Source organism: Mixophyes fleayi, chromosome 1 (genome assembly GCF_038048845.1).
Source record: "Mixophyes fleayi isolate aMixFle1 chromosome 1, aMixFle1.hap1, whole genome shotgun sequence".
Lineage (NCBI taxonomy): Eukaryota > Metazoa > Chordata > Amphibia > Anura > Limnodynastidae > Mixophyes > Mixophyes fleayi.
Window position 1 is genome coordinate 337322465 of NC_134402.1, and position 135109 is coordinate 337457573.

General features: G+C 41.2%; 2 protein-coding genes across 4 annotated transcripts; one reads left to right on the forward strand and one right to left on the reverse strand.

Moving 5' to 3' along the window:
• Positions 1-20279: 20279 nt before the first annotated feature.
• LRRC75B (leucine rich repeat containing 75B) lies at positions 20280-74596 on the reverse strand. Of its 3 annotated transcripts, none has more exons than XM_075215505.1 (5): positions 74434-74596; positions 34335-34624; positions 33954-34082; positions 30029-30141; positions 20280-22232 (listed from the first exon to the last, which is right to left on the reverse strand). In XM_075215505.1, exons 1-5 carry the CDS (start codon positions 74447-74449, stop codon positions 21758-21760), a joined length of 1023 nt encoding a protein of 340 aa, XP_075071606.1. In that variant the 5' UTR covers positions 74450-74596; the 3' UTR covers positions 20280-21757. The 3 variants fall into 3 exon arrangements, with proteins under 3 accessions (XP_075071606.1, XP_075071617.1, XP_075071612.1); XM_075215516.1 differs by lacking the exon at positions 74434-74596 and adding an exon at positions 34856-35404; XM_075215511.1 differs by lacking the exon at positions 74434-74596 and adding an exon at positions 34840-35403.
• Positions 53447-114532, forward strand: GGT1 (gamma-glutamyltransferase 1). Its single transcript, XM_075215496.1, has 13 exons — positions 53447-53507; positions 74464-74625; positions 79970-80100; positions 91856-91945; positions 95089-95281; positions 109628-109785; positions 109914-110063; positions 110302-110435; positions 110775-110962; positions 111315-111442; positions 111532-111644; positions 113246-113359; positions 113452-114532. The coding sequence occupies exons 2-13, from the start codon at positions 74468-74470 to the stop codon at positions 113596-113598; spliced, it is 1704 nt and encodes a 567-aa protein (XP_075071597.1). The 5' UTR covers positions 53447-53507; positions 74464-74467; the 3' UTR covers positions 113599-114532.
• The last annotated feature ends 20577 nt before the right edge of the window (positions 114533-135109 follow it).

Sequence of the window (135109 nt, forward strand, 5' to 3'; positions counted from 1 at the left end):
TAACATGTAAAAAAAGAGAACATTTTCTCTAGTTAGCCTTTAATACATAGCGGTTGTGAGCACTTCCCATACACTGTTATGGGGAGTGCTCAGAAAAACGATAGGAAATGCAAAGCAGCAGATATCTGAGATATCTGCTGCGATGCTTCAATGGTACATAGTGATTTCACGGTAAACCCCCGAAAACTGTTGTTTTCGGGGGTTTACCACAGGAAAAATGCTTGGTAAATAGACCCCTTAGTGCGGGCACCCCACACCAACCGGACACCCTAGTCACACAGTGAGTGACTTTGTTATAAGCTGCAGTGCAGAGAAAACGGATCAGTTTCAGGATCTATGTGGGAGAGCAAACGCCTGACGTCCTACTCCATGTCTGGTCAAGCCACGCCCCTTTATCAATTGTTATTAATTGTTTTTTATATCTGAATGTCCTGTACCTTTGTATATTAAATCTATAAATTTAGTAAGTTGCGTCCTTGATACTCTAACCAATCCATTAGCCTGTGAAGAATAATATAGGTCGACCAAGTTAACCCTTTGAATGCCGGTGTGTGATTTGTTGATACATTTGATTAACAAGCTGTGTGTGCTTGTATTTACATCTGTGTAACAGTCTGGAGGTGCGAAGAGTTAACCCTTTGTGTGCTGGTGTGGGTCTTGCTAGCCTGTGGGTAGCCAGAAGCCTTGTGTGCCAGTCTGGGACAGTATATTGAGGCCCTATTGCCCGTGTTCAATAGGTGGTGGCAAAACCTGAAGTGTGTGGGGATGTGAGAGCGCTGTGTGGGGCGATTCAGTAGGTCTATAACCTGTGTGATAGGTTGAGAGAGATTTGAGTGTTGAGATCGTGTGTAACCTCATACAGCAAACACCCAAAGTCACAGCAGCTGGGAGCATGTTCGTCATATTAATTGTAATGGGTCATTTGGTCCAGTTTATAGTCAGACAAGAAAATTGAAAAAAAGTTTTCAAAAAACTCAAGGGCAGCCTACAAACTAGCATTGGTATGACCCAAAAGCAATAGGGTATCTGTAAATATCTCCACTTTTCATAGCACTGGTCACATCACAATCCTCTAACCACATCGGCCTATTTCAGAAGAATGTCTCATGGCTCGATGACTAGGCTGGGCTGGACAGAGTCAATATCCTTCCCGGTAGTACAACCTAAAGTGCTCTGAGATTAAACATTCGGCCATACTGATTGTAGCCACAGGATGAAAATAAAGCAATTGAACCCATTTAAAGTTAGGACTAAGCCCAAATTTACCAATGACCACCCATTGGTACCACCTTTATATAGTGTCTAAAGCTTTGGTGGCCTCCAATGCCAAGGCCACCCTGTTACCTGTATTCTCATGGCCTACTTGCAAGTCTGAGAGAGACTGACTGAGCTTGGATCTTTCTTTTCTGTAAACGACCTAACTCCTGTCAGTATTTTTCTAACTTAATGGGTGCATCAAGTAAGTCTGCATCTTCCTTCACCAGCACTGGGAACGTAAACCCTTCTAGGTACTGCATCAGGTATTCTTACTTATGTTGTGTAGGGGAGCTATTTAACCTAGAAAAAGAGAATTCCATTACTCTCATTAATCCCATGGTGCTAGTGACCTGCTCTTCAGCACTTTAATGTTGCAATAGGAGGTTTGATTTCCTGTGCCCATTTGAGCCAAGAGAGAGCCAGTGTATTTGTCATAATCAAAAAAGGAGTCAAATACAGGCAAGAGGTGAGGTAGTTGCCAATGCAACAGGTTACAACATATGAATTTAAGACAGTATATAATTATATACGGCAAATATTAATGTACTTGACCAGAGGCGGACCTAGAATTTTTTATTAGCTGGACGATTTGTGACCCATCCCCTTTTTTCTTCTAATAGAAGCAGGGGGCTTCCAGCGGCAGCTCACTAAACAAAACTTCCGGCGGCAGAGAGGTAAGCAGATAATGCTGCTTTGCGGCACTGATTGTGTTTTAGCACAATCAGCCAGTGTGTTTTAACACAAAGCTAGACAGGATTACTTGCCTGCCTGTCAGCCGCCGGGAACATGAGTATAGTGAGCTACCGCTGGATGCCCACTGCTGCTAGTGGGGGCGATTGCCACTGTACTTGACTATGTAATGATTGCTATGCCTTACATTCAGTTGTATGTATTGTGACAAAGGCATCTAAGAGAGTTATTAGATATTCAGCTGACAGTCTGCAGAGTATTAAAGTCATTTTATCGCTTACCAAATATACATTGTCCAATGCAATTATTGTGGTTCCAAAGCACAAACATATTTAATTGCAAAATATAGCAGGATTTACAGCAAGCCATTATTACGCATAAAAGGTATTACAATAAAACAAGAAGTAAAAAAACACTGAATACATTACATCTCCTCTAATGCTTTATCCGGGCCCAGGATAAGGCAATCATGTCTGCTATAATCAGGCTAAGAGAGCTAGCTGGGGAAAGCAGTTTGATTATATCCAGGTTCAGTATAAAATAAACTACTGATGAAGTCAATATGTACACAAGCATCACGTCTAGGGGTATTCATTGGCTTAGGGTTAATGATGTTTCAGTTGCTTGCTGGTCATAAGTTAATTCAAAGGATTCCTCTGATAAGGTGTGACCACCTCACCCCCCAACTGCTGAACACATGTGGTGCTTAAGGAACTGACTTAAACCAGATTCTACCAAACTATCAGTTTTCCAAACACAATGTCATTTTGATCATGAATCTTTTTACTTCCATAGCTATTGATCTCAGGAAGCGATCGCAAAGCTGAAAGTAGCGGATTCGAGATGGTAATGTGCAGATCAAAATGACACTAAACATGATAGATTTCCTATATCCTGAGCCTTAGATACTTTTAATGAATTATCTTTTATGTATAAACAATCTCTAATACATTTTACTAATAAATAAATGTGGATTGGAACCTAAATAAATGTGTATTATTTACAAGTGTAAGTGCGAATGTAAATGTATTTGTTATTAACCCATGCGATTGCATCATAGCACGTGGCGTATTAATCGCAATCGCATGATAAAACAATATTAAATAATTTGGTTTACTTCATCCAATTATTTGACTTCCACAAGAGTGAGGCTGCAGAGATTACAAACTTATTTAGCAGTGTACCTAGTTCAAATATAAATAGGTGGAGGACATAGGTATGAGAAAATAATAGTACAGAGTGTTATTTAACTTACATATTTTAAAATGCTTTGGAAGTGTCGTTTTCTACAGCTTACAGCAAAACTGACAGGGTGTGTCTTCAGAGAGCTTTGTAAATGGAAGGTGGGAGTGTCACCTGTCCATGAAGTCAGCGCTGTGAGAGGAATCAAAAGTATTTAAACCTTTTTTTTTATCACATTTTTATCATTTTTCTTGCCCCTCTTTAGCTGAATCAAAGACAATTTGTAGTTGCAGCAATAATTTGTAGTTGCAGCAATAATTGTTTTAAGAGAGTGACTTGATTTTATTGGGAAGAGACTTTTGGGGGTAAATGTATCAAGCTGAGAGTTTTCCAGCGGGTTTGAAAAGTGGAGATTTTGCCTATAGCAACCAATCAGATTCTAGCTGTCATTTTGTAGAATGTACTAAACAAAATGATAGCTAGAATCTGATTGGTTTTTCAAACCCGCAGGAAAACTCTCAGCTTGATATATTTCACCCTTGGAATCAAAATGACTCCTGTCATCTACAGCTACCATCCATTCACCAAGAAACACATTTATCTCCAAAATAACAATGTGATATTTTCCCTTATACCTGTAGAAATATCTGCAAAACATAAACCAATGAATGGCAAACGCTTGTGCAATGAACAAACACCAATATGTGTCAAGTTTGATGAAGATATAATAAAAATAAAAAGAACAGCAGCCACATCTGGTTGCTTTGGTCTCTACACATGGAAGGCTGGTGACCATACAGGACTTATTTTCTACTCTTTTTGTTCTGGAGATGGCAGTTTACTTACTAAAGCTTTCTAAAACTGGTTGCTGCGCATTCAAGTTGCTCACATTTCAATTTTGCTAGGTAAAGCAAGTTTGGCCATCCCCACCAACCCAGTTTCTCACAAAAAATTGCAGTTGGTCAGTGACAACCATCACTCTATGCACAGACACTGGCCAGTTGCACTAATGGAGCCATAGAGCATCCAGTCTGACTGCTAAATAATCACATCCACCCAATTTCGCAAACCAAGTGAGACAGATCAGGCTGAATCACCAGGCAGGATTAGCTATAACCAACTTAAAATTGCATCCAAACAATTCCACCCTATGTGTATCTTGTAAGGTGCTTACAATTATAAGACTTGGAGGCTGCTGACCCCTATATGCAAGCAGCAAAAGGAAACACTGAAATTAAGTTAAACAAAAAATCTGTTATGGCGATACTGCAACTCATTATTAATTGGAAGACCAGATTGTGTAATGTGTGTCTATCAAACATGTGCTGGGTAATTCTGATCTCATGTTTGTTTTTTAGTGTTTACTCTTTGTTGCTGCTTTATCAGGTTTATTCCTGGTATTACGCAAATGATGGGCGAGGATTGCCGCTTATTTACTTTATTGTACAATGACTGCAATATTTATATAGATTGATATAGAGGTGTTGTTAGACAGGCTTGGAATAATTTATGACAATATAGCAGTATTACGTTTCCACTTCCCTGAAATGTATTGTGCAAAACCCAGCATGCAGAGAGATAACATTATGACTCAATGTCATATAGTACTGTAAACCTTTCCACATGGTCAACAATTAGCATATTTACAACTTTCTTTTTGGTTAATTTCCCATCTCTTCCATTTCCTTTTTTGTAGACAACAGTTTTATATTTTTATTACCTGACTGATAGATCCCTTTATATAAAATCTTGCAGCATTGCAGAATATTTGCACTGAGCTGGTAAATTGGTTCAATGCCATAAAGTTTCACCATATCAGTTGGGGGTAAATAATGTCCAGTCAGTAGGGATTGAGGTATAGGATAGTGATGTGTGGAGGTAACATTGGTATATAGATGGTGAGAAGTTAATTGTAAAAAGTGCATTAGCCATGCATCATACAGGCAGATGGCAATCCAGAAATGATCAAGGTCCAAGCAAAATTCAAGGAAGGCAGCTATCCAGAGACTGGTCAAGGTCCATGCAAAGATCAGGGAAGAAGCAAGAAGTTTACCTGACTCATAGGTTCAACGATATCAGCACCTATCACGGGCATTGTAGAACCTGGCTGTCTGAACAATAGAGCACAGTCAGCCAATCAAAATGCCTTTAGGGAGCCAAGCCACCAGATTCCAAGGAGTAGGAACTTTGTGGTGGAACCTGTCTGTGCTTACTACTCATGGCAGGAAGGATCCCTTAAATGGGGTTTCCCTGAAAATTGCTTTTGAGATAACATTTTTAACCTCTCAGCATGAACATCTATCCAAAGAACGAAACAATGGAGGTGATCCCAAACCCATTTAGAGTCTACAGTCGGTTTGAGTACCATTTTCCAGCTGTGGAAAACCTGACAGTGCTTACCCCGGCTGTAGGAAACCGAAGAGCTGCCCGCCGACTGACTGAAATGAATGACAGGTTACAAGGATGACTTTTCTCAATTCCGGTCCCTAAAGAAGCCGACAGCGGTGGCTGACGTCACATTGAAGAGACTCAATGTGATCCGACTTGTTAAGGTAAAAATTTAAGGAGGCAATGCGTGTACAAGGTACATGGTATAGTAATTAACCTTGTACACCCGTTGCAACCTCACACATTAATGGTCTCAAGATGCTTTACTGTTGGCATGACACAGGACTGATGGTTGTGCTCACCTTTCCTTCTCTGGACAAGCGTTTTTCCAGATGCCCCAAACAATCTGAAAGGGGATTCATCAGAGAAACTGACTTTACACCAGTCCTCAGCAGTCCAATCCCTGTACCTTTTGCAGAATATCAGTCTTTCCCTGATGATTTTCCTGGAGAGCTGTGGTTTCTTCTTGACAGCAGGCCATCCTCCAAAAGCCTTCGCCTCACTATGCATGCAGATGCATTCACACCTGCCTGCTGCCATTCCTGAGCAAGCTCTGCACTGGTGGTGCCCCGATCCCGCAGCTGAATCAACTATAGGAGACAGTACTGGCGCTTGCTGGACGTTCTTGGGGACCCTTCACAACTATTGGACCTCTCTCCTTGAAGTTCTTTATGATCCGATAAATGGTTGATTTAGGTGCAATCTTACTAGAAGCAATATCCTTGCCTGTGAAGCCTTTTTTGTGTAAAGCAATGATGACTGCATGTGTTTCCTTGCAGATAACCATGGTTAACAGAGGAAGAGCAATGATTTCAAGCATCATTCTCCTTTTAAAGCTTCCAGTCTATTATTCTAACTCAATCAGCATGACAGAGTGATCTAAAGCAGGCCTGTCCAACCTGCGGCCCTCCAGGTGTTGTAAAACTACAAGTCCCAGCATGCTCTTCCAGCTATCAATAGGTTGTCTAGTGGCAAAGCGTGCTGGGGCTTGTAGTTTTACAACACCTGGAGGGCCGCAGGTTGGACAAGCCTGATCTAAAGCCTTGTCCTTGTCAACACTCTCACCTGTGTTAACGAGAAAATCACTGACCTGATGTCAGATGGTCCTTTTGTGGCAGGGCTGAAATGTAGTGGAAATGTTTTTGGGATAAGTTCATTGTCATGGCAAAGAGGAACTTTGAAATTAATTGCAATTCATCTGATCACTCTTCATGACACTCTGGAGTGTATGCAAATTGGCATCATAAAATCTGAGGCAGCAGACTTTGTGAAAAATAATATTTGTGTCATTCTCAAAACTTTTGGCCATGACTGTAGAACCTTTCCACCCCTGGGTGCAGGAAGAGGTGTGAGAAAGCTGGGGTGGGGGGGGGGGGGGTGCAGGAAGAGGTGTGTGAGATCCAGGGGGGAAGGGGGTGCAGGAACAGGGGTGAGAGAGCCAGGGGAGAAGGGGGTGCAGGAAGAGGGGTGAGAAAGCCAGGTGGAAGGGGTACAGGAAGAGGGGTGAGAGAGCCAGGGGAAGGGGGTGCAGGAAGAGCGCTGAGAGAGACAGGGGGGTAGGGGTGCAGGAAGAGGGGTGAAAGAGCCAGGGAGGAAGGGGGTGCAGGAAGAGGGGTGAGAAAGCCAGTGGGGAAGGGGTACAGGAAGAGGGGTGAGAGAGCCAGGGGAAGGGGGTGCAGGAAAAGCGCTGAGAGAGACAGGGGGTAGGGGTGCAGGAAGAGGGGTGAAAGAGCCAGGGGGGAAGGGGGTGCAGGAAGAGGGGTGAGAGAGCCAGGGGGAAGGGGGTGCAGAAAGAGGTGTAAGAGAGCCAGGGGGAAGGGGGTGCAGGAAGACGTGTGAGATTGCCAGGGGAGAAGGTGGTGCAGGAAGAAATGTGTGAGAGTGCCAGGGGAGAAGGTGGGGCAGGGGGATGTGTAAAAGGGACAGGGTAGAAGATGGTGCAGGGGGTTAAGCGAGAGGGACAAAGAAGAAGATGGTGCAGGGACATAGGTAAAAGAAAGTGTAAAGGGAGAAACATCTTAAGAATGGAAGTGTCAGGGATGCAGCCATTCTTAAAACACAACTAGTAATGAATAATAGGAATGCACAGAGGGGACAAGTGTTAAAAAAAATAAAAAAATAAAGCCTTCATACTCCATTCACTTATATTTTTCATATCCCCACTTCTAAATTTACACTTCGACCACTGCCCTCTCTCCCTCCTCCCGACTGTCTGTGTGAGCTGACAGCTGCGGATCCCTGCTTGCCCAACATGCCCAGTACACAGGAAGCCATAGTCAGGTAAGTTCATATATTTTCTCGTGTGCAATGTGTTTTTGACCATCCTTTCTTGAACTGGGGGCACTACTGTGTATGGCATAATGATTTGGGGGCACTACTATGGCATAATGTCATTTGGGGCACTACTGTATGGCATAATATGATTTGTGGGCACTACTGTGGCATAATATGATTTGGGGGCACTATTGTGGCATAATATGATTTGGGGGCATTACTGTGTGATATATGATTTGGGGGCGCTACTATGCCATAATATGATTTGTGGGTACTACTGCATGGCCAAATATGAATTGAGGGTAATACTGTGTGGCATAATATAACCTGGGGCACAGCGATGTGGCATAATATGAACTGGGGGCACTACGATGTGGCATAATATGAACTGGGGGCACTACGGTGTGGCATAATATGAACTTTTGCCAAAGGCAAGTCTCTCATTGTTGAATATGATGGGAGCCCAAAGAAGTTGCTGTACTGGGGCCCAAAATTCTTCTTGTCGGCAGCCCTGCCTGTGAGTCAAGGGGGTAAACGTCTCCAGGTAAATAATCTAAATATTTCATATCTAATCAAACTGATGGAACACATCCAATTATATCTCACCCACCTCCTCTATTCCCCTTAATTTATATAAAATAGAAAAATCGCATATCCAGTTACTGTAGTAAAAAAATATTTTCCTCTGACATTTTGCTGTAGATGGAAATACTTTTAATGCGGCCGTGTGGGTTCAAATGATCATTCAATAGTTATGTTTTTTCTGATATATTTGTTAGAGTTTTATTTTGTGTGAAATGATTCATGAACATTCTGCCATTACTATTTAATTGAGGGAAAAGGGTACCAGTTAATTATATGTGTGTAAGTACTCTGTTGTTGCTATTTTTGTGGGAGATTTGAAAAAAGCCAAACATTGGTTTCCTACAGTGGCATCTGCATAATCGGTGGTATTGCTGTAGTATGTTGTGGTGTGGTGGCGGCAATGTTGTAGTGTTTGGGGCTTAGAATTGCTAATAATTATGAGAGGGTATTGCTGTAATTTGGGGGTGATGCTGGTTGTTGTAATGTGGGGTGATGCTGGTTGCTGTAATGTGGGGGGTGATGCTGGTTGCTGTAATGTGGGGGTGATGCTGGTTGCTGTAATGTGGGGGGTGATGCTGGTTGCTGTAACGTTGGTGGGTATTGATGTAGTACGTGTTTGTGTGTGTGTGGGGGGGTATTTATTGCTTTAATTTGGGTACTAATAATGTATTGTCATGATATTTATTGATGTAGTGGGGGTGCTAACAATGTAATGTTGGGGGTCATTAGGAGAAATAAATACCCCCTGTGTGCTTTAAATGCCAGGGCTGACTTTTAGTCCCAGTCTGGCCCTTCTCACTACACTGCAAACTTCACACTCTTTTTACTCTACCCACATGGTAACGGAGCTCAATGTCCTCCTGCTTTTTAAGGTCCACAAAGAAAGCACAGTCCATGGAGGCTTCAATGTTCATAAAGGCAAGATCCTGGATCAGTCTGACAGGGGTATTGGTTCCTAGTAAGCACTGTCCTGAAGAGTGAATCCCTCTGCCTTGTGTCTGTGTCTTTATAATCCCCATTAATTTTATAACATACCAGGGGCTGCCCATGGACATCCACCAGTAACTTTGCTCCTTTGCAGGCACCAGCGGTGTGTGTCTCCAGCACAAACAAACGCCATGTTTACACCATAGTAGTAATGTGTGCAACCTCACTGGGCAACATTTAAGAATGTACAATAGACCTAAAATATTTACATACATGGTTAACATACATACAATCCAGGGAATATTAAATAGAGTTTTTTCAAGACGGGGTGCCCAGCTGGCTAAATCCCTATTTTCAAGGTCCTGACATTCCTATCTAGTCACAGAGACAAATGAACCCTTTTCCACCCTAATTGTAAGTGTTGAGCAGCCTGTTTAACTCCAGGAACATAAGAAGGCTGCAGAGGAGAAAATGAGACGGCTCCACGTGAAATCCATAAACTCTGCCTCAAATTTTGGTCTACAATTTGGTTGGTGCGCTTATTGTGACAGATTTCTGTTGGAGATATGCAGAAGAGAATAATAAATTGATTCTTAAAATTTAAGGAAATGCTTTCCAAAATCTTGAGATAAACTTGGATACTCTGTACTAAATGATGTCCGCTGAAATATCATATCGTCTGACTAAGTGCTAGACATAAAGCTACTTTAGCAAAAAGTAATCCAGTAATAGCCGCAAAATTATTTATTAAGTAATCAATCAATGACTACCCAAATTGTATTAAACCTTTAGAAGGCGGTAATTAAACAATAAAATCCATTTGCAAATGTGTCCATGGTCTATTAGTTACTAGTAAAAGCACAACTGAAAATATTCCCAGAAACTCCCTGAAATATCTTATCACTACAATCTTTAAAAAACTGTTGAAGAATTACATAACCTTAAATGCATAAATATTCATAATGCCTATTATGTGTATTAAAGGATCATTTCCATTCATTCACCTCCTAATTTCTTATGAGATTATATTTACCCCTCAAATGAATCTTAGAAAAGATAGTAGCCTTCGTAGGGGCTTATTTATCAAACATTCCCTGTGTTAAATCCCCCAAAACAACAGTTTTTGGGGATTTACCACAAAATTGCTATGTATTATTGTAGCATTGCAGCAGATATCTCAGATATCTGCTGCTTTGCAGTTCCTATAGTTTTTCTGAGTACTCCCCATAACAGTTTAGGGGGAGAAAAAGTCATAAAATTCCCTGCAAAGTTCAGATACATTTTCAAATCAGCAGTAGCAAGACGGACTGGCAAGTGCAAACATTGCTCTCGACAATTCTTACTTCAACTAACAATCTACCCCAAATTACAATCAATACTCGGGCTATGCATAGCCATCAGCCATGGATCTCACAAAACTATAGAATAGGAAACAGTCGGTAAGATAAAAAATTAAATTTCTTCTGCATACAGAACACTCACAATTTATGTCACATTAGGAGTCTTATAACAAATAACACCCCCGGACAAAGGACTACAATCTAATAAAGCAAAAACTGATACTAACATCTAAAGCAATGGTAAGAATTTTCAGTTTGGTCAACAAGTAGCAAATAAAATACCCCCTGGAAGATTTATTGGTTATTTCCACCAATTCCTGCAACTCCCTGTTGAGTGTTTAATGAGTTGTTTCCCTTCTTCCATTTGGAGACGATCCATTCTTGATGGGATTGTAGTATTGCACCATTCTTCCGTAGGTAAGTTTGCTGTCATATATCCCAAGATTAACATGGCCTGCCTGACACTAGTTTTTTTTTTTTTTTCTATTATTGAGAGAACCTTGTGGTCTGGAATGCAGGGTGTCTGGTGTACAGATTTAAGAAGACTGTTAAGTTCAGACTGCATTGCTGCCTCGGCCTTTAGTGTTGTGCGGACAAGAGTAGACAGAAAAGTTGAGGCTAGGTATGATCTTAGTTCCAGTTTGAACCCCTGATGGTCTTGAGAGCCCACTGCAGGGCTGTAATTTTTTACAGGTTTCAGAAAGAAATTTGACAGCCTCCACCTACTGGATAGCTCCCACCTACTGGATAGCCCCCACCTACTGGACAGTCCCCATCTACTGGACAGCTCCCACCTACTGGATAGCCCCCACCTACTGGATAGCCCCCACCTACTGGACAGCTCCCACCTACTGGATAGCCCCCACCTACTGGACAGCTCCCACCTACTGGACAGCCCCCACCTACTGGACAGCCCCCACCTACTGGACAGTCCCCATCTACTGGATAGTCCCCATCTACTGGACAGCTCCCACCTACTGGACAGCTCCCACCTACTGGACAGCCCCCACCTACTGGAGAACCCCCACCTACTGGACAGTCCCCATCTACTGGACAGCCCCCACCTACTGGACAGTCCCCATCTACTGGACAGCCCCCACCTACTGGATAGCCCCCACCTACTGGACAGCCCCTACCTACTGGAGAACCCCCACCTACTGGACAGTCCCCATCTACTGGACAGCCCCCACCTACTGGACAGCTCCCACCTACTGGACAGCCCCTACCTACTGGATAGCCCCCACCTACTGGACAGCTCCCACTTACTGGACAGCTCCCACCTACTGGACAGCCCCCACCTACTGGAGAACCCCCACCTACTGGACAGTCCCCATCTACTGGACAGCCCCCACCTACTGGACAGTCCCCATCTACTGGACAGCCCCCACCTACTGGACAGCCCCCACCTACTGGACAGTCCCCATCTACTGGACAGCCCCCACCTACTGGACAGCCCCCACCTACTGGAGAACCCCCACCTACTGGACAGTCCCCATCTACTGGATAGCCCCCACCTACTGGACAGCCCCCACCTACTGGATAGTCCCCATCTACTGGAATCTTGCCATTATTGTTTGTTAGTTGTTAGATCTCTAGTTCTTGATTGTTAGTGTTGAACAAAATTCTTTGACTTTTGCCTCCTTTCTGATATGGTCCTCTAACTGAGTTCTATAGTGTTATTTTTTACCTTAGTATCACAGCAAAACCCCCCGGCTCATGCTCATATCTGGGTGTGAAACGGTTAACCAAAATAAAACCTCCTATTTTATCTAAAAATGACTAAAATCCCCTTAAAGTATCTCACACTCACTATTAAATACAAGCTCCATCACTAAGATTTAGTTCAAGAGCTAAAACTCTTAGGAAATGCCAATGTTTCAAACAAAATAGAACTTTATATAGAACTTATAAAAATTAATATTTAGCCATATATCATTTAAAATATTCATAGGTCAGTTAATGTGTTTTTTTAAAAAATAATAAGCAAAATAAAAACCAATTAGATAGTTTGTGAAAAGAAATTAAATAAATGTGTTTGAAAGAATAGATGTGTGGTTTCTCCTTTTCATAAATCACTTATTTAATAAAAAAACAACAACTCACAGCTTAATGTTAGTGTGTGTAGTTCTTGTTACAAATATTACTTGTAATTTGTATGTTGACATTTAGATTATTCTTCTTCTCACAGATATATTTGTATTATTTTCATCAGATATCGCAACTTTCCATTGTTACTTGGGGCCTGATTCATGAAGGATCTTAACTTGAGAAACTTCTTATTTCAGTCTCCTGGACAAAACCATGTTACAATGCAAGGGGTGCAAATTAGTATTTTGTTTTGCACATAAGTTAAATACTGACTGTTTTTTCATGTAGCACACAAATATCAACTTTAAATTTCAGTGTACAAATAAGCTATCAAGTATTTGTGTGCTACATGAAAAAACAGTCAGTATTTAACGTATGTGTAAAACATAAAGCTAATTTGCACCCCTTGCATTGTAACATGGTTTTGTCCAGGAAACTGAAATAAGAAGTTTCTCAAGTTAAGATCCTTAATGAATCAGGCCCTTGGTTATTAGGTTACTTATATTGCATTTACTATCTCAAATATCTCTTATTGATTTCTATAGGAAAACTACAGTTTTAGACTTTGTGACTTGTTTTTTTCTCAGCTACTTTATCTCTCTCTCCATATAATGGTCTCTTCTTATGGAAGGATCCTTACAGATTGTCCTCTAAGATTCCAAACACAGTGGGCCTGATTCATCAAGGCACGTATCTGCCGATCTTGTGCGCATCATACTCAAAATCACTCTGCTCATGCGCAGAACAGACAGTTTGGTTCGCGAAACTGAGAGATACAGTGGTGTATGCAAGAAAAGTACACGTGAAAGCGAGCAAGTGGCACTTACAACAGGCTACGACTTTGGGAGGAAAATGGGGCGTGTGATGGGCGGACACCCCTAAGAAATACATAAAGTCGGTGTTTACCTGTGAATACATCAGATTCATACTCTGCCACAAGCAGAAATTCACACGTATAGCTTGCACCAGCTCGGGGTCTAGTGTAAGTCCACGCCGATGTTGGCAGCGCTGGGTAGACACACCTGGACAGTCTCGTCATCTAATGCCAGAGCGGACCATACAACTGCATACACTTCTCTCATTATTAACCACTATAAAAGACTTGTTTGTTTATTTAGTAAAAAAGAATTGTTCCAAACATTGTTGTGTGTATTTTTTTTATTTTTTTTTAAGTAATAATAATAATAATAATACATGAATGTATTATATCCCTGGTGCCCTACAGGTCCTAGGATGGCCAGGCTGCCATTAAGTAGCACATGTACTACAGCACAAGCATAGTCCGTGGCTGCAAGGCAATGCTGGGATCTATAGTGCCCCTAAGAAACATGTAGATACAACAAAGACACGAGTGTTAGCATAATTTTTAATGCCATAAATTAAACACGCATTATTGGCCACCTACATGAAGGGTCTGTCATCTGTAATACATTGTGTGATTCAAATAAAACCAAATCCTTGTTAGATGATGCAAAATCAGCTCCACTGCAAAGTAAGCTATTTGTAATTACATTATTTATATTATTTAAAATGTATGTTACTATACATTATCCTACATTGAAATAAATAAATAGTTGAGTTGATGTGTCGTTGTGTTGTGTTTATTTTATAATAAATAGTCTTGAGTTTACTTTACAAGAGAGTTCTTAGATAAGTACAACATTCTGTATATTTACTGTAAAACTAAAACCTGAAATAAAGTAAATAATGTTGTATTTACCTAAGAATTCTACTGCAAAGTAACCTCTAAGCTACTTATTGAAAAATAAACTCAACTCAATGCAACTCAACTCTGCAAAATGGTTCGATTTCGTGATCGGACGCAGGAATACGTCACATCACTGTTATGTCATGTAAACGGCTTCCAAACTAATATATCTTGCTATGTATCTTGAAATCAGTTACTTGATGAATTTGATAGCACACATTTCGGACATACATACGTATGTCCGACATGCGTACACATACATGTATATGTGTACGCATGTATGTGTGTCATTAGTACACACTCAGAATGTGTATCTCAGGTTGTTTGGTTAGTTGGAGTACAATATAACCATCTTGTAGGAATTTCTATTGTCTGGTAGGAAAGCAACATGTGTTATCCCTTCAAATATTGGGCCTGATTCATTAAAGAAAGTAAAGCTAAACAAATGAGTAACTTTGGCCCTGGGCAAAACCATGTTGCATTAGAGGGGGAGGTAAATTTAAAATGTGAGGACAGATTTATAATTGGGGTAGGGCATGTCCTAGATCAACTTTTAATGTCAGTGTGAAAATAAAGCTATCAAGTTCTTGCGTCCTACATGAAAAAACAGCCAGTATTTTCCTTATGTGCAAAACAATAAACTCATTTACAACCCTTGCATTGTAACATGGTTTTGCTCAAGTTCAAAGTTACTCATTTGCTTGCTTTACATTGCTTAATGAATCAGGTCCATCGTGTCCAAGTGTATTTGCTAACTGATTTAATAAAAAGATATTCGATTACAATGATACACCTTCTGCTATGTGGCGATCTATTATTCCAGAGGGATGTTAATAAATTGCCTTCTGTTTAAAAGTGCATCACTCGAACATTGTGTGTTACTCCGTTTACCCTAAAGCTGGGTACACACTACTGAAAATGTCTCTATTTTTTATGTGCCGTTATATGCCTTTATTTATCATGTTCACTAAATGCGTCAAAAATTGTCATTAATTACATGTTGATATAATTTGAGAAAATGTTTGGAATTGAGGAATCCATTATTGTAGGCCAATAATTTAAATTGATTTAGCTTAATTTGTGAAGTATACGAGTAGATGACTAACAGGGCGCCATCCCCTAACAGACATAGCCTATTTTTTGATTTTGTATTACATTTTAAAATAATGCTTGTATGTAAATTTATTTATTTTGTTGTTTTTGTTACAATACGTCTGATCAATGATCAATCATACATATGTATATTACCATATATGAATTTGCCACTTCTGAAATGATAACTTGTAGAGACTGTCTGAGCTGAGGCTTGTGCAAGTAGCAGTAGTGGATGGACCAACATCGCTCCTCACTACCAGGCCACATGGGCTTTGCAGGCAGTAGTAGTTCCTCCACTGGATGTGGTGTTGTTGCCTCAAATGTATTATTTGGATGAATAAATCGACCCTGTAATTAAATTAATGTTTTGTGTGCTATCATTTGTGGTATAACAATACAAAAAGGTAAGAAAGAATATCCAGCCACAATTTGTCATGTTCTCCACTCCTCCAGGGCACTCAAGTGTTAAACTATTCTCACCTTCACACAGACAATGAGAATGGGTAAACTCTGCTTCCCAATATTCATCTACATTAGTAGTAATTTTCCTCTTCCAGACATCATTCACTAACAGAATGCCTTGAAGGAACATCATCTAATTTTCATATAAAAGTCACATTCCAAAAACATAAAATGACATATTTGAAATGGACGATGGAGATAAAATAGAAAGGTTAAATAATGGAAAGAATATATTTTACCAATAGTTCTATACTGTCTCTTGGCCCAGGGGCACTTGGAATAATTAATAATACTTCCAACCAGCAATTGTAATAAAGTATATGGAAAAATGTTCCTGAATATCTTTACCCCCTCCTGACATTGAGCTGAATTAACAATAAATTTGACATTCCACATTATAACAGTTCTGAGGCTGCTCTTAGTTAGGTCATTAAGCTTCAGAGCAGGGCTCACTTACCTCTCTGCATTACCCAGTATTGTTTTATTACTGTGTTCAGCAGTATATATATATATATATATATATATATATATATATATACCGTATATACTCGAGTATAAGTCTACCCGAATATAAGCCGAGGCACCTAATTTTACTACATAAAACTGGGAAAACTTATTGACTCGAGTATAAGCCTAGGGTGGAAAAGAGCGCTAATTTAAAAACCTAAATAAAAATGATAGGTTCAATCTATGAAATCATTTTTAGCTAGATGACAAGGAACATTAATAAATGATTATAAAATCATTGGGTACAACCTAACCTAAATAAAGGGGTATATAAGGGGTAGGGATATAAATGTATGAACATGGTGGCTGTATTGTTTGTTCATTATGTAATTGCACTGTAAATTAATTAAAAAAACGAGAGAGAGAGAGAGAGAGAGATTTTTCACTTACCCGGCATGCGTTCCAACAACAGGAAGTTCGGCAAATTTGCGTTCCAAATGCCGAACTTCCTGTTGTTGGAACGCATATGCAGAAGTTGACAGCCGAGGTCCCGGACACCAGGTAAGTTCACCCGTGTATAAGCCGAGTGCCCTTTTTCAGCATACAAAAGTATGCTGAAAAACTCGGCTTATACACGAGTATATACGGTATATATATATATGTATGTATGTATAGTTTGTATGTTCTACCCATGTTTGCGTGGGTTTCCTCCGGGTGCTCCGGTTTCCTCCCACGCTCCAAAAACATACTAGTAGGTTAATTGGCACCTAACAAATTGACCCTAATCTGTGTGTGTGTGTGTGTGTGTTAGAGAATGTAGACTGTAAGCTCCAATGGGGCAGGAACTGATGTGAATGAGTTCTCTGTACAGGGCTGCGGAATTAGTGGCCCTATATAAATAAATGGTGATGATGATGATGATGATGATGATATACAGAGAGAGAGAGAGAAAGAGAGATAAGGAAAAAGAATACGGCGCACAATAGTGTAGTAGGTGAAAGGTGCGATCCGGTGTAGTAAGTGAAAATGTATATGTGTATCAGGTAGAAAAGTGAATAAAGCACATCTTATGTTAAGGTCCCTGGTTCACATGAATGTATCACGGCAGGCTTCAATACATATGAGGAGAGAGATAGGATACCAGAGATAATGTGTTATCTTTCATAACTATCAATGTACCACCACTTCCACCAACCGTGTATATGCATACCGGAACATAAAGAAAAACAGACTTATCTGTAATGATCTCCAGCAATATTTCATCCGTGTTCCAGAGGTACTAAACCAGTTAGGCAGTCAAATTCCTTGCAGCTAAGTGAATTACACAAAAGACCATATAGATGATATGATAATCAATGGATGATGGGAATTCCAGGGATTCATTGCACCGTAGTATGTTTCATATACATGAGCTCATAAGGCCTACGAGCGTAGAATAGCAGTCGCATATTTGCAGTACACAGAACATTATAAAGAATGGATACAATGATGTCTCTGATTCCATTATGAGAGCAGCCCTGAGGTTTATTGTAAGCTAATGTAATTAGTAAAACAGAGAGAAATTTACTAGTCTAGCAAAGAGGAATGAAGGAAAGAATGAAGGAATAAGACTGTAGAGTCTCATCTTTAAATTAAAAATATGCTAGTAGGACATCTGGCTGCTGGCAAAATGGACCCTAGTGTGTGTGTGTAGTGTGTGTGTATGTTTGTGTGGTAAGGAATTTAAACTGTAAGCTCCAATGGGGCAAGGACTGATATAAATGATTCAAATAGTCTTTGTAAAGCACTGCATAATATGGTGGGACTATGTAACTAAACAATAATAATAATAATAATAATAATAATAATAATAATACTCCTGATGTAAATATCGACATTGAAGAGGATGGGTGGTTAATATTCTTCTATGAGTAAAAACATTTTGGCTTTAAATTCATGTTCAAGCCTTAATTAACTAAACAAAATAGTGATTTAACCAGTTTTTTTTAATTAATATGATTATATCTAGAATATAAATAACTGAATAGTATCTACCAGTTTATAGATTTTATGTTATTAAATTTGTTGTTGATTTTCCGTATAAATGACATATATTTTTATACAGTATATGTATAATTTACAACATTCATAAAACTTGACTGAAAAAAACCCTGAAAACCACCTCATAATCTTGTTAGTTTCAATCACAATTGAAATCAAGTGACTTATACTCATTAAGAAGTCAAACCAGCAAAGTGTGAAATAAGCTGTACTGTTGGGATGCACCTATGGTGGATCCATTGGGAATAAAGTATTATAGTAACTACATAACTCTATTCTATTCTGGGCTTTGTTCAACATGCTATGTCTTTCTAATGATTATATGTGACTAATTTAGCACACCACGTACAATTTTAATTTTTACCAATACTTTGATTTTCACTGACAATAGCTGTGGATCATTGTGCTGCTGAAAGGCAATCAAATGCTTTCATAAAACAGTATCACATGCTAGTCGGAGAAATTATTTGTCTAAAGGGTAATAATTCTAGATAATGAATTTACTTAGAATGATACTGAAAGGTTTGAGGATAGGTGTTTCTGAAAAGACCTGTTTGGAATATTTACTTGAGTGATGGGAACCTGTCACTCTTTATTTCCAATAGACACTGCTAAGTTAGAATCAGTTCATCTCCCAGTTACATTCTCCTTAGTCGGTGTTAAGTGGTTGAGGTAAGAGCCTGCTAATTAAAAAACATAACTTCTTGGCCCCATTAGAATTTCTCAGAATTATTCTGATTGATAAGTTACAGTCAGTGGGTTGTAGCCCTGGGTTGGTTATTATCAGTGTTTATTGAGCTAGTTATTGTATAATGGACCAGAGTGATGTATCTAGTTACACTTGATAAATTATTGTGTGTATTGATCCAGTCAATATATGCTTATCAGTTAGTTGGTCACAGGGTATGTCATGGTACTAAGTTCTGGAGGCCCTATCTCCAGAAGGATATCAATACATTAGAGACTGTACAAAGAAGGGCAACTAAAATGGTGCATGGCCTACAGCACAAAACTTACCCGGAAAGACTAAAAGATCTTAATATGTACAGTTTGCAGCAGAGAAGGGAAAAGGGAACATGATAGAAACTTTCAAATATATCAAAGGTTTTAACATTCTTCAAAGGAAGAGAAATATTAGAACACGAGGACATGCACTGACACTGGAGGGAAGTAGGTTCAGAGAAAATTTGAGGAAAAAGTACTTTACAGAAAGGGTAGTGGATAAGTGCAATAGCCTCCCATCAGAGGTGGTTAAGGCTAATACAGCAGAGCAATTTAAATGCTTGGGATAGACATAAGGATATCCTTACAAAGAATAAAAGGATCAAACAGGGTATGAGGTTACTATAGATTAAAAGACAGGCAGACTAACTGGGCCCAATGGTTCTTATCTGCCGTCAAACTCTATGTTTCTAAGTAGGACCTATGCTTGCAACCAGTGATGTACTAGGTATCAGTGGGCGGAACTACAGGGTGTGCCGGGGGTGTGTCCACTTCTGCTCCCGGAGTTGTGCTATCAATGACTGGTCGACCCGCTTACCTCTTTGAGGCCCCCGCTCTGCTCTAAATGGAACAGCGCATGTGCAGTGAGGGCAAGCACCAAACTCTGCATGATCTTTTCAGAGCAGAGTGGGGGGCCCTACACAGGAACCAGTTAATCAAGGATATTGGAATGGCTGCCTCCAGTGTGTAGTGACATTTACTCTTTAACTATATGTATTTTTTTTTTTTTTTAACAAACCTGCATTGGAAAAACAGATTTTCACTAAACAATGTAATTCACCACTGTCCTTCATATATGAACTTTTTATTTTTTGGTTTGTATGTCAATTAATATAAATTATGCACAAATTTCATTACAATTCCATTCACTTTCCCATTACATTCTTCACATCGCCAGTTCTAAATTTCCACTTCGACCACTGACTTTGAATATATTGTTCTAATGTGAATATCATATACTGTTCTACCCATTACATTGAAACAGTACAGTATTAGTAATACAGTAGTCCATTTAAATCCAAAACCACTTTATCTTCTATCTTTTTTCTCTGCTAAAGTGGATCAGCATTCAGATAATTATTGACGACTTACAGATAAAGATTTAAAACGTACAAGGCTCATAATATGACAACTGAAATTAGCAAAGAATTTGAACTTACTGAACCGACCTATTTGGTTGGGCCAGCATGATATGGCAGACTCTGTCCTCACCTTTGTGCCTATCAGCACTGAGGCATGAAGAGAACTGGACTTTATGCAATGAAGATAACACACCTGTTGCTATGGACACATTCCCCCGGAAGCTAATCCTGATCATACACTTATCACCTCTTACAGCTCCAAAAGACACAGGTGTGAAAACTGACAGTCACACATTCCCAAGCCAAACTCTCATAACACTTTTCATATGCAACGTGTATGTTACATTAGTAAAACCTATTAAAGGCTTGTAATGCTGGGGCAAGCAAGGGTCACATAGTTGCATTATAATATGTTACAATATGCTGACATTTCTATAATTGCTTAACAGGCTCTTATGAAATGTTAACAGCTTCTAAACCTGACACAAAGGAGAACTTGGATTTACCAAGCAAGCTTATGAGTTAGCAAACAAAGCGACACTTTCTCCGATTATAAAGTCAGATTTAGCATTGCTGATACTGGTCAAAGAATATTTTTGTACTGTCACTGAAGTTTAAAGAGCTTACAACACTTCCTTTGTGTTCTTCTCAGTTTACACTTCTGTAGGCAGTTTAACATTCTGCAAGTACACATTTTGCTTCCACTGCTGCAATAAGGGGGTGGAGAGAGATGTATTACTCAAAGATAAATATGCTGTGCAGCTTGTCCATGTTGAAGGATATTTCTGATGTTTCCTCCCTCAGAATCATGCCACTTCATGGTAGCAGATGCCCCCTCCTCCTGGGCACACACTCCCCCTTTTTCCGGTTTTCCTGACACTGCAGTTTTGTCTCTGCCCGGCTGTGATCACTGTCTCCTTTTGTTTAGAGATAAATCCACAGAGCACACAGTGATGAGGTCGGTGCTGAGCTGTGATGTGCTGCCTTGCCTCCGGGCCCCTCACCCGGTGGGTGAAAATGATTGGGACTATGGGGTACCTGCCTCCGGTGCCCCCCCTCCTGGGCTGAAAACAAACTACCTGTGGCACAGTGAGTGTGACATCCGCCCTATGCTTATGTTATATGGGATCAACTCTGGTGGGAGGAGGGGTCGTCAGTCCCTGTCTCCATGGTTACTTCAGTAAGGGGTCTCACCTGTCCCAAGGCAGAGGAAAAGACATGGGAAGCCCACCCTCAGACAAGTCACTGTCCTGGGCCTCAGGGATGGTGGGAAGCAAATTCTGCTGGCACAGGCGGCGCCTCAGACCTAACAGCATTGGTTGAGGCATGGAACAGATGTCCACATTATTGCCCAAGTCTACCCAGGCCAATGAGGGGAAGTTGGTATTATCCTTCATGGCTTCACTGAGCTCCTTCAGGGTGACAAAAGAAAGTCGGTTTCCATTAAGTGCGAGGTGCGTGAGATTGGGGAGACCTGCAAGAGCAGGCAGGACCAACCCCAGAGTATTGTCTGTGAGTTCCGTGAAGCTTAGGTCCACACTAGTTAGGCTATCTCCATGGCTCTGCAAGTAGAGGACCACACGATGTACATCTCTGGGAGATAAAGGGATACCAGACAGATCCAGAGCTTCAATGCTTGACTTTTGTTGCAAGCTGTTCTTCAGGCTGACCAAAAGAGAAGAAAATCAGTGGAGGAAGAGTATGAGTAAGCAACAATTAAAAGCATAAAACCACCCAAATCAAACATTTAGTTCATAACATAAAATAAAAACTTCTTCTTTCTACTAGGTCAGCATTACCCTGATCCACACACCATAAAGGCTCTAACAATCTGGCAATGCGATGCTCTTGCCATCTAAGGCGGCATATTCAAATTAACAGCAGGGTCAGCGAACTTGCATAAGTGGTAAGGTTCATAGGGTAAGGGTACTGACTACACAACTGCCTGTTTGAACAAGGCAAGCAGTAGTATAATGGTTCACCAATCTCGACTGATGGTGCCTTCAGGGGACCTGCAGGATCAGGATAATGCTAAACCAGAAGTGAGTAGAATATTTGTATTTTATTTTATTTTAAAGACTCTGATTTGTAATTTTTAAAGAGCAAGTAAAGCAGAGTGGAGTATAATATATATCAAATTCTGTGTTTTAATGAACTGAATAATATACAGCAAATAACTGGTATTCTTATAAATAACTAAATATGTCCATAATCAGGGGATGGATGGCAGACTTTAGCCCGGGGGGCAAGCACACAACACTGGCCCAAAAGTAGCAGCCCAGTGACATCAGATTTTTAAAGCAAATGGATTGTTTTTGCTTCACCATATATACTAATAGAGTTATTATTTGTTTTAGGATTAACCTAAAACAAATAATATGAGGGGTGGTACTGGGAAGAGCACTAGGTGTCAATCTGACACCCTTGCCCAGAGCTGAATTAAGGCTCTGGGGGGGCCTGGGCACTTTAGACAGGGGCCCCAATGATGTGACATGGTTATCATTTTAGACAAATTGTATACAATACACAGGCAATACTATGTGCACTACTGTTAGGTGCAGACAGTTCTGCCTTAAAGAGCAGTACAGTGTGAAGTGGGACATACCGCCCAACTGTCCAAATACTCACCAAATTCGGGACTGTCCCTTCAGATTCAGGACAGTTGGCAGACTGTCCTGCTCTCACCCACCTGTTCTTGTCACTCTAACCACTTGTGGCTGCTGGTGTCTTTAGATCAGTTGCTGCTTGTCTGGATCCTGGAATGTTGGATGCCCTATTTGAAAAGAAAATGGGTACATGAGATTTAGAAAACTCCAACTAGCCCCAGTGTTAAATCAGTAGCACACAAGCTTTAGAATTAGGCTTCCCTCAACAACCCAACATTAAAATACTAATATTCACATTTGCTAAATAGATCTATTTCCCTCCAACCAGCCCCAACATTAAATTAATAGTATTCCCATTTAATAAATAATCCCTTTTCCCTCCCTCCAAACAGCTCCAGCAATAAATTAAATAGCATTTATGCTTAATATAACCATTTATCACCGGCATTAAAAAATTTTATATTTACAATCACAATTAATAATTAGCCATTCAGCCCCAAAATCAGTCCCAAATTCAATTAATAACCCCAAACCCCCTCACCTTAAATGAATAGGATCCAATATTAAATTAAATAGCCCTACCAATAAATTGAATTGCCCCACAATCACCCCACAAATAATATAATTAGCCCCCACCTGCATTCCACCATTAAATAGCCTACCTCCCACACTATATTAAGACCCCCCTCTTTCCTCACATATATTAACATACTGCCCCCCCACTCACACACTATATTTATATGATGCCCCCCCTCGCACTCACACACTATATTTATATACTGCCCCGCCCCACAATCACACACTACATTTATATACTGCTCCCCCACACTCACACACTATATTTATATACTGCTCTCCCACACACACACACTATATTTATATACTGCCCCCCCACACACACACTATAGTTTATATACTGCCCACACACACAATATATACTGTCCACACACACACACATACACACAATATATACTGCCCACACACACAATATACACTGCCCACACACACAATATACACTGCCCACACACACAATATACACTGCCCACGCACATACACACACAAAATATACTGCCCACACACACACACACACAAAATATATACTGCCCACACCAGGGCCGGACTGGGACTAAAAATCAGCCCTGGCATTTAAAGCACACGGGCCCACCTCTGTTGATGAGCAGGAAAAAAAACACGTGCCACAGTGCATTTGGTGCGCCGCCAAGGGCGTGGCTACATTATGTTGAGGGCGTGGTCAAAATGGTGCATTGATACATACATTATAATAAAACATTACATTTATCAGGCCCTCCCCATCCACATTACGTCACCCCCCCAGACACATTTTGACACCCCTAGCCCACTGTACTTATCTATGCTTCTAATGCTGCTGACATTCCTGTTGAGTGAGCAGGGAAGCTCTTAGTCTCACGAGATTAATAAAGCTCATGCAACTTAGAGCTCCTCGGCTTGCTCTGCAGGCTGTGTCCTGCCCTGGACTGGGAGCACAGATTCCTCCTGCTGACCAGAACTGGATTAAGGCTCGGGGGGCCCGGGTACTTAAGTCAGGGGGGCTCCTATGATGTAATTTGGCTATTAGACACATTTTTGACAAATACACAGGCAATACTGTGTGCACTACTGTTAGGTGCACGCAGTTCTGTCTTAACAAGCAGTACAGTGTTAAGCAGGACATATCTCCCAACTGTTCTTGTAGTCAGACCAAATCCTGACTAAGCGGGACAGTCACCCACCAAATTCAGAACAGTTGGCAGACTGTCCTGGTCTCTCCTACCTGTCTTGTCATTGTCACCACCTGTGGCTGCTGGTGTCTTTAGATCAGTTGCTGCTTGTCTGGATCCTGGAATGTTGGATGCCCTATTTAAAAAAAAAAATTGAGTACATGAAATTTAGCCCCGGTGTTAAATCAATATAGCATCCACGTTTTAAAATTAGGCCTCACTCCTGCCCCAACATTAAAATACTAGTATTCACATTTGATAAATACATCAATTTCTCTCCAACTAGCCCTGACATTAAAAGTATTCCAATTCCAGTTTCCCAAAACAGCCCCACATTCAATTAATAGCTCCCAAACCACCCCAGCATTAAATTAAAAATCCAATCACTCCATCTTAAATTGTTAGGCCCCATTATTAAATAGCCCCACCATCACCTCACAAAAAAAATAGCACCCAATAATTAGCCCCTACCTGCAATTCACCATTAGATTAATAGCCTACCTCCCACATTATATTAAGACCCTCCCCCCTCACACATTATAGTCATACACCGGCCCCCATACACATACAGTAGTCATACCCTGTCACACACATACACACTCTATAGTCATACCCTGTCACACACAAAACATACTATAGTTCCACTGTAACACACACATTCTAGTCATACACTGGCCCAAACACACACATACTATAGATCCCCTGTCGCACACATACTATAGATCCCCTGTTGCACACATACTATAGATCCCCTGTCGCACACAAAACCTACCATAGATCCCCTGTCACACAAACAAAACCTGTCATAGATCCCCTGTCACACTCACAAAACCTGTCATAGATCCCCTGTCACACTCACAAAACCTGTCATAGATCCCCTGTCACACTCACAAAACCTGTCATAGATCCCCTGTCACACTCACAAAACCTGTCATAGATCCCCTGTCACACTCACAAAACCTGTCATAGATCCCCTGTCACACTCACAAAACCTGTCATAGATCCCCTGTCACACTCACAAAACCTGTCATAGATCCCCTGTCACACTCACAAAACCTGTCATAGATCCCCTGTCACACTCACAAAACCTGTCATAGATCCCCTGTCACACTCACAAAATCTGTCATAGATCCCCTGTCACACTCACAAAATCTGTCATAGATCCCCTGTACACAAACTACCCCCCCTTACCTTGTGCGCTCCGCGGCGCGCTCTGTAGTGTCTTCTATCACATGGGACGGCACTTATCACATGGTGCATGTCCCATGTGACAGTCTTCGGCAGATCCATTCATTTCATCGGAGGGGAGGAGGGGACGCGCGGCAATCAGTAAGTGTAGTGCTGGCCCCATTGCTCAGCGCACAGACTGTCATGCCGAATTCCGGCATGACAGTCTGTGCGCTGAGCAATGGGGCCGGCCAGCTAGCAAACGGCCCATCTGGCCATCGGCCCTTCTGGCATTTGCCAGAAGTGCCAGATGGCCAGTCCGGCCCTGGCCCACACACACAAAATATATACTGCCCACACACACACACAAAATATATACTGCACACACACAAACACACACAATATATATATATATACTGCCCACACACACAATATATACTGCCCACACACATACACTATATTTATATACTGTACCAGTGCCGTAACTAGACATTTCAGTGCCCTGGGCGAGACAGGGCACCGGCGCCCCCCATCAAAGTGGGAGTGACATTTGCCAAGTGGGTGTGGCCAATCTAATGTGGGGGTGTGGCTAGCACTTTACTGTAAAGAATTCTGCTACACATATTTGCAAATGCATGATATATATATCTATCAGAGCCGGATTTACACCTCATGGGACCCTAGGCAAGATATTGGTTTGCCCCCCCTTCACACACACAGTGGCCCCTCACACACACATAATACACACACACAGTGGCCCCTCACATACACATAATACACACACACACAGTGGCCCCTCACACACACATAATACACACACACACACAGTGGCCCCTCACACACACATAATACCAGGGGCGGATTGGGAACTTAAAGTGGCCCTGGAAAAATTCTGAAAGTGGCCTTATGTAGGCGGGACCAATAAATGGTAGGCAGGGCAAATTGTAGGCGGAGTTAGCACTCCATTAGCTCGAGCCACATTGGTTTTTATACAAGGCAAATGCAATACGCTATGGTAAGCAGAGTCCGTCTATCACAGTTGACGGAGCTAACACACAAGTAGGCAAAGCATTGCACATGTAGGTGGAGCAGTCACAAGTAGACAGAGTCAGCACACCAGTGGATGGTGTATACACATTAGTTATGTAAGTGGAGCAGCTTAATCCAGCAGCAGGGAGTTCCCAGGGTTAGCATTAATGTAATAATAGTTGGGTCACCCACCGGATCAAAAAGTCTCAGTAACAATATAAAATTAAAAAAATAAAAAGTAAATCACACTGCTTCTGCATACCTGTATGCAAAACTGTAGCATGTCGAAACCATGCTGGTGTGTGCCTTAACCCCGAAGAAGAGGTTCCAACCTCCCAATGTCCTCTATTCCTCCCAATCCACTCTTCTTGGAGTTAGGGATTTCAAAGATAAAAACCCACATACTTTTAAATAAAACTGTGATTACTTATACACACAAGCATGAACAATTAAAACATTTTTCTTTTTCAGATTAAATTAAAATACTTCCATGGATGCATCATACATATTGCAAGGTTTATACTGTTCTGCATGATAATTTAGCCAGTATTAGTGATACAAATACAATATAAACAGCCTCCTAGTGACCGCCATACAAAATAAACAGCATCCTAGGGACTGCCATACAAAATAAACAGCATCCTAGGGATCGCCATACAATACAAAGAGCATCCTAGTGACTGCCATACAATACAAAGAGCATCCTAGTGACCATCATACAATACAGAAAGCATCCTAGTGACCGCCATACAATATAAACAGCATCCTAGTGATCGCCATACAATACAAAAGTGAATTCTAGTGACCATCATACAATGCAGAGTATCCTAGCAAACGTCATGCAATAGAGAGAGCATTCTTGTGTCAGCCATACAATGCAGAGGGCATTCTTGTGTCTGCAATACAGAGAGCATCTTAATGACACTATATAAAGTGCCCAGTGTGTCTGCCCCTGTATGAGTGGCGCCCTGTGTGTCTGCCCCTGGTATGAGTGCGCCCTGTGTGTCTGCCCCTTTATGAGTGCGCCCTGTGTGTCTGCCCCTTTATGAGTGCGCCCAATGTGTTTGCTCACCAACTATATGTTGAAGTACAGGACTAACAATTATTTTATTGAGGTAGAGAGAGCATAAAAGTTTGTATCTGCAACAGTTTGTGTAGTGACAATATTGGTTTTTTTTTTTTCTTCACTTATCAAGTGATTACTTAAGCTGACACTGGATATTCAGAGAGGAACTAGAGGTTGTATATAATCTGCATTTATAGTGTACATATGGTGCTAGTGAATATGTGATTCTGTGAGTGTTAAAATACCTGCTATTTACTGCACAACTTCTTCATGTGAGTCAGTCAGGAAGTCAGAGGAGCTGTCCTCCACTCATCCCACCCCCCTGCGCTGTCACATTGGATCTGCAGCTGCGGTGATGTCATCACAGATGGACGCGTAGCTGTCTCCCAGTCAGCAATAGGATTTGATCCTTTCATCACCACCTACCCCCCGCTCAAGTGCCAACCTCCCTCCCTGCTCACTCTACACCCCCCCCCCCCCCGCACGAGTCGCGGGGGGGGGGGTGCCGCGAGTTGGGGGAGGGGCCAAAAAAAATATTTTTTTTTACCTTTTAATGTGCCACAAAGGGGAGAGTAGCGGGCGGCTGCTGCGCCCTCTCGGGCTTGCGCCCTGGGCGACGGCACCGCCCGCACCACCCTAGTTACGGCTCTGTACTGTACTTATACACACACACTCTATAGTTATATACTGGCCCCACACACACGCTATAGTTATACACTACACACACACAAAATCAACACCCCCACTTACCTTATTCCACCCGCACATCTGCGGCACTTCATAGTTCACACATGGGATGGCATCTGTCACATGGTGCATGTCCTATGTGACAAGCCACACAGAGAGGGGTGGGAGGGGAGGAGGGGCTACGGCCAATGATGAAAGGTGGCTGGTCCCGGAGGAGGGGCCAGCCACCAAATAATAGAGACTTGGGCCAGTTTATGCACCGGCCCAAAATAGTAATTTTCTGTCCAGCCCGGGGGGCATGTGTCCCCCTGCGTCCTGGTCCAGCCCACCCCTGTCCACAATGCTCTTCGCTGCCATATTATGATGAAGGTGCTTCTCTAATTACACAGAGGCAGAAGTTGAGAGTTGCTGTGCACAAATGTACTGGGTGGATTGTTGGGATTCATACGCAGGGCATGTCATATCATAGTAACTCAGATAACTGAGCCTTTTTAACTGTGTGATATCCTATTAAGCATTGCCCTAAAGATAAAGATGCGGGAGATGTCTGTCTATCTTCCTCTTTGTCTGTCTGTGTCTGTGTGAGTGTGTGTCTATATTAGGGAATTTAGACTGTGAGCTCCAATGGGGCAGGGACTGATGTGAATGAGTTCTCTGTACAGCGCTGCGTAATTAGTGGCGCTATATAAATAAATGATGATGATGATGATGATGAGAAGCTTCAGCTATATTTAGTGGAGCTGTAGTTGTAGTGAAATGTCATGATAACACTAAACAATCTATTTTACCTCAATGCCTTATATTTTAAAATTGCAATTTTGGGGTATAATGGTACGTAAAGGTACACTGCTATAGTCAGGATTTATTTGTGGTGTATACTGACAGCTCCAAGTCATTACTCACTCCTAATGCCGTTGGTCGACCTGACTGCCAAATGACTGGATCTGTGTGCAATTTAGACAATCAGGACAGAGCATTTCCATTATGGAATAATATATATTTGTGATCAGTGCCACTAAAAATAGACCATCATGGCAGAGAAAGCTCTAATTACAGAACATAGGTTGGTATAAATACACATTTATCGGTTTCACATATATTAATGATTATACCTTCATTTAAATTTGATTTTCTCCTCCCATTTGCCCCACGTTCTACCTTACTTACCATGCCATGCTTTTCCTTCGAGGCAGACTGTGTCGATGCCACCTTGAGTGTGGTGTCAAGTGGTAAAGGAGCTGCCGGCATATGCGGTCTGTGGACTTCATTGGGTCGTGTTCCTACAGGGAATTGAAATACTTATTGTGCAAACATAGACACACTAGAAAACATATTTACATATAATGCATAGTAAATAATATGTGAGTGATCTTGTGGCATAAATAATAAGTATGATAACAGACAAGAAAGTAGGTAAAGGTAACCCACCTCTCTCACCATACGATCTTTACCCAGTCACTAAGGTTCATATATAAACTGAAAACAATGTGAACCTAAGCTGCTTTTTTATTCGCTCATGTGTCTACTTGCACACCAAGTGCACAGTCACCTTCCTTCATAACTCCCCCTATAAAATCAACCTGGTCCTCACTCTGAAGGTTTGCAGATCCACCAGAAACATTCTTGTCTACTTTTGGGACCTCTCCTCCAAGGTCCATGGGGCAAGTATGGGGATGTAATGTGATTCATATCATCACGGTCCTGCCCCTGCTGTGCAATTCTGCAATCCATGACTTGGCGCAGCTGTAGGCAGGGCCATGATCATACAATTCACAGCAAATCATGCTGTATTTTGGGGAGTCCCGAAAGAGGAGACAACCTCCCGGATCCCCGGCGGAGACGAGGCTCAATAACGGAATTTGCCTTATCATGGCCCCACCTCTGCCGTGCAATGCCGGAGGGGAGCAAATAAAATGCTGGCGTGTATGCTTAATTTAATCATGAGAGTAATGTGCCCTTGCACCCACCTGTAACTCTCCCCTAAGGTCAACTTCTTCAACCCATTATTCAATATGTCATGCAAAACACCCCAAAGTTTAACTTTGGGTGTAAAAGTAAGTTATTCATATGCATGTGCCACACTCAGCAAGAAACAGCCCTGTTCTGCCTAACTTCTCGCAGCAGACAGCGAACACGTTTGCATCCCTGCAGATGCCTCAATCTACTCCAGTAATTCCATATACGTACCCCATGTGTGCATGGAGTGTGACATTACTAAACAGTAATCACACTGCACCTTACTAAATAATCCTAAGTATGTGACTGAAGATCATGGGTGAAAGTAATGGATCCCTGCAGAATGTCTACTCTTGGGTGAGTGCCAAATTCATTAATTTATCTTTTTATTAGCAAAGCTGGTTCCTAGCAGGAGCTGTAAGACACTAGCTCTCCACGTCATTGTGGGTATGATCTGTTGTGATTATAGGGCCTTATACAGATTATAAAAACTGCTGTAGTTGCCACTATTAAACTACAGCCTAATGTGACAATAGGTAACACATGTAACCCAGCTACACATTCACTATCAGTGGTAGTTGATTCATTGATGAAGTTTTGCAGTTAGATATAAATGGCTTTTCATTTACAGATCTTTAAGTTAAACATTATTTTACGGCGTATTTGACAGCTATTAAATGCTTCTCTAACTGTTGGCAAATAATAAAAAGTGTTAACCTCGTCCTTTGGGTTGTCAGATATCTGCAGGATCTATCATCTTTTTGCTTTGTGAGGAGATTACAGTTCTCTCCTAGGATTCCATCTCCTAACCTCCCCAGAAATAGTTACAGCTGACGATCGACCATTGAATTCTGCTACTGGCTGTTCTAGTGTTTTGTTTCATCATTATTAATGACACCAAGTCCAGGACTAGCATTTGTAGTAACTGCCTGTTCATACTCATGACAATAGCACAGACATATAATTCCAAGCAGAAACAGGATAGTGCATGCACTGTGTTGGAAGATAGTACCACATGCATGTTAGTGGCATGCCAATCTAACAAACCCTGTTCTAGGCACTGCTAGGTATATGTTGGGCGTGTCTAGCTATAATGTGTTAGATACTGCTGAGTAACATGTGTAAAAATTGCTGTGTATAATGTATTTGGCACTTTTCAGTTAAATGTGTTGAGTACAGTTGTCTAATTTATGTTGGGCATGGCTATATATAACATGTTTGGCATTCCTCAGACATGACTAGAATTGGCATTGCTTGGGTAAGGCTGGTTATAACGTATGATTCAACATAAGTACTTAAATGAATTAGAAATGTATTATAAAATGTATTATACTACATATATATGTGTCTGTTTTTTATTAACAAAATATAATTAAGTTTATGATGGGTAATCTTTATAGCATGGTTGTATTTTCTCTTTTGCTTATCAGAACATTTGTACCTCCTGCATAAAGGGCTTATGTAAAAAATATTTGCATGAGATAGTCTTATTTAAAGACAGAAGAGAGCTGTTAACACCCCTCCCCTCAAAAAAAACCAATAACCAGAAAATTAAAAACAGATAATCAAATAAATAAATGAACAACTTCTGCAACCCATCTATAAGTTTTTTCTTTAGCTCTGTTTGTGTAATAGGAGTATGTTACTACATGTGCATGTAGGGGTATGGTGTGGCATGGCATATTTATTAGTTCAATGCTATGGGGCATTTTACTATGTGGCAGGTGAATCTGTATGTACTGTGCACAGCGCTTTCTATGAGGACATAGAACCCATCCACAGTCCAACATGACCTGACCACTAAACATGAATATAATGCAAATCTATTGTGTTTTCCTTAGTTTATGTTATTTATGCCATACAAAATAAAAAAATAAAAAAAAGTATAAAAACAAGGAAATTAGCACAAGCCAGGAACATTTTCGAAGAACAAAACAATCCAGGTACAAATATTCAAAACCTGGGAAATCAGGGACAGCTGGCAGCTGTGGCATAGGTATCCCTATCATGTTTATATCCATAGAGTGCTAAGTATAGATAGTTCTTCAATGCTGTGACCAACAGCACACCTTCAGGACAGTTAGGAGGTATGATCACTGATCAAATCAATCTCTGACCACAGGTTATGTACCTACAAGGTCCAATGTTATAAATATGGACCTGTGTAAGTAATATCTGAAATACAATAACATACTTACCTTGCAGGCAAGAGTAACCCCTTGCAGGCAAGAGTAATTAAATGCAAAAACATTACTAATTAAAAAATGAATCCCAGTTCATAAAGTGAAATCCCAAATGTAATCAGTGCCATAGGATAAAACAGGTTACTAGACCTCAGATTATGTGAAGATACTATCATATCATTATAGCTTCATGTTTCAAAACAATGTGGCTTAAGCAGGAGTGACAAAGGCTGTATTACAGCACTCAATGACTGCCTGATAAGGCCCGAATTTATACTCTCTCTATAGCAAGCAAATACATTTCAGTTTTTCATTGTCCTGCATGTAATCCCAGTGACATTTTATGTAATGTTTAATATATTTATTTTATGTCTGATGTTCAATCTCATGCATGCAATCTCAGAGGCATTTTATTTAATGTTTCTTACACTTATTTTAGGTCTTTGTTCAAGCCACCTTTTTCCTCATCATCTTTTTATGACTGTCCCACTTCCTTCCCTTTCACCTCTCTGCTTGGTTCACTACCTCCCCTGCTCTATGTATTTGGCTCCTCCCTCCCCCTCCTCTGCTAGTCTCCACCCTCACAAATTGTTACCCCTTCTAATCATTGATATTCCATATCAGCCTTAATAGTGTGTCTGGAAGGTTTTTCCTCTATGCACAGGAGAGGTACATGAAAACCATGGCCATATAAATTAACATTATGCATATACTGTATGTATGTAGGACAAATATTTAAACACATTTTCCCTGTATTTATAAATAACAAGCATATATTTTGCTGGGCACAGATTTCTAAAATGCTATAGTAAATAAAATATTGTAAACATTATATAATCAACTGGATGTTATCTTTCGTTCTCCAATGTTAGAGGCTAGTAAAGGGAGATCAGAGAGACAGACAATTGATGGGTCTATGTGTGCACATTTGTAGAAATGATTTTAACTCTTACCTTCCGGGGGCACTGCAGTTCCCTGGCCAGGCTGAGCAGCAGCTCATGAGAGATGGGATCCACCAGGTTGAGGAAGGTGACATGTCTATACAATATATCATTGAGGAATGTGCCCTCCAGGCCCAGGTCCTACAGAGACATAAAAGAGGGAGGTCACCACACCCTGCCTTATACTGCAATGGGAAGTGCTAATCTAACATTAGATTATTGGATTGAAGCCACTGGTTTTATACTAGGTGTTACCAGGTGCTGGTATATATAATGTGTGCACAGTAATATATCATGTTTATATAGGATGTTGGTATCAATGACTGATATATGAAATAGAACAAATACAGACTGGCTCCGTATTGGGTACAGAGTGGCCCTTGGGCTCCTCACCTTGCGGAGCAGTTTCAGCACATACAACGCCCGCTCCTGTTTATGGTCCCGCAGCAGCGCCTGTATGTCCCGTATCCACGCTGCTCTCCTGGCGTAAGGAGCCGGCTTGTTCCTCCTTAGCACGCCAGGGATACGCTCAGCGTTCAGTATCAGCGATGTTATCGCAAAATCGCCGCGGGTGCCTGCAGACTCCCCCCTCAAGGGCCCCGAATCACCTCCGTCCTCCGGCTCGTCTTCCAGACTGCTCTGTCTGCTCAGCCGGCCGCCCATCACCTCTGTCCACAGGCTGCCTAGTGGGACAACAGATACCTATTGTGCGTGGTTAAATGTACCTATTCTACTTAGCCCAACATGGTCACCCCTAGTAGTATATTATATGTATACAAATCTAGTCTCCACCCTATGAAATGTCTCCTATGTAAACCAAATGACCCCTACTCCTTAAAGTACATCCCACATCAAAGGACCACATGTGTACAGTAGTTCATATCATGCCAGCTACTACCTAGGTGTCAAGTTACCGATCTCCTCAATGCACACAGAGCTATTGCCAAGAGCTAGGAGCTGTCCACTGCTGGTTCTGAACCGGACTCTGTAGTGTATATGTGCGTGTGTAACTGTACGTGTGTATCTGTGCGTGTACTGCCGTGGTCCTGTGTGTCGGGGGTCCCAGGTGCAGGGCCCGCTCAGGATTCGGATGCAGGTTCTGCTGTGTATATTCGGATTGTGTTTCTGTCTGGAGCCGCCTGTCTTCTGTTTGTTTATATCATCTTCCAGCTTCTGACCAATCAAAAGCTGCGTTGTGTGTAGTGAGGGGGGATGGTAGGGAGCAGTGTGTCTGGGATGGTGGAGGGAGTATTGAAGGGAGGGCTGGCAATGTGTCTGAGGAGAGAGTGAACAGGGAGGGCAGTATGTCAGGGTGTGACATCTTCTCTGAGAAGGGGGAAGCTGATGTCTGGAGTGGAAATGGGAATGTTATGTATTGTAGACAATTCTAGACTCCCACAAAATGTGCCTAAAATTGAGCGTATCTGTATTGTCAATCTGACTTGTAATCTGCTTACTGAACCGTGTCTTCTTGCCATACCCAGAGTTTAATTTGTAATTAAATATTATGAGCATTTTTGTGACTGGGCTCCCAGTTATTACGTTTTAAATGTATTCCTGAAAATCATCCTGTGTGTATGTCTTCTATATGTGCTTCTGATATACCTGTATTCCCTGTGTGCAATATATCCATTATACTAAACCTTATATTATTATATAACATGTTATGCAACATATCATATATATCTCAAAATACCAGTGACATCAATGTAATGGGATTATATAAATCAATTTAACTATAGTATACTGATAACTAGGGGCCTGATTCATTAAGGATCTTAACTTGAGAAACTTCTTATTTCAGTCTCCTGGACAAAACCATGTTATAATGCATGGGGTGCAAATTAGTATTCTGTTTTGCACATAAGTTAAATACTGACTGTTTTTTCATGCAACACACAAATACTTGATAGCTTATTTGTACACTAAAATGTAAAGTTGATATTTGTGTGCTACATGAAAAAACAGTCAGTATTTAACTTATGTGCAAAACAAAATACTAATTTGCACCCCTTGCATTGTAACATGGTTTTGTCCAGGAGACTGAAATAAGAAGTTTCTCAAGTTAAGATCCTTAATGAATCAGGCCCTAGAATTTGGTGATAGAGCATTGTGGCAAAATCCTAGATGCCCGTCAAACAATGTTATTTGAAATCTAAATGCTTTTTAAATCTTGCTACACATCTGTTAAACATGTAGATATGTGCTGTGTGCTTAGTTTGAGGATACCGAGTTTATGTTTAGATCTTTTGCCATGCCAGCTAGTAAGAAGTGCCCAAAGACACCCTCATATGGCAGCCAGATACACCCTGTACCCCTTGTGGGTAAAAAAAATCACCTAGGCCAGTGTACTGATAAAGCAAATGCACATTCCTTGTAACACTACAACTCACTGGAACACACTGTAGCTCTTTCAATGATTGCCATGTTTAAAAGACTGTATTAGTGGGTGTCAGGTGTCACCAGGGGTGTGCACTGTATCATACCAACACAACACAATCATAGAGCAGCTATAGTCACTGTCCTGGAAAGCTGATCCAGTGGTTGATCCTAGATCTCTTCACTCGTCTGTTGGCAAGGCAGGGACCAAGCTCGAAGACACACAAAGTGACAAAGTCCACAGACTCTGGAAGTCATAATCACATTTTTTTTTCCACCAGTCCTTGACCAGCCCAACAGGGGTCAAAACCCCACAGTCAGTACTGTCCAAGCAGAAGACTTCTATGGGTGGGGCGATGTCTCATTTTATTGCAGGTTTGATAACCCACAGTGGTGTGACTTCAACAAGGCAGACACTGTATAGTGACTGAATTGACACCTGCTTTTTATAGTGGCAGTATCTGATCCTCCCTTGTCCCTCATTTAGGCACCTGCACCCCTGCGGTGCTTGAATCTGGGACGTCTGGATGGCAATGATGAAGAACAATAGGGTTAAATTTGTCAATACTAAAAAGCATGATCACCCTGGTACATAGGAACTCACACAGCACTGACCGACACTTGGGGCCAGGTATGACCGACCACTGACAAAGGAAGTCCCACAAAATCTTGTACCAGCGGTCGGTGGTTATAGTCTGTGTGACGTAGGTCGGCTGCGTAACCTATTGAACCTAAGTGAAGGTCGCTCCTTTAGGGGATCATGGTACGGAATGCAGCAGTGCCTAGTAAACTCACCTGGCAACATTTAGGAACAGAGCATAGTAATTCATAACATTACATGTACCATCAATACAACACATACCGGGGAAAGGACATGCTATGCAGGCTTAACCTTTATGTTCAATAGTCTGGAATGCTGCTTTTCCACAGTTGTCTCTATTTGTTCTCTTTATCTGAACTGATCTCTTTCTGCAGTCTGTATATACAGCTATGTCAGAGGTAATATTAGTTTAGGGAGTCATTCATGAGAGGACTGCAATATTAAAATAAACTTATAGGGCTCATTTATGAATGTCATAGAAATAGCACAAATGTGCAGCATGTAAGCAACCACTCACATGTTTAATCAGTTTTGAGCAAGACAGTGGTTCATCATAATTATAATTCTGCCTAGATGTGGCCACACATGAAGTATTTATTAGTCATGTGTGTGAGGATCCACTGTCCAATATAGATCATTATCATTGTTTATTTGTAAGGTTCCACAAGTTTCTCAGGGCAGCACATGCAGCATACAAATCACACAAATACAACTTAAACATAATATCAAATCATACAAGTACAAATTACAATTATGAATCATACAAGTACAATTAGAAGTAGCAGGTATAGAGGTACTAATCCGTAAGAACATATCAAAAGTAAATATCATACATATACAAGTTTAATATAACAAGTACATTTGAGGTAGACGAAGGAGAAGCAGACCTAGGGTAAAGAAGGACCTGCCCATGTGACCTTACAGTCTAGAGTAGATGCCTGAGACTGATTTAAATCCAGATGAATAAACATGCAGACATCCAGTGACTACCATATCGGTGTATGCAGTCATTGGCCTTTAGCATTAATGGAACCCCCTAAAAGCAGTACAATCAGATCTATTCAAGATGACTATACGCATGTGTGGATAAATGGGGTACAAATCCACCCGTTTGGAGATCAGGCTGAACAACTTATTCTCAACATGTGTGGTCACTGTAAAGTGGAATGCTGTTTTTGCTCCCACACCTCACCTAATTAAACCCCCCTCCCCATTACTGCTTTAAAGCATTCCGTCCCTTGCTGCTTACAGGCAGTTATAAGAACCTGTTTCTCACTGTAATACCACATTAATGTGAACATGGTATAAGTATACAAATACAGAAGTCAGAGGAATTGGCTAAGATGTGTGAAAACACTTAGAAAGATTATTGACTTGGAGTATGAGTATAATGAATATAACAGGTGATGTTTCGAAGGACATGCCCTCCTTTCTCAAGCCCTGACACCCACTAATACAGTCTTTTAAACATGGCAACAATGTGTTAGATTTAACCACTAGAATACATAAATAGTATACAATTATGAGAAAAACCACACTCTTTAAAATCTTTTTTTACAGCTCAGGACATAATTAAGAAACAGCTAATCATCACCATGTGCTAGACTTAGATGAATTTAATCTTATCTGACAAATCACCCATAACAGATTTTAATTATTATTATTTATTCCACAAGCCAAAAGTCACGTGTGGAAAGTAAGTACACCCTTACTGTATCCATATCAATAAAGATAATTGGAGCCAGGTGCTTACAAATGGATAACACTGAACACAGTGGTTAATCTTCCCAGCAGATTATTTCAAAGAACATACCATATGATGGTCCGAGAAGTTGCAATGAACCCAAAAACGGCAAATGGGGATCTACAGGCCTTTGCTAAGACATGTTAAAGTTCATAATTCTACCACCAGAAAAAGACTGCACAAGAATGGCTTTCATGGAGGGGTGGCTAGGAGAAAGCCCCTATCTATGGCAGTATGGAATCTGAATGAAATACACCTCTTCTGGAACAATGCTCTCTGGACAGACAAGACCAAAGTGGAATTGTTTGGTATTAATGCACAACATGCGGCCTGATTCATTAAGGAAAGTAAGTAAAAAAAATTAGTAACTTTGCACCTTGGCAAAACCATGTTGTATTGGAGGGGGAGGTAAATGTAAAATGTGGCGACAGATTTATAGTTGGGGTAGGACATGTTTTAGTTCAACTTTAAATTTCAGTATAAAAATAAAGCATTCAAGTATTTGCATCCTAAAAACAGCCAGTATTTAACTTATGTGCAAAATAATAAACTACTTTGCACCCCTTGTAGTGTAACATGGTTTGTCCAGGAGAAAACTTACTTAAATTTTTTGCCTTGCTTTCCTTCATGAATCAGGCCTATGATGTTTTGCCAAACCCTAAGACACCATATCACCACAAGAACCTCATACCAAACTGTCAAACACAGTGGCGGAGGGGTGGTAATTTATTAAATTCACTATAAACTCCTCTTCATACCAGCGTATTCTTGTCCAAAATTGTATCATGTAACAGGACAATGATCCTAATGACAAATTCAAATTCCATAGCGAAAAGGCTGCACATATGAAACGAGCAAAAATAAGTCACATAATTTATGGTATTGACCAAAGAAATCATGTGTCTACATTAAACAACCTATGACAAATTTTTCAGTTTTATTCGCTTCCTTTAATCGCACCATAGTGATATAATCCTCTCTTGAAGCCTTCAAGGAATCAGCTATATTTTGGTTCCTGGGGGCAAGTGAAATACAATTAACACCCGAGAAGTCACAAGGATATTATAATATAGTGACAGTGTACTGCTGAGTAGAGTAGACTATGTGCAGCAATGAAGGAAGTCCAGTCCTTGCCAGACCCAATTTGTATTTGTCTCCTTGCTGCCCTGCCCTGATCACCAAGTCTTAGATCAGGGGGGATGTCACCTGGAAAAATAGGTTGATAAAGAAAAATTGTAAGAAAAATAAAGTAAAAAAAATAAAATAAAATCTGGTCTGTCCAAACAGTACAGTCCTGGGCATCGTCCTAGGCAGGCCTATACAGCAAGGAGGTCACTATTTAAAAGTAAGCAACAGCAAAACAGGTAAAATCAGGTTACTATTTAGGAATAGGGCTGCACAATAAAATTATATCAATGAGTTTTGATGGCAGATGGAGACCAACTGTCTGTCCTAATTTGATGAGTTTCATATTAGTTTATTCTCAGGACTGATGTGTTAATCACAAGTATGTTCAAATTGCTTTACTGTTATTTTTGCAAGAATTGATTACTATTTCATTTAAATAGTGGGGGGTCTGATGATTAATTGGCCTTCTCAAGTGTCAAGTGTGTGGCCCGCTTTAGCGCTTACCTTATATTATGTCAGTTATGCCACAGTGTCTGTCCTCTAAATTGTGGAAAAAATCACAATCTAGACTTCTATAAAGTGAGATATGACATTTAGCTAGAAATCAAGTAATTTGATATGAGTTGACATTCTCTATTTGTAATATACAATATAGCTTTAATACAGAGTACAGCTTAAATAGCATGAACAGTGTCTTTGGTGAGTGCAGAGGATTCTATGTCTTCTTGTTTATACAATGTGGTCACACCATTCTTGATCCCCAGTGTAGAGTTCTTTATACTCATTTAATAGTTGTGGTAGAACACAATACATTGTAGTTCTCTATACATTCCTTTCTTGGTAATTGCACAAGTCTCATATATCAGGAGTTGAACTTAACTTGACCATCTTGAATATACTCTGCCTGTTCTCTATTCTCTGCATATAACATAACCAACTGGATTAAACATATTCCTTTACACAATTCCAGAAGTTGTTATAGACAAAAGTACAAATGTCCTCTCACTTAAAGGAATCCCTTTAACTCATGAAGGTCTTTGTATTAAGATATAATTCCACAACATTTTGTAAGTAAATTTACCTTTTGAATACCAGAACTAAACGAAGTACTCTAAATTAAGTTTAGCTATATTTTTATATAATGGAATCAATATTACTTTCATGTTACTTCTATACCCTCTGCCTATATGGCCAAGAATACTAATTTTCTTACTCATTGCTTGGCTTTACAATTTACTTTTCACTTTTAACCTTTACATTTGTAATGTAATTTTATCAATTACTGTACGCCATACATCACCCTGCCAATTGATTAAGTTCAGGGACGGATTGGGATCTTAAAGTCCTGGGAAAAATTTTGAAAGTTTCCTCATGTAGGCGGGACAAAAACTGTAGTCAAGGCAACACAAAGTAGGCTGAGTTAGCACACAGATAGCCATAGCCACAATGGTGGTAAGCAGGGCCAGTGAATGAGATAGTAATAGCAGAATAGGTATTGTGATGGTACAGTACCACCACAATACTTGTTAAATAGGCTTCCTCATGCAAAGGCAATCTTTCCACCAGCAGGGATTATTGCCGGCTTTGAAGTAAGAAAAAACTCTATTGATTTATTAAAGTCTTTTTGCCCCATAATAAATCGTCCCGTTAGTACATGCAAAATCTCCAGTAAGGAATCCCTGACCAGCAGTGTGTCAAACCCCATTAGCAGGTAGACATGCATACAAAGGGGGAGAGAGACACACAAACAATAGGGGGTCACGGGCAGAGTGAAGCACACATGGGGGACAGAGACATGGGGAGAAAATTGGTACACCCAAGAAAAATAACAGAGAGACAGACAAGCGAAGAGGAAGACAGAGGTGCACACATACACCAAGAGGGGTGGGGACATGGGTGCACACACACAAATGGGGGGCAGAGGATCACACACACAAGGGGGGGCAGAGGCGTATGTACACACAAAGGGGGGACACAGGTGCACACACACAAAGGTGTGGGACAGATCCACACACACAAATGGGGGACAGAGACACACAAAGGGGGGGACAGAGACACACGCACAAATGGGGGACAGAGGCACATGCACATAAAGGGGGGACAGAGGCACACGCACAAAGGGGGGCAGAGGCACACACACACAAAGGGGGTCCAGAGACACACACACACGCAAAGTGGGGACAGAGGCACACACAAAGAGGGGACAGAGACACACACACACACAAAGAGGGGGGGCAGAGACATGCATGGGGAGACAGAGATAAAGGTACACATACAAAATTGGAGACAGAGGACCCGATTCATCAAGGCACGCATACTGAACGCAACAGGCCTGATTCATTAAGGAAGGTAAGGCAAAAAATTTAGTACGTTTTCTCCTGGACAAAACCATGTTACAATGCATGGGGTGCAAATTAGTTTATTGTTTTGCACATAAGTTAAATACTTTTTTCATCTAGCACACAAATACTTGATAGCTTTATCTTTACACTGAAATTTAAAGTTGATCTAAAACATACCCTACCACAATTATATATCTGTCCCCACATTTTAAATTTAGCTCCCCCTCCAATGCAACATGGTTTTGCCATGGTAAAAAGCTACCCCTTTTTTTCTCTTTACTTTTCTTAATGAATCAGGCCCTATATGTATAATATTAGTGTAACATATGTTGCCGATGCTAATAAATCCGATGCTGAGGACACCTACAAAAGAAAAGCGATATGAGAAGAAAATGACACAGACTTACCTGATTGGCGACTGTCCACATATTCGATCCTAGCAGAACACTGACAGGAGGTTCTGCCGAATGCACAGGTGTCCGGCAGTAGTGTAGTAAATGTAGTAGTGAATTTTTATTTAAAGCGGCAATGTCGGGACCCCTCTCTTAACAGTTAACCTGCGTGGTCCCGACATTGCCACTTTAAATATAAATTCATTGAGGGCGCACTCACGTCAGACACTACTGCCGGACACCTGTGCCAGTACTAGTAGACAGAGTTCCAGGATTCCTCTTCACCATTTGGTCTCAGAGAATTATCAATAATCTTACTTGGAGTTTCTTTTTGAGAAATTCCCTTTTCAATCAATCCTCATACACGGAGGGAGGAAACAGGACACAGATCCTGGTGCATTACAGTTTATTTAAGAAGTGCTAGACATAAATGAATGCACATAAATCATAAATGTACAAAACTCAAAACTGATTTCAGCAGGATGGTCCCGAATTTAAGGCTCTATCCCGCTGTGCCACCCAGGGGCATGTTTGACCAGCGACTGAATATGTTGGAGGAAGAGAGATAGCTTTACAGTGCTAGGCAGCCCTCTGAGGACGTGGCTACGCTCCAATTGTAACGTGGTCATGCCCCTTGTCCCACTGCCGGGGACTTGCATGTTGGGAGTTATGATCTTGGGAAATACAAGGGTTCATAGCAGATATAAACAAGTGATGTGTATCTAAATTGCATCTTTAGATGGCAACCACAAGATAAGTGTATTCTTTTTCACAATAACTTATATCCTAATAAGCACCACAGTAGGATGCCACTGTGGTGTTTTGACCAAGTGATCTTTGAGACTAACAGACAAACAGCATATTTTTAGTACTCATAACCAAGCAAAAGATTAATTAAAAGCAAATTGTAAACAGGTCAAACAGTATTCATTACTTCTTCCTGGTCACATTAAAATTCAAATTGACTAAAGAAAAGTGCTATATTTCATATAAACGTGAAAGGTAAGTTAATATCATTCCAATCTCTGGAATTTGTAACCAATAGGAATGTATTGCATTATGTTGCCTTGGCAATGTACAGTGCGCTATAGAACAAGATGTCCTACTGGAGAAGAAATAAAACTTGAGTGCATCTGATTTTAACTTCCTTTTAATGGTGTTTGAAGTATATAGGTCAGGACCTGCACACAATGTGGTACCCTCGACACTTGGATGCAGGCTTAAATGTTTGATCAAAATATGAACCAATACCTCATGTTTTTATTTTGCTCGATACAAACAGGTATGCAGTGTTAAGGACAACAACTGTTTTTTTTATTGTGTATGCACATAGGGCATTTGTATTGCCATGCAGCTGGCACCATGTATAATATGGGATTTACCGAGCACAGGCTAATTTATTCTCTGGTTTTATTTCAAAATATTGCCCCAGTGCTACCTTGCCAGCTGTCTATCAGGCCTATTTAAAGCTTTTTTTGGGAGTGGTTAATAAGCCAGCCTTTGCTAGATGTAAGCACCCATACCTGGCAGATGAGTGCATCTGATTTTAACTGCATATTAATGTGTTTGAAGCATATGGGTCAGTGTAGAACCTGCATGTAATGCAGATCCTACACTGACGCCTGGATGCAAACTTAAATCATAAGATGACCTACGGATATACATATTCAATAAATCTGGCACCATACCAATAAGTGCATGTTATGTAAGATTGTTATTTCAATCAATACCACCCGTTCATCTTATTGGGCCACGTCATTGTTGATGTGTTCCCAGCTGGTTGCCACCATGAAAACAGAACGCCCATGTCCTATTGGTGGTTACCTACATGATGTCCTTGTAACATCACGCTGTCATGGTAGTAGGGGGGACAACCTGCAGTGTCATGGCAATGCAGTACAACAACACCTTCCACACATTAAAAACTCTCCTGTATATATTCCACTGAATTAACTAATTTAAAAAGATGATACCCTCCCTTCCAACCAACCCCAAACCGTATGATTTCATCCTTTCCCATTACAAAGGGTGGAGATTGTAGCACAGCAGGGAACACCACCAACAATCTCCTAATGCTTCTTTATCAGCTATTCAATTCGAAAAAAAAAACATTTTCCAAACCCAACTACTTGCTGTCAGATTAATATCCCCAAACTGTATAGTCACATTATTAACCATGTTACTGATACAGAAAAGCGTATTATCATAGGAAGCATGTGGTAATACAAAAAATCTTGGACCTGATTCACCAAGGCATGCATTATAGGCCTGATTCATTAAGGAAAGTTAAGTAAAAGTAAGTAAGGCAAAACCATGTTGCATTGGAGGGGAGGTAAATTTAAAATGTGATGGCAGATTTATAGTTGGTGTAGGGCATGTCCTAGATCAACTTTAAATTTCAGTGCACAAATAAGCTATCAAGTATTTGTGTGCTACATGAAAAAAAACGTACCCAACACTGGGTTGGGTACAGTTTAATGATGATTATAAATCCGACCACCAGGAGGACTACAAATAAAACCCGAGTTTAGCAAAACCCGATTTCACTATAAACAGACTCACCTTAAAACCGACGCTGCAGATCTCCGATGGCACCAGCAGGCTGACTGCAAGTTATTCCGAAAGGACAGGTCTCCGGCACTCCACTCTGACGTCATCGCGACCTGTATCAAAGTTAATTGATACTCCTTTGATCTTATCTACTCTAACTATTGCTTAATCTCCAGTTTCTCCAAGTTAGCCTTCCCACTCTCTGACCACAAAATCCTTTCCTTCAGCTCTACCCCTGTACCCAAATCCACATGCACACAGCGACACCTAAGTACTCTTGACCCAATCTGCTTCTCGTTTTCTACTGCCACCACTTATAGTTACTGATTACCCAAACCCCAACCATGGCACACCATACAGACCTGCTACCTGCAAAAGTGCTCTTTGTTCTTACCCACCCCTCACTGTTCGAGTACTTAATTTGTTGGCATCGCTGCTATTTTATATCAAGTCGCAGCTGTCTATTCACATTACCTGTCACTTCTATTTGCTCTGGTGCAAGAAAGATTACTTCTATCAAATTTATAAAGCAGTAAACAACAGATGTGGGAGTGTTTGTATTTAATTACATTTTCTTACGTATTTATTAATAACGCTGGCAAACCACTTTTATCTCTTGTGTAAAGTATCTTGTGTTTGCATAAGATAATACAACATTTACACTTACTATTAGTATTAATACCTTCAAGCCGCATCTCTACGCTATTGTTGGGCATAAGTTTACGCTTTTTGACGCCAGACATACAAATACTGCTATTTGAGTTGGACATATCTTAAGATACAAGCGTTTCAACTTACACATACGTCTGTAATTTCTGTGGCATAATATTTATGTGTACATTCAGGACTCAAAATGTGCCAAACTGTAAATGAGTCCTATAATGCACACCTCCAAGTCTGCTCATTAAAATCCCATTTTAATTACTTAAATATAGTAGAGTAAAGCACTACTAACTGTGGCCCCAAAACCAGGTGACGGCATGAATGGTCCCCAGGGGAAAAGCTAACTATCTGGAGGCGAGTGCCTTATATTGTAAGGTGAGCACTGGTGATGTGGGCAGTAGCATCACCAGGTAGGTGTCCCCATATGATGGTGCGGACACCCATGTTAGCAGTAGGAGGCATGGCCAGCGGCGCGCAAGTGCCAGTGCGGGTATAGGGGATCAGGTGGGAGCCAGAGTCTATAAAGAGTCTGGCTTCTCACCCTGAAGTGTGGCAGCCATTTTTAGCTGGCAGAAGGTGAGGTGCGCGGCAGATGCCGCGAGTTACCAAGTAATGACCCCTTTGGGGGAATAGGCAGCAACAACTTATGAAGAACCACCTGGGAGGGGTAGATATGAAGTGGGTTAAGTGCCCCAATGAGCAGGAGCCCCAGGGAAGAGTGTTGGATGCAGCAGAGGGGATCTCCTCCAACTTAAGAAGTTACCAAGGGGGGTGAGTACATGGCAACTGCCACGTAAGAGCATTTGTATGCAGAAAGGGGGGAGAGAACCCCACTAATTAGAGCCCCTGGACATAGTAAAAGAGTTTCTGCACCCTGGGAGAGGGTTCATGGCTGACTACCATGGGAGACTGAGGTTTACTGTGCCCATAAATGGAGGGAGAATTTCATGTACAGCAGCACAGTTGGACCCTGCAGTCAGAGGAGTGCTGTTTGACATTGAGAGGCTGCAAGTCTGTAGTGGAAGAATTCCTGATATCTTGAATGTGTAATGCCTGAAAATAATCTAGAGGTGTTCCCTAAAGAGATTTTTTTTATCATCTTCAGTAGTGGGATGAAGGAAGGTCCCTTGATAGTGGGGAATCAATTCATTCAGCCGCAATAGCAAAGTCCTCTTGAAAAGTAAACCCGATGTCGTGATGTGGGGGGTTCGCTGTATGAAGGCAGTGTGTCTAAAGTTGTAGAGGAAGGTCACGGATGTAAGGGATGGAGTGCACAGGAAGAGTGCAAGAACCTCTGGTCCATACCTACTGTATGTCTGATGAGCTCTAACTGATGCTGTGTAACAACTGCACCCATAACACCGTTTGTGTGTGAACTGCCAGAACTGTTTTATTGCTGCCAAGTGTGAGCTGGAGTAGTTGGAGTTATCAGATGAAATTTATCTGCAATCGTTATGCATATGTACTGGAGAAGAAGGTGGAGTGTAATAAAAGTTTTCCTTGTGTTGAATCGAGATGGCCTGGTGCTGAAATATTTATCTACGTTTGCACTGTACCGCCACTAGTTTAAAACTGAGAAAAACTGCACCAAACCCTTTAGCATTATCTGCTAACTGTGGGAAAGCCTATAACTGTGTGTTGAAGAGCCAGCTTTTATTAATGTTACTTTATGCTTATGTCTAAGAAGAAGAAAGGGAGCAGCGGGGTGTAAATTATATACTGCATTCATGTTAAATTGGAGGAAAGACGGACAAGAGAGCATGTTTTATCAAATTACCTGGGAAAGAGAAGAAGTGATCTGTATTTGAACTGCATGATTTTGTACATTTGTCTAATATTAAATTGCATTTGTGTGGTATGTTTTAGCAACGTTAAAGTAACTGATAGAGTTTAGTGTATGTTACCAGTGATAGTTATTGTGTTTAGAGAGATATATTTTGTATATAAAAAATCTACAAAAAACCAGTCCATGCCTCACTAATAAATGTGCCGGTGTGGCTTCTAAAGACCAGCCTGGTGTAGTGATATTTCCTTTGTGTGTGCTTGTAGTCAAGTGTAGGGGGCAGAGGATTCCTTGGTGTCTCTCTGGTGTTGCTCACTTGAGAACACTACCCCATGAAGAGCCTACAGTACTTAGACCAAATTGGAGGCACTGCACAATACTGAATACAAGGTAAAGAGTTCATTTGCAGATAGGACACACAAAGACTATTACACACCCTAGCAGAGGAAAGAGGGTGTTACATTTATACTTTTAAAGTGAGAAAAAGTGAGAAATAGGAGAAGTGATGAAACAAATATTGCAGAAATCTAACAAATGTTAACTAAAACTGTTTATGTGCCTACTATTCATGCCCTGGACAAACGACTTACGATATGGGATAGTAATATTTGAACATGCATATTGAATATTGAACATTGAATATTCAAGTTATCTAATTCACTAATTGTTAATGGTCTGTCAGACTCTGGGGCTGATGCAGAGTGGGTATGCCTGTTAGCTCAGCATAAAATACACAAGTTTGCACTGTAGTTTTTCAGTCATATATAGTTTTACACAACAATTTTTAATTTGCAGGCTAGTGTGCAGGTGAACCCGAAACAAATTGTGAATTTATGTCTTGCGGTGTCTACACTCAAGAAACATTTAATTCAACTCTTCTATCAGTGTGCTATGTTTGCAGAGTGAAAGAGGCTGATGGAGGGGTCTTATTCATGGTCACGATGGGTTAGTGAGTCCAATTCTATTCTCACTCTTTCATCATCAATTTTCACTCCCTCCATATAAGTTTTTATTACTTTCATCCTCTCTTTTCCTAAGTGATGTTGTAGTCCAAAATTCAAGTAAAGGATAAAATAGACAGATCCATTCCTTTTTTCAGTAGTATTTGTGCTTTATTTACATACAAAAATAACATTTACAAGAGAGCAGAGCATTGGTAATGTGAAGTCAAATCAAGCGTAGAGAACACCCAGGGTAAAGGACAGAACATTCATATCTGATCCCACTGTATCATCAGCACCATCATTTATGTATATAGCGCCACCAATTCCGCAGCATCATCTTCTTTAGGGCTTGCCCAAGTGTGTGTATGTATATATATATATATATATATATATATATATATATATATATATATATTGTTTTTTTAGGGTCCAAAATAAATGGAGCACTGACCTTAGCAGTATCAGAACAATAGCACACTGACACTTTGAGGTTAGAGACAAAAATGGTTGACAATCACTGACTTACAGGGCCGCCCTAGGCTAAGACGCTTGTAGTGCCCCCTCGCCCTCCACATCAGGCTAATACATGGTAGCCATATACAAACTCATTCTTAATTTAAAATGTGGCTTCCTTCACCCTATCACCACCACCACAGATAGGCTGCAAAATTAGTAAAGTTTTGGAAGCTTTTTCAATAAAGAACCCTCTCGTTCAGCTCTCTCACATTCACGCATTTCGCTTTGGCTTTTTGCCAGGGCACAACAATCTTTGTAACTCATAGTTTTCATTAAAATCAGGACTATATAGCGCTTTTGAGAGGGCTGCTGTCGTGCCTGCGCCTGTCGCCATCCTTGTCGCTCCTACTCAATTATCATGAAGTCCCTGCCCGAGGATGACTCACTTTCTTCAGCCTTTACCAATATGTCAATATTAATACGTTACTGATTTCCTTTTACTTTGGAGAACATCTGGTGGTAAACCTATCAAGCTGAGAGTTTTCCGGTGGGTTTGAAAAACCAATCAGATTCTAGCTATCATATATTTAGTACATTCTACAAAATGACAGCTAGAATCTAATTGGTTGCTATAGGCAACATCTCCACTTTTCAAACCTGAACACTTTCAGCCTGATACATTTACCCCCTAGTGTCATATATTTTAACATTCATTTCAGTTTATGCCCCTCACTGTCCCAATGTTGCACCCCCAACACCCTTGGGCCCTGGACTGCAGCCTAGTCAGCCTAATTGATAACCAGGCCCTGCTAGCTTACTGAATGCAAGGAATTACGTCTTTGGAAAAGTTCTGCAATGACGTTTCAGAAAGGTGAAAACATAAATAAAATCCTGGAGATAACATATCATTAACTAAGAAAGCGTAGGACTTTAACCCAAAACAGGAATCACGGAATGTGTAGAGATGTACTGCCAAGTCATAATATAATGTGTAACCGGAGGGCATGGAACACTGTCAATTCACAGGCTAATGAGGATTAAAGTCCACATACTGATCAATTAAAACTAGCTGTAATAATAAACTTACTTGAGTTTCAAAGTTTCAAAAGATATTATACAATCTACTATAATAAAAACAGACAGACATCGCTATAAATGACAGAACATTGGGAGTGTATCCCTTGGAAATTCTTAGTTCTGATAGGTGGTCCTTGGCATTTTTAATTTACCAGACATATTTGTATAGATAAATGTTTATCTACAACCATTGGGTATGAATGGCAGCATGAATCCACTTGCAGCCCTCCATTACTTCAGCTGCAATCTATGGATTTGGGAGTGGTAGTAGAAAAGTATATGGTTAGACATGGCAGAAGATGTAAGCAACCATTGCTGTGATATTTGGCTGGGAAGCTGATATGAAAATTGTCAGATAGCGCCTTGGATACATTATGCATGCTGATCACATTTATTCATAAAGTGTAATACTTCGCTTTAACGGATATCATTATCAAAATATTATCATTGTTTGTAATTACTGAAATTGGCAACATTTGGCATATGGAAAACAACTGCAAACGATTTCGACTAATTATTACATTTTAAATGAATTGCATTAAAAATAAACATGAAGAAACTCATTACACAAATGATATTTTAAAAAGGCTAACCTTTATAATTCAAAATTAATAATGCCTTTATTCACCCTTAATTTAAGTGTGAAATAGCCAAATAAAGAGCAATGTCCTGAGTATGAAACCCATTTAATTTTCAGTGTGTTGTGTTATAACATTCATTAAGATGTTATTGGGTAGGAAATTTTGTCAGAGGTAACAATGCTCAATCTTAAGTATGATTTAAGCTCAGTGATTGCACTGTGGGAAATTTTATATATGTGAATATAGCATCATTGTATTATTCGGGTCTTTGGAAGATTTGGGGCAACCACTGATCTACAATATTGCATTACCCAATCTCTAGTTTATCAGAGGCATAAAAAAAACCAACTCTCAAAATCTCATTAAAAAGTGTCTTTGGTACATAACCACTTTTCAAGAGTAAAGCAATAAATAAAGTCTGATATTTAAATAGATTACTCAAATATCCCAAATATTTACCTTCTTATCTGTGCCTGAGGGTTACCTTATTTTAATTTTAAATTGACTTTAGAGACAAGGGAGTGTGTTCATCCACCTGTCCATGAGCAGCCAGCAGCCAGGAAGACTCTGCCTACTGTCAGCACTGGCACCTCTAAGTCTGGGCTGGAGGATCTTATCTCTAAATTTTCCTCCTAGACTTACTTACAGGGCTTTGCCCCTGACCCTCACTAGGCAAGGATGGTCCTTCTGGATATGTTAAAGAGGCTATGTCTGGTTCACCCTTCCCCCAGCTCTGAAAGAAAAATAGCTAGTAGCCCATGTAAAGTGGTTAACATCACTACTCCAGGAGGTGAGCGCAAATATGAGTGCAATCGAGCCCTATTTCCAGGTCCGATGAGCATGGCGGGTCCCGGAATTGAATAGCTCACTCAGCATTTGGCGTTTATATATGTAGTGCAAGGCAACTCACGCTAAATTGAATCACCCCCATAATGCAGGGCCGTAACTAGGGCTGTGCGACAGGGGTGATCGCCCAGGGCGCAATGCTGAAGGGGTGCGCAATTTAGGAATATTTTAGGTTCATTTGGTTAAAATTTAGTGCTAGGGGGCATTTGCCTTTCTCGCCCTAGGCGCTAGAATTCTAAGTTAAAGCACTGCCATAATGTTTATATTACTAAATCCTCTGTACGTCTAAAAATTATGTTTTATGAAATGCATGCCCAACTGTTAATGAAGCAACAAAGTAAGGATAGAAAAAGAATATAAGGGAGCAATAAATTAAAGAATAAGAACATGATTGAATGTTACCAATTGGCTTCATGTCAGATTTTTTTGAACAACTTGGTCAAATTAGCCCAAAAGTGCCCCATGTGAGGTCCACTGATTGTTTTGCCAACCAGATATGTGTACGCACACAATTATGTACAAGTAGTTTATAGTTTATATTATAAACTGCAAATATTGTTATTTTAATAATTTGTAAATTTACCAGCAAGGTAGAAACCACTAAGTTAGGCATTTACATCAAGGTCAAGTTTACAACTGAATCTGCCTGTAGCCAGCTAAATATATTACAGCTAATACAGTACGGGATCACAGAGATATAGATTTTAATCAATTTACTGAATACGAATTGAGTACAAAATATTCCCCACTGAACTCCCTAAAGAGAGCTGAGTATCATTGGGGATTAAAAGTGTATACTGAAGAATATATACTATCTATAATGTTGGCAGCATCAAACTATCCAATTTAATAGAAGAGAGACACAAACTAGAAAAACTATATAGTGCTATAACATACCTTCATCACTTAACTCACAAAAAGTTAAATACCATTATTCCATTTTTAAGTGTAATACATTGTACTGTGTCTACATTAACTCTTTATAAACGGTAAAGGCTTCAGTAGTTACCACTAACGACAATAAAAACTATTTGTTAAAGCTCTATTACTAATGTATATTGTTGTAACGCACTTTGGTGCTTCCACTCAAATTAAATTCGTTAAAGAGTATTAGTAGACAGTGATAACTCACAGTGTAATGAACATTGGCAATTAGTATTTCTTATATGATAGCTCCCCAAAAATTATTTTATAGCATTTATTTGAATGAGCCCTAATAGTGACATATTGTCATATGATGTATTATTATGGATGTCCTGTTTTCTGCACCGTGTGGCGCAGCAGAGCCCTACAAATTAATAATCATAAGTACCTAGAATTTCCAGGTCAGCTACCTAAATCTAGACTCAAAGAGACACATATAAATTACAAACGCTGCTTGGCTCAGTTGCAAATACTTCACATACAGGCTGCAGTCCTGCATTGTTGTAAATTACGCAGCGTTCAGCTGAACTAAATGCAGTTGAGCAATATATAATTACCACTTCATCAGATAATTTCTTTTTATAGTAAAGCTTTTCTTTCCTAATTTCCCCTCAAGAATATGTATTATAAATAATCTGGGAACTGTGCCGATTTATGACACAACGGGTATTTTACCAAGCAATGGGGAACATTTCAGTTGTATCCCACAATACCAATTCTTGCTATTATTTTAACAAGAATTATTATCGAAAACACCTTTGTTGAAGCATATGCTGTGTCACACGGGTCATGCTTATCCAAAATAAGACTTTCCATCCTTTGTAGAACTACAGGTAACATAATAGCCACGGGTTTTCCAATCTGATCTGTGGAGTGAATTAAAGTGGATTTATGCCTACTAGACTGTCAGACGAAGCTCTATCAGGTCTGTGTGTAGGGCAATGAGCTGTAAATGGACTTTATCCAGAACTCAGCTATGACTTCGCTGTGTGCGGTACCTGGCCCCTGTGGAATGCGCAGAGGTTACTGTACTTTCCCAGCCCTGTCTCCTCCTCTCTGTATATGACACCAGCCCCTGCAGCTTTAAGATTCTGCAGTGGGAACAATCTGTCACACTCACCTTAACTCGGGAACAGAATAGAGGCAGAACTAAATGGTAAGAGTGTCAGTGATACACATTCATATATTGGGAGGTGGAGGGGGGTTGAGGGAAGTATGAGTGGTAATTAAAACTGTTTAGTAATGCTGATTACCTCTTTATACTATAGGGAAGTATCTCATCTCTATACTCATTTTAAAGTAGCAACAAATGCACTTGTTGCGCTTGGCACACACCTGGTCTGACATATGACTGTGTTGCTATGTGTTGGCACTTAGCCCGCTCAGAGACGCATATTATGTAATTTATCTGTATAAAGTGTGTTCCCTTTTCCTCTGTCAGCGGACTTTGGTTGTGTTTGTGCACCTGGAGCTAGCTGGGATTGTGGCGTGCTCGGCTTACCTGCAGGGTGACTGTATGCTTGTACTGCCGACTCTGCTCTGCTTCTAGAATCTCGGCGGCTTCGGCGTTTACTACGGCTGGGTCCTGTCATATACTCTGGTTACGTGGTGTTTCCGATCCAAGCCATGTGTATTCTGGTCTATCTACCAATATACTATTTCATTTATTCAGAGTTGCTGAACAGCACCAATCTTGGCATTTATTATTCTGGATACTGTGACTTAGAGGCTTTACAGGTAGATACTATCATACTAGTTTGCAGTACATGCCAATAACACATAGTAATATGACACAAGATTACAGGGTATCTATGGTGCTGTGGAATAGATGTGGCACACACAATAAGTGATATGTAAATATTAGATATAACCACATGACCTGCCCTTGAGGCAGTTACCAATACATATCAAATGACCTATTCCAGAGGCAATAATACTTCTGGCACTGGAGTAATGTTAATGTTATTTTATATTAATCAATGACATTGCAAGGTTCTGGTGTTTTTGTTGGAAGACACAAATGTCAAACACAGAACACAATAACATTTTTTAAAAATACTTTCTTTTAATTATGTTTTAAATTTCATTTTAGAAACTTGTTTAACATAAATAAACCATTGTGTGATACTAGTATAACTATAATAGATTAAAAACAGGAGGAAGTCATCTAATAGTGTGGTAAGTAAAATAACCACATATAGATTGTGAAACAGTGGCTGTGTCGTGCTTCATTTGCTAAAAAAGAAGTACAAAAACTTATGAAATGTTGAGAGGAAATTAAAATGTATCTGTAATCGTTGAAGTGTATTGAGCTACAATTAGTTCCGGTACTGTTGTGCCTATGTTCCAGCACTAATGAAACCCTCATGACACCGTTTTACAGCGTGTCTCCACCAGAACATAGCTGCTTGGGTGAATCTTCTGAGAGTGATGTCTCAGGACTCAGCAATATTTACTATTATTTAAAATCTGACAGGGTTCATGTAGAATTGAACATTTTTTTGTGAAAAATACAAATATTTGTACTGGGTATGTGCACACAAAACACACATGCTTGTATATTCTTATGCTTAGAGAACGTGAGAGGGAAGGTGCAGGTAACCGTAGGGAAAGTACAGTAAGACCTCTTCTCAACACCAGTTGAAGGTAGGTGTTGAGGTAATAAAATGTTAAGTATAAAAATTTGTATTTTTTATGTGGCACTAATGGTCACAGCAGGCCCTGACAGCCATAAACTGCTTGGGTATGCTCGTTCCTGTAGAACTACAAGATTTAGTATATCCATGGCTGCCAGGACATGGTGGCACTTAATGCAGCCATATACACAGATACACAACCCCATGATGTCCTCAGTTCTACTGGAAATTTTTTAGTTTACATACACTGCATCACACGTGTAGGTGGTTTCTGCACGCACCTGACATCCCACATCCAAAATTTGCTCTCTCACATTGGCCAATGTCAAACACCACCTTCTCTTAGGTCCGATATAGAGAAGATCTTGGTAGTGATCTTAACGCTGATCACCCTGTCCTACCCCATGTGCAGGCGCGGGCTGGGAGATGTCAGCCCGGGGGGCGCACAGGCGGCCGCATCACATGACACGGGATGCGGCCGCGTCATTGATGACTCGGCCGCTGCCTCCGTGCCCCCCGGGCCAGCCCGCCCCTGCCCATGTGCCCCCTTCCCCTGTCCCTGAGGTACCCACTACAGGGCCCTGGCCATCTTGGTTCATCATCCCCTGATGCTTCCAGCTAGATTTCTCTCCTGTAACTATAGGTCTTTTAAACTACTGACTCTCAGGGCCTGATTAATCAAGGCCCGCATACTGAGTGCAACATACGTTTGTTTTAAATTGTCCCTGCGCACTTCTGAATTCAACAAGAAACGGATCAGAATATATGTGTGCTGATGAATTCGGGTGTAGGCACACTCTGCTTTACTATACCAGACAACAAGACACTGCAGGATAGGTCCAATACCTATATGGAAGTTAAATTTGCAAAAGAAAAAAAAATATTGAATTAATGTGTCCTGTTAATATTATCAGCATTAATGATAAAACAGTAAAAAAAAAGGAGTTTTTTTCCCGCAATGAAATACATTTATTAGGATGTTCTTAATGTCTACTGAATATAAGATTCATTTTTACAGTTGCTCCAGATTACAAACACATGTTATAGCATGCATACAAGACTGTCAACACTACTGGTCAGGAGTTATATTAGCCCTGTAGCTGGAGCAAGAGATATGGCAGATAACTAAGTAACTTTGCGATGTCCAGAGCTTGAGTCGGTCGTGACTGAGCATGTTTGAGTTTGGCAAGCATGCTCAGTCACGTCTGTAAATTGACTATGAGTACATTGATGGTCAAACACCCCTTCCCCACCACTCTCCCTCAACGACTCTTGTCATCTGGAACTCAGAGTAAGACATTTCCTTAATTCTTTCCACACTTTTACTACCCCACATGTAAAAAGAAGGTAATAGCCATCTAAATAACTAAACACTTTAGATTTATCCCCTCCAATATCATCCAAAATCCCGAATGGAGATGGATCATTTTGATAGGAGAACTAAACAACATTCATTACACCTTGGTAAACGAATAGTACCTCAACCTATATCAGGCCGCTTCTACCATAATCTGTGTGGAACTCCACAGGAAGAGTAGAGTTGTTATGTCAGGCAGACGTGGATCTAGCGAGCTGTGGGCCCTGGTGCAGGGAGGTGGGGAGGAGGAAACCAGGGCTCCCATCCTCTGCTTCTGCCATGCAGTGGGCCCTATTATTTCCATGGGCCCCAGTGCACGGCAACTGCTGCACCCATGGTGATTTTAACACTAGACAGCCACCTGGACAGGTCCAGGCCCTCACAAAAATATTCTCAGCAAATAGTTTCCAAAAATGTCAAAGCCTTGTTAGCCCTTCTCACCAAGATGTAATGTTCAATGCATGGAGGATAAAGGAACCCACCACCAAAGATTACACCTTCTGCCTTCCTTTACACAATGTCTATACAGTACTAGACGTGATTTCTCTTAGTACTGATCTAGCTCAGAATATTATCAGTGCTCCTATATGTTATAGCACATGGTCAGATAATGGACCGGTTATAGTGGACATGGTGGGACCTCTGGGTTGTGTTATCCCTCTTGGTGCCTAAATGATAGAACTCTCCTCAATTTCCAGCTGCACATGCAATTAGACACCGATATACAAAACTGCTTCACCACCAGCTCTGAACGGACAATTTTCCAGATGCTGCTCTGGGATGCCCATAAAGCAATGGTCAATAGTAATCTAATCAGAGCTAGAGCTTAATAAAAAAAAGTTCAGACACAGAAAATTCCTGACATTTCCCAAAAAATTTAAATCCTAGAACTGAGAACTCTCTCAAGTGTCTTAGCCAGGTCTTTTATAGATCCCAAAAAGATCACACAAGTTTCTAAAATTCTACAATAAGTTCTATGACACACAATTCTATTACAGGTGGATGAACAACATGTTACTTAGCAAAAGTTGTAAACAGTGCCAGGTTTGATAGGCTGGGTTGCTCTATAACAGGGAAATCTACAGGAAAAAAGCAGCCAAGGGGGGTATTCAATTGAAGCTGCGAGCTGAAATCCAGCGAGTAAATTACCGTATTAACGGTATTTACGCACAGGATTACCGTATTAACGGTAATATTCTTTGAGCGCAGGATTTTCGGGGTTCCCGCCGTCAATTGAATACCCCCCCCAAGTGTTTAAACATTGGAGATTTCTAGCTCACATTGGTACCTAGTTGCTAATAAGAGGACTGGTGAGGCCAGGTTACCACTCAGACACAAGTATTGGGAAACCAAGTGAAAGTGGGCATCAAGATAATCCTTTGCCATGGTTATCATTTCAGTATCTTTAACTTGCACTGTTCAGAAATATATAAATAGCTGTATAACCTTCGATTGAGATCTCTTGCAGTAAAGTAATCTGCGCTCAGAACCATCCAGGTGTTACAGTTCCTGTAATTAAGTAGATAATAGAACAGATACTAGGGCTTGTACACATGGCTTAAAAACAACAATAGTTAGAAGTATACACAAAATCTTTGTACTTTGCCCTCACTTTAACAGAGTGCATTCATTAACAGGTCTCAAATCTACCTTGAATCATAGTGTACTATGTGTACTATGTAATTAGGGAACATTCCCAAGCATCACATTGGTTAACATTGCTGCCCCCACAGCACTGGGGACATGAGTTTAATTCTGTCCAGGGCCATATCTATGTGGAGTTTGGATGTTTTCCCCATGTTTGCATGTGTTTCCAATTCACTTGCACAGTTCAAAACATACTGGTAGATTATTTGGCTGCTAACAAAATGAACCTATTATGTGTGTGCGCTTGTGTGGTAAAGAGGTTAGATGATCGCATGTCACAGTGTATGCACAGGTCTATTTGCTTAAATATATCAGAAAAAAAATGAATCTGCGTCGCAACATAGTTTGTCCATGTGCAAATTTGTACCCTTTAGTTGGATAGATATTTATTTCTGCATACCTACAAAATACTGCCAGGTTATGCATGTAGCACACAAATGCAGGGCAGCTTTATTTTAATACTGCAAAGACCTGCACCCCATCTCTAAATCTGCCCAAACATTTTACATTTGCCCCATCCAGCAGTGCAACATGGTTTTGTCAAGGTGCAAAATTGCACCTTCTAGCTGCATTTACTCCTAACTCTAAATGCAGCCCGAAACACTTGCGTAGCAAATTTTTAAGGGAAATCACTGTGCACATGCCCAGAAAGTGGGCGAATGCATATGTGCATATGCGTCTATGCAGACGTGTGCTGTGGTCGAAGTAGAAACATAGAAGTGCTGGGATGGAAGTTTGAAATGAATGGTCGGAGGTCGTGGGCCAAAGGTTTAGGGATTTTGATAGAGTGAAATTAATTTTAATACTATATAGTATAATATAAAACATTAAATTATGTAAGGCAATCCACCCTATATCCCCCACGTCTACTGTATTCAATTATCTTTCCTCTGTGTCGCTATACCTCTCCCTCATGTGTCTTGTGTTCTTACATTTTCCCTCATATCTCCATATTATTATAATAAAACTTTCCAAAATGTCTCCCTTATATCTTCCATGTTACCTTAAATCTTTCCCTTATCTGTTTTTGTTCTCTGTTCCTATGTTCCCCTATCTTCATTGCAGGTATCTCCCTCTCTCCCTCCCTCCCTATCTGCTCTTCCCTGTACCTCTCATCCTACTTGTCTCGCTACTCTCTTACTCCTTAATCCTATTTATCCCTGCTCCTATTATTCCCTTTTACTAGTTAATTCACACTTTTGCACCACCAAAATCACACTGCGCCTTCTTCCGTCACACTGTGCCCTCATTCGCAGGGCCGGATTAAGGGAATGGAGGCCCCTGGGCTAAGGGGCCCTCCATTCCCCGCGAGGCCCCCAATGTGAGCCGTCCGCCGCCCCCCACCCCCCGCGAGTACCCCCCCAAGCACTTACCTGTCAGTGCAGTCCTCCGTCCCGGCGCGCTGTAAGCTCCTTACTAAGGAGATCGCGAGAGTTCATGAACTCTCGCGAGATATCCTCAGTAAGCAGACTACAGCGCGCCGGGACGGAGGACTGCACTGACAGTACTCAGCAGCATCGATCGGGCCGGGGGCGCCCCCGCCCCCGACCGATCAATAATGCTGCTGAGGAGTTTGAAGGGCCCCCTGGATGCCCGAGGCCCCTGGGCTATAGCCCAGTTAGACCTCGGGTTAATCCGGCCCTGCTCATTCGTCACACTATGTGCCCCTTCCATATCTCTCTCTGTGCCCCCTCCATATCTCTCTCTGTGCCCTCTGTATAGCTCTCTGTGCCCCCTCCATAGCACTCTCTGTGCCCCCTCCATAGCACTCTCTGTGCCCCCTCCATAGCACTCTCTGTGCCCCCTCCATAGCACTCTCTGTGCCCCCTCCATAGCACTAACTGTGCCCCCATTAATCATTCTGTCCATCTCCGTTCTATACTTACCTTTCTATGACCTTCTTTTTTCTGTCATCTTTTCCTCCTTTTCTTCTCTGCCATCTCTTCGGTGCTGCATCCGGTGGCTCTTCTGGCTCTTTCTGCTCCCTGCTCGTCTCACTGACTGTCGAGCATGATGTCATCACATCCCACCAGTCAGAATTGAGCAGAGAAGAACCATCGGATGCGGCACAAGCTGGGAAGGCAGGTGGAGCGGAGCGCCTCTCAGGCATGGCGCTCCCCCACCTTGCCTGTCCCGATTACCCCTGGCAAGGCTGAAGAAGTTGGGCAGACAAGTGCAGGTATGTCATACCAGCACATACCACCCCACTTCGAGCACTGGACGTGTGTGATTCTGGCACTTACACCCACCTGCATCTGGAGAGGCAGGACAGGGGAGGACAACGTTGGTTGAGTACAGTAAAGGGGTGTTTTGCGCAAATGTAACTCATACACTGCATATACACCTGTTAGAAAGCAAATCTTCTGCGCCTGTTATGGGGCAGGTACACGTACTTGCTGGTGATGATGACTTGTCGTAAACCAGGCACATATGCTGCTGATGCAGAGACGGATGCATCACGAGATGTGTACAGCTCTGCAAATGGTGGATATATGCTAGTTATCAGGGCTCTTTTGTTTTAGAGTAATTTACTCCCATTTGTGACAGCCCCTTGCCAGCAATCTCATGAATATTGGTTTAGCCTACAAAGAGCCTACATGGCTACGTGCACTGTAGCTGATATTTGCTCAAAACATGTTTGGGTTATTGGTTTGGTGCCAGAAATACATAATATTTATTTTAAAATTATTGTATAACTTTATTATTATAATTAGTTTAAGCCTTTATTGGATTAATAAAAAAATACCCATTGTTTCCAGGTAAATACATAAAAGAAAACTACTGGGACCAGTAGTAATAACCCATTCAACTCTCCAAACTTACAGACTGACAGAAGTAAAATAAAAATAATAATAATTTCACATACCTGCCACTATTTTGGACGCCTCCTTCACCCCTCTCTTGCCATGCTACATTTGCTCTCCACATTTGCTGCACCACATCTATCCCAAACCATGCTATCTGGGGAAAGGTAACATCCCTTTTGCCAAATGGGATTTGGGACTATTATTATTACTGTTGTCATTGATTTGTAACACAACACAGTGCTCCACACTACAGGACAATGGAGAAAAGAAGACATATGTAAAACAGAGAAATACAAGGTAGACAAAATAAATGCAGAAATGAAAACAAAGGGTCCGGGAGATCGTACTCATGAGATAACTTGCAATCCAATGGGAAAAAGCTGAGATAAGAGTAACAAGTGTGGTTCAGACTGCAGATTGGGAGAGTCATGAGGGTGTACCAGGCAGTATGAGTAGCATAAGTGGGTAGGGTAGGCTCTAAAAACAGATTTTAAACATTTGAAGTCTAGGGAATAGACCGATCAGTTGTGGCAGCGGGTATCAGCACGGAAGGAGGCTTGTAGGAGTTGTGAGTGATGGAGTGGGGCGAGGTGCAGGCTAGAGGTAGATCTAAGGGTGTGAGGGGCAGTATATTGAGATGATATTTGCAGAGGATTCTGTAAAATATGGGGAACCTGTGCAGGGATTTGCAGAGTGGTGCAGCAAATGTAGAAGCAGGTATAGGTGGGTGAGGAGAATGCCAGATATGAGTAGGTAGCTTCAGTCAGGGTGGTTGATGTCGACAGGATAAATGCCAACATTTCCATTTGTCGACATTTTGTAACCAACCCTGATAGACACCGGTTAATAACTTAACTTAAAGTTAGCAGCAGCAATACAGATAAGTAAAGAGGAACAATGAGTCATAGAAGTCATACTATGGGGAAGCTGTGACATTGTGGATGGTTTTATTCAGATAAGCAACTCTTGTAGAAAGATCTTGCACTATCTTTGTGAACACTTGCAGCTGATTAACCAAAACTGGTCTCCATGAAATATGTTGGCCAGTGTTAATGTGATGTCAGCCGTCAGGAAGTGGGATGATTCCCCTAGAACCGCCTACACTGGTTTCACCCCATACAGCGGGATATGCTCACCGATACTCAATTGCCCCCAGGACTTAACACATGGGCTTATACCAGCTCAGATATTGGTGCAAGGTATACACATGGAGACCAAGTAATAAACAACAGACAGTATGGCACCTGCATATGCAGTAGGACAAGAGTATAAATGGACATCCAGCTTCTCCAGAGGTGACCAGGTGGCTTTCAAAATCCAGACAGTGATTCGCTGCAGCCAGCACTAGGGTACCAGTAGCACATGGGGGAACCTATCCGAGTGAGGATCCGGTAAGTCCCCTGCCGGCCTCCTCACACTAGTCTGTTTATTCCGTTTTAAATGTTTGTGGTAGACGAAGATAAAGTTTGCTGCTGTTTACATTTCTGTTCTCAGACCAAGAAGGATTTCCTGTGTATACTGTTTTTTGTCCAGATAAAAATATGTGCAAGAAATTGGAGTTTGCAAGAAGGTCTAACACAGATGTCAATCTGGAAAGATAGAAAACAAGGACTGGCTGACTGTCTAAATTCCTCTCTGTTATGATGGAATAGGATCCTGTACAACATACTGAGTCGTGTGCCGATGTATACAAGAATGTTACTTTTAAACAACAAACACATATGATGCAACTGATTGAAGCTGAGAATGATACTGTCACGGGCACTAGGAGTTGCTTACCCGAGTTTCACCAGATGGAACTCTGCTAGAGAGGCGGGGTTATGGCACGCACCTCAAAGCAGGCAGGTGAATGATTGGAGCGACACAACAGCAGGAGAGTAGAGATAGTCTGAGGAAGTCAGCGACTTGCAGCTATGGTTAGAGGAAAGTCAGCGACTTGGAGCAGTAAACTGGAGGCTGAAGATAATGTAGACACAAAGAGTGGACGTGGATAGGTAATGGTAGGTAGAGGAGGAGTCAGTGGTCTGCGTACAGCAAGTTGTACCACTGCAGTGATGGGAAGAATAGTACTGGGGCAGGTAGGAAGCAGGGTAGTCGGTGGTCTGTGTTCAGCAAGTTGTACCACCGCTATGGTGAGGAGTCTGGTCCAGGTGTAGGTAGGTAATAGGAGAGTCAGTGGTCTGCGTATAGCAAGTTGTACCACCGCTGTGAGAAGGAATGAGGACTTGTCCAGGTGCAGGAGAGTGAAGTTGAAAGGCAAACTGTGGCTGTATGGAAACAGCACGAGTAGAGCAATGTCTTGTGAGGCAGAGATGGAAGGCACAATGAATAGTCTGTATGGAGTAGATGCCTTGCAGGGAGGAGAAGCTGGTCACAGCAGATATGCACAATAACGCTAAGTAGTAGCGTGAGGACATATCGTAGCTTGAGTGAAAGCTTGTCCTAAATGAAGCAATGCAGTAACACAGTCTATATGGGTACTTGTACCCTGTGCAGCAAACAACAATGGATACAACTGGTATGCGAGCAATAGGCAATAGTCAATAGTCAGTAGAGCATACCCAGTTGTGTAGATCCGGAATAAGCTGAGAAGTGAAGCGTTGTAGCGGTATGGGAACCGCCGCTGAGTTGAGCAGGGAGCAGCGTGGAAGCTGAAGCACGAGTAGAGCTGGAAGCAGTTTGGAAACTGCACACAGGAGTAGAGCTGGAAGCAGTTTGGAAACTGCACACAGGAGTAGAGCTGGAAGCAGTTTGGAAACTGCACACAGGAGTAGAGCTGGAAGCAGTTTGGAAACTGCACTCACCTATAGAAGTTCACTGGGAGTGAGACTTCAAGATCAGGGCCCTACCTAAGGCTGCAGGTGCCTTAAGTAGGGAGGGGTGATTGATCCATCAATCACATTAGTGGTCAGGTGTAGTTGTTAAAGGAACCTGCGCATGCCCAGTGCGACAGGATGGCGGACGGCCGCGGTTCCACACAGGTGTGAGCGGGAAAGATGGAGAACCACGTACCAGAGTGGAGGCACTCACACTCCGGTGAGTGACAGATACGATGAAGAGTTTATGAAGATGAAATCTTTGATTGACAAAGGTACATTGAAAACGAGACTACAAAGCCGGGGACAATTTTGAAGGTGTGGGAAAACACAGGCTCTGACCAATTAATGACAAAGGGAAATCTGCAGAGGTACCTAGTATCAAGGTGACTCACCCAGAAGTTTATTAGCTGAGAGGAAATGGGATGTGCCAGTTGCAAGCTAGGAAGTGCTGGTTTTCAACCTGTGCAAACCCTGAAGGTTGGGATGCTCCACAACAGTATTGGAAAATAATTTGACTGTACCCATCTGGAGCTGCAGTGTGTCCTACTAGAGAGGGGAAGTGCAGGGCTAGATCTGGGACCAGTTGGAAGCAGATGAGTGGTCTAACCACTGGTTTCCACCAGGCAGGAGTCCAGGGAAGTCCTCTGCTACGGAGAGACCCAGGACTGTTACAGTGGCCTGACAGGAGAATATTTTGTCCAGGAGATTATAATGAGAGGCTGAGGAGGAACCTTTAGCAGTGCAAGTACTGTGGATTTTCATATTATAAAAGAAAGTGGTAAGTGGCTTATTTGCCATTTTAATAGAGAGGGATGAAATAGTAATTTAGCACTCCCTGTAGAGGATGTAGTTGGAAGGTCGACAGTGACAATTTCTATAGTGAAAATGTCTAAACCAAAATGCCTACAGTCATAGGACCTGATTCATTAAGGAAAGTAAGGCAAAAAAATTAGTAAGTTTATTATTTTACACATAAGATAAATACTGGCTGTTTTTTTTCATGTAACACACAAATACTTGATAGCTTTATTTTTATACTAAAATTTAAAGTTGATCTAGAACATGCCGTACCCCAACTATTAATCTGCCATCACACTTTAAACCATGCAATGCAACATGGTTTTGCCAAGGTGCAAAGTTACCAATTTTTTTTTGCTTTACTTTTCTTAATGAATCAGGTCATAATGTCTACACAGTTACAAGATCAACGATCATAATGTCTACAGGTTAAAATGTTGACATAAAAAAAGGAACTAGATAAAAACAAAAAAACGGCATTCCACCCCTCCCCAAACAGCTTAACCAACCCTATTGCTGCCAGTCAAGGCTGATACTAGCAAAATTAGGGGGGACATAAAGCATGGGGTCCCACAATTTTACTATTACCAGCAGTAAGCTTTGCCAGCCGCCCCAGGGAAACCCACATTGTGGGGTCCCCTTGCCATAATGCCAAACTAGCCCCAGTCACAAATAAATGTGTGGATTCGCCCAGGTTTACACAGCCTGGGTGGTCGGTGAGGGGTAATAATAATGATTTGATAGTAAAAAAGCATCTTGTCCCTGGTGCACTACAGGATCCAGCATGCCCAGGCTGCCATTAAGTGTTTGGGCATGCTGGCAATTGTAGTACTGCAAGCACCTGGCTACCCATGGCTGCCAGGGCATGCTGGCACTTGCGGAACCACAAGTACCAGTATGCCCTGGCATGCAGGGCCTGCTGGGACCTGCAGTGGACCAAGGAAACATGTAAAAGACTTGTAATTGAAATAAAAACATGATTAAACTGTCCATATTCACCCCCTTTATTTCTCACCTAGATCCAAGGGGGTATATGTACTAAACTGCGGGTTTGAAAAAGTGGAGATGTTGCCTATAGTAACCAATCAGATTCTAGCTGTCATTTTCTAGAATGTACTAAATAAATGTTAACTAGAATCTGATTGGTTGCTATAGGCAACATCTTCACTTTTTCAAACCCGCCGTTTAGTAGATATCCCCCAAGGTCTTTATCTGTAATAAATCCAATAGACAAAATAAAAAACCATGATACACGGCGCAAGACTAGCTCCTAAAAGCTCAGCCGCAAAATGAGCTCTTAGTGGCAGTAGTCATATTTATAACATAGGGATTTCCCACGGCTTCAGCTCTTTTAAAAAAAACACATGTACATCAGGCATATGCATGTCTGTATTCAACAAGGAGCGGATCTGAAGAAACGTCTATTGATGAATATTGGTCTAGGTATGCACTGGTCTAAAAGACAATACACTGCAGGATACATTCAATACATATCTGGAAAATAAACTCACAAAAGAACGCACAGAAAATGCAAAAACTATTCAATGATTTTCACCTGTTAATAATATAGTCATTAATGACAAAACATTTTTAAAAAAGATTCTATTATTCATCTCCCCCCTATAAAATACATTTATTAGGATGTTATGACTTATGAATGTCTACTGTACATAAAATGCAAAAGAAAATGTGATTCACAGACTAGACCACCTTCTTCCATTGCTCCATGGTCCAGTTATGGCTCTCACATGTCCATTGTAGTTACTTTCGGTGGTTGACAGGTTTCAGCATGGGCACTCTGACTGATGTGTGACTATACAGCCCCATACACAGCAAGCTGCAATGCACTGTGTGTTCTGACACCTTTCTATCATAGCCAGCATTAACTTTATCAGCAATTTGTGCTACAGGAGCTCTTCTGTGGGATTGGACCAGACAGGCTACTAGCCTTCACTCCCCATGCACATCAATGAGCATTGGGCGCCATGACCCTGTCGCTAGTTCCCTGGTTATCCTTCCTTGGACCACTGTTGGTAGGTACTAACCACTGCATACCAGGAATATCCCGCAAGCCCTGCTGCTTTGGAGATGCTCTGACCCAGTTCTCTATCCATCACAATTTAGTCCACGTCAATGTTGCTCAGATCCTTATACTTGCCCATTTTTCCTGCTTCCAACACATCAACTTCAAGAACTGTCTGTTCATTTTCTGCCTAATATAGGTCACCCCTTGACCAGGGCCGGATTTACCACTAGGCAACCTAGGCAATTGCCTAGGGCCCAGCGGTCCTCAGAGGGCCCTCCCAGGGCAGGCGGTGAGACCAACCTTTAAAAATGGGCCGCTACTTATGGGCTAGTGCTATGTGCTTGCCCCCCGGGCTAAAGTCTGCCAGCCAGCCCCTGAATAGGGGTATATGTTATGCTAAAAAACTATAGTGCTATGGATTTTTTCAGGGAGGGGGCCCCAAACCAGTATCTTGCCTAGGGCCCCATGAGGTCTAAATCCGGCTCTGCCCTTGACAGCTGCCACTGTGACGAGATAATCTTTGTTATAGATTCACTTGTCAGTTAATGTTGTCTGGTTAATGTTGTGGCTGATCAGTGAATATATTTTATACGTCTTCTGACAGCTACTAAACCAACTGTTTGCATGCTATTATTGCACAAACTAAAAGGGGGGATAAAAGAGGAAATATTGTCATTTAGGAGTTGTATCCATGGTTCTAGGTACTATCTATACACTTTGAAAAATGTAATCTTTCTGCATGTCCCATAGTTGTTACTGTCAATAATCTAATTAATACATGCATGTTACTATCTTGCCGTTTAACTTCTTTTTGTTTAAGGTGGTTGAGGTGGATAGTGAGTGGAAGACTAAGGGAGCTGTCACTGCTCACTCTTAATAGAACAGATGGCATTGCCACCCACTCGCTCTGCCTGTCACAGCTTTGTATGCATGTTTTGCAGCACCGCCAAGGTGCATGATACAGAAAATGGGCACATTTAACCCTTGCACAGCTGCAGAGATCTCAGAAGAAAAATGAATGACCTGTCTGCCACCTGTACCTTTTCATTACAATCCTCAGATGACATGTGTAGCATTTATAAATATCGTTTACCAATCTATTTTGCTTTGTTAGTTAAAAAATTGTTTCTACATTTGACAAATATGCATGTAACATGATGGTACACTAGCTGTACTGCATTGTACTATGCATGCACATATTGGGCCTGAATCAAACATTAAAGCACCTCTGCTGTGCTCAAAAGATTCACTCCATTCTCTGAGTGATTAGCTATTTAATGCAATCCTGCATACTGGGGACTAAATCTATTAATACAATTGTATAAGGTGCATGAATTAAAAGCCCATTTTCTCTAGCCCATACCTAAGGTAAAATCACGATGGCCTCTGGCCTTTATTAGGGTATGTACATGGTATGCATTTTAAACATGCATTTTTCCCCCCTCATGCGCATGGTAAAGCATGGTAAAGGAAAGAGTCATTGCAACTGTGCTTCAAATAAGCTCAAAAAATCCCACCATCTAGAGGTATCCTTAGAGTGTCCTAATAAACAAAAAAAAGCATCAGAAGCTGACACAGTACAATTTCAGTACTAAACTGGCTGGATTTCAGCATCTTGTGTTCAATGCTTGATCAGGGTCAGAGAACCTTTTTTATCTTTACTATCATTCTCCATCTACCAGATGTAAAAAAAAAAACTTATATATTTTGTAATTTTCTCAGCGACACAGGTTATTTCACTTGTACAGTCCTTTCTTATGATGTCCTTGTTGGAGGAAGTTACCTGTCTACTGGTATGATTATTTTAGTGAGGATGGGCTGCATGTTTTGGGGCAATGCCATGTTGTGAGGAGGGAATGGAAGCTACAGACAGAGAGTTAGATAGAGGGACGATTGTGATGCCCCAAGGGCTTGACAGGGACTTTGGACCTCTCTGTTGACTGCTCCATTTATTTAGGCTTCAGTATGTGGGTGTTTTGATTCCTTTGGACTTACTTGAGTGAAACTTTTGCAACTTTAGCAATATGTAACAGCATGGCAGAAAATCTTTGTGCATCTCCCTTCGACAATGACTAAATATATTTCCAATTTATTTCATCTTTTGTAGCTACTCCACCCCTCAAAAAAGTTTTTATATGTTATATTATCTTGCCTTGAATGTCAGAACAGCTCTGGTTTAACACACAATTATTAAGAGGTTTTCCAATGCACAAATGCTATACTTCTGCGAAAGCCAGTCCTATATCCAAAAACATTATTGATCAATCTGGTTAGCATATTTTACCATTATTTATATATGACCCTTAAAAATAATCAACTAAAATATTAAATCAGTGCATATTTTAGATTTTATAGAAATCTTTGCTGCGAGTAATGGTATTTCACTCTGACATGCTATGTTCTTTGATCTACTTTATCTACACTATTCAAATTTATTTTATACTATGTTTTGTTCTCTTTGATCAAATTTATGTATATCAGTCCATGTTACTTTACACTGGCTCCCCATTCCCTCCAGAATCCAACTACAAACTCCTCATCCCCCACCTGCAAAGCCTTAAACAACACATCCTACTCACACGGTTTAGACCCTTTCGTCATAGACTCTCCCTCTTGACCTCTTGACCTGCTTCTGCATGTGCCTTACCTCTTCTCCCACAACCACCTCTCTTCTTACTGGTCAAGATAGCTGAGAAAGAGGACTGGGACCAGCAGATAGGTAATAGTGCTGCAGTATCTGATCACACTGTGCTGTATACAGAGCTGGATTTAAATAATTGTAGCCATGAAGCACACAACCTTTGACACCCAAAGATTCTTATCCACACCTCTTCTACACTGAATATGTTGTAGTCTTGATGGTCCTGATACACAACAGAATATATTGACACTGTCATTTATCACCTCAGATAAATTATGTTCCTAAGGTATACTCTCCCTCCTTGTTAATTATACCTTTATGCACCCCAGTAAAAAACACATGATTTTTCTCACTCTTTTACTGCATGAAATAAGCTACCTTTCAGCCACTGTCACCCCTAGTCTCAGACATTAGGACATCACAGAAATGGTTTTATAGATGCTTTAACTGTAATGATTTCAGCTGCCTAGTTTTGGGCAACCAGTTTGCACATCCATATGCTGACAAGAAATATACAATTGCAATACAGATGTTTGTGTCTATCTTTTAACATACCTGTGTTCTAATATATGTAAGACCAAAATGATATATAGCAGACATTTTCAAAACCATAGAAGCACAATTAAAATTGACAAATATCCAGTAGCAGTTGATTTTGCAGAAAAACACCATCAGGTCTTCAAATTGAAGAGTACATTACTTGATCATATTCCCTTGAATCCAAGTGGGAACTATAAACGCAATCAATTCATCAATTATTAAGACTTAAATTCTTTCTTGACTGCGGAATCATTTAAATTTGTATAATTTTAACATAATGTTTGTATTTTTCCAGTAAGTTTTATCTTGCACTATGCAATTTTACTTTGTATTGATACTTGTATATATTTATTAGCAGGATTATTAGATGTTTCTACTAGTGCAAAAAATAGTAATGTACTAATACATTATGTCACAGCAAGAGCCTTTGGGTTCAAAGGCTTTGAGAATGTTCTTCAGTTGACTTGTCTCACATTACAATCACAATTTAAATTAATCATAGTTAGTGTACCCCCTGACCAACATTGTTGTGTGACAGGATCATTTAGCTTATGAGTCACTTTTACCTTTGCAGTCTGGCTGGGCCAAAATGCAAAATGTAGACTTAACCTCATGTGTCAATCTCCCATTGTCCCATAGATTGTAAGCTTGCGAGCAGGGCCTTCTCACCTCTTTGTCTGTTTTACCCAGTTTGTTTATTAGTTTATTATGTTTGTCCCCAATTGTAAAGCGCTACGGAATATGTTGGCGCTATATAAATAAATGATGATGATGATGATAGTTAGTGTTCACCAAATGTTTATAATAACCAAGCTAACCTGGCATATGAATTTGTTAAGAACACAAAGACAGAATATTATTAAATTAAGTTTAATAGGACAAAGATAGTCACAATGCTTAAGGTATATATAAAACAAGATCATAAACTGACATAGAGAAATACAAATTGCAAACAAGTTTATAAAATTAAAAGGAATACAAGCAGAAACCGAAAACATATGTATGTTTCACAGAATCGCGAGGGGTCCAGATCTAAAGGAACTGACCACTTCTAACATTAATGCCATCATTTTAAACCACTTTTTTCCCCTCGACCCCCCTTCTTGGTGAGGTCACTGGGAGAATTTTGTGTATGCTAATTTGGTTTATAAACCCATTCATGGCCATCTATTCAAACTATTTTTTCAAGCATTGTTATATATTAATTATAGTTTCACTACAACATTTTACAAATATAATCAGTCTAATAAATTGCACTTATGCACAGATACATAAATATGAAATATAAATATATATATAAAAGGCGCTGCGGACATTTTGTGGCGCCCTATAAATAAAATGTAATAATAAAAATAAGGAGATATGTTATTAACTATGATCTCTATCAGATAGGTATTTATATTCAGCTATGATGTAGCTCGTTGCATTGAACATGAAGATATTCAACATTCATCTCAAACATGACATATAAACATGGCCGGATTAAGGGAATGGAGGCCCCTGGGCTAAGGGGGCCTCCATTCCCCCGTGAGGGCCCCCCCGTGATCGGAGCTGCCCGCGCCCCCCCCGGGCACTTACCTCCTTCTCCGGCGCGCTGTGCTCTCTTTACTGAGGAGATCTCGTGAGAGGGAGACTCACGAGATCTGCTCAGTAAGGAGACTACAGCGCGCCGGAGAAGGACTGCAGGGAAAGTACTCAGCAGCACTGATCGCGCCGGTGGCGCCCCCGCCCTCGACCGATCAATACTGCTGCTGAGCACTTTCAAGGGCCCCCTGGATGCCATAGGCCCCTGGGCTGTAGCCCAGTTAGCCCTATGGTTAATCCGGCCCTGGATATAAAAGGTACTGATTTTATGTTTATATTTCCTATATGAATCATAAAGCCTTAGATTTAGCCATACTAAACAAACATACTCCCGTCATCTACGATGTTGATGTTTACTGTAAGGGGTTACACTGGATTTCAGCACTCACTCTTACACAAGTTACAGATTTTGCTGAATTACCTCCAGTGCAGTTCTTTCACCTCCACACCCAATTATTATGTGCCAACACCTAATGTACCCACTGGCACACACTAGGCTCCTTGTTGGTCTGAAGGGTTGACAATTCACACACCAGCAAACAAAGAATTAATACATCAAAAATCTGCTACAGAAATGTGCACACTGGCACACACTAAGCTACTTGTTAGCCAAAAGGGTTAACAATTCACACTCCAGCATTCACAGGGTTAACATAGACAAGCGGTATTTCTCTTCATAAAAAGGTTTATGGATTTGTTAGAATATCAGTGACAAAACAAAACGTATTCAATTTTAGGTTTAATATAACAAGATACAGGGCATTTAGATGTAATAATATTAATATCATGCATGACAGAAACAAAATAAATGCAGTACTCTCATAAAACAAAAGGGATATACAACTTACATATCATAAAATCTATATGTCAGGGACTGGCAGAATTAGGGCAAATTCTCGAATAAATTGATCCCAAAAAAGACTGACAGTTTACCATGTCAGACACAGGATATATACACACATTTCACTGGGAGGACTCTCAGAGGGGTTATGTATATGCCAATGGTGGGAGGAAATTGTTCAAAAATAGTCCAAAATATTTTATCTTTCATTACTCTCCTTGGGAATATCACAGAGCATAACACATCCTCTAAATAAACTGGTCGTAACCTCCTGTACATTTGCATATGAAACATAATATTATTATGACATCATCAAGTTTCGTTCAAGAAGATATGCAATTATTGTAGGTTCTCGATAAATAAGTTATTTGTGATTCTCACAGCTTATGATTTTTTTGTCCCTGACCTTAAATTGGCAACAAAATATCCCAAATCATTAATTTATGAGTAAATTGTGCTGAGGTTTTATATTTTCATATAGATATATAGACTGGCTACTTAAAGTACCCAACACTTGTCTATGCCCACAGCTTTTGTGAGTATCAGAAGTAACACACTATACATTCTTAAGATAATCCCTTACATAAGATAATATTTTATTTTATCTCTATCCCCATAGTTATGTCATGGATTACACGTCTTTGTTCGTTTGTGAATTTATAATCCACATAGGCATTGGACATATCCTGCAGTGTCTTGTGTAGTACAGCAGAGCAGACCTATACCCAGATTCATCGGTGCACATATCATCATCATCATCATTTATTTATATAGCGCCACTAATTCCGCAGCGCTGTACAGAAAACTCATTCACACCAGTCCCTGCCCCATTGGGGCGTACTGTCTAAAATCCCTAACATACACACACAGAGACACACACACAGACGCACAATAGGGTCAATTTGTTAGCAGCCAATTAACCTACCAGTATGTTTTTGGAGTGTGGGAGGAAACCGGAGCACCCGGAGGAAACCCACGCAAACACTGGGAGAACATACAAACTCCTCACAGATTAGGCCATGGTCAGGAATTGAACTCATGACCCCAGTGCTGCAAGGCAGAAGTGCTAACCACTAAGCCATCGTGCTGCCCTGATATCTGAAGATACATTCCTTGTTGTATTTGGGAGTACGCAGAGCCGATTTACCTGTGTTTTTAAACAAGCGCACATTGCACTCTGTGTGCCTTGATAAATCAGGCTCGATGTGTGAATATAATTCCATGGGGCTTGTCTTATGTATGGTGGTCTTTACACTTTATTATATGTGTTTTATGAAAAAGGGAACCTCTAAGCCCCTGGAAAACTGACTTCAATAATGATGGTTTTTAATTTGGAAAAGCAGCTACAATTTCAAACTAGTTTTTTTTATAACAGCCCCAGATAATATAAGAACCAAAACAAGGTAAATAAATACATATTGACAAATAACAGCTTAGAACATGGAGACTTTGTTTAGTACATAGTTGACAACGGTCCCTAATTTCAAGGGGCCATCCCAGTTTTTTAATTTTTGTTAATGTTTTGTAAGACTGACCACATACAAGCTGCCACTTCTTCTGGTGTTCTGCTCTGTAGGCAATTTTATGCATCTGTTCTAAGTCTGTATGTATATCATGGTGAGTGTAAGGTGCCCTGTGTGTGAATGTTGCTGTTGCTGTGCATAGACTCACCTACTGAGCATCCACGTTAGCTGACATACAATGGAGGGACCAAGGGCCACACACTGCATTTTGCCTCCACAACACAGGTTTGACTTTGACATTGCTGCTCTGTAACGTGTTTTATTTAAATACCTTACTGTGTCCTTTCGTTATTAGTAAGTGCTTGCATGATCAGTAAGACATATTTTTCTTTGTTTTTGTTATTTTAGCTGGCAGAAAAGCAGCAATATTTATTGGTTATCATTATTTAATTTATTTTGTAAAGTGGATCATTCTTTTTATTAAATAACCAATCAGTCTAGCTGCAGCTCAACACTGCTTGTAAATCAGGTCTGAGTAAGATGGATTGCTGGGTCCTGTCTGTGGGCCTCTTGTGATATAACATTATGCGGGCAGCGCTGGCACCATCTGAGCCAATCGGGAAAGCCAGGGAAATGCTGGCAGCATGACATAGTGCCAAACACAGGCTGACTCCTCATGCTGCAGGAACACAAGACAAGCCCTGTCTAACTGTTCATCTGGTATATTCATGGTAAAATGGGCACAGATCTTATTCCTGCACCTGAAGATTAATTAACTGAGGTAAAGGTAATAATCCTTTAGGCCAATATTAGTTGTAGCTCAATAATATTAGTTATTTCCATAGACTACTATCTCTTGGCACATCAGGTCCTAGAATTAAGTTGTCATTGCATAGAAGATATGGTGTCACTTTTGTACTCACAATACTTCTTGTGCATTCCTAAAACCACAGAGCCATGCAGAAGCGCCTGTTGTCAGGATGTCTGGCCATTCTAGCAGTTGTGCTGTTCTTGGGATTGTATTTTGGACTGCGTTCTCGAACTCCGGTAATCTCACATATCTACGGAAGAGCAGCTGTAGCCACTGATGCAGGAAAATGTTCTGAGATTGGCAGGTGGGTCCATGAGATTTGCAGCATTAATTTAACAGTTTGAAAATACCCATATTTGTTTGGACAGGTGATAATTATACATGGGGTAATGCAAATTATATAATTATTAGACTGCATTTATACTGTAATTATGTAGACTATTAGAGAAGTTTTGTGATCATATAAAGGAGTCCACACACGTATTTACAGGTGTGAAGAGTTGGGGGTGTAGGTATTTAGCCTGCTGGACACCCCTTCTTGTCTAAATTATGTTTTACATTGCTGCAAACGTGTGTTGCTAACCATATATGTATGTACTTTATGTCCATTGTACCATTCTTAAATGTTGCCAGGTGAGGTTGCACACACTGCACATATTACGTAAACTTGTCTCTTGTTTGTATACTGTTAGTGGTATAGTATGCCTCCGGGCCATAGCATCTGTACGCCAGCAGCAGGAGTCCCACTGAATCGCATCCTGTGTTAGCCACACACCATCAGGAACCTGCAAATGAGCAGAGGACTGGAGGAGGTGCAGGGAGGTCATGCGGCATATCCTGAGGAGGGAACGCACTACACTCTTGCCTCTGAAGGCTAAGGGGCCGCAGGTTGCGGCCGTCCACCTCTTTCATATTGACCTAGGTCAGTGTTTCTCAAATCAAGTCCTCAGGACCCACTAACAGTGCAGGATTGCCAGGCGACCAGTGAAATAATTATACCACCTGCTACACTGTGTCAGTCAGTAATGAATACACCTGTGCTCCAGCAAGGAGATATGGAAAACATGTACTGCTGGGGGGTCCTGAGGACTGGAGTTGAGAAACACTGATCTAGGTGATTAATTTAACCCACCTTGAAGAACTGGGAAGTTCAGGGGGAAGAAAGTATCCACCACACCAGGCAATCACTCACCCTGTATGTTATATATAATATATAATTGAATTGTAAATTTCAAACAATTACTTGGGGTGTGCTCCCCTACCATGTATAGCTCATAGAAATTAAAAGAAAAAGAAAGAAAGCATGGAATGTAAATAGAGGCACTCTTGGAGTGATAGAGTAAAATTTAAAAATAAATACTTTATTGGATATATATTAAAATGATTCCTAAATGGCCAATGAGCCACCAGTAGCAAAATAGTTAAAAACTAAAATGAACAGTGACAAAAGTGCAAAATGTGTGATTAAAATTGGCAGCTGCTGCTGCCCCGCCTCGCTATGTTCCGTATATTGTAGTAGTGAATCAATAATCATAATAGTAAATTGTTATAGGATCTTAAATTGTTAATCTCTTAATAAAGATGATATAATCTCTTTTAGTGTCCTGATTGATATAATATAACTAAATCTATTTAAAATTAGACAGATAAATAAATATTATATCTGAGAATTAACTAGGTGCAAGAGAGAAAAGCCATTTAAGAATACGTTGCACCAGGTTCAGACAGCTCTATATAGGTAACAGCCTTTGTATGGAGATTGAACTGAATATAAGGCTTATCCCCTTCCTAGTGGAATGCTGTTATACTATCACTCCTGAATCAATGCTATTTTAAGAGTAGCCTACTTATAATAAGGATAGAGACGAGAACACTACTCTAAGCGGTTCACGTCCTGGATATACTAGGGGTAGTGCCGCTGAACAATGCTATATAGGACTAGAAGAGAAAATATCTATTGTAATAAAGCATAGCGAGGCGAACGCCGATGCGCGTTTCACATACTCGCTTTAACAAGGCTAACAGAAGAGAAATAATGGCAGTGCTTTTAAAGGGAAGAGACAACCCCTATGATTGCATCACAATTGTTCAGACAATCAAATATCTTGAATATCAGAGAATACCACTGAGGATTGACAACTGTTTGGACCTATCCTGTTGCTGAGAGTGAAAGTCCCACCTAGCCAAAAGTAACAGGTTGATATTACATATATTCATTACTTGGATCTACAGGTAAATCAAATATCCCTGATGAATTGGTCCAGGTAAATAAACAGACCCCCCATTGTGATAAATACTTCAGGCAATAGAAAAAAAAAATAAAAAAAAAATAAAGATAAATGTAAAAAATCTTATACACAAATTTGAATGCAAAAAAAATAAAAAAACAAAAGAATTAATAAAAAGAGAAAAATCTAACCATAATAGTGCTAACATATGGGTAATAATAATTAAAAAAGTGTCTCTATCACTCCAAGAGTGCCTCTACTTCCATGCTTTCTTTCTTTTCCTTTTGTTAAGTTCAGGGGGAACTCATAGGGCCGACCTATGCACAGACCAGTGGGCTGAAAGGGTGAACAGGGCTATCAACAGGACATAGAAGTCCAAGAAGACTTCTAGGGGTAAATGTATCAAGATGAGAGTTTTCTGGCGGGTTTGAAAAGTGGAGATGTTGCCTATAGCAACCAATCAGATTGTAGAATGTACTAAATAAATGATAGCTAGAATCTGATTGGTTTTTCAAACTCGCTGGAAAACTCTCAGCTTGATACGTTTACCCCCTAATGTCAGTATTATGATATAATATATAGCAGAGGGTATGTTATAAGTATTTCTCCTGCAGTGATGACATCTGACCTATTTTTATAGAGAATAATATATACTGTACTGTAGATTTTCTGTGTATATTTGAAGTCACCAATGTATTAAATGGTCATACAAATGTATGAGATTGCAGACTTGTCTTGTATTATTACAAATAAATGCACAATTTATAGATAATCTTACAACCTAATGACTGCAAATTTAACAGTGACTGCAATATAGATGAAGTCATCCCAGAAAGCTGGGATAGTGGTTAATCTTCAAAGAGGTCTCAGAACTGAATAATGATATTTAAATTCCACTGGAAAGCAAAAGAACAGTGAGGGCTAAGTGTGTGAGCATGAAGGTCATATAATGATAAGAAGAAGAAAGGAATGCCAGACTGATCATCTGTAATATGACCAGCTGGTGAAAAATGTGTGTGGGGGCCAGGATTTACTTTTTCCAACTTTTAAGATAGTTCTGTAACTCACGGCTCACCTAACATCTATAGTGCTAGATAAAAAAATTCAATTGTTTGTCCCGAGTCTCTAATCCATGAACCAGCGAAATTATTTATTTTCTGAGCTTTTCCCATTCATTTCATTTAGGTAGAATTCCCCAGCAGTATTTTTTAACACATCAATAGAGATCTGGAAGACTTGCTTTGAGTAGTTAATCCATATTCTTTTCAAGTGTCTGAACCCAGTGAAAATTTCTAGTGATTTCCAAGATACATTTACTAAATCAAACTTTCATAGATTCCCCTGTGCTATACTTGGTAATTTTGTGATGCGTGGAAAAAAAATATTTTAATCTTTTTTTATTCTTATTTTTTTAAGTTCAGAGAACTGGTGATTTTATAAGTCGATTTGCCTGAAATAGACTTGGTGATTAGGAAATTGACTTGTAGATCACTGAAAAATAATGATTTTCATCGCTATTTCTACAATTTGAACCTTAGTAGGTGACCATCCTTAATTTTATACCTTGTTGCAACGGGCAGCGCTGGGGTCATGAGTTTAATTCCCGAACAGGGTCTTATCTGTGTGGAGTTTAAATGTTCTCCCCATGTTTTTGTGTGGGTGTCTTCCTGATACTCCGGTTTCCACACTCCAAATGTGCCTTCACCCTCATTGGAGGCACTAGTTCTGTGCTGACCAGCCTGTGACTAGTTTTAACTAATTCCGCAGCGCTGTACAGAGAACTCATTCACATCAGTCCCTGCCCCATTGGAGCTTACAGTCTAAATTCTATAACATACACACAGACAGAGAGAGGGAGAGAGAGACTAAGGTCAATTTGATAGCAGCCAATTAACCTACTAGTATGTCTTTGGATTGTGGGAGGAAACTGGGGTACTTGGAGGAAACCCACGCAAACACGGAGAGAAAATACAAACTCCACACAGATAAGGCCATGGTCGGGAATTAAACTCATGACCCCAGTGCTGTGAGGCAGAAGTGCTAACCACTTAGCCACCGTGCTCTGGTGCAGAATGCACATTCTTTTGTAGAGGAGGAATGGCCATGCATGACAAGGAATGGGCCCTCTCCATCCCTTCTGGGGCATTGGTGGATCTAAAATGTCAGTGTATTATCCATAAGGTGCTTGAAAGCTGTATAAATCTGATATGGTAGATGATCAACACTTGCATACAAGATGGTACATTTCAAAAGGCTGCAGCTCAGAATTATTATTTTTTATAATAATTCTCTAATAAGTTATTCATTGCTTTCACCTTGGACCTGATTCATCAAGGCACTCATACTGAGCACAACATGCATTCGGAATGAACTCACGTAAATCAGCTCTGCGCACTCCTGAATTCAACAATAGACGGGTCTCTAGATATGTGTGCTGGTGATTTTGGGTGTAGGTCTGCTGTTCTGTACTACACAAGACACTGAAGAATACGTCCAAAGCCTATGTGGACGTCCAGAAAAAATAACACTGGGGGAAAAAAAAAATTTTTTCCCCATGAATTACATTGATTAGAATGTTTTTAATGTCTTCTGAACATAAAATACATTTTTACAGTTTCTCTTGATTGCAAACACATGTTATAGCATGCATATGAGGCTTTCATCACTTAAAACTTAGACTAGCCCTGTAGCTGGAGCAAAAGATACAGCAAAAAAAAACCTAACTTTGCCATAACTAGAGCTGGATTCGGACATGACTGCGTGCGCTTGAGTTTGGCACGCCCATACTGTAAATTGGCTACAGCAAGAGGCCCCTTCCCCGCCCTGTTCACTCGCTGAAATTGTGGGCTGTAGTAACTGTCCTTTGCACTCGGATTTACTGCGTTTACTGGCGTATGCTTCAGTTCTGGGCGTGAGCAGAGTGATTTTGCGTATGATATGCTCCAATTCGGCAGATACATGCCTTGATGAACCAGGCCCCTTGTGTCTGTTCTGGGTCTATCTTTTATCTGTAACAGGATTCCTCAGTCTTATGCTGTGTTATGTACATGTTCCAGTGTTATGTGTCTGAGATATGATGTCATAGTGGTGTTTGCCGATTCAGCTATACTATAACAGTACTTTCCATCATAAGCAATAATTAAGTCACATATGTAACGGAAGATGTGTTGTAATATCAATAACAAAAATGTCTTTAATAATTCATTCCATGTCTGTTTTCCTGAAGGATCACTTGCCCTAATTGTTTTGTCTTGTAGCTAGTGCTACCCTTTTATGGGAGAGGTATCACTTTATACTTGTTATTTTACTAACTCATGAAAAGTAGAGCATATATGTATACTGTAGGTATCCTCTGCGTTACATAGTCACATTTATATGCCTGCTAAATAAATGCATGTCCTATATATCTGTCATTTACAGGGATATTCTTAAAGAAGGTGGTTCAGCAGTAGATGCTGCTGTCGCTTCTCTGATCTGTGTTGGTCTTCTGAATGCTCACAGCATGGGCATTGGAGGAGGTGTGATCCTAACTATATATAACGCTACAACAGGTGAGAAATGGGATAAAAGCATTTAACTTTGGGTGGAATTCATAAAGAAATAATTCCCAGTTATACAGACCAATGTTCCATGGCTGCTCTCATCTCTGCTAATTAATGTTTGCTTGTTTCAAACAGGCAGAAACGTTGTTGATTCTCCTCCGCATATACTAGAACTGTGCTCAATTGAGTAAACCAAAACTACCACCACTGTATGTATAATTATATCAGCATTGCTGGGATTAATTATTCTAGAATGACCCCCATTAATTATACCAGCCTTGTTCTCTCAGCGATACCTACAAGAGTCTGACCTCACTAATCTATACTGTTAGTATACTCTGCTCTTTATAGTAGCAGGTAAGTAAACACTAGCACACGAATGGACAGGTTACTAACTCCTACAAAATCAGCACGCCTATCTCATGAAATACTCTATACAGTGTTACGGCTAGCGGCTATTGACATAAACTTCCAGAACAGGTGACAGAGGTCTTCGACTATAGCAGTCACCTTACCCGCAGAGCTTTTTGCGCTCACATGTTCTTGGATATCCCCAGGTCTTAACTCTTAGCGTGGTGGAAGCTTATATACAATACCGCAGCAGGTAGGTAGGAGGCGGTAGCCAAGAAAGGAGCGGATGGCCAGGAGCAGTCCGGGGTCCGAGGCAGGCAGAGTAATCAGAGACAGCGAGCAAGAATATCCAATCAGAGTACAAGCTGGGTCCAGAAACCAGCCAGGGGTCACAACATGAATCAATCAGTAAATGGAGAGAGAATCTACAGGATAAGATCAGCAACTGAGTGTCAGGTGCCGTCTCCGCGCTCTCCACAGGCGCCGGAGATGGGCACCTTCTCTCCGCAATCCTCGTCCTGTTGCCTAGCAGCAGAACTCTATCTCTACTCACCTGTCTGCAGCCAGCATACTTAAGCAGCCTCTGACACCTGTCTAGTGCCAGAGTATTGGTTCTACCCTGCTCCAGCATTTAGTTTGTATTTCTGTTCCTGAACTCCTGTGTATAGACTCCTTGGCTTGTTTGACCTCTCTTCCGAATTTCCCTTGTACTTCGCTGCCCGCACTGGTATTGACCTTTGGACCGTCCCTAACTACTCTTGCCTACTCTCCGTGGTACCTCGCTTCCTTGTTTTTGATTTGGCCTATCTGACTACCCTATTCGCTGCACTGGTGACTTCCTGGGAGAACCGCACATCGCACGCAGCCAAGCCCAAACCTCCTTGCGGGGGTCCCTGGTGAACACCGGTGGTGTGTTAGACTCCGCGACTCTCAGGTTAGTAGCGCTAATGCCAGTCGGTGATATTCTCTGTGTAAAAGTGTGACAGAATACTCTGGCCATGAGCGGACCGGACGAACCTTCGGCCCGCGACTTTTTACTTTACCTGGGTCAGAGAGTGGAACGACAAGAATCCAACCAGGCACAATTATTGCAATGCATTCAGGGAGTCATCTCCCGTCTGGACTCCTTACAAGCATCGCCACCTACTACTTCCTCGGCCGCCACATCCTCTGCTGCATCAGATCCTACCGTCCCTGCAAGGGGTGCTACCGTCAGAGGCCTCCGTCTTCCTTCTCCCGAGAAATACGATGGCGATCCGCTGAAATGCCGTGGCTTCCTCAACCAGTGCTCTATTCAATTTGAATTGGCTCCGGAGAATTTCTCGTCAGAAAGAGCTAAAGTGGCCTATTTGATTTCGCTCCTCTCAGAGCAAGCATTGGCCTGGGCTTCCCCTCTCTGGGAATGGGATGACCCTATACTGCAAAATTCTGTGGTCTTCATTGTAAGATTCCGCAAGGTATTTGATGAACCGGGAAGAATCTCTTCGGCCGCCTCCGGTCTCCTAGGATTACGCCAAGGCTCTCTTACAGCTGGACAATATGCTGTGCAATTTTGGACCCTTGCAGCCGAACTCCGATGGAACGATGAAGCTCTCATCGCTACCTTCTGGCAAGGTCTTAATGAGCGTATCAAGGATGATTTAGCTTCTCGTGATCTTCCTTCCAATCTGGATGACCTCATATCCCTGTGTATTAAGATGGACATCCGCCACAGGGAACGTGCTCTCAAACGGGACTGCACTCGCCGGCCGTTTCCTCGTCTAGCACCCAACTTTATCCCTCCTACTCCACTTGCAGAAGAACCTATGCAGATCGGCCGTTCTCGTCCGTCCTCAGAGGAACGTGAGAGACATATGAAAATCCGCCTCTGTTTGTATTGCGGTGAACCAGGACATCTTCTCTCCGTTTGTCCCAAGAGGCCGGGAAATGCCACCTCCTAGGTGATAATAGGGAGGTCAACCTAGGACCCCAGTCCCTTTCTCCCTACCTTCGGAAAGAGTCAGAGTTTTTGATGCCAGTCACCTTGGTTTTCCCTAATGGCCCATTTACTACCTGGGCCTTTGTGGACTCGGGGTCCGCAGGGAACTTCATCTCTTCCAAACTTGTGACCGAACTCTGTCTGGATACTATCCCTTTGGCTCAACATTTGATGCTCACTGCTGTGGACGGAAATAAAGTCTCCAATGGCTCAATCTCTCTCTCTACTTCCCCCCTCCGGATGGAGATAGGAGCACTTCACTCCGAGAGTATAAGTTTCCTTGTGCTACCCCAATCGGTTAACCCTATCATCCTGGGGCGACCATGGCTAAAGCTCCATTCTCCACAATTCGACTGGCAACGAGCTCAAGTTATCCGCTGGGGTTCATCCTGCAATAAAAGATGTCTGAGATCCGTTTTCCCATCAAAACCCAAGCTGACCTGTCTCTGTACTTCTTCCCTGGTGGGCCTTCCTGAAGTCTACTCTGAGTTCGCTGATGTGTTCTCTAAAACCGCTTCCAAAATCCTTCCTCCTCATCGGCCATGGGATTGCCCCATTGACCTCATCCCTGGAAAGAACATTCCTAGAGGCAGGGTATATCCGCTGTCTTTGCCTGAGACACAGGCTATGTCGGAGTATGTTACTGAGAACCTCAGGAGGGGATTCATTAGGAAATCCTATTCTCCAGCAGGGGCAGACTTCTTTATTGTAAAGAAGAAGGACGGCTCTCTCAGACCGTGTATTGATTACAGGAGACTAAATGCCATCACGATTAAAAATCGTTACCCCCTTCCTTTAATCTCTGAACTCTTTGACTGTATTCGAGGGCCACAAATCTTTACTAAGTTGGACCTCAGGGGAGCCTGCAACCTAATCAGAATTCGCAGAGGAGACGAGTGGAAAACCGCATTTAATACTAGAGACGGCCACTATGAATACCTGGTGATGCCGTTTGGGCTCAGTAACGCCCCAGCGGTGTTTCAGGACTTTGTGAACGAGATATTTAGGGATTTGCTCTACCAATCAGTGGTTATTTATTTGGATGATATCCTAATCTTTTCCCAAGACCTGTCTACTCATCTCATGCATGTCAAAGAGTTGTTTTCTCGTTTACGTGCTAATCTCCTATTCTGCAAGCTCGAGAAATGTCTCTTCAATTGCTCTCAAGTACCCTTCCTAGGATATATTGTATCAGGCTCCGGTTTTCAGATGGATCCAAGCAAATTGGAGGCTATTCATAATTGGCCTCAACCTTCCGGTCTCAAGGCTACCCAGTGTTTTATTGGCTTTACGAATTATTATCGCCAATTCACTAAGGGGTTCTCTACGTTAATCTCTCCTATTACTCCCCTCAATCGGAGGGGCGGCCAATCCAAGTCTTGGCCCCCAGAGGCTGTACGAGCATTTCTAGCCATTAAGGAGGCCTTCCTGTCTGCACCCGTCTTATCTCAACCCGATCAAAATAAACCGTTTTTCCTAGAGGTGGACGCATCCTCTGTTGGGATTGGAGCAGTACTGTCCCAAAAGAATTCTGTAGGCCTTCCTGTTCCTTGTGGTTTTCTCTCCAAAAGATTTTCGGCCAGTGAAGCCAACTACGGGATTGGGGACAAGGAACTTCTCGCCATCAAGACCGCCCTGGAGGAATGGCGCTATCTGTTGGAGGGGGCGCGCTTTCCCATCATAATGTATACAGATCATAAAAATCTTACCTATTTGCAGTCTGCACAATGTCTGAACCCTCGACAGGCCCGCTGGTCGCTATTTTTTAACAGATTCCAGCTGATACTATCTTTCCGGCCCAGTACCAAGAATTTGCGTGCTGACGCATTATCTCGATCTTTTGACTTCTCCGATGTCTCGTCATCTATTGTTGCCAAACCTATCCTCAATCCTTCCACAATTATAGCCTTGACCAATTCCTTTTTCAAGACTCCTCTTCTTGGTCGTTCTTTTGTACAGGAACATCTACGCATTAAACTCCTAAGATGGGCTCATAACGCCAAATTCGCTGGTCATGCTGGGGTTAAGAAGACAGTTGCTCTTCTATCTCGCCTTTATTAGTGGCCCTCATTGCCCTCGGATGTCCTGAAATTCATCCGCGCTTGTGAGGTCTGCACCTAACACAAGATCCCGAGGAGACCCCCTGCCGGTCTTCTCCATCCCCTGCCCATTCCGGACCTTCCATGGCTTAGTATCAGCATGGATTTCATTACAGACCTTCCTGCCAGTCATGGCTTTGACACCATCTGGGTGGTGGTGGACCGCATTTCTAAATTAGCCCACTTCATTCCCCTCAAGAGATTACCTTCTGCCTCCCAGCTGGCTCTCCTGTTCATCCGAGAGATTTTTCGCCTTCACGGCTGCCCGAGGGACATCATTTCTGATCGTGGAGTCTAATTCGTCTCCCAATTCTGGAGATCCTTTTGCAAACAGCTTGGGAGCAGCCTAAAATTCTCCTCCGGGTACCACCCCGCAAACCAATGGGCAGACTGAACGGACCAATCAGGACCTGGAGGCATTTCTGAGGTGCTACTGTTCGGATCAACAGTCGTCCTGGAGTGAACTTTTACCCTGGGCAGAGTTTATCCATAATAACCACCAACACGAGTCCACGGGTAACTCTCCCTTCTTTACCATCTACGGGAGACATCCTATTCTCCCCACCTTCTCTGATCTTTCGGATTCCTCGGTACTTGCTGCGCAGAATATGGTACACAATTTTTCTCAAATTTGGTCCCAAGTACATTCCAGATTACTACAAACTTCTGACCGCTACAAACACTTTTCAGATCGGCATAGAAGGAATCTCCCTGTACTTCGGGTAGGAGACAAAGTCTGGTTAGCTACCCGCAACCTTAGACTCAAGGTTCCCACTATGAAATTAGCTCCACGCTATATTGGACCCTTTTCCATCTCTCATGTGATCAACCTTGTCACCTACAGACTTCATTTACCAGATTCCCTGCGGATTCATAATACCTTCCATATATCTCTGCTTAAACCACTCATTCTCAACGAATTTTCCAGCAAAACCTCTCCACCTCCTCCTGTCAAGACTATTCGTGGTGAAGAATTTCTGGTAGAACGCATTCTGGAATCTCGTATCTCTAGAGGAAACTGCCAATTTCTCATCCATTGGAAGGGCTACGGCCCAGAGGAGAGATCTTGGGTCTATAAAGAGGATATTCATGCTCCGCGTCTGTTGGCAAGATTTCTGCGGGATTCCTGCACCACCTGTAAGAAAGAAGGGGAGGATACTGTCAGGTGTCGTCTCCGCGCTCTCCACAGGCGCCGGAGATGGGCACCTTCTCTCCGCAATCCACGTCCTGTTGCCTAGCAGCAGAACTCTATCTCTACTCACCCGTCTGCAGCCAGCATGTCTAAACCGCCTAAATCTCCCTAACCCAATCAGGAGGCACCTAAGAGTACTTAAAGCAGCCTCTGACACCTGTCTAGTGCCAGAGTATTGGTTCTACCCTGCTCCAGCATTTAGTTTGCATTCCTGTTCCTGAGCTCCTGTGTGTAGACTCCTTGGCTTGTTTGACCTCTCGTCCGGATTTCCCTTGTACTTCGCTGCCCGCACTGGTATTGACCTTTGGACCGTCCCTAACTACTCTTGCCTACTCTCCGTGGTACCTCGCTTCCTTGGTTTCGACTCGGCCTATCTGACTATCCTATTCGCTGCACTGGTGACTTCCTGGAGAACCGCGACCTGCACATCGCACGCAGCCAAGCCCAAATCTCCTTGCGGGGGTCCCTGGTGAACACCGGTGACGTGTTAGACTCCGCGCCTCTCAGGTTAGTAGCGCTAATAAGTCGGTGATATTCTCTGTGTAAAAGTGTGACAATGAGAGTCTCAACGCTATAACTGCCAGGGAGGCTAAGCCGTCTCTGCCTTAAATACTAGAATGGATCAATCAGGGTCCAGGGCACCAGGACTGCCACAGAAGGCTAATAATTAATTCTTATTGCGCACATGCCCAACTGTCCCTTAATGCTGGGATGCGAAGCTGATTCAGAGAGCGCCCCAGCCATGGCCCTGGTGATGGCCATGACGACTTGAAAGTGATGTCCCGGTCGTAATGAAATATACAACAAGCCGCTGCGGCTCGAGACACCGCCGTGCCTCGTAATAGTACTCCCCCCCCTTAAAGAGGGGTTAAGGAAACTCTATATTCTGGTTTCCTCGGGAATCGTTAAAACAACTCCTTGAGTAACTTATTTGCGTGCAGATGTTTCTGAGGTACCCAAGAACATTCTTCTGGGCCATAACCGTTCCAGTGTACCAAGAAGTGGACTTGTCTACTAAATATTTGCAGTTACATAAGTGGGTAGTAAGAGACAAAAAAACCCGGCTCCTACCGGTGACTTAGAGGGTCTGATAAACCCTTTTTGGAGGTTTTCCTCCTCATGCTCCTCCATGGCTTTAGTCTTGGGGATGGAAAGTGCATACAATCTGCCTTTGGGTAACTTAGAACCAGGAATGATGTTGATTGCACAATCATAGTCCCAATGAGGAGAAAGGGTATCCACCTTCTTATTGGAGAACACATCTTGAAAATACCTGTAAGGATATGGCAGCTGTTCCAGGCAATTCTGTATGACCCTTAGGGGTAAGGTCGAGGAGCAAGCTGCTCTCCAAAGTATGATCTCCCCCTTGCTCCAATCAATATGGGTATTATGGCTCTGGAGCCAGGGGTGCCCCAGAATCAAGGGAATAGAAGGGTATGAGATCAAGAGAGGGTTTATGAATGGAGGATACCCACCAATAGCTGCACAGGTGGGATTCTGCCCCCAATCAAAGGGTTACCATCCAAACTACAGACAGTGATGCTTGACTCCAATTTAACTATGGGAATTCACAGGGTCTGGGCGAATTTCACATCGAGGACGTTACCGGGTGCACCACTGTCTAAGAGGGCTGAAACAGAGGTGGTATGGGATCCAAAGGAGAGCTGAGCAGGAATCAACACAGAATTCTTGGAAGAGACTATTTGAAGACCTAGGCTTACCTCTTCCTCAATGCTTAGGTCTGGTCTTTTCCTGCCTTGCTAGGACAAGAGCAAAGCAGATGACCCTCGTTGCCGCAGTACAGGCAGAGACCCAAGGAGCGCCACCTAGATCTTTATTATGGGGAGAGGCGATAAGCTTATAACTACATGGGTTCAGAGGAATCCAGTGGTGCAGAGTAAGCAACTGGAGGGGAGCAGAAGGATGGAGGGGGAGGTAAATTTAAAATGTGATGACAGATTTATAGTTGGGGTAGGGTATGTCCAAGATCAACTTTAAATTTCAGTGTAAAAATAAAGTTATCAAGTATTTGTATGCTATATGAAAAAACAGCCAGTATTTATCTTATGCAGTGGCAGATCCAGGGGGGGGGGGCGATCGGGGCAATCGCCCCCCCTAGCAGGGACTTGCTGCCGATGGCTGCACAGTATGTGCAGGTCCGTTTGGCAGTGACAGTGTGCTGCCCGGCTGCTATGATTGTGTTTTAAACACAATCATAGCAGCCAGGCAGGACACTGTCACTGCCGAGCGGACCTGCACATACTGTGCAGCCGCCGGCAGCCTTTGATGTCAAAAAGGGGGTGGAGCCTAAATCGCCCCCCCTAAATTGCCCGGGGTATAGCAATTTTCTAGATCCGCCCCTGATCTTATGTGCAAGTTAATAAACTAATTTGCACCCCTTGCATTGAAACATGGTTTGTCCAGGATGAAATGTACTCCTTTTTTTGCCTTACTTTCCTTAATGAATCAAGTCCCGTCCATCTAAAAATTAGCCCTTTCAACCCTTTAATTTATTTTCAATAATCTTATGGCACAGAATAAAATCTAGTTTTGCACTACTCAAACTAGAGACACTTATGCGCCTTTTCAGTATTTAAAAAGGGGATTTTGCGCTGTGCATCAGCCATTTTGCGCTTCGTAAATGAGGCCCTCATTGATACCCAAATTGTTTGTTGACCCAGAAAATGTGAACAAAATATGATCCCAAACCTTAGATTTGATATATCTGATATTTCTCATTCAGGATACAAGGACTGATTACTTTAACTAGACAGAATACAAGATTTACTACAGCTATGGACTCTACTCTCTTGGCAGATGCTAAATATGATTAACTTCTTCCTCATACACCATTTAATGTCAGTTTTATGTTCCTTTTTTTGGGCATATTGAGCGATACACATCAATTATGTTTGCCCCATGATGTTTCCATTTCAAGATGTTGTCATCTCTTAAAATATATGGAAAATAAACATATGACTAACCTCTTCTGACAACATAGCTATTATATTTGAGGTATATAAAGTAAATAATGATTACAATAAACAGAATTATTTGGAGCTATTTAATACTAAATGTAAACATGGCAGATCAGAGTAATGGAAAATAGTTGTAATTTTTCAAAATTTTCATTTTTAAGTTTAAAAGACGTAAAATTACTGTTTGGGCCTATTGGTCCTCTAGGATTTCTCTCCAGATTTCTATCACAAAAGCCATCAAAACACAGTTGTTCTGATACAAAGCTTGGAGTCACATTAATGGAAATGTGACAGGCATTATAGATATTCAAAATATATACCAATTTGGGGGAACCCGGAATTCACGACAAGTTTAGACAATGCCATTTTCCTAACTTGGAAAAACAAAGCCATATCTGCCATAAAAGATGTATTTGACCCAGTGGGCAATAGTTATAGTGTTCTATAGCTTTGGGAGAAGTTTAACATTCCTACCTCTCATTTCTACATGTTCCTACAGTTACAAAACATTATATTTCCTCACTGCTTAAAATTGGTTTAATGCCTAAGGACACTGGTAAATTAGACTGATTGTATTTCTTTTTGAGGTTTACGACGTTTCAGATATGTTACATATATACAGCTCTCATCCATGCAGATGTGACTGTGGTTTGCGCTAAGACTCAGAGAGCTTACAAAACGTATGTCTCCAGTCTGACTTGTCCTGACCAGTTTTAAAATATTTTGGATCTTCAAGGAAGTCTCTCACCTCCGCTATACTCCAAGAGTCTGGCCATCTGCTGACTTCTTCCCTGTATTGACAGTCACTTTTACTGTTGCCAAACAACTGATTTTGCGACAATGGACATCCTCGTCCACACTTCTCCTCACTACGTAGAAAACGGAATATTAGGACAGGAAGGCCACACTTTCTGTTATATAAAAAGGGGTGGGAAGGTTCCATAAGAAACAGGGCCTTTATTTGGACTAGATGTAAAAGTACCAGTTAATGTTATGAAGCTGTTTGAATCATATGCCTCGCCACCTTGAATAGAGGTTCCATGTGGGGCTTCTCCCCATACAATGGGGAAAAGCCACTCTCTGTATCTTGTTCTACTCCTAGCCACCCCCTCCTTCCTTTACCCCTGTGGCGCACTCCAGCAGCTTCAACCTTGTTTATGATTTTTATTTGATGCCTATTTTTTTTTATCGTATTATTATTTTATTTTAAATTCAATTCGGCCCCGTTAGTCTAGGATTAACGTGGCATTAGTACTATCACCATTAGTACGGTAAATTTAAAACTGATTTTTACTTGTGGCCCTAAGAGGTGCGAACTAAAATCAGTGTTCAAGTTACCATACTAACAGTAATAGTGCGCATACTGCGTTATTCCTAGAATAACACGGCCAAATAGAATAGGCCCCTTAGAGTTTGTTTCAGTACATTTTTCATTTTATTTTCATTTTATTACATAGGCAGTGCACACATTTTGTGTGTCTTATGTGTTACCAGTTTATGCAAGATCTTTTTGCCTTACTATAATATACTATACTGTGTTTAGTTGGACATGGCACCACATCTACTTCTTTGTATGATTTTGTATGCATGCACCGTGTACATTGTCATGTCTTACATTTATTGTTTTCTTCAATAAAAATAAAAATGTTTAAAAAAAAAATTCAGAAACTTTAAAGGATATAAACTCAAAATGTATAAAGCCCACACCTGAAAAGCAAAATGATAGAGCTGGTCCAGCTTAACCTGTTTCCATAGCAGGTTTTTGTTAAAAAAAGTTGTGAAGCCAAACACTGGAGTCCTAGAATAAACATATTACACACTAATTTTTAGAAGCAATTGCACTATGTTTACTACATGTGTATTTACAATTAATTTAGAATGCACTTAACCTTTATATTATCATGAATTAAAATAACAACTGGAAACATTATATAACAAATCAACTTAAAAAGCAAGAACACATTTAAATATATTATAGGGTTTTTTGTTTGTTTTTTTAAGTCATCTATTATTTTAAAATAACTAATAAATAAATCTTCATTGTGCACAGTGCATACAATGCGTATTGAAAATAAATCTTCAGTGCGTATAGTTGTTCTGTGCTAGCTACTGACAATGCCGCGCTGGTCATCGCTATCATCTGACATTTAAACATGCCCTGTAGCAGGTGCAATAGATGTGGCAGAAAACATCTGAACTTATGGTAACCACAGGATGTGAATTAGATGCATCTGCATGAAGACGCCCTTACTGTATATGTTCTACGTTGGTCTCTCCCTTCCGTCCCCCATTCATAGGTGGTAAGTGTCAGATGCATGCAGAGTTTGATGCAATTGTGTAAGTTGGGATTCTGGGCATATGCAGTGTGAAATCACACAAGATACACTATGCCAATTGACCTATACCTGGGCATGAATCAGACCCTTAATGAAAAAAGTTTAAATTAAGGAAATATGTGGCTCTAATGTGTTAGTAGGCAGGAAATGAAGTTTATTGGTTTTTTTCCGCCAAGAAATTTCTATCCAATTTTTTTTATGGGGCAGATCCCGAAAGTGTCATATGGATGGGGGACATGTGCCTGTATGTGCACAAGTGGATGAATAGACGTATGTTTACCAAAATACATCTACTACATGTCCATATAATCTGCAGTTAGTAAGTGGTCCTTTGTCAGGTGACCTACATGCATACATATAGGTTTCTGTTCAGGCCAGACCATTTAATATTCCTGTAATTATTTTGATGTGTAGCCAGGAAGGTAAACTCCATCACAGTGAACTTGGATCAGTTGGTTAATTCTTAAGCTTTGCCCACAGGTAGCGACAGGAGCAGACTGAGCTGGGGAGCAGGAGAGCATCACCCCTCCCCCCTATCCCCGGGCCAGTCCCATAGTGGGCTACCTTGGGCTGGGTCACTGGGCCACCTGCATTTTTGCCATTTAAAATGTTTTTAATAGACTGCTGAGTCTTGGCCCTCAGGCAAAATTTTGACAGCACTCCCTGGGTAGTGATACTGTTGCTTGACGCTAGACCCTAGGGACAGGATCAATATACAATTTGTATATTTTGCTGCTCCTGTAATCTATCCTATATAGTCATGCTCCAGTACACAGACATGACTCCCTGACTAAACACTGATTCTTGTCTCATTTTCTTCCCCTCCACAGGAACAGCGGAGATAATTAATGCGCGTGAGATTGCCCCAATAAATGCCACTGAGGGAATGTTTGGAAACAGTACTGAGTTATCTCAAAAAGGTGAGGAAAGTATAGTGTTCAAAGATATAAATCATTGAATCATCATACAAGGCACAAAAATAAGACTTATACAATTCCTGGTATATTATAATTGGATTGCTTCTCTTCACAATTCACATATTGAAAATGATGTCAGTTTATTGTGATTTCACCAATTGCTTTCATTTTATGTGGTTTATAGAAGGATACTTTATACCACCTACTGCATAAAACTTACATATAGCACAACAAGTCAGTTAATGTTTAGTGTGTATATAAGAGCAAAAATCAGCGCATAACAGACACGTGACACAGAAGAGTTGAAGTGAGAAAAAAGCAACATATTCACAGTTGTTAAAGGAATTGTCTAAACTCTTGGCATCAAAGTAACAATAAACAATCTTTGGCACTGTGTTCTCTGTCTAGACCTTACTCACAGTACAGGAAAATACCACATACATCATGTTACCATGCACCCAAGGGTTGGTGATGTGTAAATGGTAATAAATATTGCACATTAAAACAATATGGCTGTCATATCTGAAGCATATAAAGTAAATAATATTTACATAAAAACATAGTTATGAAGTTTCAGAGAACAGAATTTGTTTGATGTAATTCACAAACATCAAATAAAGTTTGTTCTCTTAAACTTTATAACTAATCTAGTTTCGTAGTAGCACCTCAAATAATTAGATGAAATATTCAATATTCATTGCATAAAAGAAAGTTAGATAAAACTGTTACTGATTATATTGAAAAATTAACTACATTGAGCTACAGTCTCTCAGCAATAAAAACTGGTGCAACAATTTCTTGTATACTCTCATGGAATGTCCCAAATTTTTGACAATTCTCCTGGACTCACGGACGAGCAGGACTTTCTCCCAGATACTTCCCACTGCCTAGAGAAGTAGGCGGGATGGCGCCTGAATGGTGTGATTCACTGGGTAAGCGTTATTTTGGCCTGTCCACTACTGCGCAATGATGTGATCGTTGTATTGCAATGCAAGCGGAGGGGCCAAAATTACATGATTTTTTGTGCCGTGCTTCCCCTCCCCATTTGTTACTTGACCAACTCTCCAAAATCTCCTAGAGGGGAGAGTCACATAAAAATACAAATATGTTAAACTATGTAATACTAAAATGTAAGCAGGGCAGACCAAAGTAATGGAATGGGTTTATGTTTTACATAACTACTAATTTTAAGTTTAGAACAACCTAGATACAAAAACAACAACAATGCGTAGAAATACTCTTTGGGCCTGTTCGTTCTCTGGAATTTCTCTCTAGATATTTATGACAGTTGTCAAAGCACAATTGTGCTGTACAAGGAGTACATAAAAATAAATTCAGAAACCTTAAAGGACACGTAAACTCCAAAATGAAAATGCCAATGCATGAAAAGCAAAATGAATGCTTATTGTGTGCTTCCATAGCGGATTTGTTAACCAGTTGTGCTGCCAAAATCCAGTGTCCGAGAACGGACTTCTAGAGCCAGGCTAGTCATGGCCTTTGCCCTTTTGTAGCGCATTTTCTCTTACAGCGGAACATGTTCACTGGTACTTGGTTGCCCCCAGGTTTTGGGGCTACAGCAGTAGAGGCTTATTCCTAGGTGGGTGCTGGATCTGTAAACATGGGATACACTATGACAGAAAGTAAAATGATACTGGTCCAGGTGTAGGTAGGTACAATACACTGAAAAGTAATGCAGGAACCTACACAGGTAAGGACAGGGTCCAAAAACCCAAGCATAAGTCAGGGCAGACAGCTAGCAATAAAATAGTCTCCGCTCCTGACAAACGTAAAGTGTATTTAATTGTATTGGCCTAAAAGCTCTGTTTTGACATCACAAACCTTTACTATTAAAGCAGTCAGGAATTACAGCACATAACAGGAGGAGACCCCAGGCATGACAAGAGTTTCCTCAGACTGGAATCCTTGTCTTGTGCAGTCTTGTATGAACTCTGTATTACTTCCTGTACTAAATCCTACTTGGATAAATCCTGTCACTATGTTGGCAAGTGATTAGAAGGGTCATGTAAGGTAAAATATCAATTGTTGCTTTTAGGAAGTGAATGTTATCTATTATTCAAATAATGAAAATTGATAACCACAGCGATTAAAAACAAGATCATTTATTGCATAGATAAGTGTACAGGAAAATCAGTCATCGCTTTATGACTGTCTTTTTCTCTCTGGATTCACACTGAAATATAATGCAAGAATCTACAATGTCTCTCTCTTTCTTCTTTTCCTTATATCTATCTCATGTGATTCTAATGAAGTTTTTATATCAGCCTATTATGCTGTTATGTTTTCCAAAGCCCCCTTCATTAACTGTAATCTCCATGACAAATGATCCTGCACCTTTTAGGCTGGGTACACACTACAGAAAATTTCTCCTGATGCAATATCGTTAACGATTTTACCAATAACTGATTCATGTGTACACACTATACACGTTTTACAAGATTTACCTTCAGATCTGTGCTCTTCATCTGTCATAACCATCTGCTGAAAAAATGATGACTGTAAGCTCTATGCAGATCTGGTCGTGAGTCCATACACACTGATTTGCCCACATTGTTCCATCATTTAAAGAGATTTTTAGTTCATTTATAAAATAAAATCAAACAATACAATGTGCTTTGGAATGATAAAACATAATTGTGGGAGCGTACACACTAATGCAATATCGGACCTAACAGTTGTTTATCGTGTGATTGGCACGATAATCGGATGATAAACCGTTAGTGTGTACCCAGCCTTAGTGTTAGACAACAGGCCACAATGGTCTTCTTTGCAGCAACTAGACTTCCACTGACTAGAATGGGGCTGATCTACTCACAGAGCTAAAAAGACAGCACATAATCAGAAAGGGGCATCGCTTCCGTTCAATATAATTTCAGAGATTTCAAGTAAAGTAGCTATGATCTAAATGATTTTGTTGATCTTCTAGGAAAATGTAAATGTTAGTTTGTGCAGAATAGCTCTATAGAAACAGTATTTTTGTTGTATATGGAACTTCACCACGATCTCTAACTTCTCCTGACTATTGTGGACCATATTCTGTCACCATTCTTTTCACAGTCAGTCTTGTCTCTCCTGCTTTTTGTGCACTAGCCTAGTTTACATTACTTTAACACCATTATCTTCTACAGGAGGATTATCCATAGCAGTGCCAGGAGAGGTCAAAGGATACTACACCGCACACCAGCGGCATGGCAAGTTGCCATGGAAAAACTTGTTTGAGCCGAGCATTAAGTTGGCGCGGGAGGGATTTCCTGTAGGGATGGGCCTGTCCCAGGGTCTGTCTGCGTCCAAGAATGTTATTGAACAGGACAAGTCACTCTGGTAGGAAATCTAATATATATAAGCCTAGCAGCGTGTGTTAGTGTGTGTGTGTGTGTGTGTGTGTGTGTGTGTGTGTGTGTGTGTGTGTGTGTGTGTGTGTGTAAAAAACTATTTCATCCAATTGACCTGAAATTTGGTATACTGACATTATTTGACAAAAAAAATATAATAGTGAAGTCAGTTAACTTCCATCATCCCCCCTTCCCCCCGTGGGAGGGATAGTAAAGGCTAAATTTACGAGTTGAGGGCTCAAACTCTTGACCGCGTGGGTATTTATTTACCAGAGCCTGTGTTTGGTCATGGACAATTGTATGTCGCATTTTCATGAGTACGGAGAAGCAGTGATGTGAAAGTGCAGGTTATGAATACTGCCCTTCAAGGAAGACTGATTGAGCACAGCGATAAGGTGTTTAGCAGAAACGTTGTGTATCGAGAGGTTTTAGAACAGTAAGACGATGGAGATTAAGGATGTGGCGATGAAGATGAAGGATGAGGTGATGGAGAAGAATGATGAGGTGGTGACATGTGGACAAAACCACGTTAAAAAAGGGCGCTTACGTCGGGAAGTAACACTCTTCCCCTGAGGAGGCCTGGCCTAGCCCCAAATGCATGACAAGAACCTTTTTAACACCTTAAGTAGCTTGATTTGACTAGAATGCATGAGTATCATGCACGGGTTAACTTGTACTATATAATGTCACTAATGTAAACAAAATATCACTATTGGGGCCCTTTGTTGTTTCTCTCAGCTTTAACAGATCAATATGTTTTCTTCAAAACTATTAGTTTGATATTGATTGTGTATACTCCGACTCAATAGAAATTATGTTTTACATTCCCAGCTACATCCCGTATGTATACGTGTATATATGGCACTATATGCACAGTACTTAACAAGAGGCAATATAAAACAGAATCAGACAATAGTGAAGGAGGTCTATGCTCCAGAGAGTTTACATCTAATTGTAAATAGGTTGGGGTGCATACAGAGACAAAATGTGGAGGAAAAAGTGCAATAGATGATTATCCATGGCCACAGTAGTTGCCATGAATGAATCCTGACTATTTGAGTGCTCCACTCATGAAGTGTGTCTTTCAACAATAGAAGAGAAGGTGTGACAAGGAGACAATTGTGTGTAGAGCACAGGAGGTGATTAGAGGCATCATAAGAGATTAAAGTAGATGTGTAGGGAGGAGGAGATAGGTGGATGCAGAGCCGTAACTTAGAATTCTAGCTCCTGGGGCGAGAAAGACAAATGCCGCCCCCATAGCCCTCAAATTGCATCCCCCCCCCCCTTCAGCGTCGCGCCCTGGGCGGTCACCCCTGTCGCACAGACCTAGTTAAGGCCCTGGGTGGAAGGGCTTGCAGGTAAGCATCACCAGGTTGTAGTTGATCTGGGACTTGACAGAAAGCCGAAAGAGGGATTTAAAGGGAATGTGTGTTGGGAAGAAGGAGCAGAAAGCAGGAAGTGAGAGCTGGAGCTCCATATGGGTAGCTTCTACCATGAGTTTAAATTGGTCCGCAAATCCTTGGGAACAATACAAGAAGAGGAAGACAGAATGTGGAGGATGAAAATGGAGTCAAACACCAAGATGAAAAGTAGTGCGTTGGATTTCAGAGTGTTGATTAATGTGAAGAAGTAGCATTGCTTGGCCAGGGTGGGGACTTCTGAGGAGTGGATACACATACAGAAGGAAACATGTTTGTGATTTCAGCCATGGATTTTGGTTTGTTTTATTGGGTTTATCTGAGCTTTAAGGGAGCCTAATGATGAGGTTTGGACGAAAGGGCTACATTTGTACACTTTGACCAGTCCATCAGATTCAGAATTGCCAAAGCTAGGAGGTTGATGGAGTAAAGATCCTGGCATTGTGGAGAGAATAGGCAGTGGCAATATAGATGGTGTTGGTGACAGTGAATCCAATGAGGTGAAGATCAGAAAGTGGAAATGGAGACAGCTGAAAATCAAATTGGGCCTATACTTCCAGCATGGTGTTTGTCTTACTTATAAGCTGCCATGAGAGCTCTGGTATCACCCCCTAACCAACAACAGCTAACACAAATGCAGATAAAATGGAATCAATTGGAAAATAAATACAAAAGAGGGAATTCTCAATTGTTGGTTCTCTTTTAAAACATAATGGCTCGGCATTGTGGAACTTGTGGGGAAAAAATATGGAATTGTCCAAATTTTTACATCTGGACAGACGTATCCTCCCATGGTAATACAAAGAGCACACAGAGTGGACCCACCAACAGATGGCGGTAATAAGAGCCCAACGGTGCACAAAGACGGCACCCTGGGTTGCATAGAAAAAAGTAGGAAATATTTTTGGGCAAGATAAGAAGCTGTTCCTGTTTTAAGACTTCTCAGGAAAATATAATTAAAGTCTGTAGAGAGTATTTGCTTTGAAGTATTTTCTCAATGACAAAGATTTGCCCTGTTCTTCTCACTTGGCTGCACATATTCACTTCCTCTGGTTTTAAGAATTTGCGATCACCAAACACTGCAATAGTATTTATGGCAGCCACCATGCCAAAAAGGGCAGAGGTTGATAAAACATCCAATAGCATACAGAGATCATCATGCTAAGGACACCCTTCTGATGCCATAACTCAGGCCTCAGCTATGCTACGTCAAACAATTTAATTGTCTAAAAAGCTGCAGAAGTCTTGGTTTTTGCTCTGTACGCTGTAATTATAAACATGCTCTGTAAACCGTGGTGTTGGTACTATATAGATAAACATTAATAAAATAAATAATAAATAAAACATGCTAGAGTTATTGATCTCAAGGGCTACTATTTACTATCCATTAATGACAGATTGGGCTCAATTCATGTTCAGACATACATGTAGCATATCTTGTGTGAAATAGCTCTACCCCTTTTCAGAAACAAGCCTACTCCTTGAGGGACGGAACGGGGGAGGGAAGGGGCAATGTACAATACGGGAGTGTCAAGGGCTTTCCGACATAGAGGCGGCCAATTCCAGTACCGGGTTTCTCACAAGAATGCTTGGTTTCAGTCTATCATTTCTATCAGCTACTATGGCACTGTCGATTGTTTTAAAAAGTACACGCATGCGTACCACTAGCTAGAACAGAACATGTGTACGCAAGAAAGACTATTAAACCGCATTGTATGTACAGTACGCATGGAAAGCATCTTGATTTATGTATTGAATGTATTATGTATTTATAAAGCATGAATCAGGCCTATTGTGTACTTTACATGCTCCTAGCAAATATGATACATATTTATTACAGCAAATTATAGTACTGCTACATAATATCCACTCTAATCAGGTTATTAAACGTTATAGCACATGTAATTTTGGACAGACCGGCAATCCACAAAAAAAAATGTCCCTAAATTGGTAAAGATGTATTAGTATACAGCGCCAGCTAGTGGATATATGGAGATTTACACACCCCGATGAGAGACTAAACTTGAATCTCTAGTGCTTTTTGTACTTTATATCTTGGTGAACATAAGTTTTCTCCAATGTGGTTCTCTAAACCTTGGAGATCTCAAAGTATGAAAGATTACTTGGATCATAAAATGATAGTCAGCAACACATCACTGATCCTATATTATTTTGGGAAGCTGCAAAAACAGCATTAAGAGGTAATATAATTTAATATACCAGCAAGCAAAATAAAGGAATTTAACTAATTCATATGAAAGCACAGAAGGAACTAACAATTGTATTTTTACAATCTCCATGAAAATCACACTTGTCAGCTAAAGGGAGTTTACAGCAGAAGAAATTGTTCTATTACAGCATGTAGAAGAGAGAGCAGTGGTATTTGCACAAATATGGCAATAAAATAGCAAGTTACTAACAAGTTTAGTAAAGGAGGAAACAATTCATACCACTATAAAGCAGCCAAGGGATGAACATGGAAAGTTTCACCACAAAGGTGGAGCTATCCTAAGAATTTTTTTGACCGTTTAATGGTAAGCAATATCAGGAAAATTATTTTTACAAATATAACAATACATACCTCTGGAAAGATAATTTTCCACAATACCTGAAATACAATTAAACATTTTAAATAACATAATAACCAAGAGATGATAGACATAGCAATATCTCACTTGAAAAACCTTAAATCCCCAGGACCAGTCACTTTAAAATATATCCCAGTGACCAAATTGGGCTGGTATACGGTGTTATGCCATACAGCCAGGGGCAAACGCAGGATTTGTAGAGGGGGGTTTCCACACCACTCCGCCAGTGGGCGTGACCAGCATGCATGGGGGCGTGGCTATAATTGTAGACAGTGCTTGGCTGCTCTCCAACTCTTCCTATCCCTATAACATACATGGGCAATGCTGCTTGCACTACTGTTAGGTGCACGCAGTTCTCCCTTTTCAAGCAGAGCCGTGTGAAGCGGGAGCAGGGTCCAGCCACCTCAATTATACAGTGCCCCAGGCTGAGAGGGGGTTTTCCAGGCACTAGGAAACCCCCCCTCGGTTTGCCTATGACAGCCACTTATATTATTGTCTAGATTGTAAAACTACCAAATTCCTTTCACTTCTCCATACCACCACTACTAAATCTCCACTTTCACCACTGATATACAACCATTTTTATAATTCCATTCTTCACCAGGAGTGACTGGTGGTAGGTTTTAATGCATTAATTTATCACAATGTGGTCAAAACAGTGGAGTGATTTCACAGATATGGGGTCATGTACGTTTATTTTATTGTGTAATGTTGAACATAAAATAATAACAAACATACTTGTTTTCTATAGCAGAAAACCCCTATATCCAATATTTACATGTCATTTACAGTAATCCAATATTTTGCAGAAAGACAGCTATAAAATGCACAGTAAGCATAGATGCAAAAGAAAAAGCATTTGATCTCATTTCTTGGGATTACCTGTAAACAACAGTAGAAAAACGTGGAATTATTGACTATTTGGCTAATGTTTATAACACAACATAAAACTAGAGTGTTGACAGATGACTTTATATCAGATCCATTAGTTGAAAAAATAGGGACAAGACAAGGTTACCCACCTATTCTCCTTCTTTTATCACAGTATTAGAATTTACAGTCGGGCTTGTGTCAAAGCCTGAGGTTTCTATATCAAGTATCAAACATATTTTTGTAGAAGTTAATTTTCTGGTTATGAAATTGATTTTGCTCCATCAGAAATATTAACAATTGAAGAGGCTACATACTTACATGTACCTTGAACTATATTACTTAGAATTTTATACATAAGATTTATGTATAGAAGTACCCTATATACTCTTGCCATTACATACTCTAAATAATTCTCCAGTTATATATAATACGCTAAAATCTTTAGAAAATTGGAAACTTCTAAAACTTTCCATTTTCCATGCACCACTTGGAAACTGGTGAACAAGGTCCATTTAGGGAACATGCTTATTGGGACGAGGTGAACTAGAATATATACAGGGAGAACGAGGAGATGATGAAACAAGGTGTGATCAGAGCATTGTGTAATCCATGGCATTCTACATTGTATTGGTCCCCAAGAAGGACAAGACAATGTGGTTTTATGTAGACTACAACAGGTTGAATGATGTTACCATGGCTGATGCCTATGCCCTGCACTGTATTCATGCTTTCTTAGATGAGTTGGTCAGTGCAAAGTATATTTCCACTTTTGTCCTAAGTATGGGGTATTTGCAGAAACCACTGACCAGGAGGCTCAAGAACTATTGGAGTTGATCACCCCATTTGGCCTGTTCAAGTTCAGGATGTTTGGAATGAAGAACACTACAGCCACCTTCTAGCAGTGCCATTTTCTGTAAGACCTGGGAAGATCAAATACAGCATTTAGGGCAGGTGTTAGGGAAGATTCAATGCGCAGGTCTGACAATTAAGGAAGACAAGTGCCAGATGGGGATTGCAGAGGTGCAGTTTCTGGGGCATCCTGTAGGTGGAAAGGGTTAGACCAGAATCAGCAAAGGTAAAGACAATCTGAGACTGGCCCTGACTCACAACCCAGAGACTGGTACTGGCCTTGTTAGGGACTGTAGGGTACTACATACGATTTGTCCCTGACTTTAGTGCTGTTGTGAATCCCTTTACAGACTTCACTAAGAAGAGACTCTCTAAAATAGTGAATTGGACACCCACCAAATAAGGCCTTTATTGTACAAACTGATGCGTCAGTACGGACTTGGAGCAGTACTCAACCAGGAGGGGCCAGATGGCCAGGAGCACTCTGTAGCCTATTTAAGCAGATAATCTGTGCACCGGGAGGTGCAGTATGCCACAGTTGATAAACAACACTTGGTGTGAGCTGTGAAAAAACTTCAGACCTACTTTTACAGCCGGTACTTTACTGTGGTGACTGATCACATCCTTTTAAAGGGCTCGCACTTCAGGAGCGAATTGCAGACTGTTGTGGTAGAGTCTTGCATTTTAACTTTATGGCTTTCTCATTGTCCACAGCAATGCAGATGTACTGATCCGATAGAAAGAGTTGGATCCCCCTGCACCACAAAGACTGTAAGGCCAGCAACCAAACTGGGGGGAAATAACCTGTTGGTGAACCACATGAACAACGTGGGAAAAGGAATGTGATCAGGTCCCCCTCTCTCCACGTGCCACGCATGCACTGCAGACTAGTTTTGTAAAGGGATAATGTTAGATGCTACTGTGCCAAAGGGGCTAATGAAAATGTAGTTATATCGATTGCGCACTGACACATATCCATTTTATCCATAACTTGTTCTCTAACATTGTTCGATGGTACTTACACACGAAGAAGCTATTATACTTATCTTGTTAAATTGGCAAGTGTGATAAATTCATCATTGAAGATAACTATAGATATATATATATATATATATATATATATATATATATATATATATACGTATATAAGTATATGTATGTATGTATATATATATATATATATATATATATATATATATATATATATGTATGTATATATATATTGCAGTAGCTTGTTTTGGTGTGACAAGCATGTGTCAATTTAAATCTAATGGGAGCCAACAGCCTCCTGCAGTTTTTTAACATGTTTTACTTGATTTTCAGGTAGATTTGGTACATTTACAAAGTAGAAACTATATAACTACTCAGTAGTTGTAAAACTAGGATTGGGATACAGTGCAGATGAACTAGGTACAAAGAAACATGCAGCTAAAATATACCAATCACTAGCCATACCTTATTTGTTTATTTGCTATTTTAAATATATTTCTATATAAGTATATTTCTTTGTTGAAGGCATCCACATGTTTATATATTCCTAATATAGCTTCTATTTGCCTTTTTTATTATCATATATTGTGTTAGTAATAACATTCTTAAAACATTGAATATGAGAATTGTCAAAATAACCTCTGTTAATCCTTATACCTGTACAATTACATTGGGGTTTCTATATTATATTATATGTTATCTATAGTCAAATGTGCTGTATGTTATCCCTTATAATTCACACGTTTTAGAATGTTATAGGAAAGTGACAATATCATTAATCGTTATTTTTTATAACTTTTAATATAGTTGTACAACACTTATAACTAGAGATGGGCGGGTCCGGTTCTCCGAGAACCGAACCCACCCGAACTTTGGGTATCCGAGTACCGAGCTGAGCAGCTCGGTACTCTCCCGCCCATTCCGAATCCAAATCGAGGCCGAACGTCATTGTGACGTCGTCGGATCTCGGGACTCGGTTCTCGCGATACTTCAACTTTATAAATACACGCCTCCACAGCAATCCATCGCCATTTGACAGAGGGAGAGAGCAGGGTGTAGTCATAGGCTAATTAGAGCAGGGACAGAGAATACAATATTGTTCTTGCAATTGCTCTAACCAAAATCGCTAGTGCAGAGAGGAGGATAGAGGTTTATTATTTTTTCTTCATATTTGGCACTCCCCAGCGCTTTTGGGGTGTCCCCCATAATTGTGCATTAATATTTCTGGCTGTCAAAAGTCATATCTGTCAGCAGTATCTACTCAATAATTTGTAGCACACCTCAGTGTTTTTGGGGTGTCCTCCCTAATTGTGCATTAATATTTCTGGCTGTCAAAAGTCATATCTGTCAGCAGTATCTACTCAATAATTTTTAGCACTCCTCAGTGTTTTTGGGGTGTCCTCCCTAATTGTGCATTAATATTTCTGGCTGTCAAAAGTCATATCTGTCAGCAGTATCTACTCAATAATTTGTAGCACTCCTCAGTGTTTTTGGGGTGTCCTCCCTAATTGTGCATTAATATTTCTGGCTGTCAAAAGTCATATCTGTCAGCAGTATCTACTCAATAATTTTTAGCACTCCTCAGTGTTTTTGGGGTGTCCTCCCTAATTGTGCATTAATATTTCTGGCTGTCAAAAGTCATATCTGTCAGCAGTATCTACTCAATAATTTTTAGCACTCCTCAGTGTTTTTGGGGTGTCCTCCCTAATTGTGCATTAATATTTCTGGCTGTCAAAAGTCATATCTGTCAGCAGTATCTACTCAATAATTTGTAGCACTCCTCAGTGTTTTTGGGGTGTCCTCCCTAATTGTGCATTAATATTTCTGGCTGTCAAAAGTCATATCTGTCAGCAGTATCTACTCAATAATTTTTAGCACTCCTCAATGTTTTTGGGGTGTCCTCCCTAATTGTGCATTAATATTTCTGGCTGTCAAAAGTCATATCTGTCAGCAGTATCTACTCAATAATTTGTAGCACTCCTCAGTGTTTTTGGGGTGTCCTCCCTAATTGTGCATTAATATTTCTGGCTGTCAAAAGTCATATCTGTCAGCAGTATCTACTCAATAATTTTTAGCACTCCTCAGTGTTTTTGGGGTGTCCTCCCTAATTGTGCATTAATATTTCTGGCTGTCAAAAGTCATATCTGTCAGCAGTATCTACTCAATAATTTGTAGCACTCCTCAGTGTTTTTGGGGTGTCCTCCCTAATTGTGCATTAATATTTCTGGCTGTCAAAAGTCATATCTGTCAGCAGTATCTACTCAATAATTTTTAGCACTCCTCAGTGTTTTTGGGGTGTCCTCCCTAATTGTGCATTAATATTTCTGGCTGTCAAAAGTCATATCTGTCAGCAGTATCTACTCAATAATTTGTAGCACTCCTCAGTGTTTTTGGGGTGTCCTCCCTAATTGTGCATTAATATTTCTGGCTGTCAAAAGTCATATCTGTCAGCAGTATCTACTCAATAATTTTTAGCACTCCTCAGTGTTTTTGGGGTGTCCTCCCTAATTGTGCATTAATATTTCTGGCTGTCAAAAGTCATATCTGTCAGCAGTATCTACTCAATAATTTTTAGCACTCCTCAGTGTTTTTGGGGTGTCCTCCCTAATTGTGCATTAATATTTCTGGCTGTCAAAAGTCATAACTGTCAGCAGAATCTACTAAATAATTTTTAGCACTCCCCAGTGGTTTGCGCTCAGAATGGATTCAAAGCAGTCCACATATGATCTAAATGAGCAACCAGGTTCTGTCACCAGTCCTGATGTTAGTGTTCCCAGTACGTCATCTGGCCAAGGCGATGTCAAACAACAGAGTGTTTTCAAATTAGTGCAAAAAACAAAAACCAAAAAAAAATTTACTGTATTGAAGCGAAAAAGAAGTGTAACTGAGCAAAAGTTAAGTGACGATAAAAAAAAAATTGCAAGCATGCCATTCTACACACGCAGTGGCAAAGAGAGAATGAGGCCTTCACCTTTGGCTATTAGTGGCAGATCCCAAAAAGTTACCCAGGCTACAATTGGTGCACAACTACTGTTACGCGTCAAAGCTGAGCTGCAAGATAACAGTGAGGCATTACAGGAGAATATTTGCTCTGATTCACAAATGACAACAATCCCTGTGGAGAGTCCATCCAACAGTGGGATGTCTAATCGTGAGCATTCTGCTGATGTGTGCCGTAATAGCCCGAGTGTAGCCGGTGATACCCAAATTGAGGATGCCACTTTGGAATTAGAAGAGGATGAGGGGGAGATTTGTGTAGGCGACGAGGGCGCTAATGAGGATGTTGATGAGGATGAGGTTGTTTGTGTAAGTCCTGCACCAGTGGCAGCAGTTCTGGCACGTGACAAGAAAAAGGCCATTGTCATGCCTGGGCATAAAACAAAAAAATCCACTTCTTATGTGTGGAATTATTTCTACCCAAATCCAGACAACAATTGTATAGCCATTTGTAGTGTATGTGAAGCCACAGTCAGTCGAGGGAGGGACCTTAACCATCTTGGAACCTCGTCTATGTTACGCCATTTAACGAGAGTTCATGGCAAAGTGTTGGGAAAAGCTGAAAGTTCTTCCCAAAAGAATACAAGCACTCCCTCATCAGCTAAGACCCTCCGCTCACCGACATACCGACGGCTACAAAATACACCCACCACACCATCCTCATCAATATCCTCAGTAGCGCTCGGAGTTAGCCCGGCATCCCACTTAAGGCTGGATGACTCCGGCACTATTATTGATTCCTCTGAAGAAAGCGTTAGTCCTGCTGCTGCTGTTGCTGCTGCTGGGGGTGAATCGTCATCCCAGAGGCAGGTGAATAAAATGAGCAGTCCTACATTTCAGCAATTAACTGTGAAACAATCATTTGCGAGGGGAAGCAAATATGACAGCAGTCACCCAGTCGCCAAGCGAATCACAGACGCCATGGCTGCAATGTTAGTGTTAGATCTGCGTCCAATCTCCACAATAAACGCAGCTGGTTTTTCACAGTTAATTGAGGTTTTGTGTCCGCGTTACAGAATTCCATCGCGACACCATTTCTCCCGTAAAGCTATTCCACAACTATACCAAAAAGTGTGTAAAAATGTAGAGATTGCGCTGAAAAATGCCATTCTGCCCACTGTTCACTTAACCACAGATATGTGGACAAGTGGAAGTGGCCAAACCAAAGACTATATGACTGTGACAGCCCACTGGGTTGGTCATTCACCTTCACCAGCAGGAACAGCAGCAGCATGTACACCACTACGTAACATTTGTCACAGGCAGGCCACTCTTTGTATCACCGGCTTCACTAACAGGCATACGGCTGACAATTTGTTACGCAAACTGAGAGATGTGATTGATGCATGGCTTATACCACTCGGACTCTCCCCAGGGTATGTCATTTCAGATAACGCCAACAATATAGTGCGAGCATTACAGCTGGGTGATTTCCAACATATTCCCTGTTTTGCTCACACCATCAACTTGGTGGTGCAGAGCTTCCTACGAAATAACCGTGAGGTGCAGGAGATGCTTTCGGTGGCCCGTAAAATTTCAGGCCATTTCAGGCATTCAGCCACAGCATGTAGGAGATTACAGCAGCTCCAAGAGCAGTTTAACTTGCCCTGCCACCAACTTAAGCAAGAGGTGGTAACTCGGTGGAATTCCACCCTGTACATGCTTCAGAGGATGGAGGAACAGCGCAAAGCCATCCAAGCATATTGCACAAGTCATGACATTGGGAAAGGAGGGGGGATGTATTTCACTCTTGCACAGTGGGGAATCCTTTCAGTGCTGTGCAAGGTGCTGAAACCATTTGAAGTTGTGACATGTGAGGTCAGTGCAGACTCTGCTAGTTTGAGCCAAGTCATTCCTTTAATTAGACTATTGGAAAAGCAGCTTGAGAAAATGAAGGAGGAGCTGAAAGCAAGCAATTCAGCGAAGTATGTTGGCCTTGTCGATCAAGTACTTAATTCGCTTCACAATGATCCTCGAGTTATTAAGATCTTGAACTCGGATCAGTACGTTTTGGCCACTGTGCTTGATCCAAGGTTTAAAAGCTACATTGAGTCTTTACTTGTAAATGAGCGAGATGTGAACTTTTGCAAGGAGCTATTGCTCAGCAAGTTGGCCGCTGAACTGGGCCTCGGCTTGACGACGTGTCCTCCTTCACTTTCTCAAGCTGTTGCTCGTAAAAAATTAAATTTCCAAAAAAGAAGCAGGGAAGACACAGGGGGCAGACGAGAACAATTTAACATCTGGGCTGGTTTGAAGGATTTTTCAAAAAAATGTGTCACTTTGCCCATAACTCCATCCAATATGAGTATAAACATGCAAAGGATGGTGGAGGATTACTTTCAAGAGGTAGTTGATATGGAAATGTCAGACAGTCCCTTTCCTTACTGGGAAGAAAAGCAGGCCATTTGGAAACCCATGTACAAACTTGCTTTGCAATACCTAAGCTGCCCACCCTCCAGTGTGTACTCTGAACGAGTGTTCAGCACAGCAGGGAACTTAGTCAGTGATCGCCGTAGAAGGTTACTTCCCAAAAATGTGGAGAAAATGATGTTTATAAAAATGAACTACATCTTCCACGAGGAAGGCCTTCACCATCCAAGACATCCAAGCACTGACTGTTCTCTAATGGCGGATTCAAGCGGCGATGAATTGATAGTCTGTGATGATGACGTACACACTGATGAGGGTGAGGATGAAGCTGAAGATGATGCCGATAACATCTTTTTAAAACTTTCTATGTAAGTGTAGGGTGCAATCTACCCCCAAAGAGGAAAGGGACTTGTGGCATTTCCATATCACATACCATCTTGAAAGGCTGCTGTTAGGGCAATTTATCCTTAAGGGTAGGGTGTCATAGACAGAGTGACCCTAAACTGGCTTTGTCCATTTTTCATAATATTGTACAGTCTATAATGGCTGAATTTTTTAGTATTTTATACAAGTGGAGGGGGGCCTAGAGAGACAGAAACCAAACTGGCTTTCTCCATGTCAATTAATATTGTACAGTCTATAATGGCTGAATTTTTTGGTATTTTATACAAGTGGAGGGGGGCCTAGAGAGACAGAGTGACCCCAAACTGTCTTTCTCCATGTCAATTAATATTTTACAGTCTATAATGGCTGAATTTTTTAGTATTTTATACAAGTGGAGGGGGGCCTAGAGAGACAGAAACCAAACTGGCTTTCTCCATGTCAATTAATATTGTACAGTCTATAATGGCTGAATTTTTTGGTATTTTATACAAGTGGAGGGGGGCCTAGAGAGACAGAGTGACCCCAAACTGTCTTTCTCCATGTCAATTAATATTGTACAGTCTATAATGGCTGAATTTTTTAGTATTTTATACAAGTGGAGGGGGGCCTAGAGAGACAGAAACCAAACTGGCTTTCTCCATGTCAATTAATATTGTACAGTCTATAATGGCAGAATTTTTTGGTATTTTATACAAGTGGAGGGGGGCCTTGAGAGACAGAAACCAAACTGTCTTTCTCCATGTCAATTAATATTGTACAGTCTATAATGGCTGAATTTTTTAGTATTTTATACAAGTGGAGGGGGGCCTAGAGAGACAGAAACCAAACTGGCTTTCTCCATGTCAATTAATATTGTACAGTCTATAATGGCAGAATTTTTTGGTATTTTATACAAGTGGAGGGGGGCCTTGAGAGACAGAAACCAAACTGTCTTTCTCCATGTCAATTAATATTGTACAGTCTATAATGGCTGAATTTTTTGGTATTTTATACAAGTGGAGGGGGGCCTTGAGAGACAGAAACCAAACTGGCTTTTTCCATTTCTTTACATATTTAACTATAAGTGTAGGGTGTAATATACATTCAAAGACGATGGCTGCATTGCCAATATGCATAGATGGAGAGGAAGACAATCTGTTTTGTGTGTAGAATAGGCCTACCAACGAAGAATTAAACTGTTTTTTTGGATGATTTATTACCTCAACAATTAGATTACTTGTCTCTAAAACAGTTGGAGCACTAAATTGGGTTAATTTAGGCCCAAAAACATGGATTTTCCCAAAAAATAGCAAAACAAAACCAAACAAAACCAAAACCAAAACCAAAACACGCAATGGCGGTTTTGCAAAACCAAAACCAAAACCAAAACACGACGGTAATCCAGATCCAAAACCGAATCCAAAACCAAAACACGGGGGTCAGTGACCATCTCTACTTATAACCATATCTGCAGAATACTGCACTACCAATGCTATTATACCACTCTAAATAAACTATAAGCTTATTTGACATTACTATGCAGTTTCGGGAATACATGTAACCCCCCAAGCATTGTGCTATTGTAAGAGTCACAGTTATCCTAAAGCACCAGTTATGTTTAATTACATTACTAAATATTTGCAGAAATATTATTTACACGATTGTAGACATTTATGGACACCATTGATTCCAATTATAACCAGCATACTTAAAGAATACTTGTGTGCTATACATCAGTAATTCCATTAAAAGTCCACAAATCATTTCATGTGGCATCACCAATATTGTGGTGATCTAAAGCATTTAGATTTGAGGAATTTACTTGCTTTTAAGATTATCCAGGTATAAAATACATGCTACCATTAACACTGCCTCCTGTGCTCTCAGCGAGGTATTCTGCAATGCTGACGGGAAGGTTTTGCAGAGAGGAGATATTGTGAAGATGCCTAAACTGGCAGAGACACTACAGAAGCTGGCGGACGATGGCAATTCTTTCTACACGGGCCCACTAGCCATGCAAATTGTGAGGGACATCAAGCAAGCAGGTGAGAGAAACATGGTGTGTTGTGTTGGTGGCATATACTGCTAGAATGACCTTGGTTAGTTGGTCAGTGGGTTAATTGCCCAATGAAGATGTGTACATAATTCCTTACTTTTTTACACTGTGTTGCAGGTGGAATCATTACAGAGGAAGATCTGAGAAACTACCAAGTTGAGATTAATGACAAACCTCATAAATTGCAACTTGGGGACTTCACTCTCATCAGTCCTTCTGCACCTCTAAGTGGTCCTGTCCTTGGACTCATCCTCAACATACTGAAGGGTGAGATTCGGATGAAGAGAGTTGTTAGTTGTGTGACCTATAGAGAGTGAAGCCTTAGGCTGCTGTTCTGCACAAGAAGGTGCTAAGTATTTCTCTGTAGGAAACCATAGTCATTCCCAGCTGGGATGTCATGCACTGCAATCTCATTCCTGTGTTGTCATAAATGATGACATACTAATTAGAATTTAAACTTTTGGTGGAATGTTTTACAGTTTTATCCTCTCTTGTTTTGAACTAGGTTTTAATTTTTCTAGTAACAGTGTAAAACCAGAGGCTCTTGGACTGACCTACCACCGCATTGCAGAGGCTTTCCGCTTTGCTTATGCCAAGAGAACTTTGCTAGGAGATCCCAACTTTGTGAATATAACAGAGGTAATGTACAGTTTGGCCCCACTGATCCAGTGCCTTGCAGGAATTTGTTTAGCTCAAGACTAGATTGGAGAGTTGATATTACCAATTGTTGGAATTTTTTGGGACCCTTTACCTAAACTACAATGCACGCTTCAATGTAAGCTTATTCCCCTCACTTATTTCATTTAACGTAATTTTGTAATTTTAACCTGCATTGTGTGAACTTGTGTCTCCATTAGGCAGAGAACACTTAAAGCACTGTGGTCAGTCTCACGAATGACACTGTACAACGTATCTATATTGTCCCTTTTGTGGGGAAGACAGATGTGGCCACACTTGACAGATGTGATTCTCCTGCAGGTGTTGAAAAATTTGACCTCAGATGAATTTGCTGAGTATCTAAGACAGAAAATCACAGATGATACCACCCACCCATCTGAATATTATGAGCCCTCATTCTACAACCCAGATGATCACGGCACAGCACACCTGGCAGTCATAGCAGAGGATGGAAGTGCGGTGTCTGCCACTAGCACCATCAACCTGTAGTAAGAAAATGGGACAACTTCTACTAACAGCAATAATAACATCAAGTAGCTCTGTAAAAATGAGAATATAGAGTTTGTCTATTTCTTACTCTCTCTTGCTATCTTTTTTTTATTAAGAACATTCCATTCATTGGCACAAGGGCTCAACCTAACACCTGGATTTATGAACCACTACTTGGACACACTTCACACCCCACAGCAAAGTGACTGCAGATCTTTGAACTCATAGAACTTTACACTTTCATCCTTAAAATAAACCTCAGTTTTATTACTTTAGCTTATCTTAATGATATACCCCCCCAGCCCATGAGGATATAATATTCTTAATTTATTAATTGCCTTCTTGTTCCAGCTTTGGCTCAAAGGTTATCTCCAATGTGACAGGAATCATCTATAATGATGAGATGGATGATTTTGGTTCACCTTTGATAACCAATGTATTTGGTATTCCCCCATCACCTTCTAATTTCATCAGACCAGGTATCTCTCCACTTAAATTGCACACAATTATAGAATATAACAAAATGGGTAGCAGAGCGTGGAAAATTTGACTCCAAAATCTTTTGCAGGGAAACGACCCATGTCCTCAATGTGCCCCTCAATCCTGCTGAATAAAGACCAAAATGTGCATATGGTGGTTGGAGGGTCTGGAGGGAGTAAAATCACCACAGCGACAGCACTGGTAAGTCATGAAACCACAAAATCAGGACAGTGGAGAGAAATAAACATCAATGGTAATTGAGAGGGAAAGCAATAAGACCCAGAAGAAATATTAAAACAACAAATGCAAAAAGCATAAAACACATTTTAAACTTCCAGTTAAATATGCTAATGTGGCAAATAACTCAAACCAAAATTTAACCATGAAAAAACAAATTTACATTTTCCAATATAAATTATGAAAATAAAAGTGTTACCCAGATTCACAGCCGGTTGAAGACACTGAGCCCAGTAAGCGGTACTTTTTTCCCCCAGTGCGGGTGATGTGCCACCTTACATTCATTGTCCCCTCTCTGAATAGTGTAGGGATCAGTAAAGATGTGGGGTATGAGGGAGCAGGTGCATGAAGCCCAAAGTGGCTTCACTGCCTATGTACTAACTGTGCCTGGAGGGTGTCGGAGATTCCAGCACTGGCCCAGCCTAGATTTTCCACAGAGGCTCTGTTGAAAAGGAAAATTATTACTTCCGCGCCCGATTATAGACAGCTGAAGCTTCAATATGGACAATTAGGACAGTGTTCTGATGGGATTTTACACAGGTCAAAAAGCTAAAAATGCAGTCATTAAGCTGCCATAACATCACTGAGCCTAACTTTGTGTATAAACCCACCGATCCACACAGTGCATTTCTGCAGAGTCTTCAGGCCTGTAAATGGCAAATCCACCCTAGCATGGCAACCTGCTGCAAAGGGGTGGAAGTGCGCATGAAGATTATATATAGATACATATAAAAACTTCCATTATTTTAAGTATATTTTACTGTTATACGGTGCCTTTTATGTATATCAATCTAAAAAAGTGGCTTTACTTACTTATGCAGGCCAAATACGTACACATACGTTCCACAATAGAGATGTAGCTTGACAGTGTTAATAGTAAATGCAAAAGCATAACCCTATTCATGCACAATATAATGTAATGAAATTTGATATACGCAAAAGAGAGTATTCTCTTGACAGTGTTATTAATAAATGCGAAAGTCAGACATTTTCTTTAGAACATGTAATGAAATACAAATACTCCCACATCCATCATTTACTTCTGTATAAATCCAATGGGAGTCTTTTTTTCCCCTGCAGTAATCCAAATGGAAATGACAAATAAGAAATCTGTGTAGAGGGTCACAACTTGATACAGTATAGCTGCAGCACTAATGAATAAAGTGCTATCAGCTGCGGGTGTCATCATCATTGTCACTTCTTTACACCAGGTCGAGGTACCTGCAAAAGATTTGGCTTAAGAAAGATATCTAGGGATGCATCCAAGTTTAATTAGTTCACATTTCCTGGGTGACTTACTTCACTTACATATACATGCCCCTACTATACTCAGCTTACACAAGCCCGTCCCTGTTCTTCCTCTCCAGATGTAAGAGGCCACAAGGTTAAGATAAGCAGATACTTTAGAACCAGCTCTTTCATTAAATTAGTTTATGGTTTAAATGAATCTTGAGAGAGACATTGGAACTATTGTTATTACAAATTCTTCATATGTAAAAAGTAATTTGAGGATGTACGCCAATCATTACTATGTCTGAGGAACACTGTCTCTTTTCCTTTTGCAGGTTATTATAGGTTCACTCTGGTTTGGTTATGATATTGAGAAATCAGTGGAAATGGCACGAATACACAATCAATTATTCCCTAATAGCACCGTTCTAGAAGATACCATGGAAAAGGTCCTTCATCTCCTCTCAGATTTATTTTATTACTTGCTAATCTATCCATCTGTTCCCCTTTTATTGTGTTTGACTTCTCTTCTGTATTCTAGAGCGTGGAGAATGAGCTTCTGAAACGTCATCATTACGTAGTACGATCAGCAAGAGCTGGATCTGTGATCCAGGGCATTCTACGGACAGATGGCAAGTGGGCAGCGGCCTCAGACACCCGGAAGGGAGGGGTTCCAGCAGGTTACTGATCGCTGTCCATGTAATCTACTGACTGTGAACTGCCATCTCTATGCACCTCTTCTTCATTGGCTTTCAACTGGCTTCCATAGACTCCCAACACATTCTATGGCACCTTTACTCAAAGACCAGCTTATGTTGAGAACTTGATAAAACAATGTATCATAGCTTAAATAATTTTTACAAGACATACTCAGAAATCGAATTTTGTCTCAATGTAACACCATATAGAAAACACTCCATTAGATGAAGGAAAGCCTACAAAGCTGCTAGATTATGGGACCATATGGGTTATGGCCATGATGTGACCATGGAATGTACAAATGGAATCATACAATTGTAAAGCGCTACGGAATATGTTGGCGCTATATAAATAAATGATGATGATGATGTGACAATGTTGACACAAACCACAGTGAACAAATAGAAACAAACTGCACTCAGAAACGTATAAACTGTGCCTTTCATGGAGTCTTCAGTCTGACTCTATATAAGGAGAAAATCTTTAAACCTTCGCTGTTCTCTATGAAATCCTTAAAGAGAAAAAATGTAACTTCAAAGCAAACAACACATGAGATGTAAAACTCTTGCAAAAGATCAACCTTTTTTCACCCAACAAAGAACATGTATCATCTCTTCCAGACAGCTTGTATTTTACTGACTGTTAGCTTTGTATCAAAGAAAATACTTAGCCAGTGGTATTATAACCACATATTCATTGAATTAACAGGAAGAGATCTACAATATGCATGTTTATTATCAGGTGATACTCAGCTACCAGGGTTGGAAAATGTGCTTATTGTTTATTCTTACACCTTTTGAAGTGAGAGATTTTTCTCATTCCAGTATATTAACACATCGGTGTTACACCGTCTCCGTCCATTACATTGATAGTAATAGTCTTTTAAAATTTGAACTCTTATTTTATTGCAACACAAATATATTAAAGGCTTGAAATTGAAATTGGTGTCTGGTTAATTGTTGGGAAACACTCAAGGTCTTGTATTATCATTGAAACATGCCATCTTTAATTCAGTTTAAAAACCCACTATCACATGTCCAAGACTATAATTCCATTCGAGTGTGACTTAGAGTGCAGTTTGGGACAACTGTGAGAGTCTATTAGTGTGAATAGTATCATCAGGGATAATGTAAGCTTTAAAAAAAGAGATGGTTTTTTAGAGAACATCTAAAGATATTGAAGGCTGCGGGAAAGCCTGATTGCACGTGGTAGGGAATTCCATAAGTGGGAAGCAGCACGGGAGAAGTCTTGTAGACACGAGTGAGAGGTGGTTACCAGAGATGAGACAAAGTGTGGGTCACAGGTAGATCTAAGAGGAGGTAATGTGGAGGAGTTTGTAGATAAGTAATTCAAATTAGATTCTGGAGGACAAAGGGAGCCAGTGTAGGAAATTGCAAAGTGGTGCAGCAGATGTGGAGTGGTGAGAGAGGAAGATCAGTCTTGCAGCAGCATTTAGGATGGATTGAAGTGTGGATATATAGGTGTCGGGAATGCCAGATAGTAGGGAGTTGCAGTAGTCAAGACGAGAGATGATAAGAGAATGGATAAGAGCTTTGGTAGAATGCTGAGTAAGAAAAGGGTATATTCTGGCAATGTTTTTAAGGTGGAATCGACGGGACTGGGAGAGAGAGTCTGGATATAAGGAATAAAGCAGAGGGCAGAATTAAGTGTGACACCAAGGCAGCGGGCTTGGGAGACTGCCGATATTGTGGTGCTCTTAACAGTGAGGGAAATTTCAGGAAAGGTGACTCTGGCAGGAAGGAAGATAATAAGCTCTGTTTTGGATGTGTTGAGCTTTAGGTAGTAGAGCTGAGACATCCATGTGGAGATAGCTAAAAGACAGTTGGTTACACGACATAGTGCAGATGACAAGTTAGGTCCATATAAACTCACAGTTCATTTCTCTTATTACCTCAGTACATTTATTTTTATTTGCTGATGAATGAAAAACAAATTTCATGTACTGTTGGTGCAAGGAGAGTTCTACCCCAACATACAGACCTATTGAGTCTAATACTCATGCTACAAAAATGGAGAGATCCAACCAGAACACTGTTTCATGCATACAAGTAAATACAGTAAATCACGAAGCTGCCACCAGTGATGGAATTATATTAGTGGGTGACTCCACTTGATGACAATGCACTGCATCCAATCTGATAGGCAGTTAAGCAGATAACAAAGAATAGAACATTCAGCTATTTCAGAAAGTAGATTTTTTTTACAAAAAAGGAAAATAAAAATATAACATTTATCTTAACAGACCTAGACAATGTAGGAACACAGATTGAGATATTGAATCATAAAACATAATTGAGAAAAAACGTCCAGAAATAGTTTATAAGAGAATGATGACCAACATGGAAAATCTGCAATCACGATGTAGTGAAGAAGTAAACAGTGTATGATATACATAATATACAAACTAGGTGTTGAAAGAGGGAAATCTAGAGTTCAGATTTCCTGGAAGTGGACTGGTGATTCAAGCACAGATTCTATACAAAGATTATGGCCACAGAATTATGGTGCAATCATGCTGTAGGCGGCTCTTCGTAGGCAGCAGAAAATTAAAATGGTTATCTTAGAACCAGATGTCGGTGTTTACTATGGCTAGATGCCTGGAGTACAGCAAGCGCTAACTGCCAAAATGGGCTAAAATATTATTTATTAGAAGATGTACAATACAATCGCTCAACAATGTGAATAGAAGTCAGTTTTGTAAGGGTTTCCCTGACTTTGATAAGAGCAAGTATTGATTTCATAACGAAGTATGGAAATGAAGGAATTCTAAACCAGTGGTGGGGAAGTGACTTAAACAAGTAGCATTATAGAAAGAAACAGAAAAAGCTATCTTTCTTAAAAGATGAAAGAGGATTATGGTTTATAAAAGTAAATGAGATGGAATACATATCAATGAATAAAATAAATAAAAACATGATAAACATAAAACATTATATTTTGTGGTTTAGGACTTGTAGAAGTCACGTGTAACAAATTAGTAAGTTATATATTGCATGCAATATTCCAGGCAAAAGGTAAGGGTAGGTGCTGATTTTAGTGTCATGAGAAATCACGAATTAATTTAATTTCCTGTAACGGATTTTGGAAAGCATATTCCACAAACCATCATAACTTTGTTTAGCTATATGTGTCAGTGCATGCTACTTGCAAATAGTGCAGGGTTGTATATGCAAAGCTCATTATCATGGATCATATATATTTCTCCATCATCCATTCTGGGGGACACTGCTACCTTGGGGTTGTCTGAGGGCGTTGGAGTTGGCACTTAAACAGTTAAGAACTAAACTTGCTGCTGACTCCTCCCCTCTGCAATCCCTTCCACCACAGTTATGTCTAAGTGCCCAATGAGTTGGGCTGCGTTTGGTACTGGTTTAGTACCTGCTGTTTAGTGTTAGATTTTATTATTTTTTTATTAGTTTTCAAATGAGTGTAGGTGAGGTTTTAATGTTATTAACATTTTTTTCCTCATAGATATTTATAATGGAACAAAGTTCCATTCCTTGAAGAAGAAAGAAGGTTTTTTTTAAAAAAGAAAAAAAGAAACGACACCTTTTGTGTGATATTTAGTGAGCGGTGACAGCGCTAAGCGCCTGTCATCACTCTGTCCCGGCGGGTCCGACACTGCCATAAGACAGAGAGTGTTGCACTCCGTCTGAGGACCGGACAGGTTGGGAGATACCAAGTCCCCCGCTGAGGCGGAGGGGGGGCTTGGATCTCTATAACCGCAGGAAGTGTTGTGGATGCGGAAGGAGTCTCGAGTGAGCAGTAGGAGAGGCACAATATATGCTCACAGGACTGAACTGTCTGAGGTTTTATTTATGACAAAGAAGACAGCCGGAGGTAGTTTAAGACTGCCGGCTGCTCAGTGGAAGATCCCGAGGAGGGAGATTTTCCCGCCCTTTTCTACCTGACAGGGCTGGGCAGCGACTCGATCAGACACAGACGGCTTGACAGGACTCTGCTGACTTCTCCCCTCAGGATCCTCTTCAGATTCCTCTGTTGTTAAAAACGCTAATCCCATAGGGGATATATATATATGTATATTTTTTGAGTTCACAACCTGTTCCCCTATTCCCACTCTTATCCTATTGAAATAAGGGCTGGTAACCTAATTTTTTTAGCGTGCACAAGTTAAATATATTTGCTAAAAGCTATTTTTTCTAATTAAAAAAAAAAAAAGAAATAAAAAAGAGAGCACAGGAAATTTATATTTAATTTATGAGAGGAATTATATATATATATATATAAAATGTCCGACAAAGGAAAGAGTGTCGGCGATAATTTTTTTTCTTGTTCTAAATGTTCTGCTAAACTACCAGTAGGACAAGTGGAGAAAGGGGCTGTGTGTGCAAAGTGTGATTCAGGAGCAAAGGGCGAGCAGACCCGAAGTGGCCCTTCCGCCGTGGTGGAGGTACCGGTATGGGTTTCCTCTTTGGCGCAGTCTGTTTCTATGCTCACCCAGCTTATCAATAGACAGGCAGTCCACTGTAATTGGAGTGGATTCTGGCTCTGCTTCTGCAAATTCTAGCGAAATAATTAAGACTGGGACCTCAGGCGGTTTGGTGCATGACTTGTCTCAGGTACAGCCCTCTACATCTCAATCTGAACCCGCATGGTCATCTGCCTTGGGGAAGTGTTTGGACTGATTGAATAGTTTCTTAGACTCTTCTACACGTTTAGCTCCCAGAGCAAACTGCCCTCGCCATTCTCATCCTTTGTTACTTTCTGATTCTGACGGCTCATCTGGAGAGAAAGGTGAGGTAGGAGAGGATTAAGATTCTGTACAATTAGGTGACTGGGATGAAAATTCCAGAAACCAGGGGATTCAGGATTTGAGTTTAGCGGTGCGTCAGACCCTTGATCGCGTGGAATAGGATTTAGTTCTTCCATCCAGGGTTTATTTAAGCACAGTAGACCTAAAACTATTTGCTTTCCTACTTCCCCTGAACTTACGGAAATTGCTGAATCTGCCTGGAAACATCCAGATAAGAAGTTTTCAGTCCCTCGTAGATATGCTATGCTTTATCCTCTAGAGGAACAGGATGTATCTCGCTGGGATCAGCTACCCAAGGTAGATACTCGGGTGGCTAGGCTGACACGTCATACCACCTTGCAAGTTCCAGGCGCAGCGGTTCTCCAGGATTCTACTGATCGTAGATTAGATGGGTTCCTAAAAAATATTTTTCTTGGGGCAGGCTCTTCTTTTAGACCCTTGTATGCATCCGCTTGGGTAGCTAGAGCTATGGAGTCCTGGGCTGACCAATTAGTAGCAGGTATACAGGATACAGAATTCCTTCCTTTAGCCCTTCATTTTAAAAGAGGCTTATGGTTATCTCTATGAGGCAGCCCAGAATGCGGCTTCAATTTGTTCAACGGTCTCTGCTTCGGCAGTAGCAGTTAGAAGAACGCTTTGATTTCGTTCATGGAATGCGGACTTGGAATCTAAAAGATCTTTGGAGGCGTTACCTTTTTCAGGGTCCGTTCTATTCGGTTCTGAATTAGATGATATGATCAGTCAGACTACTGGAGGTAAAAGTACTTTCCTACCAGTTAATTCTTCTAAACCCAGAATTCCACGGTTCAGTTCCTTTCGGCAGCCCTTTCGTGGTAGCTCAATTTCAAGAGGACAGGCCTCCATTAGGGGTAAGCCAATCGCTCTTAGAGGTCAATCTCAGAAAGGAAGGGGTTCTTACTCTAAGAGGCGTCCATCGTCCAAGAAATCAGTTAAGCCTTCCGCATGAAGTGATTCCCCCTCTCCTAGCGGCTGCGGGGGTGGGGGGTCGACTTTAATTATTCAAAGATTAGTGGACAGCTTTCACCAAGGATGTTTGGATATTGGGAATAATTTCCAGAAGTTATTTCCTAGACATTATTGGCCCTACTGTAAAGATAATAATCCTGATCTGCGCTCCTTATGAAAGCAAAATGTAAAACAAGCTGCCAAGCAGGAGAACAGAGGAAACCCCAAATCCTCACAATGCAAACATTATAAAGAAAAACTCCTAGGCGCTGAACATAAAACCAAACAAACAAAACACAAAACACAATATGTAAAAAGTATATATAGTAAATTATAATAAAATATACAAACTGCTTCTGGCCAGATAGCAAAAAGTGCAATATAAAATTCAATAAAAAGTCAATAAAAACAATGTAAGTATAGATCCGGAAAGAAAGGGGTTAGAGCAGTGATAATGCCACAAAGTATCCAATCAGAATCCCTTAATGGCTTTTCCGTCTTAATCTTAACAAAGGAGAGCCGTAAGAAAAAGTATATGTATGAGTACTTACTATAACCTGATGGAAGTCCAGTGTAGAGACAGTTGCCGGATCAGCCCGCCACTCCTGCGGCTGTGATAGATATCTGTGTGAAGTCTCCACCCATCCAGATCAGCTGATGTCGTAAAGCCTAAGCAATCAAATGCAGGGTAATAGCGGAGAAAAGTTGACTGCCGTATTGCAAAAATAATTCCCGGATGAGTTCCGATTCTCTCGTTGAACAAGTGCATATGAAAAATGTTTGATCGATCAAACGAAGTATATAAATCCAATCCTACGCGTTTTGCCTGGTAATAACCACGGCTTCGTCAGGGATCATAATGTGGCCCTACCCCCCAACATTTTTTCCAGACTCAGTTGCCTCAAGATTGCATCAAGAGAAATGCGATGTTACAATCGATCGCTTCTCTTCTTTCCGCCGGCGTTATTTGCAAGGTTCCGGAAAGTTAAAGAGGCAAGGGGTTTTACTCAAACCTATTCTTGGTTCCAAAACAAGACGGTTCGTTTCAGTCGATTCTGAACCTCAAAAATCTAAATCTTCACCTTTGGGTAACCAAATTCCGTATGGAATCAATCCGCTCAGTGATAAACGGTTTGGAACCTCTGGAGTTTCTTGCATGGATAGACATTCAAGACGCATACCTACATGTCCCTATTTGGAAGGGACATCAGTCTCTTCTTTGTTTTTCGATAGGAAGCTCTCATTTTCAATTTCGGGCTCTTCCCTTCGGTCTTTCCACCATCCCCAGGGTTTTCACAAAAATTATGTCAGTAATGGCTCAAGGAATAAACGTAATCCCATATCTGGACGATTTGCTAATAAAGGCTCCATCGTATCAGCTCCAGTCTCAACATCTTACCTTGTCCCTGACTTTTCTGCAACGACACGGATGGATAATCAATTATCAAAAGTCTCATCTACAGCCCTCTCAGAGAATGGTCTTCCAGGGACTTTTGATGGAAACGTCTCTTCAAAAGATTTTTCTTCCAGAGCAAAAGATTTGCTCAATTTAGAACTCTGTTCAGCTACTCCTGAACCATCCACTCCCTTCAATGAAATTGGGCATGTGGATTCTAGGATTGATGGTGTCAGCATTCGAAACTCTTCCCTACGGTCGATTCCACTCTTGGGCCTTTCAGTGGAATCTTTTGGGTCAGTGGTCAGGATCACACCTACATCTGGAATCTCAGAGATTCATCTTTCCAAAAAGATTCACGATTCTCTGGGTTGGTGGCTTGTTCGGGATCATCTAAGGATAGGCAGATTCTTTGTTCTATTAAACTGGGTCATAGTGACTACAGATGCAAGTCTGCAAGGATGGGGAGCAGTAGTTCTCCATCTCCGACTACAAGGACTTTGGTCCAGCAGGGAGGCTCTTCTTCCAATCAATATTCTGGAATTACGAGCCATGTTACTGGGCCTTCAAGGAGCGCAATCCTTCCTTCAAGGAAAACCGGTCCGTCTACAGTCAGACAATGCCACGGCGGTGGCATATGTAAATCGTCAGGGAGGAACAAAAAGTGCAGGAGCAATGCATGTAGCGGAACAAATCTTGTCTTGGGCAGAGATCTGGGTTCCAGTGATTTCCGCAGTCTTCATTCCAGGAGTGGAAAACTGGGAAGCGGATTATCTGTGCAGGCATGCAATCCTTCCGGGGGAATGGTCTCTACATCCACAGGTGTTTCAGCAACTAGTTAAAAGGTGGGGTCATCCAGGTCTGGATTTGATGGCATCGAGATACAACCATCAGGTTCCAAGATTTTGCGCAAGAACCAGAGATCCTTTAGCAGTAGCAGTGGATGTAATGTCAATGAATTGGGATTTCAAACTGGGATATCTTTTTCCCCCAATTCTGATGATTTCACGAGTACTGCGAAGAGTAAGAATGGGAGTGCATCCAGTAATTCTAGTAGCACCAAATTGGCCAATATGAGTTTGGTTTACAGACATCTTTAAGATGGCAGAAGGTCAGGGTTGGGCTCTTCCCCTCAGATCCGATCTGCTAATTCAAGGTCCATTTCATTATCTGGACTTAACTAGTTTGGCTTTATTGGCGTAGCTATTGAAGCCAAACTCTGGAGCTCCAGAGGTTTCTCATCTAGCGTAGTGGATACCCTGATGAAAGCTCGTAAACCAGTATCGGCAAAGATTTACCATAGAATATGGAAGATTTACGTACAATGGTGTGAAAGTAATAGTCATGATCCTGTGTCTTTAAGTCTAACTCGGTTTCTGGCGTTTCTGCGGGATGGGTTAGAGAAGGGTCTTAGATTAAGCTCCCTGAAAGTTCAGGTCTCTGCACTGTCTATTTTCTTTCAACGCCGCTTGGCCTCCATGTCAGATATTCATACTTTTCTTCAGGGAGTTCTGCATGTGCAGCCTCCCCATACTCCTCCGTTGGCCCCATGGGATTTAAATTTAGTTCTGAATGCTCTACAGCATCCTCCTTTCGGGCCTCTGGAATCGGCTGACATCAGATTTGCGACATGGAAAGTTGTTTTTATTTTAGCTTATCTTGTAGAGTTCCTTACTTAATTTTCCATGAGGACAGAGCGGTCCTCAGGACAATTCCGTCTTTTTTGCCAAAGGTGGTTTCAAGTTTCCATATGAATCAAGAAATAGTGGTTCCAGCTTTTAAGGAAGAAGAGTCCTCTCCTGGGTCCTCTTCTCCGTCTTTGTCAATAAGTCTGGATGTGGTCAGAGCTTTAAAAGTATATGTGGAAAGGACTTCTATTTGTCGAAGAACTGATTCTCTTTTCGTGCTTTACGACTCCTCAAGGAGAGGATGGCCAGCTTCCAAACAGACAATTGCTCGCTGGATTAAGTCTGTCATTAGGCATGCCTATATGAGTGTGAACCGGCCTGTGCCTAGAGTTATCACGGCACACTCTACCCGTGCGGTGGGGGCATCTTGGGCTGCTCATCATGGGGCTTCTGCGGATCAACTGTGTACGGCAGCTACCTGGTCTTCTGTCCATACTTTTACTCATTTTTACAAATTCAACATTTTTGCGTCTTCAGATGCCAATTTTGGCAAAAATGTATTACAAGCAGGTAGACCAATTAATTACCACCCTTAGAGGGGCTACTTTAGAAGGTCCCCAAGGTAGCAGTGTCCCCCAGAATGGATGATGGAGAAAAGAGCATTTTTGTACTTACGTAAAATCTCTTTCTCTGAGTCCATCTGGGGGACACTGCGTTCCCTCCCTTTTGCTGTTATTTTAGTTAGTTAGACTTGCCCAATTTTTTCTTGGGACTTTAGTATTAACTGAGATGGATGGGATTGCAATGGGGAGGAGTCAGCAACAAGTTTAGTTCTTAACTGTTTAAGTGCCAACTCCAACGCCCTCAGACAACCCCAAGGTAACAGTGTCCCCCAGATGGACTCGGAGAAAGAGATTTACCGTAAGTACAAAAATCCTCTTTTTATACTGAACATTTAAATGTCATTGGTTCAGACCTGGAAATATTATGAGTAGAGAAAGACAGGATAAGAAGTCCTCCATTCAACCTTACCTAGTACAAGATTCTGTCTGACCATCATGATGCCCCTTGTTTCCTCAGGAGTCAAATGATCATGTAAAGCGCTACCGAATTGTTAAGCGCTATGGAATATGCTGGCGCTATTTAAATAAATGATGATGATGATGATGGCAGGTCTGCACAGTATCAGATTCAATGATAATAAAAATATGTTTTTCTTCTTCCTTCTTAGATTAGTGACAGTTTTTATGTGCACATATGTCAGTGACCAGGGCCGAACTGGCCATCTGGCACTTCTGGCAAATGCCAGAAGGGCCGATGGCCAGATGGGCCGGTTGCTAGCTGGCCGGCCCCATCGCTCAGCGCACAGACTGTCATGCCAGAATTCCTGCATGACAGTCTGTATGCTGAGAAATGGGGCCGGCTGTATACTTACTTCCTGGTGGCCGCGCGTTCTCTTCTCCCCTCCTCTTCTATGAATGGATCTGGCTATGTCACATGGGACGCGCACCACGTGATAGGTGCCGTCCCATGTGATAGGAGAGACTGCACAGCGCGCCGCGGAGCGCACAAGGTAAGGAGGGAGGGGGGGTAGTTTATGTGCCAGATTATGTAAAGTATGTGGGTGCCAGGGTATGTAAAGTATGTGGGTGCCAGGGTATGTAAAGTATGTGTGTGTGACATGGTATGTAAAGTATGTGGGTGCCAGGGTATGTAAAGTATGTGGGTGCCAGATTATGTAAAGTATGTGGGTGCCAGGGTATGTAAAGTATGTGGGTGCCAGGGTATGTAAAGTATGTGGGTGCCAGGGTATGTAAAGTATGTGGGTCCCAGGGTATGTAAAGTATGTGTGTGTGACAGGGTATGATTATAGTGTGTACGTGTGTGACAGTGAAAATATAGTATGTTTTGTGTGTGACAGGGTATGACTATTGTATGTGTGTGGGGGCCGGCGTATGACCATAATGTGTGTGTGTGTGGGGGCCGGTGTATGACCATAATGTGTGTGTGGGGGGGGTCAGTGTATGACCATAATGTGTGTGGGGGGGGTCAGTGTATGACCATAATGTGTGTGTGTGTGTGGGGGCCGGCGTACGACTATACTGTGTGTGTGTGTGGGGGAAGGGGGGTTGGTGTATGACTATAATGTGTGGATGGGGGGGTCTTAATATAATTTGGGAGGTAGGCTGGTTAATCTAATGGTGAATTGCAGGTAGGGGCTAATTATTGGGTGCTATTCAATTTGTGGGGGGATGGAGGGGCAATTTAATAGTGGGGCCTATCAATTTAATATGGGGTGATTGGATTTTTAATTTAATGCTGGGGTGGTTTGGGAGCTATTAATTGAATGTGGGGCTGTGTGTGGAAAATGAGGTCTATTTATTAAATGTGATTATGAGTTATTTAATGCCTGGGGTGGTTGTAGGAAATGGATATATTTATTAAACTTAAATGCTATTTAATTTCTTGCTGGGGTTGTTTGGAGAGAGGAAAATATTTTTATTTATTAAATGGGAATGCTATTTAATGTCAGGGCTAGTTGGAGGGAAATAGATTTATTTATCAAATGTGAATACTAGTATTTTAATGAGTGGCTGCAGTGAGGCCTAATTTTAAAACGTGGATGCTATATTGATTTAACACCAGGGCTAAATTTCATTTACTCATGTACTTTTTCTCATAATAGGGCATCCAACATTCCAGGATCCAGACAAGCAGCAACTGATCTAAAGACACCAGCAGCCACAAGTGGTGACCATGACAAGACAGGTAGGAGAGACCAGGACAGTCTGCAAACTGTTCTGAATTTGGTGGGTGACTGTCCCGCTTAGTCAGGATTTGGTCTGACTACAAGAACAGTTGGGAGATATGTCCTACTTCACACTGTACTGCTTGTTAAGGCAGAACTGCGTGCACCTAACAGTAGTGCACACAGTATTGCCTGTGTATTTGTCAAAAATTTGTCTAATAGCCAAATTACATTATAGGAGCCCCTATGACTTAAGTGCCGGGCCCCCGAGCCTTAATCCAGTTCTGGTCAGCAGGAGGAATTTGTGCTCCCAGTTCCGCCCAGGACACAGCCTGCAGAGCAAGCCGAGGAGCTCTAAGTCTCATGAGATTTATTAATCTCGTGAAACTAAGAGCTTCCCTGCTCACTCTACAGGAATGTCAGCAGCATCAGAAGCATAGATAAGTACAGTGGACTGGGGGTGTCATAATGTATCTGGGGGGGTGTCGTAATGTGCATGGGGAGGGTCTGATAAATGTAATGTTTTATTATAATGTATGTATCAACGCACCATTTTGACCACGCCCCCAACATACTGTAGCTACGCCCTTGGCGGCACCGCCACTGCACTGTCGCACACATTTTTTTCAACAGAGGTGGGCCTGTGTGCTTTAAATGCCAGGGCTGATTTTTAGTCCCAGTCCGGCCCTGTCAGTGACTTTGAAAATGAAAGTCCCTCTGTGACTCTGGCAGGAATCTTTGCATAAAACAATTGCCTTTTACGCAGCAATACATAGGTTATAGTCTATTATAGTCAGTAAAGGTCCAGTTAAACGCAAAATATGGAATAGAAAATAAGGGAGAATAAAATGAGGTAAGTAATATATACATAAATGTACAGTAAGTATAATATAAAAAGCTAGTAGACTTTTAAAAATATGTGGTAAAATTAAATCAAACATAAAATGAGTTTGCCATCCATGTTGTCTAGACAAAAAAAAGCAATTCAAAACTATGTATCTGAAAAAAAAACAGCATGTAATATTGTTTTTAAAAAAGGATAAAGGTCTGGGTTGGCATGACAAGGAAAAATAATAAGAAACAAAAAAGTGTAGAAAAATCAATGATATTAAAATCTAATCAAACCTGTTGGGTTTCGAAGGGAATGTGTTTGATTCTGAATAATTTTAGTGTATGATCCACCACTCATGTGAATAAAGTAGTTTAATTAGATGAAACACTAGTTATGATTTTGTATTATTTCTATGAATCTTGTGATATATTTGTATATATCACATACCTGGGGGTAAATGTATCATACCCCGGTTTTTTCATCTCGCGAGAGATCGGCGTCTTCGCAGCTAAAATTTAAAGGGGCGATGGCTTGTAAAGGCAAACTTGCCTTTACAAGCCATCGCCCCTTTGAACCGGGGTATGATACATTTACCCCCTGGTCTTATGCTCACTCATTTTCATGATTATTGTTTGTTTCCGCTGTCTAAAATATTTGAACTTACTGACCTATTTCTACAACATTATGGGTATTGTGAAAAACAAAGAAAAAGAAGAGAAAAGTGTATAAAGGGGCACTCAAGAGATGTAGATAATATGTCATTAAAATGTTTAACTTTTATTGTTACAAAATTAAAATTAAGAGTATCATCAATAAGAAAAAACTAGCAAAATAATCACAAAAGGGGGAAGTGATTAGTGAAAATATAAAATTGCGGATCAACCGCAAAAGTCTCTGTCTGCCTGATAAATAAAGTATTTTACACATAAATTGGGATCATTGTTACAATCCAGATGTCGGTAATTGTATTTAATTCACACCTAATTTAAAAAAAAAATATTGTCTCACAACATAATATATCACTATTAACATAACTGATATATTTGTTTGAAATTAGGTTCTGCCAGTCTAAATAAGATCCAGATAGATCCCCAAAGTTATGTTTTCCCTTATAATTGAAACATCATAAAGCCAAAATAAAGACTAATGTGTTATAACAATTCTGGAAAAATCGGATGTTCATATAGCATTCAATTAATAATGGTCATATCTTAGAATGACTATATGACAGAGAGTCATTAGGAATGCCCATAAGATCGTGATTCAATGAATACAATCACTTTCCCATATAATATAGCTGCTCAGTATGGTAGCTTAAATAACCACGCCGTTTAGAGGCAGTCTGATGTGAGGTCCGGGTAAGGCTGACCCTATGAGAATTAAATACTGCTATGTGAGAAAGTTTTTGGTGTGAGTCAAGCAGAACTGTCACGTACCAGTAGGGTTAAAACCGGATCCTAGTAGTTCAGCCGGGATTGGCGTTACTCTCGCTAGGGGCGCAGAGTCTAACAAATGAAAGGTGTTCACTAGTGATTCCTGCAAGGGAATATGGGCTTTTGCGGCTTCCACTTGCAGGTCGCGGTCCCCTAAGGAAGTTCCCAGTGAACCATAATAGAGAGAGCGTAGAATCAATTAGGAATAAACTTGCCACTTGATATAGATGATGCCGGTAATGTTTTAGCGACGTTGCCACTTGGAAATAGCAGGGAGGTACTGCAACGTAGATACTCGGAAGTTGGTTTGCAGACGTAGAATATAGTTGCCACTTGGGGGTGCTGACCGGAGCTTCGGTAGCGTAGCCACCAGAGGTGGTGTTCCCGGAGGGATAGCGGCTTGGAACCTCGGAGAGGAGCAAAACACAGGAGCTGTATCCAATACTAGAGTCAGGGACTGACTGAAAGAACCAGCATTGAGTTCTGGTCATAGGGTTAAGATATAGTGCAGTTTCTATTAGGCAGCCAATAGAGGGCAGTGAGAGCACAGAAAAGGCTAGACAGCTCTGCGCATGCGCAGAACACTGAGCGCCGAACGGAAGAAAGAAACAGACAGCGCTGGACGGTGGCAGCGGCGTGGAACCAGGTAAGTGAGTTTTGCTTAACAGGGGGGAATACTGGTGAAGGAGGCCTCCGGAATCAGCGGGGACAGGCGCCGGCTCCCGGGGAGACAGCGGGAGTCCGGCGTGTGACAGTACCTCCCCCTTTAAAGGTGGGCACTGAACACCTAGGACCTGGTTTTCTCGGAAATCTGGAATGAAATTTTTTCAGCAGAAGAGGAGCACAGATGTCTGCAGCCCGTACCCAGGAGCGCTCTTCGGGGCCGTACCCTTTCCAGTCAACTAGATACTTGATTGTTCCCCTAGAACTCTTGGAATCCAGAATATGGCTGATCTCGAATTCGTCAGTTTGTTGGAGGGAAAGAGGAGTAGTAGATGTAACGGGCACAGTGAATCGATTAATGATGAGCGGTCTCAATAGGGAAATATGAAAGGCATTAGCAATACGCAGAGTGGATGGTAGTCGTAACTTAAAACAAACCGGACTGATTACTTGAATGATCCTATAAGGACCAATGTAGCGAGGAGCCAGTTTCATACAGGGTACTTTAAGCTGAATATTCTTTGTAGATAACCATACCTTGTCGCCAATCTTCAACAGAGGAACAGCTCTGCGTTTCTTATCTGCCGCTAACTTGTAGCGAGTGGAGGATTTTTTAAGTGCCTTCCGAACTCGAGACCAGATGGATAGAAAGTCCTGCCGAAGAGTGTTAACTGCTGGCACTTGGGTGGGAGGGAGGGCTGAAAATTCTGGCATGCGAGGATGGTGCCCAAATACCACGGAGAAGGGAGTGGATGATGTGGATTCATGAAAGGAATTATTGTGAACAAATTCTGCCCAGGGCAATAAATCCACCCAATTCCTCTGATTGGCTGAGGAAAATATCCTGAGAAACGTTTCAAGATCTTGGTTTACCCTTTCCGTCTGGCCGTTGGTCTGGGGATGATACGCGGAAGAGAATTTCAGACGGATGCCCAGAAGATGACAAAGGGACCTCCAGAACTTTGAGACAAACTGCACCCCACGATCCGAGACAATTTCAGCGGGACAGCCATGTAGTCGGAAAATCTCCTTTATGAAATGTTGAGCCAGACATACTGAGGACGGAAGACCGATGAGTGGAACGAAGTGTGCCATTTTAGAGAAGCGGTCCACAATGACCCAGATGGTATTGAATTTATTAGCTGGGGGTAAGTCAGTGATAAAATCCATGCTAATATGAGTCCACGGTTCGGTAGGTAGTGGAAGAGGGTGGAGTATCCCCTGTGGGACTTGGCGGGGGGTTTTGTTTTGAGCACAGGTAGGACAGGCAGCCACGAAATCTTTAACTTCGGAGTGGAAATTGGGCCACCAGTACTGTCGAGAGAGTAATTCTGACGTTTTAGGGAGCCAAGATGGCCTGCAAATCGTGAAGCATGGGACCAGCGTAAGAGACTCTTCCGTAAATGAGGAGGAACAAATGTTTTCCCCTGAGGGGGAATAGGAGCTGGAGTTGTTGAAAATAATTTTAGACATTTAGAGTCCAAGATAGGACGTTCCGGCAAAGTGTCTGCTCCCAAATTACCTGGAAAAGCCCGAGATAATGCATCCGCCTTCTTATTTTTTATTCCGGGTTTGAAAGTGACCCGCAGATCAAATCGGGTAAAGAAAAGCGACCAGCGGGCTTGACGTGGATTCAGGCATTGGGCTGTCTGGAGATAGATTAAGTTTTTATGATCCGTGAAGATCGTAACTGGATGACGAGCCCCCTCCAAAAGATAGCACCACTCGTTTAGGGCCAACTTCATGGCCAGAAGTTCTTTGTCCCCGATGGCATAATTACTCTCTGCTGGCAGAAATTTGCGGGAGAAGAATGCACATGGATGGAACCTGCCTTGGGAGTTTTTTTGAGAAAGAACTGCCCCCACACCGGCGGAGGATGCATCCACTTCTAGAAAGAAAGGAAGAGAAATATCGGGTTGCTGGAGGATAGGTGCAGAGGAAAAAGCTCTTTTGAGAGAATGGAAAGCTTCTAATGCTTCTGGGGACCAAACCTGTGGTGTCGCTCCTTTTCAGGTAAGAGCTATCAGAGGTGCCACAATAGAGGAATAACTAGCAATAAACAGTCTATAATAATTGGAGAAACCCAGGAAACGTTGAATGGCTTTGAGTGTGGTTGGTTGGGGCCAGTCGATTATAGCACAAACTTTCCCGGGATCCATTTGTAGGCCTGATCCAGACACTAAATAGCCCAGGAAAGGCAATTTAGAGGCCTCGAAAATGCACTTTTCCAACTTGCAGAATAAACGGTTGATGCGTAATCTGGAAAGAACTTCAGCCACATGTAGGCGATGAGAGGAAAGGTCTCTGGAGAATATTAGGATATCGTCTAGATATACCACTACGTAGGAATATAGCAAATCACGGAAGATTTTGTTAATAAAGCTTTGAAAAACAGCAGGAGCGTTGCATAGGCCGAACGGCATTACCGGGTATTCGTAATGCCCGTCCCGTGTATTAAAAGCCGTCTTCCACTCATCCCCAGAGCGTATCCGAATCAGGTTGTATGCACCTCGGAGATCGAGTTTAGTGAAGATCCTCGCACCCTTAATGCGATCGAATAGCTCGGTGATCAAAGGAATAGGGTAGCGGTTTTTAATAGTGATGGTGTTCAAGCCTCTGTAGTCAATGCAAGGACGGAGTGCTCCATCTTTCTTCTTCACAAAGAAAAACCCCGCTCCGGCAGGTGATGAGGAAGGTCTAATGAAGCCGCGTTGCAGATTTTCCTTGATGTAACGTGTAGTAGCCTCTGTCTCGGGTAGTGAGAGCGGATAGACTCGGCCTCGAGGCGGGGTTTTCCCCGGAAGGAGATCGATGGGACAGTCCCAAGGTCGGTGGGGTGGTAGACGCTCGGAAGAGACTTTGGAGAAGACATCCACAAACGAAGAATACTGGTGCGGTAGGATAACAGTAGTGGGTTCTGGAATTTGCGTGAAGCCGAGAGGCTTGACCAGTGTCAGGCAGTGGTGAGAGCATGCTGGGCCCCATGCGGTGATTTGTGATGAAGGCCAATCCAGATGGGGTGAATGTAGATGGAGCCATGGTAATCCAAGGATGATTGGGCTGATGGTCAATGGCAGGACGAGAAAGGAAATTTTTTCCCAGTGGAGGGCCCCCACTTGCATGGAGATAGGTTTGGTACGTCTAAGAATACTGCCGTGAGGGAGACGGGAGCCATCGATGCCAGTAGTGGCCATGGGCCTCCTCAGCGCAACAGTGGGCAGCGCAAGTTGTGTTACCAGCGATTGTGATATAAAGTTCTCAGCTGCTCCTGAATCCAACAAGGCTTTGGACGACCTGGGCCCTGAAAGTAGATGCAAGGTGACAGGAAAAGAACAGGTTAGATCTGGAAAAGAAGTTGGAGAGGAAGTAAAAGTCCCCAGACTGACCTCTCCAGTGCAGGCTAGGGTTTGTCGTTTCCCGAACGCCGGGTGCAAGAAGCCAGGAGGTGACCAGAATCTCCACAGTATAGGCATAATTTGTTTTTCATCCTTCTCTCCCTTTCATCCGGAGTTAAACGGGAGCGCCCCAGTTGCATAGGCTCGTCCGTAGACGTGGGTGGCTGAAAGCGAGGAGCTAGCCGGAGGGTAGTACGTCTAGGAAAGTCTTTCTCGGCCAATCTTTCCCGAAGCTGAAGATCTACCCGGTTGCAGAGAGAAATTAATGCGTCTAAGGTGGGAGGTAATTCTTGAGTCGAAAGGGCATCCTTGATTTTCTCTGACAGCCCTTGCCAAAAGGCAGCGACAAGCGCCTCATCATTCCACTGGAGTTCGGATGATAGAGTCTGAAACTCAATAACGTATTGAGCCACAGACCGTGAGTTCTGACGGAGTCTTAGGATGCTTGTAGCAGCAGATGTCACTCGTCCTGGTTCGTCAAAAATCCTCCGGAATGCTGAGGTGAAGGCTGTAACATCGTTGAGGAGTTCGTCATTACGCTTCCACAGAGGAGAGGCCCATGCTAGGGCTTGGCCAGATAGGAGTGAGACCATATAAGCCACTTTAGACCTGGAGGTAGGAAAATTCTGAGGTAATAACTCAAACTGGATGGAGCATTGATTTAAAAAACCACGGCAGGAGTTAGGGTCACCATCGAATTTGGAGGGAGTTGGCAAACGCAGAGAGGAAGCAGCTGCAGGAGGACCCTCAGCTACTTGTGGTTGTGGTTGAATAGCCGGCTGAGGCGGAGCCACCTGTAGTGCGTCTAAACGGGTAGCCAGAGTTTGCAGACATTGTAAAAGTTGCCTCTGAACCGCATCTTGGCGCTCCACTCTTCCAACCAAGTGTTGAAGCATATCCTTGGCGGAAGGTTCTCTATCAGGATCTGACATGGCTGGTTCTTAGTGTCACGTACCAGTAGGGTTAAAACCGGATCCTAGTAGTTCAGCCGGGATTGGCGTTACTCTCGCTAGGGGCGCGGAGTCTAACAAATGAAAAGGTGTTCACCAGTGATTCCCGCAAGGGAATATGTGCTTTTGCGGCTTCCACTTGCAGGTCGCGGTCCCCTAAGGAAGTTCCCAGTGAACCACAATAGAGAGAGCGTAGAATCAATTAGGAATAAACTTGCCACTTGATATAGATGATGCCGGTAATGTTTTAGCGACGTTGCCACTTGGGAGTGGAAGTAGCAGGGAGGTACTGCAATGTAGATACTCGGAAGTTGGTTTGCAGACGTAGAATATAGTTGCCACTTGGGGGTGCTGACCGGAGCTTCGGTAGCGTAGCCACCAGAGGTGGTGTTCCCGGAGGGATAGCGGCTTGGAACCTCGGAGAGGAGCAAAACACAGGAGCTGTATCCAATACTAGAGTCAGGGACTGACTGAAAGAACCAGCATTGAGTTCTGGTCATAGGGTTTAGATATAGTGCAGTTCCTATTAGGCAGCCAATAGAGGGCAGTGAAAGCACAGAAAAGGCTAGACAGCTCTGCGCATGTGCAGAACACTGAGCGCCGAACGGAAGGAGGAAACAGACAGCGCTGGACGGTGGCAGCGGCGTGGAACCAGGTAAGTGAGTTTTGCTTAACAGGGGGGAATTCTGGTGAAGGAGGCCTCCGGAATCAGCGGGGACAGGCGCCGGCTCCCGGGGAGACAGCGGGAGTCCGGCGTGTGACAAGAACAGAGCAAACGCCAACGCACGTTTCGCTTAAAGAGCTTATTCAAGGCAACCCCAGAGTCCGGGCGGTAAGCATTATATTTCTTAGATTTAACTATCTATAAAACTGAGGATGGTTCTCTTGAAACAGATGTTTTTAGAAAGCCTACAGCAACCAACAGCATCCTACATCACTCTAGTGCTCATTTTCCTCCTGTTATCAAAGGAATCCCGAAAGGGGAATTCCTAAGAATGAAGAGGAATTGTTCCAACAACGAAACTTACATCAAAAGATCGAATGAGCTGACAGTAAGATTCAGACGAAGAGGTTATGATAGGAAAGTGATACAGAAAGCTAGGAATGCTGTTGTCTCAAAAGATAGAGAAGCTTTAATTTATCCAAATACCAGATCGATAAAAGGTCAGAATAATTGGTATTTATTGTGCCGAGTGGAAAGATCTGACCACAATTTTTCAGAGACATTGGCATATTTTGCTCTCTAATGAGGACTTATGTCAAGACGTGGATGATAAAATTAATATCAGTTGGAGGAGAGCCAAAAATATAAAGGATCGTTTGGTTCATAATCATTTGAGTCCAATCACAAAATTGAATAATAGACCTCAAGGACTTTTTAAATGCGGCACGTGTAAAGCCTGCCAATTTACTATTACTAAGAAGAATTATATATATAACAAAATATGGAAGTTCAAACAATTCTTGAATTGTAACACCATGGGGGTCATTTATTGTTTAACATGTCCATGTGGTTTAAACTACATAGGAATGACGAGCCGTCCGTTTAAAAAGCGTTTATTGGAACATGGTAATAACATCAAAAATGCATGTAGAGGCCAGAATAATTACAAAACACTTACCACTGTTGCTAAACATTTTATGCGATTTCATGATAGTGATCCGAAGCAAATTAAAGCTTTTGCTATGGAGAAGGTCACAACTTAGGGGACAACTTACATAATGAATTACTTAAAAGAGAAACTAAAAAAAATGTAATCACGGGGAGTATATCCCCATCTGGGGGTAAATGTATTAATGTCCGGATTTTTCAACTCCGGCGTGTTCAGCGTCTTCGGCGATTAAATTTAAAGCGGCGCTGCATTGTAAAGGGAGAACACGCCGGAGTTGAAGAATCCGGACATTAATACATTTACCCCCTGGTCTTAATGACTACAATAGCTATTCTGCATTTTTGCTATAGAAAATCAATATACTTGTTAATTTATACATTCTTTATTATTTTAAAAATAATTAATTTATGTCTTAATAATTTTTTATTTCACTTTATTTTTTTGATCATTCACAATAAAAAAACTATTTTATTCAATTTCCCTATTTTTGTTTTTATTTATATCATCATCATTTATTGATGATGTCTTCATTGCACCTATCATGTACTAATTTCACATAATAAAATAAAAATCAAAAAAATAATAAATATGCACTTATCATAAATTAATTTCACATAAGAATATAAAAAACATTAAATACAATATAAAAAATGTGAATCAAATAAATAAAAATTAATAACTGTCACTTATATTTTATTATTGTTTTTTAGTTAATTTTATGGCACTAATAAGCAATTTCCAAAATGATCCATGTATGTATATATAGTATTATTATCGAGAGGCTCTGCTGGACGCACATGGACTTATATATACGAGAATTGTTACAACATAATGTATTTTATATAGGATCATTAAACCACGGTAAACTGTCTCTTCATTTATCTTTTTGGGGCAGCACGGTGGTTAAGTGGTTAGCACTTCTGCCTCACAGCACTGGGTCATGAGTTCAAGTCCTGACCATGGCCTTATCTGTGTGGAGTTTGTATGTTCTCCCTGTGTTTGTGTGGGTTTCCTCCCACACTCCAAAAACATACTAGTAGGTTATTTGGCTGCTATCAAATTGACCCTAGTCTCTCTCTA

What these genes read in the sequence shown, in the direction of transcription:
- LRRC75B (XM_075215505.1), bottom strand. An exon ending in TGCTGAAACTGCTCCGCAAG is followed by an intron (nt 34,083 to 34,334) that starts GTGAGGAGCCCA and finishes ATGTCTCTGTAG; the next exon opens with GACCTGGGCCTGGAGGGCAC. An exon ending in CGAAGGAAAAGCATGGCATG is followed by an intron (nt 22,233 to 30,028) that starts GTAAGTAAGGTA and finishes TCTTTTGGTCAG; the next exon opens with CCTGAAGAACAGCTTGCAAC.
- GGT1 (XM_075215496.1), top strand. Translation starts at nt 74,468, where the DNA reads ATGCAGAAGCGCCTGTTGTCAGGATGTCTGGCCATTCTAGCAGTTGTG. An exon ending in CATCCTCAACATACTGAAGG is followed by an intron (nt 110,064 to 110,301) that starts GTGAGATTCGGA and finishes GTTTTGAACTAG; the next exon opens with GTTTTAATTTTTCTAGTAAC. An exon ending in TAGAAGATACCATGGAAAAG is followed by an intron (nt 113,360 to 113,451) that starts GTCCTTCATCTC and finishes TCTGTATTCTAG; the next exon opens with AGCGTGGAGAATGAGCTTCT.